We start from the raw sequence: 116,891 nt of genomic DNA, 5'->3' as shown, positions 1-116,891 counted from the left end.
GACCTGGCCTGCCCCCCTCCGTTTTTTTTTGCATTACGCCTGTAAGGGGCCCGATCGTCCCCAGGGCACCCCCGCTTACGCTTATTATCTTGCATCAGGAGGGAAGAGAATACACAGTTTTTTTCCTGCTCCAGGGAGGCCCTGCCTAAAGCTGTGTAAGGGGCCCCAAAATTTCTGATGGCTGCCCTCTGGGTCGGATTGGGCTGAGAGGCAAATTAGTCCAGCCCCTGACAGTTTATTTTTTACCATCCAATTGCAGAAATTTCCCTTCACTTCCTGCCCCATAACAAAACAGGAAGTGAGAGGAAATCTCTGCAAATTAAGGGAATCCATTGCCCCCCCCCCCCCCAGGCCCTCAGAACAAGTGTCCCCACTAGAAAAGTGGGGCCGGTCTAGGGTGGGACTTAAACAGAAAGGGGTGTGGCCTTGACAGGAAGGGGTGGGTCATATTTAAATTAGGGGGTGCACGAGTTTAGTCAGGCCTAGGGCAGCACAAAACTAAATACACCCCTGGACTCCTCCAAGTTCACGAATTGATGTCACTCATAAAACTTCCAAGTGTTTTCATGAATCTGAAGGCTGCTGCAATTTCAGCCAAAGACTGACCATCTGCTTTACAATCTGATTGTACAATCTCCTTTAGATCTACCATTAAGGGAGGACAAGGAAAGGTATTATCCGTGTACAGCTTTAACTTATGTGTTCTATTTTCTACTATACAAGAAAAAAAACGTTAATATAACGCAAAATTTTCCCAGAACACTTAGATATCTAAAGAGAGAGCATTAAACAGGTATTTCCCTTTGAAGCGCAATGTATCCTGGTAAAAGCCCTGGATACAGCCTTACGATAAGGAAGGAGCCACTTCTCTGAATCATTTATTTGTGTGTGTAAATTTCAGCTCTGTATTGAAAACGTAGTTCATACAGCTTCATAATGGCATCATTCCAGATCTAGGAATGTGGTTGCATGTTATCCTTTTAACAGTGGCATAGGCTGGCAAAAAAAGGTTGGGTCCTGCCCCCAGTCCAGGGCCAGATATGAAGCTTGGGCTGTTTATAGGTACGCTTTGTGGGTGAATATTGGTGATTCCAAATTTAGATTGTGAGTAGTTCTTCCTTCTCATTAAGAGGGATGGATACTCTGAGCCACACATGTGCTCCTATGTCTTGTTAGGCAATCTGCACAAGTGACAGTGGAGTGCATCCCTATATGATGAAGGACAAAGTAGATGTGTTCCCACTCATCATTCCTAGGGAGACATCTGTCCATCTATGACTTGCAGTAGACATTGCCTTACATCACAGGTGTCAAACACAAGGCCCGCGGGCCGAATTCGGCCCTTCAGGCCTTTTAATGTGGCCCTTGCACCTCCCTGCAACTGCAGAAGAGCTCCAGGCCTCCTCTGGTCCTACTCCAGTATACTGTGGTAGGTCTATATCACAGGTGTCAAACACAAGGCCCATAGGCCGAATCCGGCCCTTCAGGCCATTTCATGTGGCCCTCGCACCTCTCCTGCAACTACAGAAGAGCTCCAGCCCTCCTCTGGTCCTACTCCAGACCCCTTACTTTCTGCTTTCAAGCAATGCATCCAGCTTTTTCCCAGCAGCAGCATAAGGAAAGGGAGGTGCACTGTGATGTAAGGGAGAGTGGGGGACTCAACTTCTGATGGTGGGTTGGCTCCTGACCTCTAATGTAAAGGAGAGGGGATGCGCTGGACATCTAATCTTACAGATACAACCGGCCCTTTTGAGGGCAATTATAATGTTAATGAGGCCCACAATGAAATTAAGTTTGACACCTCTGCCTTACATGAATAGACTGACACATGGCCAGGTAATCATTTGTGTCAATAATTAAAAGTAAGAGTCATCAAGTTAGGTTAGAAAAGTCTTTATGGATGGACAGAACCCAGAGGCACTTCACTGGGCTTAGTCAAATGACATAACAATTGCCAATATTTGTGTGTCATGTGGAATAAACCAAAACAATTTACTAAAATCATGTTTTACAAATCTGACTACATCTAGTGATTACCCCTTTGTAGATTAGTCTCTTGTTGGGAAACAGCTGAACCCCCATCTGCTCTGTTTACTTTACATATATTATATGTGTGCTACTTCATCATGGTGCCATAAGAAATGCATAGCGCACCTACAGTATGATGTTCCAGAAATGGCTGTTGTCCATTGCTGTCACCCTGATCATTCACTTAGGCCTTGTACACACGAGCGAACATGTCCGCTGAAACTGGTCCGCAGACAACAAAACGGTGGTTTTTTTTTATGACGGAATGTTGGCTCAAACTTGTCTTGCATACAGATGTCGGAAATTCCGAATGTCAAGAACGCGGTCACGTGCAACACTACGACAAGCCAAGAAAATGAAGTTCAATGATTCCGAGCATGCGTCAAATTGATTCCGAGCATGAGTAGGATTTTTGGGCGTTGAAATTCGGCTACAGACAATCGGAATTTCTGATAAGAACTTTTGAAGTTGGAAAATTTGAGAACCAGCTCTCAAATTTTTGTTGACGGAAATTTTCCGACAGCAAATGTCCGATGGAGCCTACACACGGTCGGAATTTCCGACAAAAAGCTCACATCGGACATTTCCGATCGTGTGTACGTGGCATAACAACCATCACTTGAGGTATGGCACAGGCAAAACTAGGTTGTCAAGGCAGGGCATTATCCAAAATTACGGTTTTGGTGTCTTGACCATTTCACTGCAAGGAAGAAGTGCTAACCACCAAGTCATTATGGGCAGCACAGAGGTTTCGTGGTTAGCTCTTCTTTCTTGCAGTACTAAGGTCCTTGGTTTGTTTTTCAACCTAGACACTACCTGCATGGAATTTAGATGTTCTCCCTGTGTCCTCATGGGTTTTCAATCACACTGCAAATACATGCTTACGGTTACTGGGCTTCTGTCTAAATTGGCCCTAGCGTATGTATGCATGTGAGACAGGGACCTTAGATTGTAAGCTCTCTGAGGACAGGGACTGTGAATATACAATATGCAAAGCTTTGTGTAAATTGTCAGTGCTATATAAATACCTGTAGTAAATATATAATCTGCAAATAACAGTCAGCCAAGAAGATGCTTGTGTTTGATTCTCCCTGACAGCCAGTTCAACTTCATTTCTTCTATATGGGAAACTGCATGTGCTTTCCACTTGGTTGCAGGAGAATAAAAGGATTTGGGTTGCCTTAGTCTCCAAGGCCACTCTTCTAATGGCAGAACTCCTCTGTGACTGCAGAAATAGACAGAGTGACCCATTTAGTCTGCCCATTATTAAAAAAATTGTGTTTTTGTTTATTTATTTTTTCTTTATTGTCTATGTTTGTCCCAAGCATGTTTGAAACCATTTACTGTTGACTGTGGAACTACCTCTGCTGGTAGTTTATTCCAATCATCAACTACTCTTTCAGTGAAATAATACTTTCCAAGATTTGTTTGGAACTTTCCTCCAGATAGTTTAAGGTCATGTCCCTGTGTCCTTAATTTTGGTTTCATATAAAAAAAAACTGCCCTCCTAAACCTTATTACCTGTATTTAAAGGTTTCAATCATGTCTCCCCTTTCCCTTCTTTCCTCCAGACTGTACATATAAAGTTCCTGAAGTTGCTCTCAATACGTTTTATCCCCCAGACCTTTCACCATTTTTGTTACCCGTCTCTGGACTTATTCTATTTTATCAATATCTTTCTGTAAGTGAGGTCTCCAGAACTAGACAGTATTCTAAATGAAGTCTCACTAAAGATCTATATAGGGGAATCAGAACCTCTTTCCTCCTGCTGGTGATCCCTCTAGTGATGCATCCTAGTATTCTATTCGCTTTTCCCACTGCCTGGTTACACTGTTTGCTCATTTTGCAATCACCTGAAATAAGCACCCCCAAATCTTTTTCTTCTGTAGTTCTGGCTAATTTCTCCATCTACACAAGCGGGGTGGATAGAGGAATCCTCTCCATTCAGACATTGTATTTGACAGCAGGGACTCTCCACTGTCATCCACTGATCAGAGGCTGCAGTTGTTGATTGAGAAAACGTTTCCAACATTCCTGTTCGGCAGAAGTTAATCATTAGATCAACTTCTCTGTAGCAGCAGTGGCCACACATGGATCGAAGTTTGATCCATCTATGGGGAAGCTCCTTATAGTCATTCCGTTGCGGATGTCAACAGCCTAAAGCATATTTGAATCTAAAACTTCTAAAATTAACCACTACAGATCTGCCAATGACAGCTGATCATGTGATGTTAGCTGTTAGCGTGAGGAGAAAAAATAGCCAATTATCGGCGGCTGTCAGAGGGACATCGGTTCAGATGAAGGAGACTGGGACCGATGCTCATCTGTGCAGTGGCGGCCCGTCCATAGGGGGCGCCTGGGCGCCGCCCCCCCGCCCCCAAGTCAGTAAAAAAAAAAAAAAAAAAAAAAATTTTTTAAACATGTCCCTTTAAAAAAAAAAAAATCGAAAAAAAGGTCCTTATGTGCACTGTCCGGGCGTCGGGCGCCGGGCATTGTGCAGTGTCAGTAGCGCCACGTCTGTGCAATCACGAGATTGCAGACGTGGCGCTACATTGGCAGCGAAAAAATGCCATTGTGGCTATGCCCATCGCGCCACAGCTTCCGGCGCGATGAACTTGGACTTGTGGCCGGGCGGGTGCACGGCACCCAGTATATTTCTGTGCCTGTGCACGTCAGGAAGTGACGTCGGCACTCTGCAGCCCAGAGGGACGCACCTCCGTGAGCCAGGCATTAAGGTAAGGCAGAGCCGTGTTCACAGCACAGCTAGATTCCTATGCTATGCTAGATTCCTAATGCTCAGCAAAGCTAGCGGCCCCATCCCTCCGCTCCCGTTGTTATACTTCTTAATCTTAAATGTAATTTGGATTCGGCACCACCTGCAAGTCACCCCCCCCCCCCCCGCACTAATTAAGTTTTTTTTTTTAAAGGTACAGCATTAATAGCGGACGGCCCTCCCCCCCCCCCCCTCGCTTCTTAACATTTTTTTTTAATGTTCAGCAATCAGCTACAAACGGCCCCATAATCAACCCCCCCCCCCCCCCTTAACATTTTTTTTTTTTTAATGTTCAGCAATCAGCTACAAACGGCCCCATAATCAACCCCCCCCCCCTTAACATTTTTTTTTTATTATTTCATGTTCACCTATAACTTCCTGGGGAAGACACATGGCCAGGTGATATCAGTGTGGGGGAAATGCTGAGTGTTAGGAGCTGATCAGTCATAGAATCTGATTGTAGGAGAGTATTAGTATGAGAGATGTCAGTACAGGGACATGAATTGCAGTGTATTACATCCATATGTGAGATATCCCCCCAATGCAGTTATGTCCGCAGTCTCTGGTAATCTCGTGCAGTGAGTATGTCCGCAGTCTCTGGTAATCTCGTGCAGTCAGTATGTCCGCAGTCTCTGGTAATCTTGTGCAGTCAGTATGTCCGCAGTCTCTGGTACTCTCGTGCAGTCAGTATGTCCGCAGTCTCTGGTAATCTCGTGCAGTCAGTATGTCCGCAGTCTCTGGTACTCTCGTGCAGTGAGTATGTCCGCAGTCTCTGGTAATCTCGTGCAGTGAGTATGTCCGCAGTCTCTGGTACTCTCGTGCAGTGAGTATGTCCGCAGTCTCTGGTAATCTCGTGCAGTGAGTATGTCCGCAGTCTCTGGTAATCTCGTGCAGTCAGTATGTCCGCAGTCTCTGGTAATCTCGTGCAGTCAGTATGTCCGCAGTCTCTGGTAATCTCGTGCAGTCAGTATGTCCGCAGTCTCTGGTACTCTCGTGCAGTGAGTATGTCCGCAGTCTCTGGTACTCTCGTGCAGTGAGTATGTCCGCAGTCTCTGGTACTCTCGTGCAGTGAGTATGTCCGCAGTCTCTGGTACTCTCGTGCAGTGAGTATGTCCACAGTCTCTGGTAATCTCGTGCAGTCATTATATCCGCAGTCTCTGGTACTCTCGTGCAGTCAGTATGTCCGCAGTCTCTGGTAATCTCGTGCAGTCATTATATCCGCAGTCTCTGGTAATCTTGTGCAGTCAGTATGTCCGCAGTCTCTGGTAATCTCGTGCAGTCAGTATATCCGCAGTCTCTGGTAATCTCCTGCAGTCATTATATCCGCAGTCTCTGGTAATCTTGTGCAGTCAGTATGTCCGCAGTCTCTGGTAATCTCCTGCAGTCATTATATCCGCAGTCTCTGGTAATCTCGTGCAGTCATTATATCCGCAGTCTCTGGTAATCTCCTGCAGTCATTATATCCGCAGTCTCTGGTAATCTCGTGCAGTCATTATATCCGCAGTCTCTGGTAATCTCCTGCAGTCATTATATCCGCAGTCTCTGGTAATCTCGTGCAGTCATTATATCCGCAGTCTCTGGTAATCTCCTGCAGTCATTATATCCGCAGTCTCTGGTAATCTCGTGCAGTCATTATATCCGCAGTCTCTGGTAATCTCCTGCAGTCATTATATCCGCAGTCTCTGGTAATCTCGTGCAGTCATTATATCCGCAGTCTCTGGTAATCTCCTGCAGTCATTTTGTCCGCAGTCTCTGGTAATCTCGTGCAGTCAGTATATCCGCAGTCTCTGGTAATCTCCTGCAGTCATTATATCCGCAGTCTCTGGTAATCTTGTGGAGTCAGTATGTCCGCAGTCTCTGGTAATCTCCTGCAGTCATTATATCCGCAGTCTCTGGTAATCTCGTGCAGTCATTATATCCGCAGTCTCTGGTAATCTCCTGCAGTCATTATATCCGCAGTCTCTGGTAATCTCGTGCAGTCATTATATCCGCAGTCTCTTGTAATCTCGTGCAGTCAGTATATCCGCAGTCTCTGGTAATCTCCTGCAGTCATTTTGTCTGCAGTCTCTGGCAATCTCGTGTAGTCATTATATCCGCAGTCTATGGTAATCTCCTGCAGTCATTATATCCGCAGTCTCTGGTAATCTCGTGCAGTCATTATATCCGCAGTCTCTGGTAATCTCGTGCAGTCAGTATATCCGCAGTCTCTGGTAATCTCCTGCAGTCATTTTGTCCGCAGTCTCTGGTAATCTTGTGCAGTCAGTATTTCCGCAGTCTCTGGTAATCTTGTGCAGTCAGTATGTCCGCAGTCTCTGGTAATCTTGTGCAGTCAGTATGTCCGCAGTCTCTGGTAATCTCATGCCCCTTCATTACTAACAGTGTAATTTATTAGTTTGTTTGTGCCGATCTGTAAGGCTGCGCTGTATACCATGATTTGTGATGCTGGGGCTGTATACTCTGTCCTGTTAAGCTGAGATGTATACTCCTGACACCATGGGTTGAAGCAAGTGGAATACAGGGGACGGAGTGGGTGGATTCTATAAGAGGTGTGGCTTATGAGAAGTGGGAGGGACCAAATGTGGAGGGGCGGAGTCTTGCGCCCCCCCATCCTAAAACTTCACCAGCCGCCACTGCATCTGTGCCACCTGCCAATGCAATACAGTGCTGCCTACCAGTGACCACCAGCGACACCTATCAGTGCCCACAGTACCACCCATCAATGCCCACAGTTCTGCCCACAGTGCCACCTATCAGTGCCCACAGTGCCACCCATCAGTGCCCACAGTGCCACCCATCAGAGCCCACAGTGCCACCCATCAGTGTCACCTACCAGTGCCGCCCATCACTGTCCACTACCAGTGCTCATCCATGTCATCTACCAATGACCATCAGTGCCACCTATCAGGGCCTATCAGTGCCACCCATCAGTGCCATCAGTGCCACCCATAAGTGGCCATCAGTGCTGCCTTATCTGTGCCCATCAGTTCTGCCTTATCTGTGCCCATCAGTGCCACCTTATCTGTCCCCACCAGTGCAGCCTTATCTGTGCTGCCTTATCTGTGCCTATCAGTGCCCACCAGTGCAGCCTATCAGTGCCCACCAGTGCCGCTACATCAGCGCATATCAATGAAGGAGAACAATTACCTGTTTGCAACATTTTTAAACAAACTATGAAACCTGATTTTTTTTTCAATATTTTCCATGTTTTTTCGTTTGTTTAGCAAAAAATAAAAACCCCAGTGGTGATTAAATACCACCAAAAGAAATCTCTATTTGTGTGAAAAAAGTGAAAAAAAACTAATTTGGTTACAGCGTTGTGTGACCGTGGAATTGTCATTCAAAGTGCGTCAGCGCTGAAAGCTGAAAATTGGTCTGGGCAGGAGGGGGGTTTAAGTGCCCAGTAAGGAAGTGGGAATGGTTAAAACTCCTGTCGTTTTTTTTTTTTCCTGTTTGTCATTGAGAAAATTTACCTTAATTTCCTGTTCCATAGACACTCCCAAAACTGAAACCTTCTTTTAGACAGTTTTGACCAGGGGTCAAGTCCTGGGGAAAAAAGTGTGGGAACTCCCATCCAAGATCCACTCCCCCACCAAAAAAAAAAATGATACGCTCATATGCATAATTACTAAACCGCATGTTTTTTTTTCCGATCCACTGTACCTTAGTAATCCTTTATGTTACTGGCCGCTTCCTGTATATGGATTCATCGGGTAGTGTGCGGGTATTCCGTCACTTCCTTGATGCCGCAATGTCTTCTGGGAGGGTTTGTCATTGTTCCCAGGAGACATTGCGGAGGCGAGTTATCGCGGGATTTAGAAAGAAGCAAGTTCATAAAGCGGCCAGTAACATAAAGGATTACTAAGGTTCGCCTTCCCCTGACAGTGACTCGAGCTGGGCATCGCCGCTTAGTGAAGGATCGGCTCGGGCGGCTCGGCTGCTCTAGTCCTGCAAAGGGAACTGAGTTCCTGCTGTGAAAAAAGTGCAGGAACTCTGTTCCCACGCGTTCCCGCAGGACTTGAGCCCTGGTTTTGACCCATATTCAAACATGGAGATAAAGTGAGCGCTTGTGCCAAACTCAGTGTGTGCCACCAACCTAATAGCTCATGATGGAGAATAATGGTAAAATGATAGAAAATAAAAGCAATGACTTAAAACAAGTCCATAGAATGTTTGTAGATAGCAACTTTAGAAGGCAGCCCAGTTGAAGAATAAGAAGAGGTCTTCTGGCAGAGCTGGAGATAAAACAGAGGCACCACTCTAAGTGCAATAAATCAAGTAATATATAATAGCATATGTCAGGGCTTAAAAATTCTGCTCGCCCACTCGCCAAATACAAGGGTAAATTCCTTTCTGGCGAGCACAGTAATGCCCTGTACATTTATTGATAGAGCGGGTGGCTTGCAATGTAATCTCCAAGCCCAGGGATCGATTTGCATTCCACTTGCGCTCCAAGCCTAATTTTGAAGCCAATTTCAGGCTCATTTAGCCTTGCCATTACACTGGCAGCGCTGCTGAGGGGACAGGTGCAGGAGAGGTCCGCTCTCCTCCGCCGTGGGGGACACGAGGAGTGGTTCGTTCTCCACCACCGTGGGGGACACGAGGAGAGGTCCGCTCTCCACCGCCATGGGGGACACAAGGAGAGGTCCGCTCTCCACTGCCATGGGGGACACGAGGAGAGGTCCGCTCTCCACCGCCATGGCTGACACGTGAAGGAGAGGCCTGCCAACGTTGCACAGCCCTAAACCCGCCAGCTTAAGGTAAATGACCTGGGGACCCTGATGTAAGAGGGAGGGGCCCTCTGGGGACACTGATTTAAAAGGGGGGCCCTCTGGGGAGACTGATTTAAGAGGGGAGCCCTCTGGGGACACTTATGTAGGAGGGGCTTTGGGGACCCTGATGTAAGGGGGGCTCTCTGGGGACCCTGATGTAAGAGGAGGGGCCCTCTGGGGACACTGATTTAAGAGGGGGGCCCTCAGGGGACACCTATTTAGGGGGTCCTCTGAGGACACTTATTTAGGGAGGCTCTGGGGACCCCGATGTAAGGGGGCTCTCTGGGGATTCTGATTGAAGGGAGCGCTCTCTGGGGACACTGATGTATTGGGAGGCTCTCTGGGGACACTGATGTATTTGCAGTTTTTTATATTTTGGACTCTTTATTCTAAAGAAAAATGTAATTTCATAAGCTTTAAGGGGGCGGGGTTGGGGGACGAACCTGGGCAAGGTTTGGTGGGGCAACCGGTGGAGAGAAAGGTTTTTGCCTGGCTAGTAGGTCTAGACTTGAAAATGTAATCCCTGGCAAATGTACATGAGGTACTCACAAAGATACAATCACATGTAGGCATGTAATGCCAGACGTCTGTGGAGTGTGTTCAATCTGTGATGTCTGAGAGAAGGCTGCGCCGGTGTTTGCTGACACTTCCTGTCTTGTGGAACGCACGCAGGGAACCAGAAGGATGACGTCACTGGAGGATAAGCCAATAGACTCATATTCAAAGATTTCCCCTGTATTCTTGTTCCAGTGACAAATGTAAAATCTTGGTATATCATTACTTGTTCTGGTGACAATGGTCATCGGGGGAAAAAAGGGGGTAACTTTCCCAAATGGGACACAGGCAACAATAAAAACAAAAGATGATTAGGACAGCCGCACTCCAATCCAACGTAAATTTAATGTAAAAAAATGGAAACAGGCACTACAAGTCACAGCAACGGAACCTAGGACAGCTGACACGTTTCACACTAACTTCAGTGTTTACTCATAGCTGATGAACAATAAAAACCTTACGTCATTTTAAACAATTTCACACTCTATCCAAAACAGAAAATATGTTTTGCTTTTACATACAGTTTATGTTCAGAATGTGCACATGACTCTTCACAGGAGGCATGTTCATAAAAACGAATGCCAGCCACAGATAGAGCTAGAGGCTATAATACCCGCTATCAATAATCACATGTAAAATACGACAGACTGGTTGTACCCATGTTGATCGATTGATCAACTTGGGTACATTCAGCCTGCCCATACATGGTTCGAATCTTGGCTGGTCTCTGCTGAACTTATGGAGATTCGAACTGTCATAATTCAGTGTTCAATTGCAGAGTCATTATTGAATCTCAGGACTCACAAACTTAAGTCTTTGCTTGATTTGCATACTTTTCTTAGTTTCCAATGTAAATCTGCTGCAGTGCCAATCATTGGAAAACTTGTATCATCTCTACTAGTATGTAGAAACCAAAAGATTTATACATTTCTAATACAAAGGGGTTTAATCAACACCTGCATTCTGTTTTATGTACAGTACTTTATTTAGATCACACTGTTATCTCCCATTCCAGGGAAAAGGGGACAGTGCTTCCCGGTAGTCCCCTTCAGTATACACAGTGAATCATACCTGCTCGCAGATTCTTTTCTGCAGAAGTCAATCCTGAGTAAGCTTCATTGTCAGATGCTGTAGTAGTTGGCCAGGGAGATGACATGACTGAACCCATCAATGGGAAAGTTTTGAGCCTGGCAATTGGTTGCTCATGCCCAAACACTCTCACATGAGGAAGGTCACATGATCTCCCATACCCAGAATCCCTTCTGTTAAAGCCAAGAAGCAAGGATACTGTCTGAACAAAGGGCATTGAAGGAGCACAGATGAGAGAGTACACCTTGCTTGGGCGAGAAGTTATTGGAAGCACAGTCTCTTTGCCCTGAATAGACATAGTGGCAGTATGTCTTTAACCACTTAAGACAACAAGGGAAGAGGCGCCTCTAGGTGTAGTAGTTTTAAAACACAATTTATTGTAAGCATAGGTATTGGTCACTCACATTTTAAAAGTGACAGGTAGGCATGTAACAAATTCCCAGGGAGGGAAGGATATCGTCCGGTCTGTCGCTCACTTCCTGGTCCTGCTGGAGCGCTGTGTTGTGAGGTAATCTTCTCACCGGTGATGGAAAAAATCCGGCTGCGATAGGAGATCCTCAAACGAGGCTTGGAACGCTGGTGGACAGCAGGCGGAGGATGATGACTTCACCGGGTATGCAACGCGTTTCCGAGTGAACAGGCAGCGTATGACGCAGCTGCCGCACTCCTTTCTCAAGCGTCATACGCTGCCTGTTCACTCGGAAACGCGTCGCATACCCGGTGACGTCATCATCCTCCGTCTGCTGTCCACCAGCGTTCCAAGCCTCGTTTGAGGATCTCCTATCGCAGCCAGCTTTTTTCCATCAGCGGTGAGAAGATTACCTCACGAAACATCGCTCCAGCAGGACCAGGAAGTGAGCGACGGACCGGACGATATGCTTCCCTCCCTGGGAATTTGTTACATGCCTACCTGTCTTTCATAGAATTGGAACATGGTTTCTGTTCCCCTCTGATGGCAGCCCTGAGAGTGTGTACCCCCATCAAACTTTACCACCTTGCAGACTTTTAACCCCTCTTGTCAGATTTTATAATTCATTGCTTGCTGACACTGTCCATCTCGTGTGTACCTATTGTGCTGATTGATGCCTGATGCATTGGTTTTACTGTGCATTTTTTACTTGTTTTTTAACCACTTAAGCCCTGGACCATTTTGCAGCTAAAGGACCAGGCCCCTTTTTGCGATTCGTCACTGCGCCGATTTAACTGACAATTGCGCGGTCGTGTGATGTGGCTCACAAACAAAATTAACGTCCTTTTTTTTCCCACAAATAGAGCTTTCTTTTGGTAGTATTTGATCATCTCCGCGGTTTTTATTTTTTGCGCTGTGAACAAAAATAAAGCGACAATTTTGAAACAAATGCAATCTTTTTTACTTTTTGCTATAATAAATATCCCCCAAAAATATATAATTTTTTTTCCCTCAGTTTAGGCCAATACATATTCTACTTATTTTTGGTAAAAAAATCACAATAAGCATTTATTGATTGGTTTGCGCAAAAATTATAGCTTGCACGCGACCCACGGATGGGAACTTAAAGGACAACTTACCTGTACGTGATTGTGCCCAGCCGTGCCATTCTGCCGACGTATATCGGCATGAGGCGGTCCTTAAGGGGTTAAGTTTGGCGAGTTTGAGTTCAATTGAAAGCACTCTCATAAACCCTTCTTTGTTCATATTACCCGGCTCTATAAATGACAGTTAAGTATGGAATCATTTAAGTTTATTTTGTTACATTTCTAAGCTATGTGAATCACAAAGGAGTTGCGAAGACAAATATATTTGCTCTTGACCTGACCTACAAATGTTCTCTAGCTTCAGTTTTTTTTGATCACGCCAGCCAATGTTTGGTGTTTTAACCCAACTATTTGTTTGAAAGAGAATCTGAACATGCTGTATTGTTTAGGTAAAATATGATATAACAAAAACATAAGCCAAAAAGCATTATAAAAAGTTAAAAATATATATTTAAGCAGTACCTGCTATGGAGGAGAGACCTCAGACTTACAGCCAAACTTTAAATTATTTCCCTGCGAAAATGATTGTGCATCTTTCTGCCAACTACAGAATCACGTCTGCCAGTAGTGCCAATTTTAATTGTAACTCACTGGCCCGGAGTCTGATATTTCAGAAGCAGCAACTGAAGAGGGAGAAAAAGGGTCTGAGATGTCAGAACCATTATTCCTTAATGTGCAAAAGAACAAAAGATAAACTATTCTGTCAGGATTCTGCCCACAAGAGACATTGACTTTTTCACTTCAAGTTACTGTGCTAACATGAATATACATCAGGTTGAGTCTGTAAGAATTATTCAGCAGAAAGACTCGTAAAGAATTCCCCCAGGTACTATTTACCTCTAGACTGGTCACATTATTCCAATGCTTTCTGTTTATGCGTTCCATTTATGCGTTCCTCTAGTAGTCAGTTATTTGAAGGCGATATTCAACATTTTAGAACGTGTATTTCTATCACTTCTGAGCTAGCTGGCCAGATATAGGCAGCATACAGTGCCTTGAAATACCCCTTGAAATTCTCCACATTTTGGCATGTTAAAGCCAAAAACGTAAATGGATTTTATGTGATATACCAACACAAAGCGGCTCATAATTGTGAAGTTGAAGGGAAATGATAAATGGTTTTCAATTTTTTTTTACAAATAAATATCTGAAAAGTGTGGCGTGTATTCAGTCAATACTTTGTAGAGCTGCCTTTCACTGCAATTACAGCTTCAAGTCTTTTTGGGGATGTTCCTACCAGCTTTGCACATCTAGAGACATTTGTGCCCATTGTTCTTTGCTAAATAGCTTAAGCTCTGTCAGATTGGATGGAGAGCGTCTGTGAACAGAAATTTTCAGGTCTTGCCACAGATTCTCAATTGGATTTTGGTCTGGACTTTGACTTGGCCATTCTAACACATGAATATGATTTGATCTAAACCATTCCATTGTAGCTTTGGCTGTATGTTTAGGGTCGTTGTCCTGTTGGAAGGTGAACCTCTGCCCCAGTCTCAAGTCTTTTGCAGACTCTAAGGCCTTGTACACATGATCAGTCCAAACTGATGAAAACGGACTGAAGTTCAGTTTCATCGGTTCACAGACTGATGGTCTCATGTGCGTACACACCATCAGTTAAAAAAACATTTGTGTCAGAACGCGGTGACATAAAACACAACGACGTGCTGAAAAAAACGAAGTTCAGTGCTTCCAAGCATGCGTCGACTTGATTCTGAGCATGCGCGGGTTTTGAACCGATGCTTTTGTGTACTAACCATCGGTTTGGAACTATCGGTCAGCGGTCCATCAATCCGATTTTAAAGCAAGTTCTAAAACTTTGGACTGAAGGACCAAAGACTGATGGGCCATACACACGGTCGGTTTGGACCGATGAAACTGAACTTCAGTCCGTTTTCATCGGTTTGGACTGATCGTGTGTACAGGGCCTAACAGGTTTTCTTCTAAGATTTCCCTGTATTTGGCTCTATCCATCTTCCCATCAACTCTGACCAGCTTCCCTGTCCTTGCTGAAGAAAAGCATCCTCACAACATGATGCTGTCACCACGTTGTTTTAACACAGGGATAGTGTGTGCAGGGTGATGTGCAGTGTTAGTTTTAGATATGGGAATGCGTTGACATCCTATGTTGCCCGACGCGTTTAGTGTTAGACACTCATCAGGGGCAGATGCTCCCAAATCTAAAGAGATTGAGATGTATTTGAAATTATGATGTCACTAAGCATTAAGGAAAGGCATATATGTCAGTCCTAAACTTACGTGCCCAAAGTGCTTGATGTGCATGATGGAAATGAATGATCGGGGTATTAGACAAGGTCGACAAGAGGGTGTCAGTCCCGGGAGCTGAGGGGATCAAGCCACGTGCAACTGAGGCGCAGGCATGGACTGTTACAAAGGACAGATGGCAGCAAGGTGATTGGATCCTCCTTTGGAATGATGGTGAAATACTGGGAAACGCCATAGAGTCTATATTCAAAAATAAATAAAATGTGTAAGGGTGGAGAACAAACCTTACTGGATTAGGTCCAGAGGCAAATATAAGTACCAAAATTACCTGGATATAGAATGGCATGGGGTAAAAAATTCCCACGCAATATGGCATAATCCCATGGAGATAGAGAGGAACTGTGTGAAGGCAGCCTATATATACCCCCTTCTCACTACACACAGCCGCTCGTTGGCTGATACCAACGTCACATCGGCTAATCACATGCCAGGAGGGGCTCCGTTCGGGGCGGGATACCCTTGACGTCCATGTTTCACATGTAATGTCATGTGCCATGAGTTTCCAAGTTATTACTAAAATATGCCTTCAATGTGTATTATAGCTGTGTTTTATCATGTACAGCCCCATTATATTAGACACTGTACCACACTGTGTTTTATGTCAATAAACATGCTTCCTTTTAATATACCCCCACGTTGTCTTGAACCTCACTCAAAGTCCCATTTCCTTTCTATACATTTGTATCAGGGATGAAGGCACAGGCATGTGCCTCATTTAATGTCCCACCTATGCTCAAGCATAGTTCTTCCCCCCCCTTTTTTGTTGCAAAAAGTCCAGGTGTAATCCTAGCTGGGGTGATCAAAACCCCTTTAGGCATCTGTTTCCCATAACATATACAGAAAATGGAGACAAATGTTTCAAATGTCCAGGGAGTGCATAGTCAATACCAATCTTGTGTATCTCACCGTTATCTGCCTTAATTTGGTCAACTCATAACCAGAAAGGCAAAAAAGAATATCCAAAAAGGTACTTATTAGGGATGAACCAATACTGTATTTTAGACTAAGGACAAATACCGATACTTTTTCTCAAGTCTTCATGGATACCAATTACCTGTAAACATACAGTACGATCAATCATCCATTCGTTGCCCTTGGATGCATTTATTTTTTCACACGACGCCCAGCTCACCTGCCTCTGCCCTGGTGGTGTAGCGGTAGAGCACTTGCCAGAGCTTCTGCGGTCCGGATGTCATGTCTCACACTGCCACGGCCCCATGTGACATTCTTCTGAGTCTCTCTTCATAAAGGTTACAGTCTGCAGACTTGAAGGTGTTGGTTCAAGTATTGGAGCATTTGCAGAGTACAAGTACTTGTGCAAATACTTAGTATTGGCACCGATACCAGTTTTGGTGCAACGCTAATATTTATGTAGATATAAAGCTGGTTAATAACGCAGGCAACCTCATACTAGCAAGTCCACCAACACTATATTATAGTCAAAGTATAAGAGTGTTTCAAAGCTTTGTTGAATGCAGTTCAGTGCCATACACGCCCTTCATATGTTGCCTGGAGCTTTAGGAATCATTGTACAAGAAGTTCACCATCACATAGAATCAGTGCATAAGAAATAGAGGGAATACTGTAGTGAGAGACTTAAGTGAAGAACATTTGCAATAGTGGAGCCTTTAATGGACCAAAATATGTTTAATTTCAGGAATCTTTAAAAGATATGGAACTTTCAGGTCTGAACAGTGGGCAGGGATCTATATAATACTCATGTCATTCTCTACAATTTCTGCTCTGACTGATGTTGGAATGGGGCCACTATCCTAACCAATATTGTTTGTACTGGGCCCCCTGACCTCCTGCCTCCAATCCCAGTCTTCCACTGATTGGACTTGGAGTTTACATGGTATACAAGACGGGAAACACATTGATAGGTTAGAATAGCCTTTATCAACCAGTGTTTCATGGAACTCTATTCTTCCAGAGGTTGCTAATATTTCCTAGAGGAGCTAGCAATTTTGCAAAATTGGCAAAACTGCCTCTCTATGAAATATTAGAAACCTCTGAAAGAACAATAGAGTTATAATATACCTCCCAACTTTCTGAAATGATAAAGGAGAGACACCTTTTAGCACACAGTATGTAGGCAAAGGACATGTCCCTGCCATGGCCCCAGTTACACCAACCAACCACAAATATGCTAAACCATACAAATGCTTATCTGACCTTTGTATCGGCTTTTCAAAAAATCAAATGTAGTAATATAGAGTTTGGATAAAACGTTTAGTACAGCATAAAATTTTGGTGGTAAAAAGTTTTTTCTATACATAAAACTTTGCATAGAAATGTACATATCAAACCAAAAAGGACAACTAAGGCTGCACAAGGTACACAGGAATTTGGTCTCCAAATGAGAGACAGTTGGGATCTATGAATATAGTAATCATTAGCAGAGTTTCCTGGTTCCAGAAAGTAATTTTAAAGGTTCTCCTTCGTTAAAAGGTTGAAAAAGGCTGGATTGGAAGGCTGGTTACTGATCAGATTTTATTGTAACTTGGAAAACATCTAAAGAATACAAGTCACTCCACCCCTGGATGGAGGGTGGAATGAACCACAAGAGAAGACATCACCTATACCGGGTCATCAGACATGGAACCTCATCCCAGGAAATAAAAGAGGAAAATAATTAGGAAAAAATCCACATAAGATGAATAAAAAGGGGAGATGATGGGTGGAGCCGGGGGGTGGGGGGGGGGGTTAAGGGGGGATGGGGGGGACTGGCTGGTGTGGGCCCGGGGGGTTCGGGGGTCCTGGGGCTACTCACCCACCCCCAGCCCCCGGTTGGGGGGGGGGGCGGGGGCAGTTCCGGATGTAGTCACACTTACAGAGCTCAACCTCTGGGGCGAGAACCGTGGGCCGGGTGGTGCAGGTTGGCCACGGATCCAGGTGCCTATTTTAGGCCGTAATGCCCCTATTGGTGGGGGAAGGGAGGGAGGGGGGGAGGGTTAGGGTGAATATAGGGGTCATAGCACAGAGTATATGGGGGGAGGTGGGGGGGTGCGGGAGAGGGTTTGGGGGGGAGTATCTCCGGTTAGCAGTATTAGAAATAAGCTGCCTGTTGTGGCTTTGCTCTGATGCCTATTGGAAATCCTATCTATGTAAGATGACGAGTGACATGACTCAATTCATAACAACTGAATATTATAATAACAATGTAACGGGAGTGGTCCGGGGGCGAGGGATTATCTGGTAGAACTATGGGAACCTTAAAAATACTCTCATATAATGTAAGGGGATTAAATTCCCCGTTAAAAAGGGGTAATATTTTGAGAGAAATTAAACATCTTAAAGCAGACATAGTACTCATACAAGAGACACATATCTCGCAGGAGTCAAATCTTAAAATAAGTTCACCGGAATATCCACTATGGTACTATGGAGACTCACCGACTAAACTGGCAAAGGGGGTTGCCATAGGGTTTGCTAAGGAAGTTAGATTCGTCCTGGCAGAGAGAAAAGTAGATCCCGAGGGGCGGTATCTCCTACTTAGAGGAAAAATAAACGAAGTGGACTATTCTATTGCAAACATTTACTGCCCAAACAAGAACTCCATGAGATTTCTTAGGGGGGTCATTGAGATGTTTATGGACTTTAGGATAGGCAGGGCAGTTGTGGCGGGTGATATGAATCTCTGCCTGGATCTGGACCTCGATTCTACGTCCCGTGCACAGCGGACTGGAGATGTACAAAGAAAATTACTTAAAAAAAAATTACACCAACTCCAATTGATAGACGTTTGGAGAATTCAGCATCCGAAAATACGAGATTATTCATTCTACTCCGCTGTGCACGGGACGTACTCTAGGATCGATTTTTTTTTAGTGGATCATAGCTCACTGGATGTAGTGACAAGTTCGGGAATTGGGATAACGACCCTGTCGGATCATGCGCCAGTTTCAATCAACTTAAAAAACGAGGGAACCCCTAAAAGTAACACCAAATGGAGACTTAACGAGGATTTAATACAGGACGAAGAGGTTGTAGTAAGGATAAAACAGGAATTGGAATGGTATTTCAAGACAAACTGTTCCGAACACATGTCGGAATCATTAGTTTGGGAGGCTCACAAGGCCTATATCAGGGGCATACTGATCGCAATAGGATCAGCGAAAAAAAAAGAAACTAAGAAAAAATATGATGAGCTATACAAAACTATCTTGGATCTTGAACAGACCCATAAACTAACAGGAGAACAGGAAGCGGAGCGTACCATTATCTTAAAAAGAGAGGAATTAAGAGATCTCATTGAATATGATAATAGAGCGGCATCCTACAGACGTAAGAAAGAGAACTATCAATTGGGGGACTTGTCCGGTAAATACCTAGCAAAAAGGTTTCAAAACAAATTTAAGGGTAATTATATAGAAAGTATTCAAACAGGCAAAGGGAGTAAGGTACATACAACATCAGAAATTGCAAGAGAATTTCAAGAATACTATGGGAAGTTGTATTCGATATCGCAAGGGGATACCTCAGAAAAAACAAAAAGGAGAAGTGTTAATATAAAAAAATTCTTAAGTAACACACGTTTAAATAAAATACCAGAGGACAAAATTAGTTTTCTAGAAGAACCTATAACGGAAATGGAAATCCGTAATAATTTAAAGGAGTTACCAAAGGGGAAAAGCCCAGGCCCCGATGGGTTAACAATTGCATACTAACAAAAGTTCAGTGACATTCTGATCCCCAGGATGTGCTCCTATATAAACGGTATTGGTTTAAATTGGGATATTCGTCAAGAGGCTTTGGAGGCTGCAATTACAGTAATCCCTAAGATAGGTAAAGATCCCTCCTTATGTTCTAGTTTTAGACCCATTTCGCTATTAAATGCAGACGTAAAATTGTTCGCCAAAATCCTAGCAGGGAGAATGAAAACAATCATGAAAGATTTAGTACATACTGACCAAGTAGGTTTTGTCCCCGGGAGGGAAGGTAGGGACAACAGCATCAGAACACTTCTGTTGACACAGATAATAAAAGATAGCAAATCCCCAGGTCTACTCCTGTCTATAGACGCCGAAAAGGCTTTCGACAGGGTAGACTGGGGATTTCTATTGAACACATTGGAATTTATCGGGATCGGTCCAAAAATGATGGGGTGGATAAGCGCTCTGTATAAACACCCAACGGCAAGAGTTAAGGTGAACGGGACACTGTCAGGGTCATTCGAAATGTTCAACGGGACTAGACAGGGGTGTCCCCTGTCCCCTCTTTTATTTATTTTATCTTTGGAACCACTGCTGGCCGGGATTTGAAATAACCCCGACATCAGGGGGATTCAAACAAATGATGGGGAACATAAACTTGCAGCGTTCGCCGACGATATCTTATTATTTATAACGAATCCAACTATAACACTCCCGAATCTATTAAAAACCCTCAAATTGTATGGAGACGTATCTAATTTTAAAATCAATCCTCTAAAATCAGAAATCCTTAATATTAGCGTGAACGCACAGGATGTACGGAGATATAAGCAAGAGTTCCCATTTATTTGGAAAGATACCGAGATAAAATATTTGGGAGTCAATATTACATCATCCCCTGACCTAATTTACCTGCAGAATTATATACCATTATTAAATGATATTAAAAAAAGACTTAAAGAGAATTGCATTGAGACAAAGATCCCTACTAGGGAGAATAAATTGTTTTAAAATGTTTACACTCCCTAAGATATTATATATAATGCAAATGTTACCAATCGCATTACCGGGTGTTTATTTTAAAATACTAAAACAGTTACTAAATAGGTTCATATGGCGGAACAAAAAGGTGCGCATAAGTATGGAGGTGTTAATTAGAGATAAGGAACATGGTGGTTTGGGGGTACCGGATATTTACACATATTATAGGGCTATACACATGGCACGGGTGATCGATTGGGTCAGAGATAACAAAGAGAAAAGGTGGGTGAGAATAGAAAGTTGCTCAAATAAGTCACGGTTAGGAAAAGAGATTTGGATACCGCCACATCTTAGACAAATAAATCCGCACATGCACAAAATCACATTGGCATCCACGTCTATATGGGATAGGGCACATAAAAAACATAGATGGGGCTATAACTCCCCACTAATCCCTCTATATGACACAAATTTTTTTGTACCAGGGAAAATGGACCTGTTTGGTAATTGGATTAAAAAACCAGATGCACAATTAAAAGACATATTAATAGATGGCAAAATTCTTACCTACCAGGAACTAAGTAAAAAAAAAGATTTGTTTGAGTTGAACAGGTGGCGATACTTGCAGCTGACGCATTTTGTGGATTCCCTCCCCTCCCCCCTGAGATCAGATAGACACTTGCTTCCTTTGGAGCGTTTGTGTTTAGCCCCAGGGGGAAGGGGCGCGATTTCCGCAATTTACAAAATATTGATGGGATTGAAAGACCCTGGCCTCCCTCCTTATATTAATAAATGGGAAGAGGAATTGGGAACGGGTAAAACCGAGATAGAGGTCAGGAAAATATTAGAAAGGACCCATACGACCTCATTTAATTGTGCACTGATCGAAATGAATTTTAAGTGTTTAGCACGATGGTATATAACCCCGGCCATAGCACACCGTTATCAAGACGACACCTCCAAAAATTGCTGGAGGGGCTGTCTTGAAGTGGGAACTATGTCACATATATGGTGGACCTGCCCAAAAATTAAAACATACTGGAATAATGTATTATTGGTAATTGAGGAGATAACCGGAATTAAAATACCTCCTGATCCATGGGTCTGCTTGTTCCATGGGACAGAAATGTCAACTAAACAGTACATGAGAACTTTACTTCCTCACGTACTAGATGCAGCAAAGAGTCTGATTCCCAAACAATGGAAGGACCCTATGAGCCCGACAGAGAAGAGTTGGTTTTGCAGAATCAATGATATATATTATGCTGAACAGCTCAGGTATATGGGAGAGGAAGGAGAAGGCGGATTTAAACGAAAATGGCAGGACTGGGCTAACTTTAAACTTGCACCAAGGTATATTGACAGGATGATATGATGATTTGATATAGTGTAGGAAGATTAATGGGCAAAGAGTGATTCAATAAGAGACTGATTTCCGGAGATAGGGGAGGGTGGGAAGGAGGGGATAAGGGTTGGGGGTGGCTTGAGGGTGGGACGAGGGTTTGTTCGGCTAGGGGAAACTAATGTATCTATTTATGTATTTAAGTATTTTTTCCTTTCTCTTCTTTTGTATACTAACTAACATATATTTAAAAAAAAAAAAAAAAAAAAAAGGGGAAGAAAATGAAATGAATAGATAAATAAATTTTCCAACCATGATGCGAACTAAGGAGACTGCGAAATGAACGCAAATTGATTGAATATCCTGATAGTTCTCTGAGACGAAAAAAAAAAAAAAAAAAAAAAAAGTCACTCCACCCCTAAAACACAAATAAAACCATAAATTAAAGCATTTGGCAGGATTCTTTTGTAAAACATTCCGGTTTTGTTTTCAAAACACAATTTGTTTAATCAAATTGGTACTTTACTGCACATGAAGAGTAACATTCTTCTTGGAAGTTGAGTTACAATTTTGTATTTTCTTTTCAGTGACCATAACTGCAACTTGCTTAAAAATGAAAGCGTAAAAAAAAAAAAAAAGCAAAGGAAACATTCTGCAATTTAATCTAAGTACAAAACGAACGTGTTCAATCGATATAAAGAGTTTAAAATGACTCTCTGAATCAATTGTTGCAGTGAACAACACATTCCTTCTCTCTGTCCTTTGCATCTTTCATTCTGTAACAGTTTTTGGAAACGACAGAGAAGAGGGCCTTGTTCCTTTCTGCCATTACTGGGACTTGTGGGTCAGAGCATGGCGTGGGGAATCAGGTACACAATAAAGGCACCCTGCGTTGTCTTCAGATCTTTTTTTTTTGTCTTCAATGAGGCCAGAAATCCAAAGAAACGTACCATTTTCTGTACTACAAATAATTGGAAAAGCTGCACTTCCCATTTCCAAACTCTTTTCAAGGTAGAGAACTATAGATCAGAGAAAAACAAACAGAAGATCAAAGTCTATGCAATTCTAATTTCATGTTTTAAAAAACGCTAAAAAAGCAGCAGTCTTCATTGTTATTGCTGCTAACTCAAGCTCATTAAAATGAAAATGTAAAAAAAGGATAAGCATTTGTTACTTATCAGGACAGAAACTTTATATGTTGTTTTTGCACACAAATGGAAGCATAAAAGTTTATTTACACATACCCCCCAACTGTTCCTAAATTTGAGAGACTGTCACTTTTTATGGAACAAAATCCCTCTGTCCCTTTTCCTTCTCAGTTGTCCCTAAATTTAGATACATGTGTGGACTCCGACAATAAATACAATACTTAACTGTTGAAAGTTTCACACTAACCTTTTTATTATTATTATTACATTATTATTTTAAAAAGCCAGTATAAAGCAATCTTAATGATGAAAAAACGACTTTTGGGTTTAGCCAACCAGTTTTTGCTTAACTGCAAGTACATAGTAGATAAACGGGCACACAAAGTAGCGCAGATGAGATGAGGGTACGTCCTCCCGCATCACCTGCTCATGCGTGCTCTCTAGGGCACACAGCGCTGGGATTGGTGAACCGCTACATCCACCAGGCACAGTGAATCACTGATCATTGTACCAGCCGGCTGTGAGTGGCACTGGCATGTTTGCTGTGACCAATCACAGCAAGCACATGAACAGTTGTAAACAATTATGTTAACTATTGTGTGAGCTTTGTGATTGGTCACAGCGATCACATGGTTTCAGGACTTATCACAGCCGCCCTGTACCATGTGATAGCTTTGACCAATCACAGCATCATGTTTTTTTTTAATGAAACATCACAGTCTTTCTGATTGCTTGTTGCAGTGATCATCAGAGTAACACAGTGACACTATGGTAACAATGCAAAGCTCTGGTGACAGTATGTAAAATAAAATTATATAAATAGGATATATATATATCATTTTTTTTCTTTTACATACACTCACCAGTTAGTGTCCCTAATGACTGCTACCCCAGAAACTTTCGCAAAATTTCTGCAGAGGTCTTACAAGCGCACTTTTTTTTTAAAAAATTCACTTTTTTTAATTATAAAATAAGACAACAGTAAAGTTAGCCCAATTTTTTTTATATTGTGAAAGATAATGTTACGCAGAGTAAAATGATACCCGAAATGTCACGCTTCAAAATTGCGCCCGCTCGTGGAATGGCGTCAAACTTTTACCCTTAAAAATCTCCATAGGCGACATTTAAAAAATTCTATAGGTTGCATCTTTTGAGTTACAGAGGAGGTCCAGGGCTAGAATTATTGCTCTTTCTCTAACGATTGCGGCGATACCTCACTTGTGCGGTTTTAACACCGTTTTCATATGCGGGTGCTACTCACGTATGCGTTTGCTTCTGCGTGCAAGCTCGTTGGGATGTGGCGCTTTAAAAAAAAAAAATGTTCTTATTTATTTTAATTGATTTTATTTATTTTTACACTGTTTTAAAAAAAAAAAGAAAATGGAATGTAAACATCCCTTGTAATAGAAAAAAGCATGACGGGTCCTCTTAAATATGAGATCTGGAGTCAAAAAGAAAATGCAAGAAAATGCAATTAAAAAATAAATAAAAATAAAAAATTTGACATTTGAAAAAATGAAAACAAAAAAATGTACCTTTAAGAAGCATGGGCATAAGTGACGTTTTGACGTCGCTACTGCCCTGCTATGCTATGGAGATGGGTGGGGGCCATCATGCCCTCACTCGTATCCATGGCAAGCTGTGTGAAGGACCCGATCGCCTCCGCCGCTGCCAACGGCTCTGGTAAGTGGCGGAGGGGGCGCGGGAGAGCGGAGGGAGGGGGGCCCTCTCTCCCGGTGATCTTGCAGTGAATCCATTGCGGAGACCACCGTTATCCTTTACAGAACAGGCCACGGTTAAGATGAATATCTGGGTTGTAACAGCAGCTGCTGCCGTTACCGAGATATTCATCTTTAAAGTGATGATGTATATGTACGTGAGCCGGTCCTTAAGTGGTATGCCGCACATATGGGCACTGATGAGCACTGACTGGTAGGTGGCACCGATGGGCACTAATAGGCAGCACTGGTGGGCACTGATCGGCAGCATGGATAGGCGGTACTGATGGGCATTAATGGGTGGCACTGATGGGCAAATCTGATGGGCATTGATCGACAACAGTGATGGGGTTTGATGGGCAGCACTGATAGCCAACACTGACTGGCATTGCTAATGGGCACTGATAAGTGGCACTTGTGGGCAGTGATGGACACTGATTGCTGCCACTGGTGGGCACTGATTGTAACACTACATTGCTATACCGTTATCAGGGCACTGATGATCAGTGCCCTGATTACATTCCTAGATGTCCCTCTGCATGGAGATGCCACTGATCGGCTCTATGTGCCACACACTCTGTCAGTGTGAGGCGAGAGACGATTACCGGCATCTCAGTGTTTGCATGGGATTCAGCCGATCACATGGTTGAAGAGCCGTGAACTCGGCTCTTTACAGAGATCAGGGTTGCACCGTGTCCTAGCAACACAGCGTGGCCATGATTGGGCGGCAAAAGCGTCTGTCCTGCGACGCGTCACATGACGGCGTCCCAGAAAGAGAGCCACCCGGCATCATTTGACAGTGGGTGGGTGGCAACTACTTAAGGAGCGTAATTCAACGATACTTGAACAAAAAAAGAGCTGCATGGTTGAGCTGCCAGAAGGAAGCCTTTACTGTGCCAATGCCACAAAAAAGCCCAATGAGGCATGTCAAGGGGTTGTTGGTCATATTGTAACCAGGCTTTTTTGCGGAACTTGTGCAGTAAAGTCTTCTTCCTGGCAACTTGAACTATGCAGCTTTTTTTGTTCAATTATCATCGTATTGTGCTCCTTAAAAACAACCATACCATCTTTTTCCAAAGCAGACTGTATTTCTCCTGAGGTTACCTATGGGTTTTTCTTTGTATCCTGAACAATTCCTGTGGTGGTTGTGGCTGAAATATTTCTGGACCTACCTGACCTTGGCTTAAGGGTATCAAGAGATCCCCCAAATTGTTCACTTCTTATTAAATGATTGAACAATACTGACTGGCATATTCAAGGCTTTGGATATCTTTTTATATCCTTTTCAATCTTTGTATAGTTTCATTACCTTGTTACGCAGGTCTTTTGACTGTTTCTGCTCCCCATGGCTTAGTATCCAGCTTGCTTAGTGCATCCATCTGAGAGCTAACAAACTCATTGGGCTAGATTCAGGTAGGGGCGCGCAATCTAACGGCGGCGCAGCGTATCGTATTTACGCTACGCCGCCGCAAGTTACAGGAGCAAGTGCAGTATTCACAAAGCACTTGCTCCGTAAGTTGCGGCGGCGTAGCGTAAATGGGGACGGCGTAAGCCCGCGTAATTCAAATGTGGAAGGGGGGGCGTGTTTTATGCTAATATGTGATGACCTGACGTGATTGACGTGATTTACGAACGGCGCATGCGCCGTCCGTGTACATATCCCAGTGTGCATTGCTTCAAATGACGTCGCAAGGACGTCATTGGTTTCGACGTGAACGTAAATTACGTCCAGCCCTATTCACGAACGACTTACGCAAACGACGCAAACAATTCAAATTTCGAAGCGGGAACAACGTCCATAGTTCCATTGGCTGCGCCACCTAATAGCAGGAGCAACGTTACGCCGAAAACGACTTAAAAAACTACCGCCGGGCGCACGTACGTTTGTGAATCGGCGTAACTAGGTAATTTGCATAATCTACGATGAAAACGACGGGAGCGCCACCTAGCGGCTAGCGTGAGAATGCACCCTAAGATACGACGGCGTAAGAGACTTATGCCAGTCGTATCATAGGCTAATGACGGCGTATCTTGCTTTCTGAATACAGAAAGAAGATACGCCAGCGCAGATTTTAATTTACGCGACATATCTATAGATACGCCAGCGTAAATTATCTCTGAATCTAGCCCACTGACTATACCCAGACACTAATTGCGTTTTAAAAAGCCACAAATGTGGGAAATTGTTAATACCTATTTTAAACAAAAACTATGTGATAATAAATGTCTTCATGTGATCACTATCCTTGAAAAAATATTTTTTTTGGCATGATTAGTCATATTTTCAATATAAAGGCCAAAATTTCACAATTTCTGCCAGAGTATGCAAACTTTTGAGCATAACTGTACCTGTTTGTGATGTCCTCTGCGAGCTTCCAAACCTCACCTATTCTATCATATCTACAAAAAATATAATTTGGAGATCTGAGAGCAATAGAAGGTACTGTTTGTTAAGAATACATACTTACATAGATACATACGCTTGTTGCATATGACGTCAGGTCGACGAAACCGGTCGAGCAATCCGATAGAACGCCACAACACTTCCGTTTTTTGCATGTATATGATATGCTCTGTTGAATCCACTAAATTGTGAGTACTCATTTGAATACAAAATAAAAGCTGAATATTTTAAAATGTTACTACACTATTTGGGACCCTTTTTCTCCTCCATATGGGATAACCACTGGGAGCACCACCAGGATCACAGAAGGACGTGCTATTGACAGAGTGCTGCACAGTGGCACACACTGTGAACGCTATAAACCCCAAGAGGTGGTGAAAATCCAGTGAGTGCGGGTCACATAGGAGCACAGTTTGAGGGGGTCACTGTGTGAAATAAGGAACTAGAAGTTCACAAAGCACTTTTTCATCATTCTTATTTTTATTCCTAATATTATTAATTTTTAGATCTATGTTTTCTGTCAGTCTATTTTATGCACAAGTTTGGATTGGATATCACTAATAATCCACACGAAGCACAAGGACTTTATTAATGTGCACTATTTATCTGCATTTGATCATTTTATTGTGTTTTTTTTTCACATATTAAGCACAGGTGCACTTCATACCAATAGGAAAAATCCAATACCCACATTTATCAGTATTGCACTTTATATTCATGTATTAATTAAGGTAGTGCCATTCCTACCTCTATACCTCACTCAATTCATTATCTCATTTGAAATAAATTAAGTAGGGGCAGCTGCTTAATTAATTAAGGGTGTCAGAAACCCCAGAAAATCATTCCTAGGCAATATTTGTTTCCAATGCGCGGATTCGTTTACACCATTTCACGCTTGTTGCATAAGGCCGTAAATATACAGCCACAACCCTGGTATTATTTTTTAGAGCTGGTGATTGGCTTTCACATAAAAGTGATTCAAGCAGCTCTACAGTTGCCCAATCACTTTCACATGGCATAGAATGGGGCCTCCCCCTCCCATCGCTGTCCACCACCAGGCTCTCCTTTTCTGTTGCACATATATGTAAATGATTGTAACACACATGTGAAGTGTAACTACAAAAGTCAAATTGAGAACAATAATTCTAGCACCGCACCTCATGTGTAACAGCTCATGGCCTACTACCGTGTCAGTGTGTGAAATAGATATTAAATGGTAAAGTGATATTAAATAATATGGCATCCTGGTAGCAAAGGGCTCCTTTTTCTGTGCAATCAACTGAATCAAACGCCTTATTTCCTGGCATTCAGTCAGAGTGAAGAACTGGCAACACAAGCGATAGTAATAAATTTGTCATTTTGATCCATCTCCCCTTCCCATCATTTTCTAGACCATCCTGCAAGGTGTTATGCTTTGCTTACCTGGTGAAGCCAATCATAGTCTCCAAGCCCCCCCATCCAGGTCACTCGCTACCACCGTTCCCACCTGTGGGTATTGCTAATCTAGTACCACACGTTAACCCTCATTGGCTGGTCCCCTTCACTCCGCTTGGCTCAACATTAGTCCTCTTCTGGATCCTGAGGGAGCCCCCTCTGTTGGCTGGCCAAAGGGAATTCTCCTTGTCATGCAGAAAAAGGACCCCTCCAGGAAGTGAATAGAAAGAAAGACCAGGTTCTGGATGATCACATGACCACAGCTTAAGCTAAGTAATAAAAAAAATGTTTTTTTTTTAAACACAGCAGTCAGATAGAGGAGGGTGGGAGGAGAGTTAATTTTATCCTAGAGTTGGGCTTTACAGCTTATCCATCTGCTGGCAACTGGCTAAACATGCACTTTTGGCATGTGGAGGTAGGAGGAAAAGCAGTTGCCAGACACCTTTGCGGCTGACTTATCAAGGAGTAGGATCAAGAGCAGTTGTTCTATTAAGGAATGATGTATTTTTCCCCAGATGTGTTGCCCAGAGGTAAATGGCAGCATCTGCTGCTGTCCATAGAGATAGGATTGATGCTTCATCTAGCCGAATCAGGCAAATGCTATGTCACATTTACAGTATGGTTATTGCTAGTCTAGTTGTTTTTATATAAATAAATAGACTAATTCGGCTTACAGACTAACAGGCCAACATCAAACTTGTTTCCAATCTTGAAGATGCCTTAAACTTAAAAAAAAGAAACATCTTTCAGACAAAGTGCATTTATTCTTTATACCCTACTCTGTAGACCTAACCGATCCCCTTCTCCCCAACCACAGATCAGGGCCAGATTTAAGAGCATCGTGGGCCTGGTGCTAAGGATTTTTTTAGGCGTAAATAAAATAAAAACAAAAATTCTTGTTCAAATTAATTATTATTAAAACAAATGAAATTAAATAGAGATGGGGTAAGAGAGAGGAGGGTAAAAGACGGGGGAGGTAAGGGGTGCCTTTGGGTAGCTTAAAGAGGAAGTAAACCCTTGATCAAAATGTTTTCTTCTCCCTTCCCTACAAAGTAAAGACATAATGTGCTAGTATGCATGTGCACTTTAATTAGGGATGTGGGCAGAATCTCTTTCTCCACTAAGGTCTTGGCACCACCACAATATATATTAGCACATTATGTGACACTAACCTGCAAACGAAGCCCGTGCAGTCCCCGCTGCAGGCTACATCCATCTTCCCTCCACTCCCACGAAGGCGGGCAAGAGTAATGTCTTGCCTGCCTTATGCCGCATACAGACGGTCATTTTTTGTGATGAAAAAAAAATGACGTTTGAAGTGATGAAAAAAACCGACATTTTTGAAACTTCATTTTCAAAAACGATGTAGCATACACACCATCATTTTGAAAAATGATGAACAAAGTGACGGCACTCTAAAGGGGAAGTTCTTTTCGCCTTGAGGCTGCTTTTAGCTGGTTACTTGTTAGTAAAAGATGATTCGTGCTTTTTTGTCTGTTACAGCGTGATGAATGTGCTTACTCCATTATGAATGGTAGTTTTACCTCCCGTCTCAAAACTTGCTTCTGGGCATGTGCAGGTTTAAAAACGTCGTTTTGCCCACACACTATCATTTTCATTGACACAAAAAATGACATTTTGAAAAACGACACAAAAAATTCGAGCATGTTCGAATTTTTTTTTGGTCGTTTTTCAGAAGACATAAAATGACATTTTGCCCACACACGATCATTTTAAATGACATTTTTAAAAATGTCATTTTATTTCATCACAAAAAATGACCGTCTGTACGCGGCATAACAATCGCTATAAAGATCATCAATTCATTGGGAAGGAGGAAACGTGGTCTTTGACACAGCTGCTAGCACTTGGAGTCGGTTCACACCAGTGGGTGTGCGTTATGGTCCATTTGATGCGTGCCCTCTGTGTGCAATTGGTAAAATGCTTTGCATTGGTTAATTTTTCCATTTTTAATAATATAATCAAAGTTAATGAAAGACAATTAATTGCACTTCAAGTGCAGTCGTGATGCGTTTTGTGCTGCAATAAAAATGCAGACATGTTTTCTCTGTAAAAAAAAATTGCAGACATGCTGCATTTTTATACACACCACAGCTCATGCAAAGTTTGAACAAAGCACATACAGAGGAATGGTTTTCTCTCTGTACTTATATACAAATTATGGCAACGCTCAGAAAAATAAGATTCAGGGATAAAACTAAAATACAAATAAATTAAAATGAATAGACAGATAGACTAGTCTATGGATTGCTAAGGGTGGAAATGTCCATGAAAGAAGCAGTCTTTTGCAATTGATGTGTTTTCACATCTAGGAGGTGATGTGTATAAGCACTAAGGGCAAGCTTTAAAAGGAGAGCGAAGCCAACTCTGATGGAAACAGACAAAAAGAAAGCGCCTCTGAGTGCAAATATTTAATGAAAGCAGCAACAGCTGATAGCTGCTGGGATTCGAAGTGCGGGGTTTCCACCATCTGTCTTCCGATCTGTTTCTGCTAGCCTGGATGAGGTTGTTTGAACATCGGCATCCGATCGTTGCTTTGGACTGCAGGGGGAAGTTTTGTAGTGCTTTGAGCGGCGCTCCACTTGAATATGGATCACAAGCAAGGGGCGGAAGGGACCAAGGTTTTTCTCTGTTAGTCCGTTTTATTTCACTCCTCCTCCCTGGGCACTCATCTAAGATCTACGGCCGGGACTTCTTCCGTCTGACACCGCGGCGACTCAGCCTGGTCATCTCACAGCTCCAGACGGCATCTGTGTACAGCAGTGGTTCTCAACCTGGGGGTCGGGACCCCCTCGGGGGTCAAATGATGATTTGCCAGGGGGTCACCAAATCCTGGGCTGTTCCTGAAGCCCGCACTGTTCTCCCAGGAAGGAAGATAAGAGGGGGAGGAAAAAAAATGGAGAGCAAGAAAGACAGTTAGAGGGAAAGATGGGGGAAAAGAAAAAGGAATTAGGATAGAGGGAGATAAAAGAGAAAGGAAGGAGAACCTTTGTTCTCTTTAGAAAGAGTGGAACATCCTAAAATGTACCATAAGGGGTTTTAATACTGTACGAGTGGAAGGCACTCGTCAGGGTCACCTCTGGTACAAATGATCTGGCGATTCAGCAGGAATCAGCCAAAATGTAACCATGTCTGCCCAATCAAGTTCGCCGTGTGAGAAGAAAACATTTATAGCATGCATTCTTCAAACAAGCAATTCAAACCTTATTGACAAAACATGTCCAAAGCAACTTCTGTAAGCCAATACCCATACCGCAGACATCTTCATAACAATCATTTTCAACAGAAAGCTCCTGTGCTAATTGTGGAAATATCCACCACATTGTAATTGTCACAAAACTTAAGTGTTTAAGTTGCAGATACTTGACCTCATGAAATGTATATTGCCTATCAATCTAGGTCTTGTAGAGCTCAGCTAATTTCGTGCTCTCTAACATGTGTATTTGCTCCTGAATTATAGCTGTACACAAGTGCTTAATCTGATTTACAAAGCACTTTATTGCTTTCACGTTCTCCAAATGCCTTTATCCAGGTTCTTTAGTATCCACACTGACAATGAAGTCAAGAGGTTTCTCCTCGTTATCATTGTGGACAAATATGGTTTTAATTTTTCAGACATTTAGGACGCTGTATTTCTTTTCTACAGGTTATAGTGTCATTCAGAGTTATATGTACATCATATTACAAAAAAAAAAGCTTTCAAATGTAATCCAGCCACGAAGCCAGGGATAGCATGTGGTTCTGATAACATGTCCACCACAACATGGTTAAGTGCAGAGGCATAAAACAGACAATTCAGAGAATAATTCCAAATCACACACAGTTCAGGAATCATTGCAGGTATACTCCATCAAATTCTAAATATGGTAAAACCTTATTCAACCCTTTATATAGGCAAACGTTGATTTTCCACGCAGGCACTATACTTTGATAGCGTTAAAAAAATAACACATCACCTAAACTATATTTTTTATGATCTATTGATTAATCCTTCTACAATTACTTGATAACAGACCACGACCATCCACCCAACACTCACTTATTTAGTGTCCACTACCATTTGAGATTTAGTTAGTGTTACCATCAGAAAGCATACTGTTATTCTTCCATCATATTGGCCAAATGTTGCAGCCACTTGTTAACTGTATTCTCATGCCAAAAATAAAAACTTGAAGTATTTATTTTCAAGAAATAAAACTACTATTATACAAAACTCTGGTTCAGCCACATTTTTCAAAAGAAGTCAAGTTTTAGTACGGTATCTAATTTTCAGGAAGAATGTCCTTGAACTGGAGAGAATCAAGCGAAGGGCAACACCACGAATAAGGGGGCTGGAGAGACTCAATACACAACACACACACAAGGGTTGATTTCCTAAAACAGAAGCGTGCAAAATCTGGTGCAGCGCTGCACAGAAATCAATCAGCTTCCAGGTTTTATTGTCAAAGCTTAATTGAACAACCTGAAGTTAGAAACCAATTGGCTACTATGCACAGCTGTAGCAGGTTTTGCACTCTCCAGTTTTAGTAAATCAACCCCACATGTTGAACTGGGTGGCCTAGTGTCTTTGGTTAATGTAAATATATGTAAATATTACAACAGAGCAGGGGGGACACTGCAGGAACCTATCCCTTTGACATTTTACCATTTTTGATGTCTGTCTCTGGACCCTTATTTTTTTTTTTTTTTAAATAAGTTCTCCAGAATCAAATGGAGTAGTCTAAACAAGGTATAACTAGATTGATATAGTGGAAGCAGGCCCTTCTTGCATCTGTGGTGATCCCTCTAGTGATTCACCCCAAAATGATGTTTGTTCCTCTTGCTGTCTTGTCCCACTTTTCTCATTTTGTGAGCACTTGCCACAGGCACCCCAATAATTTTTTTTATGTATTACTGATAAAAACTGTAAAAAATACAATTTGAATTTACAAAATCTAAACCGCAGTTTCCACTGCTTTGACCAATCTTACAGCAATGAGATGCTCGATGTTGCAAACAGGTTAAATAGAACAGGACTTACCTTGTGGTACACTACTAGGGACTAGGTTTTATTCCCAATTAATAACCATTATTATACATCCTTTAGGTAACTATATATCCACTAAACAACCCAAGGGTAAAGTCCACATTTGTACCATTGTTTGATTTTCTTAACTACAGTAATACCTCGGATTGCAGTTTCAGCTTTTCGCAATACGAGCTATTATATTTAAAAATTCTGACCCGATTTCCGAGCATTGTCAAACGAGCAGGATTCAAGCCGAGTGCATCCAAGTGGTCTCTGGCACCCTCCACCTGTGGCCACATGCAGTAATGCATACAAAAGCAGTCAAGGTGGAACAAATTATCTGAGTTTCCATTGATTCCTATGGGGAAACTCGCTATATTATATATATATATATATATATATATGCTTCTGGAACAAGTAATGCTCGTAATCCAAGGTACCACTGTATATCCTGCCAGTACCACACTCCCTGCCCTATGGTGAGAGTGCTTACTGTGTCTATAGGGAAAAAGCAGCGCTCTCACTCTAGGAGGCATGTTAGGTCTGCTGAACATCTCTCTCCTCACCTCATAGGAGTGATGTTCTGTAGTCCACAATAACTGGAAGTCAGGAACTCAGTGTAATTTTGGCAAGGTCAAAATGTATTTTTGTGCTTACCGAGCAGTACCTAAAAAACACTTTCAAATGTTTTTAACAAACCAAAAGGGGTGCAAACAAGACATTAATGGTTACAGTTCACATACATTTGAAGCATTTCAATAGTGGGGTTGATGTACTAAAGGCAAATAGCCAAGAGAATTTGTGAACGTTGTGAAGTTTTACTTTGCATAGAATACCCAAGCACATAAAAGGAGCATAAAAAAAAACAGCAATCTTGTTTGCACCCGATTGGATGATGGAAGTCAGCAGAACTCCACCCCATTCACTAAGCTCTAGGGCTAATAAGCTTACAAAAAAGCAGCTGTCTATGCAATTTGCCTTTAGAGTAAATTCTATAGAACACCAGGGGAAATTAGCACAATACCAATACAAGTAACCAATGGTCACACTTGTTTACCGAATCCATCTAGCATTCTCTAGAATTGTCACATGGTATCTCATTAAAAGACATATGTATGGCCACAATTCTTGGAAAGTACCTATTGGGATCACTCCATTGTTACAGTTTAGCTTTGGGGGGTTTTCCGGCATCAAAAGCACTGGTAACTTTCGGGACACATTGGCTTTTTTTTTTACCTTAACCTTTAATAAAATAACAACTGTCTGGTGCTTTCCTTACCAAACCCCAATCTACAAGAGACAAGTGTCAACTACCTGGAAAGCAACCTTAACTGCAGAGGCGCATTGCGGGCAGTATTTACCCTTTTTTGTTTGCTAGCGGGGGTTAAAACCGCACTAGTAGTGGCGCTATCCCGCCCCAGTGTGAAAGGGGCCTTAAAGATTATTGAGGATGTGTACCATCACAGCAATATAAAGCACAAGCATATAAAGCACATCCACGCTTGTATTTAAAAGTCTTTTTATACACAATATGAACAGAAATCTTGTATCTACAAAGTTTTCCCACAGTAGGCCGCATGCTAACTTAGTAGATAAATGAAGAGAATTTATATAAACATGCTACATACTAAATGAGCAGCCAAGAAGAGAAAAGCAAAGCCAGCGCATAAACCGTTTAGAAATCCATAGTTTTATCCGAAGTTTTATTCATAAATGCAAATAAGTTAGAATGTGCTTTCAGTAAATGGAATATTAAGGTGAAGGCAATCCTAGGTCCATTGTAAGTCTTAAATGGTGTACAAATTTTCAGCACGACAAATGGAGTGAAGCTTTTGGTATTAAATAAAAAAAACTGCAAGTCCATGTGATTGTGATTATAAAAATGCTCCAATCCAACTAGATCAAAAACTACCAATAACTGGGAGTTTTTTTTTCTTTTTTTTAACATCGTACTTTCACCTTGCAACAATATTGCTAGTGAAAATATTAGCATGTTCTTGATATGGCAGGGTTACAAGCCTTAAAAAAAAGTTTTTCCCTATAATCATTGTCTACATTTATTGTTAGAAGACTGTAAACCACACAAAGTGGAGAAGAGAGGAATACTTTTCACAACATGCAATATGAAGATGATATCATTCAATTTAGTGTTACAGTAACATGAAGAAGCATTTTCCAGGAGACCTATAATTGTCTGAAATAAGAGAGTTACTAATGACACTTACAAATTATTTGGTATTTCCATAGCTATGCATAACACGTGAAATAAAAATGTAAAAAAGACACTCGCTTAGAAATATTTCAGCAAACCTGCCAAACAGATTCTAAGTGCGAGAAAAGATTTTCTCCAAGGATTAGAACATTTCATTTAAGGGACACCGGTGTCATGGAAATCTCCCATTTGTTTCTTATACTGTAGATTGGTACTATGGAGAGACAACCCGTTCTGCTGTCAAATACAGCCCTCAAAGAAATACTTTTGCCTGGCTACCACAACACATTTATATTTAATTTTATACCACAGAAGGCACTATGTACATTTTCACCAGCAAGTAGCACTGAACATCAAGATTGGAACTTTTCATCTTGGTAAACCACGGGAGTTAATAGATGAGAGGGAGAACCTTTCTATGTCAACAAACCAAATGGGCAAATCCAGAGATTTACATAAAAGTTGGAATTATAGCCACGGTGATATGGATTGAGTAAAGAATATTTTTGTCTGAGACACTGTGGAGAATATTTACCCACTTCCTCTCCTCACAGTCCTCAAGGGCACTGCTTTCAGATGAACTTTAGATTTACCTTCTATAGAATGCATTCTCCATAAATGCCTTTAGAAAATCCAATTGGAACCAATAACATCCACCAGTCCCTAGTGATATATTCTAATACATAAACAATACACTCCAGTGATGAAGGAAAAACTGAAAGTCTGGTTCACAGCAATGGCTGGAGATCCCCATGAAAGGAATCGACAATTGCCTCAAGGGGACAGAGGCAGCAATATTAACCTGAAAAAAAACAAAAACGTTCACACTATTCAAAACGTAAAGTGGTTGTAAACCCTTCCATATACCCAGCAAAGGGAATAGCCCCAGATGATTCACATGGATGAAACAAATCCAACATAAGTTCCTCGTTTATCTACAGCCATTTGTCCTGTATAGCCTTAGGCCTTGTACACACGGTCGGACTGTCCGATGAAAACGGTCCGGCGGACCGTTTTCATCGGACATGTCCGCTGGGATCATTTGGTCTGATGGCTGTACACACCATCAGACCAAATTCCCCGCGGACAGGATACGCGGTGACGTGGCTGCGCCGATGACGCGGCGACGTGCGCGACCCTGGAAGGTCAATGCTTCCACGCATGCGTCGAATCACTTGCATGCGGGGAATTTCGGCCCAGCGGACATGTCCGATGAGTCGTACTGACCATCGGACAAATCCGACGGACAGGCTTCCAGCGGACATGTTTCTTGGCATGCTAAGAAACATTTGTCCGCTGGAAACCTGTCCGCTAGGCTGGGAATCCGGTCCGGTCGGCCGTACACACGACTGAACATGTCCGCGGAAACTGGTCCGCGGACCAGTTTCAGACATGTTCGGTCGTGTGTACGAGGCCTTAGAGAACACACAGGTGAAAGGATTTTTCTCCTCGGCACAAAACAGGGGACTTTGTAGAGCCAGGTGTAATCTGAGAGATGATTGGAGGAAAGTGAAATCAATTCCTCTTCACGAGCTCAGAGAAACAGAGCTGAGGGTATCTGCTGTGTGCTGGAAGAGGGAGTGGGCATCTCCTGGGAGGCTATAGTGTTGGCTTAATCTAATAGGAGTGAGTCATGCAGATATAGAGGGGAATCACACTTGATGCTTAGGATTTAAGTTAGTACACACTATAGTGGATGTGCTTTGTTCATTTTTCATGTCTGAGGTGTACAACCACTTTAAGTGTTGGATTCTCTTGAGACAAGTGCATTTGATTTTGTGAATGTCACTTATTGCTCTGTCAAACGAACCATGCTCTAAAGTAGGTTAACTGGCCCTTACATATTTACATGTGATAGGAAGTCATGGCTTTGATAGAATTCCTTCAACCACTTTAACTTTTTACTCAGGAGACATGTACAAAGGTGAGAAATTCTCAAGAAATCAGTGTGCCGAGTACAAGCATTTACATACTATAACATAAGTTATTTATCAAAAAGACATTGTGATTTGTTGGCAATATAATAGACATTTGCTAGAACATACTTTCATGTGCATCTAGAAACATGAGGAGGGCTTGCTTAGCAATGGTCTCATTAGTATTTAAAGGGGAACTTCACAGCCCCTTTGCTGCTTTTTTTTCTTTCCACTTCCTTTTCATGCAGAATTGTCTTCATAAAAAAAAAAACATACCTGCCCAGCAATCTAGTGATATCCTACTGTGATCTGCTGTCAAAAGCCACACCCCATGACTCCCCCCTAGCCTTCCTACTTCATCAGGAAATGTCAGTTTCTTCCAGGCGGTTGCAACAGGCCCCCAATGACACATTGCCAGGTCCACCCTCCAACCACTGCGTGTCCCTGCTCCAGTAGCCTCCTTAGGATGACAGGGAGAGCAGGACTCATACTTCTCACCTAGGCAAGAATGGAGGATTGGGGGAGGGGAGGGGGTTTGACTTGTTTGGGACAAAAGGTCTACTTTCAAGAAGCTAAAACAGATAAAGACAGCCAATGCATGGAGGAAAAAAAAAAAAAAAGACATAGAACACAAAGCTTAGAATGGTGCAGTAATGTATAAGTGTTAAAAAGTACATGAACAGGTGGCGCTGCAAACAATGCACTGGCTAATGCAGCTGGCCACTAATAAAAATTCAAAATGTTTCATGCGTTGTTTGACTGCAAACTTGCTGGACAAAAAAATTCTACAAATATCTGCCTCATGATACAAATATGTGCACACTGAAAAGGTCCCTAGATTAGCCATAAATGAGTTTATATATACAGGAGACTGGTATCACTAGATTCAGATTAAATAGAAGGAAAGTACAACTAGTTTATAGCATGGAGCAATATCCGCCGCATGTTCCTCCTCGGCCACCAGCTTCATCGGACAATCTGACGCCTTTGTTATGGGACTCGCTTTCCCAAAGTCCAGGAGTTTGTATAATCTTTTCAACAAGTTCTTCGAAGGCACACTGTACACCATCTCTGGTTTTTGCACTGGCCTCTAAAACGAGAGACAAACAATTATTAGGGCGGAAAACAGCAAAAAGTTGTTCCAGCTTCATACTGCAAAGTGATCAGTCTATAAATCAGTTATAGAACATATAAAACAATCCAAAAACAAACTTTGAGGCAATAAAGCCAAATGGTTAATTGACAACGTTCAATAGTTTCAGGTGAAAATCTTTTGATTATGTTGAATTTATCAGGCGTAGAGCTGACTTTGTACTAAATCTGCACACAAGTGGAAGGCAAAGACAGGTTCCCAAATCCGAAAAAAAAAGCTGCTTTCAATAATCAAAAGAAAACACATTAGATATCGTTAAAATTTACAGCTACAGTTTCTAGGGGTCAGCATTGTGATTCTTGGCATAGGGCGGAACACATTTGGCATCAAACATGAAACCATGAAAAATGGGTGCTGGACCTGGAGGTTAAGAGCCTGACCTCAAGAATTCGGAATAGGTATGAGAAAGGTGTTTTGCTTTGGCTGATGTAAGAGTCTTGTTTCTGGTAACTCAGTCATACGATGAATGATGGGGTTTAACAATTAAGTAAGCTCAGGAATTATAAATAGCAGCCAATACTGTGCAAAATCAGACTGCATGTAGGCCAAAAAAAAAAAAAGAGCACAAACAAAGAGGAAAATTATAGGAGAGGTTTGACACAGCCCACCAAATTAACCTGAGGGAAGACAGACCAAGACACACCACTGAATTATTTGCATGAAACGAATCCCAGCTATAGACCAAGATTGTGAACACCGCAACAAAGGAGTGAATCATACAACAAGAGATCCAAGAATCAGCCCTGACTCAGTGTGATGTCATGCCCAACTTTGGCCAGCATTGCCCCAGGAAAAAAGGATATCAAAACACATAAGGCTCAGGAAGTGAGTCTATTCTTGGAAAAGGTGAACTTATATTGTGTCAAAACCATTAGACAAATAATGTCCTTAGGGAGCTGTAGGCACCAATACGAGTTATGTGCATGTTTCTCAAAGACAATCATTAACATATTGTCTTCTCCAGATGTGGACCAACAAGACAGAAAAGATGATCAAATGAGGATGTAGAACATACAAAATTACTGTGGGTAATGAAATAATTTTTTTTTATGTTTCCATCATAAATGTAAGGTTTAACAGTCTGAGATTCCATTTGAAAAAGATCACAATACATTTTTAAGGCCCTTTTCCAGCTAAAGCACACATCTCTCCAGACGGTGACCAATAGGTTTTACCATTAATGTGCACAGCCATCTGCAGGTGAAATCTGGAATGGAAGCACTAGTCCTGAGGGTTATCTGCACTGAGCCATAGACTTCCATTATATCACGTGGGTTTGGTGCACTTTCTGAAAGCTTACCAAAACTCCTGAATGCAGGCATTTTGATTTGTTTTCAGAAAGTGCACCAAACCCGCAAGATGTAATAGAGGTGTATGGCTCCATGTAGCTAAACCTTTGGTGCAATGCAAACAAGCTGTTGGCCAATTAACGCTTCAGCCCCGGACCATTTTGCTGGCCAAAGACCAGGCCACACTCTTGCGATTCGGCACTGCGTCACTTTAACTGACAATTGCGCGGTTGTGCAACGTGGCTCTCAAACAAAATTGATGTATTTTTTTCCCAAAAATAGAGCTTTCTTTTGGTGGCATTTGATCACCTCTGTGGTTTTTATTTTTTGCACTTTAAACAAAAATAGAGCGACAATTTTCCCCTCAGTTTTGGCCAATACATATTCTTCGACTTTTTTCTTTTTTTTACCGAAAATAATCGCAATAAGCGTTTATTGATTAGTTTGCGCAAAAGTTATAGTGTCTACAAAATAGGGGGTAGTTTTATGGCATTTGTATTGTTTTTTTACTAGTAATGGCGGCAGCAATATTTATTGTGACTGCGACATTATGGCAGACATATCGGACACTTCTGACACCATTTTGGGACCAGTGTCATTTTTAAAGCGATCAGTGCTATAAAAATGCACGGATTACTGTAAAAATGACACTGGCAGTGAAGGGGTTAAACACTAGGTGGCGCTAAAGGGGTTATTGTGTAACCTAGGGAGCGATTCTTGCTGTTAGGGGGGCGTGGCAACCAGTGACACGTCACTGATCACAGAAATGGTGAGATCAGCGACATGTCACTAGGCAGAACAGGGGAATGCCTTATTTAACCACTTCCCGACCCCCGCATGTACATATACGTCCACAATATGGCACGTACAGGCACATGGGCGTACACGTACGTCCTCGCCTATTAGCGGGTGGGGGGTCCGATCGGGACCCCCCCCCGCTACATGCGGGGGTCGGGTCCGCTCGGGGAGCGATCCGGGACCACGGCGCGGCTATTTGTTTATAGCCGCTCCGTCGCGATCGCTCCCCGGAGCTGAAGAACGAGGAGAGCCGTGTGTAAACACGGCTTCCCCGTCCTTCACTATGGCGGCGCATCGATCGCGTCATTCCCTTTATAGGGAAGACACGATCGATGACGTCATTCCTACAGCCACACCCCCAAACAGTTGTAAACACATACTAGGTGCACCCTAACTCCTACAGCGCCACCTGTGGTTAACTCCCAAACTGCAACTGTCATTTTCACAATAAAGAATGCAATTTAAATGCATTTTTTGCTGTGAAAATGACAATGGTCCCAAAAATGTGTCAAAATTGTCCGAAGTGTAGGCCATAATGTCGCAGTCACGAAAAAAATTGCTGATCGCCGCCATTAGTAGTAAAAAAAAAATAAAAAATAAAAATGCAATAAAACTATCCCCTATTTTGTAAACACTATAAATTTTGCGCAAACCAATCGATAAACGCTTATTGCGATTTTTTTTACTAAAAATAGGTAGAAGAATACGTATCGGCCTAAACTGAGGAAAAAAAATGTTTTTATATATGTTTTTGGGGGATATTTATTACAGCAAAAAGTAAAAAATATTGTTTTTTTTTCAAAATTGTCGCTCTATTTTTGTTTATAGCGCAAAAACTAAAAACCGCAGATGTGATCAAATACCACCAAAAGAAAGCTCTATTTGTGGGGAAAAAAGGACGCCAATTTTGTTTGGGAGCCACGTCGCACGACCGCGCAATTGTCTGTTAAAGCGACGCAGTCCCGAACTGTAAAAACACCTTGGGTCTTTAGGCTGCATATTGGTCCGGGGCTTAAGTGGTTAAAAAGCATCCCCCTGTTCTGCCTTTGCTGACTGCAATAGCGGGCTGCCCGGGAACATCGAGTTCCCGGGACCCGCGAGCACACTTGAGGCACGTGGCAGGCGCGCACCCGCTGGGTGGCAAATTTAAAGGGACGTACAGGTACGCCCATTTGCGTGCCCGTGTCATGTTGTCGACATACATCTGCGCGCGGCGGTCGGCAATTGGTTAAAGCCCCTCCAAATCTCATCATGCTTCAGTTTTGTATAAAAGCGCCGATAGGAGCAGATTAACCCATAGGGGTAAAGGAAATTTCTCTTAACAAAATTCCTATTTTGTTTCTCATTCCGTAAGGAACATAGGATTCAGAAATTCTTAGACAAATGGGATGTCCAAAGTAGTTCAACTGAGGGGTGGGCAATAGTAACAGGTATACAAAACAATACAGTTAAACAGAGCAGTCTGCAGCTCAAAGAACTGCCTGAACCTTATGCCTGAAACTAGCATAAAATGAGACCTGCACATCCACCTGGTAAAACCATGCAAATCTGAGAAACGGTTTCTTGGTGCTGAAAAGCCCAAAAAGCACTTACTGACCTAGTAAAGTGTTCCTGGTCATGAAAGGTGGAGCCTTGTACTTAGGGCCCCATGTACACTGCTGCAGCTAGACGGACATTCAGAGGCAGTTGGACACTTTTTTCAACTGCCCCTGAACTCAATCAATGTTATCTTATGTGTGTGTACACAGGTTCGTTTACTGTCGTTTTTAGGCAGTTGCGTTTATAGGCCTTTATTTGAAGGCAAAAAAATGAGTTTAGACTCCGAAGTTTGACGTTTCAGATGCCAAACGCAGCTAAACGCAGTAACCCGCGTTTCGTTTATAATCGTTTTTCGTTACTTAAAAAAAAAATATGCAAACGCTTCTAAAACGCAAACACGACATCTAAACACCCCAATTTAAAACCGGCCAAACTGACTTTTTAAACGTGGGTTACTATCTGTCAAGCTAAATCGTAGTTGTAAAGGAAAAAACAATTTTGCCTAAAATTAATGTCTGCAAGGTAGACAGACAGAATAGTGTAATGATTCTGTTAAAAAACTAGTAAATACCTATTAAATTCCTTCATCTATATCACCTCCGGCGTTCTAGTTTCTGTTCTCTCGTTCACTTCCTGGTTTGCGACGCTCGTTCATGTAAGAACTACATTTCCCAGTATGCATTGCGGCACGCCCAGTAATTCACACCTCCTTGAAGTCTCTAACACGTAGAGAGCGTCCTGCCACACAGATGTAGTTCCCAGGAGGGGGTGAGCACGTTACTGACCACCGCAGTAAAGCCTCCCATCACGGTGGTCAGTAAAATCAGACAAGCAGGAAGTGAACAGAACAGAGAAGAAATAGAGCAACTTCTGAGCAAAAACGAACAATGAGGAAGTGAAAAGAGGAATGTCTGCAGGTAAAGGATGCTTATTATGAAAATTATTTTTTTCCTTTACAACCCCTTTAAGCATCCCGTGTACATGAAGCCTAAAACTATAAAGCTTATATTAGTGGTGGATCCGGAAGCTGGTCCCCCTTTGTGAAGGCTGTTCATAATAACAATATAACAGTCAGTCTTCAAAAGCAGTGGCCGAAAGGTAAACTGGAACAGGACAAACTACAGTGGATATAAAATGGGGAGGGTAGTGCTGCGCTAATCAGTGGTGAATGGATAAGTGAATAAACAGGTGGGGGAGGGGAATGAAAGTAGGTGTAATTGAAATGAGGAGCAATATAGCCCAAATGGCATCAGCATAAAAATAAATATAAATGATCAGTGAACAATAACAGTAATGGTGCAAATCATATAACTACACAGGTTCCTCTTAATGTGATGAAATACACTATAAGTAATGGTGCAAAAAAATCCCAGGTAACTGTGCTAAGTGACACTCCTATATTGGTGATAAACAGTCCATCAACAGAGTTTGAAAAATATTAGCAAAAAGTATAAGTAAGATTTCAAAAGTCCAAGAAAGCAAAAGTGCAAGTGTAGGTCCGCAATATGGAGTGAGAGGAAAATGGGTATCCAGTGATCCTTTTAGGGTAAGTAAGGATGTCCCCTTACCTTACTGCTGTAAGGTAACAGCATATAGATCCAACCACATTAGATGGTTCACTCGATGGGCTCTGATCCAACAACGGCAGGTCCTCCTTGGAGTTCTCGTCCCAGATTGGTCAGTTTCTCGCCCCAAAGAAATAAAGCATCGATGGTGTGATACCGTTTTAAAAATTTTAATTCTCAAAGAAAATAGACAGGGGTACTCACATAATCCAAAATACAATTGAGCATGTAAAAAAGAGGGGCAATCTGTCGCCAACGTCACCTCCGATACCTCTCAGTGGACTCATGCGCATTCGTCACTATCATGTGACTTCCTCAGGAGTCTCCTGAGGAAGTCACATGATAGTGACGAATGCGCATGAGTCCACTGAGAGGTATCGGAGGTGACGTTGGCGACAGATTGCCCCTCTTTTTTACATGCTCAATTGTATTTTGGATTATGTGAGTACCCCTGTCTATTTTCTTTGAGAATTAAAATTTTTAAAACGGTATCACACCATCGATGCTTTATTTCTTTGGGGCGAGAAACTGACCAATCTGGGACGAGAACTCCAAGGAGGACCTGCCGTTGTTGGATCAGAGCCCATCGAGTGAACCATCTAATGTGGTTGGATCTATATGCTGTTACCTTACAGCAGTAAGGTAAGGGGACATCCTTACTTACCCTAAAAGGATCACTGGATACCCATTTTCCTCTCACTCCATATTGCGGACCTACACTTGCACTTTTGCTTTCTTGGACTTTTGAAATCTTACTTATACTTTTTGCTAATATTTTTCAAACTCTGTTGATGGACTGTTTATCACCAATATAGGAGTGTCACTTAGCACAGTTACCTGGGATTTTTTTGCACCATTACTTATAGTGTATTTCATCACATTAAGAGGAACCTGTGTAGTTATATGATTTGCACCATTACTGTTATTGTTCACTGATCATTTATATTTATTTTTATGCTGATGCCATTTGGGCTATATTGCTCCTCATTTCAATTACACCTACTTTCATTCCCCTCCCCCACCTGTTTATTCACTTATCCATTCACCACTGATTAGCGCAGCACTACCCTCCCCATTTTCAATTGCTTATGGTTTGATACACCTTCCAGTGCCGCAGCTGTACCTCCACTTCTCATCACTTTCATTTCCCCTCCCCCTTTCTTCCCCTCTCTGTTTCCCCTCCTTTGATAAGCGCGGTAATATCCATTTTTCCACTACAGTGGATATAAAACGTCTACACACCCCTGTTAAAATGTCAGGTTTCGGTGATGTAAAACATTTTAGAACCGTTTCCATTTTTAATGTGACCTATAAACTGTACAACTCAGTTGAACAACAAACTGAACCTTTTAGATTGTGGGAAGTAAAAAAATAAAAAGAAATAATATGGTTGCATAAGTGTGCACACCCTTAAACGAATACATTGTTGAAGTACCTTTTGATTTTATCACAGCACTTTTTGGTTTTGAGTCTATCAGCATGGTGCATCTTGACTTGGCAATATTTGCCCTCTCTTCTTTGCAAAAAAAAAAAAACACTCCAATTCTGTCAGATTGTGAGGGCATCTCCTGCACAGCCCAATTCAGATCACCCCCCAGATTTTCATTCGGATTCAGGTCTGGGCTCTTGCTGGGCCATTCCAAAACTTTAATCTTCTTCTGCTCACAAGAGTGCAGAACGAACTGCACTCCTGTGATCCACAGAAGTACAGCCACAACAAGATTTAACTGAACTTGGCCTTTAAGTACCCATTTAGTACAACAGAGGTAAAAATCTAGTCTAAATACCTACACAGTTCAGTCCACAGGGGCCCTAAACATGGCTAGGTCACCGTAGTCTGCCATAAAACAGTACGCAACAAGTGAGACAATACCAGGACAGGTCATGAACCAACTACAGAGTAGGAGGGGGTTAATGGCATTCTCTAGAAAAATCTTCAGGGCCAGGGTTACACCAGGGAGCAGTAACATGGTGCTGAACAAGTATAGCACCCTGTTACTAACTCACCATGTTGCCCCACATGCTTAGGTGAGCACCTAGTGCATGATCCTCCAGTGCCCAAAGCAACATTACAGGCCAGTTCCGTAGACTCAGGCCTCGTACACACGACCATGTTTCTCGGCAAAAACCAGCAAGAACCTTGCTGGGAGATAATTTTTTTTTGCCGAGGAAACCGGTCGTGTGTACATTTTCTTTGAGGAAACTGTTGAGAAACTCGTCGAGCCAAAAAGAGAGCAAGTTCTCCATTTACTCGACGGGAGTCTGATTTGGCTCGTCGAGATCATCAAACTCGGACGTCTGTATGCTAAGAAACCCGCGCATGCTCAGATTAAAGTAGGAGACGGGAGTAAAAGTAGCATTTGTAATGGAGATAACACATTTTTAAAGCTGTAACAGACTGAAAAGTGCAAATCGTCTCTTACCAAACTTTTATTTAACACGCAAACACATGAAATTGGCAAAAGCAGCCCCAAGAGTTTAGCCAGTGGAATCGAACTTCCCCTGCCGTTGTATGTGTTGTATGTCACCGTTTGAGAACGAGGAGATTTTGGCTTGACTGTGTGTACGCAAAGCAAGCTTGTCGAGTTCCTCGACAAGCCTAACAAGGAACTCGACGAGGAACTTGATGCGTTTCGCCCGTCGAGTTTCTCTGTCGTGTGTACGAGGCCTCAGAGGAGTCAACCGATCTGCAAAGCAGCTAAGTGGGAAGTCGCAGCAGCTATGTAGCAGCTTGGAATCTTGAAAGTAATGTCTTGAAGAAAAGAAAAGAAAAAAAAAAACTTTGCTTCTTTCAGAACAGAGAGAAGACATTTTCGATAAAAAATAAAAAAATGGGACCGAGAAGGGTTAAATTAGGGCTGTTCTAACAGCTTTGTTGGTCAGTGTTCTGTAACCTGAAGGCAGCATATAACCCAATAATCTAAGACTAGATTGTTGTAGAATATTATTTTCCATTAAAAATATGAAAGATTAACATTTCTAAATGCTTTGCATTTAAAAGACAAGCAGCGAAGCAATAAGTGCACAAGCACATGTGCCATTTAGAAGATCAATCACAATACTAAAATTGTTACAGAATATTTACTACACAGACAGTACTAATGGCTCCCTATGGTGTGAGCTACACCAAGTAGAATGTGGAAGTGATTAATCACACACACTTGCAGTATTTTAAATGATAAATGGTTTTAACTTGCTACCTGTTTATCTGGAACCAAAAGGAGCCATTTGTTCCATCTGTGTGGCGATCAACTGTTACTATCAGGTTTCACTTACACCACTGTGCTGCGTTATTGCAAATGTTACATGCAGTGATGTACTGTGTTGCCATTCATTGTAAAGGACAGCTCAAGGTACCTCCAAAGTACGTGCCCTGCAATGAAATACGCAGCACGGCACAACACATGGCATCTTGTCTATTCTGTGATAGAATATAACCCCTGTGCTCCTATGAGGCTGTTATTACAATTGTCAAACTTCAGTTTATGTGCGTTTAGGGGACATTTCTAAATGCATATAAATGCAATGATTTTTTAATGGTACCATAATAGTAGCATTCACACTGTGCAATTGCCTGCGTTAAGTTTGGCTTTGTTTAGAAAAATAGAATTCTGCACATCTAGGATCCGATTACACACCTAAATATGGCCAAACGCATGAAAATGCAACTAAATGAGTCAAAACAGGACTAAAGCTGCTTTAGGTCTCATGATCACGGGGCATTTAGGCCAGCAGCCTGTAAAACTAGGAGAGGCTGAAAACTGCTATGGTTGGGAGTTGCACCGAGTAGTACTAATGTTTAGGGCCGTATGCACCCAGAGACGAATGCCTGTAAAGCAAGCAGACTGATTTACGGGCATTCGCTCCTGGTCGCATACTGCCCTAAACATATGAAACTGACAGGCATTCTAATTCTTCTCAACTCTATCCAAAACTCAAAACACAAGTTGGGCTGCATTCACATCTAGGCAATTCTCAACATGCAATTGCTATCACCCAATAGAAGCTCCTAATACTTTTCGAGTGACAAGCTTTGCGTGTTGCAAATTTGCTGCAACTGCAGAACGATTTATCGCAGTACAACCGTGGCCATTAACAAGCAATGGCATCACAATCACGTCCCGTGTATTGCCACGATTCAAATCGCCTAGGTGTGAATGCAGCCCAACACTTTAAACGGCTGTAAGCAATGGAGCTGAATGATATGCTTGTGCCTTCTGCCCACACCTAAACACCAGGGCTAAAACCCCAGTACTTAAGGCCTTAAAAGTGTTTGTTAATCAAAATAAAAAAAATGGATCCTGCTCCTTTAAAGCTGATCCTACAAGTTTCTGCCCTCCCCTCTGTAAACTGACCACAGTATATCATGGCTGCTGAGCCCTGACACTGTGGTCAGTTTACATGCCTCCGACAGCCGCAGCTCTCCTGCGTCTTGCCCCCCCCCCCCCTCCCCACCGTCAGCTCTGTGTCAAGGACCGCCACCCCCATCCCCTTTTTTGTTGCTGTAATAACCAAGTAAAAATCATGAAAACCACTGGCTTTCATAATACCAAGTGTCCTGTATTTATGCCTTAATAAAAAAATATTTTTATACAAAAAAGTAAATAGTCACTGCAATTATCCAATCATGTGAAAAGTACATACTGTATTTACACTCGAGTATAAGCCAACCCCAATATAAGCCAAGGCACCTAAATTTACCACAAAAAAATGGGAACGTATTGACTCCAGTATAAGCCTAGGGTGTCCATCTGCATGCCTCACTGTGCCCACGCCTCACTGTGCCCATGACTAGACTTGCGTTTAACATGGGTGTATATAGAAGGGGTGCCCGATTTTGAAAAATCTGTGCTCCCTGGCCGTAGGTCCCCCAGACAGCAAACCTTGCACACTTGTAGAGGAAGAGGGGGGCTATATGTGTGCCAAGTTTGGTGTCCAGGGGGACCTACAGCCGAATGGTAGCAGGTCCGAAAAGTCCGGGAGATCAGGCGCAAAAAGGTGACTCGAGTATAAGCCAGGGGGGGCATTTTCAGCACAAAAAAAAAATGTGTTGAAAAACTCGGCTTATACTCGAGTATATACGGTAATTGTGTATGTAAAATGGTGAGTAATTTACAGTTTCTTACCTATAAACAACATTGAATGTTTTCGTGCAAACTTGAGGCCTTCATTTCTGTCTACTTCTCGGTTGTCCTAAAAGAAAACAATAAAAAATAAATAAAAAAAAAAAAAAACATTATGATCAGTTTTAACTCCTTGGTACCAAGTGCACACAAATATGTGGACTCTCAGTGGCCGGACCTTAGTGCCGAGAGGTCGCATATTTGCAATAACGCCACTAGAGCAGTGTTGAGAGTGGCAGTGTTACCGGTGGCTAACTGAAAGCTCCCGTTCACATCTTGCGAGCAGCTTTCTGATCATGCGACAGGCAATTATGGTCGCATGACTATAAGCCCCGTCTCCTGGCAGTCTTCATTTTAAAATGGTCACACACAGAACTAAAACTAAATATTTGTATCATTTTTGGCGATAATTTGGTCATCTTTATTTTACAATGGTCTACCTTCTCTTCTAGATTGTTTTACTGTGAAAATTACAGCATCTTTGTCAGTCAATTATACATAAATACAATTATCAGTCTTGTAATGCTTCCAATAAATTCAATAATTCAAACTCCATGCTGTCCTAAATTGGAACTCACACATGGACTATACTTGCTCTCTACTTTCTGAGTGCTCAGTGAGAGGGTCTGTCACATGATCATTCCAAGTGTATGAATAAATAAATACATAAAAAAAAAAAAAAAAAGTAAGAAACAAAAACAGTGAGACCATTACAAATTTTCCTATTTTTTCTATGTTCTCACTAATATTTGTCCAGAATATCTTTATACGTTAAATCACCTTACCGGGGGACTTTCACCTACTGCACAGGCCAATTTTTAGATTTCAACGCTGTCACACTTTGAATGACAATTGAGCGGTCATTTTACGACAGATAGAGCTTTCTTTTGGTGGTATTTAATCACCACTGGGGTTTTTATTTATTTTTACTAAACAAATAAAAAAAAGACCAAAAGTGCCCCGATTATCAGTGTAAACCAAGTGCTAAACTTGTGGGAGGAAGGGACTGACGATAACAAGCAAGTCCATTTACATGTGATCAGCTGTGATTGGACACAGCTGATCACTCGGTAAAAAGCCGCCGTAATTGGCCCTTTACCCTGATGTTTAGTGCGTCTAAAGGACACATCGGTCACAGAGCGCACCCGATGTGGGCCTGGGTGGGTGTTCTTTCAGAACTTGGATGGCTACGCTGTAGCCATCTTTTGGATATAGTGAGGTCCAGAGTGGTTAAATGGTAAATTCTGCTGTTCTTTACCAGATAAAGCTTCCAGAAATGGTGCTGGGAGCTCAGCAGTACTGTTAGCTTAATGCTTCTGGTCTGTGTGCACTCTACTACCTTCCCTGCCATTATACAACTAGAATTAGCCCATACCAAATGGTGACCCCATTTACTGCCATTGCAGTGACTAATTCCACTCATAAAACAATGACAGAAATGAGCCCTGTCCCCAGTACCTGAAGGTGTCAACACCAACATATTCCATATTAAACAAAGACATAACATATTAAAACAAAGCAGCAGAGTATGTCATTAAACAGTTGGCTGTGACTTACTTTGTCTATCTTGTTCCCAACTAACATTTTTACTATGTCATTTCTTGTGCAATATGTCTCCAGCTCATTTAACCAGTTGTCCAGTCTTGCGAATGTGTCCCTTCTTGTGACATCATAAACTGAAGAGATAAAAAGAACATGGTGAATTTTAGAAGGAAAAATACAAAGGCTGGCACTGTCCTTACTACTGACCACAAATGCCACTCGCATACCAATAAACTAAATCCAGCAAAAATATTTTGGATAGAACCAGGAAAGTTAAGAGTCTCAGCTTTTACTGCCATTTGTGGCTCTGCTGGGGAAATTTTCCGTAATTTCTTGTCAGGGCAGAAGGTGATGGGAAATGTCTCCAACAGAAACATGGATAAAAAAAAAAAAGGAACGCATACTGGCAGAGTGAAGAATGGTAAGAACTTGTGATAATGTGCATTCCTGTCCCATAAGTGACTGGACCCCTCTTTGGTAACACAAAGACAGGAAGTACGGCAAAAGCTCCCAATGGAGGCACCAGAAGGAATAATAAAAAAAAAATTGAATAGAACTTAAAGTGTCATTAAACCCACATCATTAAACAAAACGGTGGCCCGTACATGCTGTATTGCATGCTGTTCACACTCAGTCCCTATAAGAGTAATTTTCTGTATTCTGCAAAAAAAAAAAAAAAACTGGTTGCCGTTTATTGTATCCCCACATTGTCTTGTGTCCCCGTTTCAGCCTAAGATTGTGTGGACCAGCTTCTGCCACATCTACTGAACATGCTCCAGTTTCTACTAAGCAGTTCATTACCTCCCTTTTTTTTATCTGAGAAACCTATGTGACTATAGATTCACATGTGGGCGTATAAACTCCAGATAAATGACAGCCCACTGCCCCCTTTTCCATGTCCACTAAACAGCTAAACACAATGGGGGCGTGATATTACATGCTGATTCACGGAGGCTTCACCTCCCTATAATTCTAAGCACATACAAATAGACACAGGCTGGAGGGGGTCATGAAACAGGCTGTGATTGGCAGAACCTACCCCATGATACAAAAATAAAGATTTGAGTTCAAATACATAAATTTGTATGAGGATTTAAAAACATTTGATATTAATTGTGTATTTTTCCATTTGTATTTCAATTTTTTTTTTTTTTTTAACATATGACCAACAGCAGAGGGCCAGAAGCTTCTCCTGCTGATTTTTCCCTGCAGATGGACTGAGAATGAGCTGGGTAACATGACAGCTGTATATCGATTAGAAAAAAAAAAGTACTTAGAATGTTTTTTTTTTTTTTTTTTAACCACCACAACTACAGTGCCCCCACCCATACACATAAAGAGAAGGTATAATGTAACTCTTCCTTATTCTATTCAGGGGGGGACTGTAAATGGGAAAAGCAGCCGTGTCTTTTTAAATAGATACGAACAAAAAGACAATACTAAAACGTGTAAGCGCATCATTTTTTGCAAGCCCTGTTATTCTGTTATTCTATAGCAGGATCACCAAATTAGGCGCTCCAGTAGTTCAAGAACTACAATTCCCATCATGCCTAGCCATGTCTGTGAATGTCAGAGTTTTACAATGCCTCATGGGATGTGTATCTCTGCAACAGATGGAGGGCCGTAGTTTGAAGATCCCAGTCCTTTAATTTCCATTTCACACTGTGACCCAAGTATTTCAAACTCAGCAGACAGATCAGTTCATATACCAATGACTATCGTTTTCTCTCCAAGCTTTTCCTATATAGATTTTTCATAAATATCTTTTACTTTGTATTCACTTTGGTGTTAAATCTATTCAGCATTAAAGCACTTTCTAAAATTAACAAACTTGTTTTTCTACAATTAACTTAAAACACACCTATAGGAAGCTGTCAACACACTATATATATATATATATATATATATATATATATATATATATATATATATATACACATATATACACATACACACACACACACACACACATACATACATACATACACATATATATATTGTCCATCATTTGATGCGATCAGGGGAAACAGAATATGACAGAACTAAAAAGCACCAAAATAAAATATAACACTTCTTTTAAATCAAGAATATCCAATTCCATTTTTAAACTTCTCCAGGTGAGGCAGGCACAAAAGTACTACTGACCCAGCCTGATGGCAGGCTAGTTGTCAGTACCTCCAAAAGGAAAAAAAAAAAAAAAAGACATAATAAAAGAAAAGAAAGGGAGAATGAAAAGATAAAACCGCAGAGATACCCATGACAGACACTGAAGGGAACTACTCAAAATAGCAGTTTATTGGATCCACACGCTCCAAGTTAAATCAAATTTTATGCATTTAAAAAAGGGATTGTTAAAAAAAAACCAAAAAAAAAAACACACACAAACAGGTGTTTTACTTACCTGCTCTATGCAACGAAACTGCATGGAACTTCTTGGTTCCCCTGATGATGCTCCTGGCTCATCTTCTCTTACGAGTGTCCCCACTGAAAGACGCTTTCTATGGGGGCACTTGTGTGGGCTCACTTCTAAGTCAATAGAAGCAGACAGCCCCTATCACTTGCTTTGATTGACGCTGCCTCAACAAATCCTGAGAGACCAGAAAGTAAGAGGAGAGAAGTGCTGCAGATGGGCACGAGCTGGATCGAATGAGAGCTCAGGTAAGTAAAAGAGGGGCTTAGGTGTGATAATGATACCTAAAAAAAAAATATGTTCCCTCAATGCAAGGAATGCATTAACATAACAAAAAAAAAAAGTTTCTGCTTTATATGCACTTTAAGGCAAACTTCTTAATGTGCCATCATTTAAAAAAAAAAAAAACAAACACACACACACACGTTCCTTACCCAATATAACACCTTGTGCACCCCTGTAATAGCTAGGAGTAAGGGTTCGGAAACGTTCTTGTCCAGCAGTATCCTATAAAACAAATAAAAAACGTAAATTATATATCTTCAAAAAAGTCACACTTTAACAAGTGAGCTGTGTTTATATTGTACCATACCACCATCTAGTGGACAATCAGCATCACTATTACATTGAACTTGACAGTACAACCAATGAAAAGTCATGGTAAGATGAGCAATAGGCACCCATAAAACCCACCAACAAAAATAGTGATGCAGAACACTGCTTTCTTGAAAACAAAAAGTGGTGCAGCTATGCATAGTAACCAATCAGCTTCTAACTTCAGCTTGTTCAATTAAGCTGCCAGTAAGATGACTGCTTACTATGAACAGCGTCACCAGATTCCGCGCGCACCGGATTTATTAAATCTCCTCCAATTATTTGCAGGGCAGGCTGTATCTCTTTTAGCAAGTTTTCCTTGGCAACCATGTGTGACAGTTTCCAAATTCTGAGACAGACGTAAACATTTAATTATAGAAGATGAGAGATTTTCACTCTGAAATAACCCTGACCATTGACTGTATCCCATTAGGGCACATTGTGATTTTAGCGTAAAGGAAATTTTATAGTTTGGGCTGTAACCTTGCATTAATTCTGTCAACATAATTGATAAATGTTTTTTTTTTTTTTTACTCTGAACGATTTCACCTTTACAAAAGTGCACTGAAATTTCTGAGAAATTACCACTGTTTCACAGAAACATTCATAATGGTCAGCTCCCTTATATGTCTTCCATATCTTCTTCACACAACACCCCGTGTCTTTTGGTTACCCACAGATTTGAGGCTCCTCATCAGCCACTAGATTGGGGCTGTTCTTGCTACATCGTGCACTCCAACCAGAATCTTCTCACGATTGCCATTAGAAGACAAGGACACAGACAACTTGTAGACATTTTGGCAGAAGGGCAAACATCTGAGCAATACCCATCTCCCAAGATGAAAATAAAAGCACTCAGGAAATAAAATGAGTTCCTTTGTCTGAATGCCGACTTTTCATGTCTCATGTCTTCCTGGAGCATGCGTTGCACTAAAGCGACACAAGGGGAAAATGTGGAAACTCACATCCATGTCCATCACCTGAGTAACATTTCTCTACTGAAATACTTTATTGCACATTCAACCTTCACAAGATCTCATCTATACAGATGTACAGATGATCGGAAATTCCAACAACAAAACCGTGGCTTTTTTTCTGACGGATGATGGCTCAAACTTGTCTTGCATACACACGGTCGCACAAATGTCAGAAATTCCGAACGCCAATAACGCGGTCACGTACAACACGTTTACACTATTAGAGGGAAATTAAATACCAGTCGTGTTAGTAGTAGTTTGGTGAGAGACGATTTGCGCTTTTCAGCCTCATGCTTTTCAGTACGTAACAGTGCGACGAATGTGCCATCTCCATTACGAACGCTAGTTTTACCAGACCGAGTGCTTCAGTCTCGTACTTAGTTCAGAGCATGTGTGGAATTTTGTGAGTCGGAAGTGTCCACACACAATCGGAATTTACAAGAACGTTTTTTTATGTCGGAAAATTTGAGAACAAGCTCTTAAATTTTTGTTGTTGGAAATCCTGACAGCAAATGTCCAATGGGGCCTACACACGGTCGGAATTTCCGACAAAAAGCTCCCATTGAACATTTGTTGTCGGAAATATCACGGGAGCGCGCCCGCAGGAACTCAACACCTCGCTCGCTTGCACGAAGGTGTTGAGTTCTTGCGGGGAGGAGCCGGGAAAGCCGCCGAGGGACCCCAGAAGACCAGGATGCACACAGAAGCAGAGGGTAAAGGTGATGGACTGGCCAAGCATGTCTCCAGACCTAAACCGTATTAAGCATCTGTGGGGCATACTCAAAACGGAAGGTGGAGGAGCGCAAGGTCTCTAACATCCACCAGCTCCGTGATGTGGTCATGGAGGAGTGGAAGAGGACTCCAGTGGCAACCTGTGAAGCTCTGGTGAACTCCATTCCCAAGAGGGTTAAGACAGTGCTGGAAAATAATGGTGGTCACACTTTGGGCCCAATTTTAAAAAATTTCACTAAGGGGTGTACTCACTTTTGTTGCCAGCGGGTTAGACATTAATGGCTGTGTGTTTAGTTATTTTGAGGGGACAGCAAATTTACACTGTTATACAAGCTGTACACTCACTACTTTACATTGTAGCAAAGTGTCATTTCTTCAGTGTTGTCACATGAAAAATACCAGTTACACTTACGGTAGCTGTTTTTCTGTAAGTCTTACAGGACGGCACCTTGAGAGTAGACTGGCTCCACCTGACAGGAAACACAATCAGAAAGAGGTTTAAAAGCCCCGCCCCTCCCCGTGCACCTCAGTTAGTGATAAAGTAACCACCATTAGAGCACGGGAACCAGTATATAAAAATACAAACCATATAAATTCCTCAGGGTGGGAAATAGGCCTGCCGTCCTGTAAGACTTACAGAAAAACAGCTACCGTAAGTGTAACTGGTATTTTCTCAAGTCGTCTTCCAGGACGGCACCTGGAGAGATAAGCAAGTAACCCTCAGGCCTACCTTAGGGCGGGACAACTGCCTGCAGGATTCTTCTGCCAAACGTCAAGTCTTGGGGTGACAGAAGTTCCACTCGGTAGTGTTTGAGAAAGGTGTTCTGGCTTGACCACGTTGCTGATCTACAGATTTGTTCCACTGAAACTCCTGCTCTCTCTGCCCAGGAGGTTGCTATAGATCTCGTGGAATGTGCCTTGACTTTAGGTACTGTTTTGCCAGCCTTAATGTATGCTAATGAAATTGCCTGTCTTATCCACCTAGATATAGAGGCTCTAGATGCTTGGCAACCCTTTTTCTGTCCTGAAAAATTAATTAGCAAGTGAGATGAGCGTCTGAACTCGCTCACCCTTTCCAAATAACTTAACAAACAGCGTCTTACATCCAAACAGTGGAAGGTCTTTTCCCTTTCGTTCTGTGGATTTGCGCAAAATGAAGGAAGAATAATTTCTTGTGACCTATGAAATTTCGTTGCCACCTTAGGTAGGTACAGGGGATCCTGACTTAGGACTACCCTGTCTTCAAAAAGACGAAAATAAGGCTCTTTGATTGAGAGCGCCTGCATGTCTCCTATTCTTTTGGCCGTAGTAATAGCCAGAAGAAAGGAGAATTTAAATGTCAACAGCCTAACCGGAATGCTGTCTATCGGTTCAAACGGAGGTTTGGATAGATGGTCTAGAACCAAGGTGAGGTCCCAGGGGGGAACCCTGGAGATTTGAATAGGGGATAACCTATCCCTAGCCGACAGGAACCTCTTGATCAGCGGATCCAGGGCCAGCCTCTTGTCTAAAAAGTAGGACAAGGCGGCTACTTGTACTCTTAAGGTTCTTGTGGCTAGTCCTAGATCAACTCCTTCCTGGAGAAATTCCAGGATGACAGATATTTCAGGTAGTGGGGCTTGCCTGGCTGCACACCAGCGTGAAAAAACCCCCCAGGTCTTAGCATAGATTTTTCTAGTGACCTCCTTATGACTAGCCAAAAGGGTATTTATTACATTCTCCGAACAACCTCTCCGCTGCAGGTTCCACCTCTCAAGTACCAGGCCGTCAGACTGAAAAAGTCGGGCTCTGGGTGAAAGATCGGTCCCTGCCGCAGAAGGTCCACTCGGACCGGGAGAGGAAGGGGGGGGGGGGAAGAACAGACCAACGTTCTAACATTGGGAACCAAGCTCTTTTGGGCCACTGGGGAGCGATCAGGATCAGCTTCCCTCGTGAGCGACTCAGTTTCTGTAGGACCCTTGGGATCAGACTCAGGGGAGGGAAGGCATAGGCCAGCTGAAATGTCCAGGCCTGGGCCAACGCGTCCACACCCTCCGATCCCTGATCCCGGGAGAGGGAGAAGAACCTTTCTACCTTCCTGTTCTTCCTGTTCGCGAAGAGGTCTATCTCTGGGTTGCCGAAACGATGTCGAACCCAGTCGAAGACTTCTCGATTTAATTCCCACTCCCCCTGGAGGATGGGTTGGCGGCTTAGAAAGTCCGCTTCTAGGTTTAGGACTCCCCTGATGTGGATTGCTGAAAGGGAGAGGACTCTCTGTTCTGCCCAACCCAGAATTTCTAAGGACAGCCTTAGGAGGGAACGGGACCTGGTGCCTCCCTGGTGATTTATGAACGCCACCGTGGTTGCGTTGTCGGAGAGAATCTGTATTTCTTGGTTTATGACTCTCTCCTCGAACGCCTCCAAGGCCTTCCCGACCGCTAATAATTTGCGGAAGTTGGAAGAGGACCTGCTCTGTTGTCGATCCCAGGACCCCTGGGCCTGGAGACCCGACATGTGGGCTCCCCACCCCCAGGAGCTGGCATCCGTGGTTATCCTGAGAGGATTTGTCTGGTTCCATGGGAGGCCTTCCTCCAAATTCTGAGGAATGAGCCACCACCCCAGTGTGCATTTTACCGACTCCGGGATGCTGACCCTGGAGTCTAGGGATGAGTCCTTCCCGTCCCAGGAGGAGAGCAGGAAGGCCTGCAGGGATCTGTAATGAAGCTGGGCCCATGGGACCGCTGGGATGCATGAGGTCATCAGTCCCAGTAACCTCATGATCTGTCTGAGGGAAATTTCTATTGAACCCATGACGGACCTGACCACTGACCCGAGTCTCTGGATCTTGTCCTCTGGAAGAACCAGCTTTTTCTCTACGGAATCTATCAGGAACCCCAGATACATTTTTCTCTGTTCTGGGAGGAGAGAAGATTTTTCTCTGTTTACAATCCATCCCAAAGATTCCAGAGTAGTCAGGACGGTGGCCAGATCCGAGAGAAGGAGTTCTCGGCTGGGGTTGAAAAGCAGTAGGTCGTCCAGGTAGGGGACAAGGGAGATCCCTTTCAGATGTAGAAAGGCGACCACCTCTGCCAGGACTTTCGTGAAAACCCTTGGGCTGGAGGCCAGACCAAAGGGGAGTGCGGTGAACTGCCAGTGCTGAATCCCCTGAGGGGAGGCAATGGCAAATCGGAGGAACCTTTGATGGTCCCCGAAGATTGGGACACGGAGGTAGGCGTCCCTCAAGTCTATGGTTACCATAAAGACTCCTTCCAACAACAGTCCCTTGAGACTGTAAATGTTTTCCATGCGGAACTTCTTGTAGAGGAGAAAGGTATTTAAAGGTCTTAAATTTATGATCAATCGGAATTTCCCCGAAGGCTTGGGCACCATGAAAATATGTGAATACACCCCCTGACCCTGTTGTCCTGGTGGAACTGGGATTATGACTCCCTGCTGAGCTAGATCTGTCACATTTCCCAGAAGGGCAGCTGCCTTGAGGGGATCTTGGGGTAGATGGGTGAGGAGGAATATTGGGGGGGGAAGTTGGCGGAATTCCAATCTGTAACCTTCCCTCACTATTTGCAAAATGTGAGGACTCCGTGTTATACTCTCCCAGGCTGGAAAAAATTGGGAGAGTCTTCCCCCGACTCTTAAGTCACTTGGAGTCCTTACCTGCGGGTTTGGGATCGGGGAAAAGGATACCCCCTTTTGGCTTATCCTTTCCCGCGATCCATCGCTTATTAAAGGCCGATCTTCGGTCAGAAGGTCGGTTTTTATTCTGGGGGCCTCGAAAAAATCTTCTCCTGTTAGGTCTGGGCTTTGGGGGGAACCGTTTCCCCTTTTCTGAGGCCCTAGTTAGAGCTTGATCAAGTCCTGCCCCAAAGAGAAGAGTGCCTTCAAAGGGCAGGGCACAAAGACGGGTCTTGGAGGCAAGATCACCTTCCCACATCTTAAGCCATACCGCCCTTCTGGCGGCGTTGACGAGAGCCCCCGTCTTAGCAGAGGATCGGACTGTTTCAATCGATGCATCTGCAAGATAGGCTACCGCACTGCCTATGACTGTAAGAGAATCTCTAATTTCTTTAAACTTGGAGGTCTGAGGTACATGCTCCAGAAGTCTGGTTAACCAGGTATCTGCATTCCTAGCGATGCAGGAAGAGGCTAAATCGGGTCCAAGGGCGGCCGCATTAGCCTCCCAGGCCCTGCGAAGGGAGGTGTCTGCCCGCCTGTCTAAGGAATCCTTTAAGTTCCCTGCATCCTCAAACGAGAGGTCAGACTGCCTGGAGAGTTGGGCTAGAGATGCATCTAGTTTAGGAGTTTTAAACAAAGTATTTTCTAACTCCTCCTTAAAGGGACAGCGCCTCTTCCAGGTCTTGTACCTTAGCAGTTTCTTTTCAGGCTCAGCCCATTCCCTCAGAACTATATCTTTAAGTGACTGATGGACTGGGATAACCTTTGGCTGGGGTTTAGCTAGACCCTGGTACAGTCTGTCCTGAGCCGACACCAGCTCTGCTGGCTGCTGGATCACCTCAGAGGCATAGACAGCAGACAGCAGACCCCCCATGTCATCTGCAGAAAAAATATATTTGCCTGATCTGGCATCCTCATCCTCAGAATGACTATCAATTACCCCATCTTCTGGAGCCTCTGAATCTTCGGTGTCAGATAGGAGAGACTCCCTAGCCCTGGAAACTCGTGGCACTGGGGTGGATGAGCTCTCTTGAGAAGAGGGGCCGGCTGCTATGGGCTCAGGATCCCTATTTTTTAAGGTGTCCTTAAATTCCTTTAATGTGGAGAGCATTTGGGATTGGACAGTTAGGAATTCTTTCATAATAAGGGAAGTTTCCTTTCCTGACAGTTTTTGTATGCATTTGGCACAAAGAAGTTTGGAGTAATCTGCAGCCAGCTTAATGCTACAGTTACCACACCTCTTGGTTTTGGAAGTGTGTTTTAGGGAGAGATTAGCAGCTTCCCCCTGGGCAGAAACCTCCTCCCCTCAGAGAAAAATATATCACAGTCCATACATACAAGTGTGAGAGGAGTGGGGGGGGGGGAGGGAGAGGACCCAGTCCAATATGCCCCCCTGACATTCTGAGGCAGACTCACCCTTGGTGGTGTCCTCGGCAGCGGCTGCTAGCGAACGATCCTCGCGCTCCATAGCGAAGTCGTGCAGGCGCCACTTTCCTCCTTGCTGCAGTGAGAACAGCGAGGAGCCGACGCCGCTGGCGGCCACCATTTTGGTGAAGACCGGAAGCGGAACTTCGTCATCACCGCGCGCCGCCTGTGACGCGGCGTCGACTGCTGGCTCCATTCGAAAATGTCCCCGGGAGGACAGCACACCGGAGCCACGCTGAGGAAGCACTCACACCCGCCCAGCAGGTAAGGGGTCCTGGAGGAGAGGGAACATGGCCAAATAGGAGTACTGGGATAGCCACTATCCCAGGGATTCCTACAGAAAGGAAAGAAGGGGGTATTGTTTGCAATCTCCCCCCCCCCCCCCTATCACACGGGGAAAACCCCCCGGGACAGGCATTACACCTTTAGCTGAGGCAGGGATGGCCTCCCAGGACCCACTGCTCAGTACCCGGAGGGGGACCACCAGCCCCAGGCCTTAGGTCTGACAAAAAATAATAAACTGTTTCGCTGGTGGGAAACACAATCAATAACTGAGGTGCACGGGGAGGGGCGGGGCTTTTAAACCTCTTTCTGATTGTGTTTCCTGTCAGGTGGAGCCAGTCTACTCTCAAGGTGCCGTCCTGGAAGACGACTTGAGAAAGATAGAATAAAATATTTGCAAAAAATGTGATACACTGTATGTCATTTGGTAGGGGTGGTTATACCAGGATGATGCCTGCAGCTACAGATATCATCCCAGTATCGTTTTATTTCAGCCGGCAATGGGCTTTTATGTAAAAGCAATCCTAGCGGCTCATTAGCTGCTGGATTGCCATTACAGGCAGCGGAAAGGTGCTCCCCCTCCCCCTCTGGTGCCTTTCCAGTCTTTCCTTTCCCACCAGGGAGCCTGGGACTGAAGCCAGAAGTTCTGCCAGCTTAGAGGTTGTCGGAAACAGGGTCTTCTCTGATCATCTCTATGGCATTAGAAACTGGAAGCGATGTGTATTTGGTCACTAATGTTTGGGGGTTCCAAGTAACTTTCTAGCAAAAAAAATATATATATATTTTATACATGTGAACAAAAAATGTCAATAGGTCTGGTCTTAAAGTGGTTAAACATTTTCTGTTCCACATAGCAAATGCTTGGCTGCTGCAGATATCCATCACTACTGAGTGAGTCGAATACCTGCAATACTGGTGCATGCTGTGAAGCCAGCCAGAGGAGCCAAAAGTGAGCAGCGTGGAGAGAAGCAAGTATACAGGTGGTTCTCAAAAGATTAGCATATTGTGATAAAGTTCATTATTTTCTGTAATGTACTGATAAACATTAGACTTTCATATATTTTAGATTCATTACACACAACTGAAGTAGTTCAAGCCTTTTTATTGTTTTAATATTGATGATTTTGGCATACAGCTCATGAAAACCCAAAATTCCTATCTCAAAAAATTAGCATATTTCATCCGACCGATAAAAAAAAAAGTCAACCTTCAAATAATTCTGTTCAGTTATGCACTCAATACTTGGTCGGGAATACTTTTGCAGAAATGACTGCTTCAATGCGGCGTGGCATGGAGGCAATCAGCCTGTGGCACTGCTGAGGTGTTATGGAGGCCCAGGATGCTTCGGTAGCGGCCTTAAGTTCATCCAGAGTGTTGGGTCTTGCGTCTCTCAACTTTCTCTTCCCAATATCCCACAGATTCTCTATGGGGTTCAGGTCAGGAGAGTTGGCAGGCCAATTGAGCACAGTAATACCATGGCCAGTAAACCATTTACCAGTGGTTTTGGCACTGTGAGCAGGTGCCAGGTCGTGCCGAAAAATGAAATCTTCATCTCCATAAAGCTTTTCAGCAGATGGAAGCATGAAGTGCTCCAAAATCTCCCGATAGCTAGCTGCATTCACCCTGCCCTTGATAAAACACAGTGGACCAACACCAGCAGCTGACATGGCACCCCAGACCATCACTGACTGTGGGTACTTGACACTGGACTTCAGGCATTTTGGCATTTCCCTCTCCCCAGTCTTCCTCCAGACTCTGTCACCTTGATTACCGAATGACATGCAAAATTTGCTTTCATCCGAAAAAAGTACTTTGGACCACTGAGCAACAGTCCAGTGTTGCTTCTCTGTAGCCCAAAGTGGCTTGACCTGGGGAATGCGGCACCTGTAGCCCATTTCCTGCTCACGCCTGTACACGGTGGCTCTGGATGTTTCTACTCCAGACTCAGTCCACTGCTTCTGCAGGTACCCCAAGGTCTGTAATCGGTCCTTCTCCACAATCTTCCTCAGGGTCCGGTCACCTCTTCTCGTTGTGCAGCGTTTTCTGCCACACTTTTTCCTTCCCACTGAGGTGCCTTGATACAGCACTCTGGGAACAGCCTATTCGTTCAGAAATGTCTTTCTGTGTCTTACCCTCTTGCTTGAAAGTGTCAATGATGGCCTTCTGGACAGCAGTCAGGTCGGCAGTCTTACCCATGATTGCGGTTTGGAGTAATGAACCAGGCTGGGAGTTTTTAAAAGCCTCAGGAATCTTTTGCAGGTGTTTAGACTTAATTAGTTGATTCAGATGATTAGGTTAAGAGCTCGTTTAGAGAACCTTTTCATGATATGCTAATTTTTTTTAGATAGGAATTTTGGGTTTTCATGAGCTGTATGCCAAAATCATCAATATTAAAACAATAAAAAGGCTTGAACTACTTCAGTTGTGTGTAATGAATCTAAAATATATGAAAGTCTAATGTTTATCAGTACATTACAGAAAATAATGAACTTTATCACAATATGCTAATTTTTTGAGAACCACCTGTATATCACACCTGGAAACATGCCAGCAATACTCTTCTCATGACAGGTGAACTTTAAGGTGAAGAGGTGCATTTCTTTCTGCCTCTGTTGGTAAAGAAAGGCAGAATGTCCACCACTACACTGCATTAAAAAAATAAACTTTCCAGTATCCACACTCTCTCTCTCTCGCTCGCTCAATAGAGTGGGGACAGGCCCAAGCCATGCTGTGTTTTTATGGAGGGAGTGAGCGTGCACGTCTGCTCCCATAGCAAATGGCTTGCTATGGGAGCAAACACAAAGAGGAGCAGCAAAAAGAGTGACACGAGAAGAGGAGGATCGGGGCCACCCTGCCATTCCATTGCACAGAGAAGAAAAGTATAATACAGGCAGTCCCTGAGATACGAACACAAAAAGGACTGTAGGTTTGTTCGTAAGTCGAAGTTGTTCATAAGTCGCAACACTGCATTCGTAAGTGTAAATTCCGCCTGTGCATGGATGTGGGATGTTCCGGGCGCTTGTTATGTTATCTGGGGCTCTTCTGGCCATGCAGTACTGCGGTGTGGCATGTGTCCAGAGGTGCTTGAAGGTATCCAGGACCAGCGTGGAGCACAAGTGGACAGCATTTGAGGCCGTTCGTAAGTAGGAGTCGTTTGTATCTCAGGTGTTCGTAACTCGGGGACTGCCGTATATTTGCTATTTGAATATAAAAAAAAAAAGTGAGTCTTCACAATCACTGAGATAGTTACAGCTTTTGTCGATTAGATAAACCGATTGTCAGAAATAGGATTTTTCAGATCGACCGATATTGGTCCCAAGATAGGCTGGGGGTGAATCCCTACATGTTCCACAGACCTAAACAAGAATGTTCGAACAACAGTGCTCAACAGGAAAAATTATTTGGCAGCCATATGGTGCCTGCGCAGTTGGTCACCGTACAGATTACATGGGCACCTGAATTTGTGCATTCCCACAGCTTTCCTAATTCCGAAGAAGTGTTTTTCCTCTACTTAAGGTCTTTCATACTTCCTGCGGCAGATGCAGATGAACCGGTGCAGTGACTATTATGCAATGTTAAGCTCACACTACCATTTTGTAAACATCATTACCCACATGTACATCAACAGATATTGTTTTTTTTTTATATACAATAAATATATGCAGTAATAAACCAAACAAATGATTCTGATGTGTAAACTGAGTAAGATAAAAACAGAGAACAAGTGTTAGACAACACCCAGTGTCTACTTGCTCTTCCTTGTCCTCATTCCACTGACAAACATGCACACTGGGATGATCTACGTACTTCCACTTTAACATTAGAAATAGACCACAAACACGGACCTTCCGTTTTATGCCACTCACTCTCCTCTTGTTATTGCCACTTATTTTATTTTTTGACAGGCACCTGCTCCTACTTCCTGGTTGGATCACCTGTGGCGATCCACCAAAAGTTCTCCCAGGTCCCAGAAGGCTGCGGGACCATTCACAAAGCGCAGTGCAGCTCAGTGGGCAGCCAACTGTGAAGCTGCAAGGAATCCAAGCCAGCTGCCCACAGTAAACATGCCACTGCAGGAACCAGAGGACCAGTGACAAAGCAGGTTGGATGAGCACCGGGCTCAGCAGCTACAGTATTTTTAGCGTTGACATCATTTTTTTAATACAGGGCAAAATAACCGCTTTAACTGCACAGGGGTCCTGGATCCTTAACCACTTAAGGACCGCCTCCTGCACATTTACGTCAGCAGAATGGCACAATCATGTACGTCCTCTAAGTGTCCAGCCGTGGGTCGCGGCGTGCTCCCGCGACCCGGTCCGAAGCTCCGTGACCGCGGGACCCGATCGCCGCTGGAGTCCCGCGATCAGTCCCCAGAGCTGAAGAACAGGGAGAGCTGTGTGTAAACACAGCTTCCCCATTCTTCACTGTGGCGCCGTCATCGATCATGTGTTCCCTGATATAGGGAAACACAATCGATGATGTCACACCTACAGCCACACACCCCTACAGTTAGAAACACAAATGAGGTCACACATAACTCCTTCAGCGCCCCCTTGTGGTTAACTCCCAAACTGCAATTGTCATTTTCACAGTAAACAATGCATTTTAAATGCATTTTTTGCTATGAAGATGACAATGGTCCCAAAAATGTGTCAAAATTGTCCGAAGTGTCCGCCATAATGTCGCAGTCACGAAAAAAATTGCTGATCGCCGCCATTAGTAGTAAAAAAAATTTTTTTTTACAAAAATGCAATAAAACTATCCCCTATTTTGTAAACGCTATAAATTTTGCGCAAACCAACCGATAAACGCTTACTGCGATTTTTTTTACCAAAAATAGGTAGAAGAATACGTATCGGCCTAAACTGAGCAAAAAAATATTTTTTTATATATTTTTGGGGGATATTTATTATAGCAAAAAAGTAAAAAATATTGATTTTTTTTCAAAATTGTCGCTCTATTTTTGTTTATAGCGCAAAAAATAAAAACCGCAGAGGAGATCAAATACCACCAAAAGAAAGCTCTATTTGTGGGGGGGGGAAAAAAGACGCCAATTTTGTTTGGGAGCCACGTCGCATGACTGCGCAATTGTCAGTTAAACCGACGCAGTGCCGAATCACAAAAACTGTCCGGGTCCTTTAGCTGCCTAAAGGTCCGGGTCTTAAGTGGTTAAAACATCTTCATGACTCATGAATGCATATAGGAAGAAGATAGATTCAGTTTATAAGACACCTAGCCAAGACCACCTGTTGATTAGATTTCTATAATTCCTTGTAAGGCCCATCTCCTAACATTTCCTAAAGTATATCTTTTCACATACCATTAAACTTACGTTATGTGTACTTTGGCATATACTCCCTTTCCGCTTTTGCGCTGAAAATGTATCTAATGCTGTTTGATGTCAAATATTTGCTCAAGAGAAAAGACAAAACATCAGGTTCATGTTAAACTGATCTGGCCTACAAAAAGGTAACAAGTACTGTAGTGTGAAGTTCAGGCACTTTGCGGAACCTGCAAGAATCTTTGTCAGTCTTTAGACCTATCCTTGTGTCCTTCAGATCTCATGCTCAGGCGTGACAACAGCTCCTCTCCTGAAACCCTCATTCCAGTTCATGGTAGAAGTTGGACCAACAAACATTGTTAGCACAATCTGACCTTTCCGATGTGCATAATCAATTTAAAAAAAGGTATTGTAAACTTTCAAGTGTTTTTGTTGTTTTAACTAGATCTTATGCCGCGTACACAAGACCGTTTTTCATGACGAGAAAAATGCCATTCTTTGAATTGGTCATTAACCACTTAAGGACCGGCCAATATGCTGCTACATGACCCAAGGGGTTTTTACAATTCGGCACTGCGTTGCTTTAACAGACAATTGCGTGGTCGTGCGACGTGGCTCCCAAACAAAATTGGCGTCCTTTTTCCCCCACAAATAGAGCTTTCTTTTGGTGGTATTTGATCACCTCTGCGGTTTTTATTTTTTCCGCTATAAACAAAAATAGAGCGACAATTTTGAAAAAAATGCAATATTTTTTACTTTTTGCTATAATAAATATCCCCCAAAAACATATATAAAAAAAATATTTTTTCTCAGTTTAGGCCGATACGTATTCTTCTACCTATTTTTGGTAAAAAAAAAAAAAAAACGCAATAAGCGTTTATCGATTGGTTTGCGCAAAATTTATAGCGTTTAGAAAATAGGGGATAGTTTTATTGCATTTTTATTATACTACTAATGGCGGCGATCAGCGATTTTTTTTCGCGACTGCGACATTATGGCGGACACTTCGGACAATTTTGACACATTTTTGGGACCATTGTCATTTTCACAGCAAAAAATGCATTTAAATTGCATTGTTTATTGTGAAAATGACAGTTGCAGTTTGGGAGTTAACCACAGGGGGCGCTGTAGGATTTAGTGTTCACCTAGTGTGTGTTTACAACTGTAGGGGGGTGTGGCTGTAGGACTGATGTCATCGATCGAGTCTCCCTATAAAAGGCATTAAAAATTTAGAACATGCTCAATTTTTTCGTCGTGAAAAATGTTTGTGTGTAGGTTTTAACGACTGGGAAAAAAACGTACATGTTCAGAAGCAGGTTATGAGAAGGGAAATTTGCATAATCAAGCCCAAAGGGTGTCACCAATCGAATGGAACTTCCCCTTTATAGTGCCGTCGTACGTGTTGTACGTCACCGCGCTTTGCTCTAGCATTTTTTTTTCACGATCGTGTGTATGCAAGGCAGGCTTGACAAGAATCACGTCGAGAAAAACTTTGTTTTTTCCATGACATTAAAAATAGTCGTGTGTACGTGGCATTAGTGTACTTATAATCCCTACACTGTTTGTTTGGCTTACCTTGAAATAAAACTCACATGTTGTAACGGCAGTTTGTAGTGTCAAGGTTGATTAATTCCCCTATGTCCATGCAGTAATTCACCTATCTTGTCCCAATTTACCAGTGGGATAAGCAACTTCTTGTTTCAGGTCACATGCATGCCTAGAAATGTCCCTGTGCTGCATCACAAATCTTTTATGAAACAAATACATCTCTTCCAGCCAGGGGCGTAACTAGAAATCACAGGGCCCCATAGCAAAATGTTGTATGGGGCCCCCCCCCCCCCTCCAAAAAAAAAAATGAACTAATGCGGTCCGGCGTCCGTCTGCGGCATTCGTGGTGTCCTCTCGCTTCTTCCGCGCGGTTTTTGAACGCCGTACTGTACTCAGTATATGTCGGCGGTGGCGCTCAGAAAGCAGGGATCGGCGTTTAACGCGCACCCATGATTTTCCCCAGATTTTAAGGGGAAAAAAGTGCGTGTTATACGCCGATAAATACGGTAGATGTTTTTTAGGGTGAACCTCCGCTTTAAGAACATGTTATGGCATAATGGCAAGTGGGTCGGGTGATACAACATACATACACATGATGATTGATATACATGATACTGATTATCTTCTACATCAGACCCAGTAACTGCCACCAATGCCCAGATCATTAAATTAATGAAGCATATGCAGCAGCTAATTGAAATTCAAAGAGCAAAGAAGCTTTGCAAAGTTTGGTCACCTACTAGTAAGCCTGGGTAGTAGGTGACCAAACTTTGCAAAGCTTCTTTGCACTTTGAATTTCAATTAGCTGCTGCATATGCTTCATTCATTAATTTAATGAGCTGGGCATTAGTGGCAGTTACTGGGTAGTATATAGGGCAATTAGCTCTCAGTCTCAGTTGTGAGTGACACTGACAACATTTGTGATTATACACGTAGGTAGGTACCTGGTCCTGGCTGGCCCCCTCAGTCACGAGTCAGTGGAGTCACCTGCTGCTGCAGTGTGTGTGTGTGCTGCTGCCGCCTGCCTGCAGTGCTGCCTGGCTTTGGGGTTCCCCGCTCCCAGATGGTTAGGAAAGTCTCCTCTGACCTGGTGCCGGGCGGCTGTCCTCCGACCGGCTCCAGAAACTTCACGCGGCGCCAGGGCTGGCCCAAGACATTGTGCTGCCTGGGCACAAGATTTAAATGCTGCCCCCCCCCCCCAAGAAAAAAGTACGCCCACCAGGCGGGGGTTCAGTCAGAGGCAGCGGTGCAGGTTTAGTCAGAGGCAGCGGTGCGGGGGTTCAGTCAGATGCAGCGGTGGTGGTGCGGGGGTTCAGTCAGAGGCAGCGGTGGTGGTGCGGGGGTTCAGTCAGAGGCAGCGGTGGTGGTGCGGGGGTTCAGTCAGAGGCAGCGGTGCAGGTTTAGTCAGAGGCAGCGGTGGTGGTGCGGGGGTTCAGTCAGAGGCAGCATTGCGTGTTCAGTCAGAGGCAGCGGTGCGGGTTCAGTCAGAGGCAGTGGTGGTGTTGCGGGGGTTCAGTCAGAGGCAGCGGTGCGGGTTCAGTCAGAGGTGGTGGTGCGGGGGTTCAGTCAGAGGCAGCGGTGGTGGTGCGGGGGTTCAGTCAGAGGCAGCGCTGGTGGTGCGGGGGTTCAGTCAGAGGCAGCGGTGGTGGTGCGGGGGTTCAGTCAGAGGCAGCGGTGGTGGTGCGGGGGTTCAGTCAGAGGCAGCGGTGCGGGTTCAGTCAGAGGCAGCGGTGGTGGTGCGGGGGTTCAGTCAGAGGCAGCGGTGGTGGTGCGGGGGTTCAGTCAGAGGCAGCAGTGGTGGTGCGGGGGTTCAGTCAGAGGCAGCGGTGCGGGGGTTCAGTCAGAGGCAGCGGTGCGGGGGTTCAGTCAGAGGCAGCGGTGCGGGGGTTCAGTCAGAGGCAGCGGTGCGGGGGTTCAGTCAGAGGCAGCGGTGCGGGGGTTCAGTCAGAGGCAGCGGTGCGGGTTCAGTCAGAGGCAGCGGTGCGGGTTCAGTCAGAGGCAGCGGTGCGGGTTCAGTCAGAGGCAGCGGTGCGGGTTCAGTCAGAGGCAGCGGTGCGGGTTCAGTCAGAGGCAGCGGTGCGGGTTCAGTCAGAGGCAGCGGTGCGGGTTCAGTCAGAGGCAGCGGTGCGGGTTCAGTCAGAGGCAGCGGTGCGGGTTCAGTCAGAGGCAGCGGTGGTGGTGCGGGGGTTCAGTCAGAGGCAGCGGTGGGGGTTCAGTCAGAGGCAGCGGTGCGGGGGTTCAGTCAGAGGCAGCGGTGCGGGGGTTCAGTCAGAGGCAGCGGTGCGGGTTCAGTCAGAGGCAGCGGTGCGGGTTCAGTCAGAGGCAGCGGTGCGGGGGTTCAGTCAGAGGCAGCGGTGGTGGTGCGGGGGTTCAGTCAGAGGCAGCGCTGGTGGTGCGGGGGTTCAGTCAGAGGCAGCGGTGGTGGTGCGGGGGTTCAGTCAGAGGCAGCGGTGGTGGTGCGGGGGTTCAGTCAGAGGCAGCGGTGCGGGTTCAGTCAGAGGCAGCGGTGGTGGTGCGGGGGTTCAGTCAGAGGCAGCGGTGGTGGTGCGGGGGTTCAGTCAGAGGCAGCAGTGGTGGTGCGGGGGTTCAGTCAGAGGCAGCAGTGGTGGTGCGGGGGTTCAGTCAGAGGCAGCAGTGGTGGTGCGGGGGTTCAGTCAGAGGCAGCGGTGCGGGGGTTCAGTCAGAGGCAGCGGTGCGGGTTCAGTCAGAGGCAGCGGTGCGGGTTCAGTCAGAGGCAGCGGTGCGGGTTCAGTCAGAGGCAGCGGTGCGGGTTCAGTCAGAGGCAGCGGTGCGGGTTCAGTCAGAGGCAGCGGTGCGGGTTCAGTCAGAGGCAGCGGTGCGGGTTCAGTCAGAGGCAGCGGTGCGGGTTCAGTCAGAGGCAGCGGTGGTGGTGCGGGGGTTCAGTCAGAGGCAGCGGTGGGGGTTCAGTCAGAGGCAGCGGTGCGGGGGTTCAGTCAGAGGCAGCGGTGCGGGGGTTCAGTCAGAGGCAGCGGTGCGGGTTCAGTCAGAGGCAGCGGTGCGGGTTCAGTCAGAGGCAGCGGTGCGGGTTCAGTCAGAGGCAGCGGTGCGGGGGTTCAGTCAGAGGCAGCGGTGGCGGTGCGGGGGTTCAGTCAGAGGCAGCGGTGCGGGTTCAGTCAGAGGCAGCGGTGATGGTGCGGGGGTTCAGTCAGAGGCAGCGGTGGTGGTGCGGGGGTTCAGTCAGAGGCAGCGGTGCGGGTTCAGTTAGAGGCAGCGGTGGTGGTGCGGGGGTTCAGTCAGAGGCAGCGGTGGTGGTGGGGGGGTTCAGTCAGAGGCAGCGGTGGTGGTGGGGGGGTTCAGTCAGAGGCAGCGGTGCGGGTTCAGTCAGAGGCAGCGGTGCGGGTTCAGTCAGAGGCAGCGGTGCGGGTTCAGTCAGAGGCAGCGGTGCGGGTTCAGTCAGAGGCAGCGGTGCGGGTTCAGTCAGAGGCAGCGGTGCGGGTTCAGTCAGAGGCAGCGGTGCGGGTTCAGTCAGAGGCAGCGGTGCGGGTTCAGTCAGAGGCAGCGGTGGGGGTTCAGTCAGAGGCAGCGGTGCGGGGGTTCAGTCAGAGGCAGCGGTGGTGGTGCGGGGGTTCAGTCAGAGGCAGCGGTGCGGGTTCAGTCAGAGGCAGCGGTGATGGTGCGGGGGTTCAGTCAGAGGCAGCGGTGGTGGTGCGGGGGTTCAGTCAGAGGCAGCGGTGCGGGTTCAGTCAGAGGCAGCGGTGGTGGTGCGGGGGTTCAGTCAGAGGCAGCGGTGGTGGTGGGGGGGTTCAGTCAGAGGCAGTGGTGCGGGGATTCAGTCAGAGGCAGCGGTGGTGGTGCGGGGATTCAGTCAGAGACAGCGGTGGTGGTGCGGGAGTTCAGTCAGAGGCAGCGGTGGTGGTGCGGGGGTTCAGTCAGAGGCAGCGGTGGTGGTGCGGGGGTTCAGTCAGAGGCAGCGGTGGTGGTGCGGGGGTTCAGTCAGAGGCAGCGGTGGTGGTGCGGGGGTTCAGTCAGAGGCAGCGGTGCGGGTTCAGTCAGAGGCAGCGGTGGTGGTGCGGGGGTTCAGTCAGAGGCAGCGGTGGTGGTGCGGGGGTTCAGTCAGAGGCAGCGGTGGTGGTGCGGGGGTTCAGTCAGAGGCAGCGGTGGTGGTGGGGGGGTTCAGTCAGAGGCAGCGGTGCGGGTTCAGTCAGAGGCAGCGGTGGTGGTGCGGGGATTCAGTCAGAGACAGCGGTGGTGGTGCGGGGGTTCAGTCAGAGGCAGCGGTGGTGGTGCGGGGGTTCAGTCAGAGGCAGCGGTGGTGGTGCGGGGGTTCAGTCAGAGGCAGCGGTGGTGGTGCGGGGGTTCAGTCAGAGGCAGCGGTGGTGGTGCGGGGGTTCAGTCAGAGGCAGCGGTGGTGGTGCGGGGGTTCAGTCAGAGGCAGCGGTGGTGGTGCGGGGGTTCAGTCAGAGGCAGCGGTGGTGGTGCGGGGTTCAGTCAGAGGCAGTGGTGATGGTGGTGGTGGGGGGGGGTTCAGACAGAGGCAGGGAGGATCAGAAGGGCACACACCAGGGAGGGGTCAGAAGGAAATACACCGGGGAGGGGTCAGGAGGGTATACACCGGGGAGGGGTCAGGAGGGTATACAGCAGGGAGGGGTCAGGAGGGTATATACCGGGGAGGGGTCAGGAGGGTATACAGCAGGGAGGGGTCAGGAGGGTATACAGCAGGGAGGGGTCAGGAGGGTATACAGCAGGGAGGGGTCAGGAGGGTATACAGCAGGGAGGGGTCAGGAGGGTATACAGCAGGGAGGGGTCAGGAGGGTATACAGCAGGGAGGGGTCAGGAGGGTATACACCGGGGAGGGGTCAGGAGGGTATACACCGGGGAGGGGTCAGGAGGGTATACAGCAGGGAGGGGTCAGGAGGGTATACAGCAGGGAGGGGTCAGGAGGGTATACAGCAGGGAGGGGTCAGGAGGGTATACAGCAGGGAGGGGTCAGGAGGGTATACAGCAGGGAGGGGTCAGGAGGGTATACAGCAGGGAGGGGTCAGGAGGGTATACAGCAGGGGGAGTGAAAACCTGGAGACAGTGAAATCATTAAGTCCAATTGTCTGCTAGTAGGCAGCACTTCCATGCTAATCTGCAGTAATACAGCATATTTAGCATAGAGGTGCATGTGAAGCTACACGAGGAACTGCAAGATGATTTACCTCCACACACTGACTTGTCTCCCTCTGACACCAGACGGGCACGATCTTGTGGTCAGGTGAATCCCCATCCTGCCCACTCAAACAGCAGAGGCAAGGAGACTCCGCCTCAGGGATGTCACTGTATTCATGCAGGACAGTGCTGAAGGAGTGAGGTCAGGTGGGGCCCGGGGGGGGGGGGGAGGTACGGGGGGCGAAAAGGATGAAGGCACGCAGAGGAGGGTAGGCGGAGCAAGCTGTTCACACTTTTCATCAAGCATGGGGGGCGCCTGTCACACTTGGCTCCTCCATGCTGACATGAGCTGATTTTGATTGGATGGTTTAATGTGTCCCCCCCCCCCCCCCCCCCCCCCCCCTATAGCGCCGATGGCACTTCCCAGGTCTGAATGGCATTTAGCTGACAGACACTAGGTGAGAAAAAAAAAAAAAAAAAAAAAAAGACCTTGATCATTGCCTTGCCCTGCTCACCGGGCCCCACTCGGCTGCGGGCCCCATAGCGCCCGCGTGGGTCGATATGGCGGTAGTTCCGCCACTGCTTCCAGCATAGCTAGCTCTGTTATTGCCTTCACCTGCACTAGACAAAGAGACCCTGGAATTCTGAGATATGAAGAAGCTTCACAGAAGTGTTGATCCTCAGGTACCATTCACATGGGGAGGCTTCCGTTCTGATCAGCAAGGGATCAGATCACAGATCATGATTGGAGCAGACAGAGTGGATGACACATCCATGTACGCTCAGTTTCTGCGTTGTGGACACATACAGAGCTCACTCTCTATGGGCGGCCGGGGAAAAAATGCACACCATTGTGCGATTGCACAATAGCTCCCTGCTAAACTAAGTTCCCTCTCTGACACAAATTTCCAGCTGCTTTTATCTCATGTGTCAGAGAACTTGTCAGACGTTATCATGCTGATATCAGAGAAACTGAGCAGCAGAAAGATAGAGAGAGAAGTAAACACTACAGATACATATGCCCAGGTCAGATCACTATAGGAGCAATCATGTATTTTGTAGAGAGGCTCTCCGATTGGTCTGTATATAATGGACTCTGTGTGGTATCACTATTGTCACAGTTTGCCGGATGAAGGAGTCAAGTGTTTTGAAATGTTGCTTGTACTGTGAATAATAAAACTCTTGAGCATACAATGTACTGGTGAGATTGTTTTTTTGAACATCTGTGGCAAACAGCGCCATCTGTTTTATATAACTGCAGCACTTGTCAGCGCTGTGCTCCCTTGATAACCTACTGATTTTAGAATTGTTCTTGCCGTATCAAAAAAACACACACACACACACACACACACACACACACACACACACTTCATATAGAACAATTTTTCTTTGTACTTACCCAAATCGCCAACTTTGCTTTATTACCATCAACTGAAATGGTTTTCACCTTAAAATCAACACCTACAAAATAAATCATAGTTATATTATTAATTGCAAATAAGTGGCTATTTTTGTTTTTCAATCCCTGATCAATAGATCTATGTGTGACTATTGCACTAAAAATAGCCAGAGGTCTTTCACACTGGAGCAGTGCGCTAGCAGGACCGCTCCAAAAGTCCTGCTTGCCGCATCTTTGAAGCAGTGAAGGAGCGGTGTGTTTACCGGTTCTCCACCGCTTCTTCCCATTCAAAGCAATGGGAAACCGCGGCTATACCGCCAGCAATGCGCCTCTGCAGAGGTGCATTGCCATCGGTATTAACCCTTTTTTTCGGCCGCTAGCGGGAGGTAAAACCGCACCGCTAGCTGCCGAATACCACTGCAATTCCGACGGTAAATCGCTGATAAAAAAAAGTGGTGCTTTACCGCCACCGCACCTCCCGCCCCAGTGTGAAAGGGGCCTTATTATGAATAGCTAAGTCCTTTAATGCTCTTCCATTAGGTGTTATTCATGGATCCAGACTTGGATAAGAAGGAGAATAAAGCCCTATTTGTAGAAGTGTTATTAAATGGAGCAGCTATCATTCTTTGATTTAATATGCAAAAATAAGGAGACAGGAAGGTGCAAGCACCTAGTGCATTACCACAAAATGGATAAAAATTGGATACCTACAAAAGTGCAACTGGTAAAAATACTTGGGGGTTGATTTACTAAAGGCACCATGGTGCACTACAAGAGCACTCGCTGTAGATCTGGACCCTGGACTTAATGAAGCGCAGTGGACCAGCACCAGCAGATGACATGGCTCCCCAAATCAACACAGACTGTGGAAACTTCACACTGGACTTCAAGCATCTTGCAGTATGTGCCTCTCCATTCTTCCTCCATACTCCGGGTCCTTGGTTTCCAAATGAGATGCAAAATTTGCTCTCATCAGAAAAGAGGACTTTGGACCACTGAGCAACAGACCAGGTCTGTTTTTCTTTAGCCCAGGTAAGACGCTTCTGACGTTGTTTGTTGTTCATGAGTGGCTTGACAAGAGGAATACGACATTTGAAGCCCATGTCCAGGATCCGTCTGTGTGTGGTGGCTCTTGATGCACTGACTCCAGCCTCAGCCCACTCATTGTGAAAGTCCCCAACACTTTTGAATGGCCTTTTCCTGACAATCCTCTCCAGGCTGCGGTCATCCCTGCTACTTGTGCACCTTTTTCTTCCACACTTTTCTCTTCCACATAACTTTCTATTAATGTGCTTTGATAAAGCACTTTGGGAACAGCCAACTTATTTTGCAATTACCTTTTGAGGCTTTCCCTCCTTATGGAGGGTGTCAATAATGGTTTTCTGCACAACTGTCAGGTCAGCAGTCTTTCCCATGATTGTGATTCCTACTGAACCAGACTGAGAGACCATTTAAAGGCTCAGGAACCCTTTGCAGGTGTTATGGCTTAATTAGCTGATTAGAGTGGGACACTTTGAGCCTAGAATATTGCACCATTTCACAATATTCTAATCTTCTGAGATTGTGGATTTGGCCAATTATGACAAATCACGGCTTGAACTATCTTGCTTTGCATGTAATGAGTCTATCTGATATTAGTTTCACCTTTTAAGTTGCATTAGTGAAATAAATGAACTTTTGCACGATATTCAAATTTTTCGAGTTTCACCTGCAATAGGTTTAGGAGGAAACCCATATTTGCTTATTATGTACAGATTCAGTTTTTTAGCATCAGGGTTGGCCAACAGGCCCATGGACATGGACAGCTTGCAGAACGATCCTGTATTGTGAGTAATTAAATGAGAAGGTGCTGACAAACGTTTGGAGCCAATTGTCTCAGGAAATGGGTGTGTACGTGTTTAACCACTACACTATCGGCCGCCGTCAATTGATGGCGGCACGATAGCTCTATTGTTCAGACAGGACGTCATATGATGGCCTTGTCTTTTAGAGCCACTAGGGGGCGCACGCTCCGCGTTACTGGGAACTCGATGCTAATGCCCAGGGGGCCACTACGGCCGCCGGGCACCAGCGATTGCCCAGTAACTGTCAGGGAGAGACCGATGCTGTGTCCCTACATAGGTAGACAGATCGGTCACCTCCCCCAGTCAGTACCCTCCCCCACAGTTAGAAACACTATGCAAGGCACACATTCAACCCCTTCCTCGCCCCCTAGTGTTAACCCCTTCCCTACCAGTCACATTTCTACAGTAATCAGTGCATATTTATAGCACTGTTCGCTGTATAAATGTGAATGGTCCCAAAAATGTGTCTAAAGTGTCCGATGTGTCCGCTATAATGTCGCAGTTCCAATAAAAATCGCAGATCGCCAACATTACTAGTAAAAAATTAATTAAAAAAATCATAATTATGTCCCCTATTTTGTAGGCGCTATAAACGTTTCCGCAAACCAGTCACTATACGCTTATTGCGATTTTTTTTTTCTTACCCAAAAAATGTAGACAAATACGTATCGGCCTAAACTGAGGAAAAAAAAAACGTTTTTTTTTTTTTAAAAAATGGAATATTTATTATAGCAAAAATTAAAAAAGTTTTTTTTTTTTTTTTCAAAATGGTCGATCTTTTTTGTTTATAGAACAAAAAACAAAAACCGCAGAGGTGATCAAATACCACCAAAAGAAAGCTCCATTTGTGGGGGAAAAAAAGGACGTCAATTTTGTTTGGGAGCCACGTCGCACGACCGCGCAATTGTCAGTTAAAGCGACACAGTGCCGGTGTAGTGTCACAGTTTGCTCCCTTTTGCAGAATGCTGCGGAAGTCACATGGCGGCGAACTGCGCATGCGTAATGCGTTCCAACGGCAAATGCGATGCGTTCCAGGGGATTCACGACACTACCCTTTAGTGAACCCATCAAAATTTGTCACGGAAGTGACGTAGACGTATTACTATACACAGAGCGGGAAGCAGTGAACCCATCACAATTTATCACTGAAGTGACGTATTGCCATAGACGGAGCGGGAACAGACAGTGAGACATACGGGGAGAGAGAGAGAGAGAGAGAGAGAGAGAGCGAGCGAGCGAGACAGACATACGGTGAGAGAGACATATGGTTCTCATTAGATGTGTATGTCTATTTCTCTCCCGCCCGCCCCCCCCCCCCCCCCCCCCCCCCGCTCTGTCGCTCTGTGTATGGTTCTCATTAGATCTGTATGTCTCTTTCTCTCCCGCCCCCCTGCTCTGTGTATGGTTCCTCGTCACTTCCGTGACAAATTGTGATGGGTTCACTGAAGGGTAGTGTCGTAAATCCCCTGGACGCATCGCATTTGCAGTTGGAACGCATTGCGCATGCGCAGTTCGCCGCCACGTGACTTCCGCAGCATTCTGCGATAGGGAGCAGAATATGACACTGCACCAGAAGCTGAAATTTCGCCTGGGCAGGAAGGGGGTATATGTGCCCAGTAAGCAAGTGGTTAATCATAGCGATCAGAGTAGATTTTCTAATTAGTCCAATCTATGGTTCTTGTCTACAGGTACCTTTACAAGAATGAATACAGCCTAAAAATCACTTACCAATAGTAGCAGCCAGTTCTGGATCAAAAGTGTCGTCTGTGAACCTCAACAGAAGGCTGGAAAAAAATACAGAAAAATACAGAATTTAAAATAGTAGTTAGTTGAAAGTGATATTTAAAAAACAAAAAACAAAAACAAACACAATTACCTGCCCTGTGTAATGGTTTTGCACAGAGCAAAGCCAATTCCCCTTTCCTTGGGGCTCCCACCAGCACACCATGCTCCTCCCCCCTGTGCCCCCACAGAAAGACGTTTGTTATGCGGACTTTCGTGCATGCTCGCTCCTGAGCTCCGCTCCCTCCTCACTGGCTGTGATTGACAAGAGTGGGAACCAATAGCTTTCGTCCTTTAACTGTGCCAATGAGGAGGCAAAGAGCCGAGAGAGAAGCTGCTCTTGTGCACATTGCTGGATCGAGATCAGACCTGGGCAAGTATTTGGGGGGGGGGGGGTGTCTTTAGGAGGTACCTGCAAGATGAAGGTTTTTACCTTCATGCCTAGGTAAAAAACCTTCCTCTTTAAAAGTGGCTTTAAAGGCTGAACTGCAGTCTGCTCACATAATTTGTAATAAAAACATCTTTGCCATTCTGAAGCTTCCCTCCAACCACTTTGCATATTATTTATTTATATAAACCGTGACTCTGTACTTGCCAAATATGCTGCAGAAATCTCCCTTAAGGCTTCATTTCCACTGGCGTTTTTACAGCCACTTTTCTGAGCATTTTTTACAGCTTAAAAACGCCTGTCCATGTTATTCTATGTCATCATGCCCACATAGACGTTTTTGAGCTGCAAATGGCATAGGCGTTTTTGAGCTGTAAAAAAAAACGCAGGACCAGGGCGTTCTGAAGCTCCAGAGTAGAGCTGTAAAAACGCCAGACGTTAAGAAAAAACGCTCAAAAACGCGACCACTGCATTTTTAAAATTTTTTTTTTTTTTTTTTTTTTACAAAATAAACATGGACAGGCGTTTTTAAGCTGTAAAAAAAGCTAACAGTGGCTGTAAAAACGCCAGCGAAAATGAAGCCTTACTGAGACTGGCTGCAATCATTTTAACTGTGGGCAGCTGAAGCTGCTGCTTGTTCACTTCCTGTATTTACACAGACACACACCTCCAGCTCTGCAGCTCTCATTGGCCCTCTTATGGCACATCCCCCCTCCCTTTCTGGCAAATTCTCTCTCTCTAAAAATGTTCTACTATTCAAAGTTAAAAACAACAAACGCAGAAGATTTAATAGATGGAAAAAAAAAATATTGCTGAAGTTCCGCTTTAACTAAAGGACATAAAACGCTTGGAAATATAAATTGTGCTCAAGCAGAGGATCTAGGATTCTAGGTCAAAACATCTATTTTTAAAGTGTCAGTAAACCCAAAAAAATCCATCATAAAAGCCTGCATATTAAATTAGTAAAACTTACACGTTCTTTATTTTTAAAATGTTGCAGTTTGAAAAAAAAAAAATACCTGATCTTGCTCAATATTTGGACTTTTTACCTGGTGTCAACAATCAGCAGCCTTATCTATCCTGTGCGGCAACGTCACCATGGTGAGGCATTGCTGAACAGGTTTCCGAGGCAAAAAAAAAAAAAAAAAGCTGTATCTTGGCACAGAGTGCTCTGTTCCATTCCACGTAATAGCAGCTCCTCATATCACAAGTATGCTGTCAGATATGTAGTTATTACCGCCCTCACCGGGGCAGCAGTCCCTCCACTGGCAGTTAGTCCGCACAGCGACAGCGGGAACCACACAGGTCTCTCACACTGTGAGGTAGACTTGCTTTATCTGAATCAGGAGACAGATGGGGTGTCCAGAATGATCCCTCATTCTACAGAGACTTGAGAGTTCAATGCGAGTGGGAAACTTTGAATCACAAATGTTTCAATAATTACAATGTGCAGCATAAACGTATGTTGTTTATACCCATGGAGACATAACTGTTTTACACAACTAGGGGCAGAAGTTGTGAATGAGAAGCAGCCCTGACTCCCGTGCCCGGCGGGCGCGATCGCTCGTTACAGAGCGAGGACCAGGAGCTGTGTGTGTAAACACACAGCTCCCGGTCCTGTCAGGGAGAGAAATGCTGATCTTCTGTTCATACAATGTATGAACAGAAGATCAGTAATTTCCCCTAGTGAGGCCACCCCCCCCTACAGTTAGAACACACCCAGGGAACATACTTAATCCCTTCACTGCCAGTGGCATTTTTATAGTAATCCAATGCATTTTTATAGCACTGATCGCTATAAAAATGCCAACGGTCCCAAAAATGTGTGCGCCATAATGTCGCAGTACCGAAAAAAAAAAAAATATTGCTGATCGCCGCTATTACTAGTAAAAAATAATAATAACAACGCCATAAAAATACCCCCTATTTTGTAAACGCTATAACTTTTTCGCAAACCAATCAATAAACGCTTATTGCGGGGTTTTTTTACGGAAAATATGTAGAAGAATACGTATCGGCCTAAACTGAGGGGAAAAAAAAAGTTATTTTATATATTTTTGGGGGATATTTATTATAGCAAAAAGTAAAAAATATTTTTTTTTTCAAAAATTGTCGCTCTATTTTTGTTTATAGCGCAAAAACTAAAAACCGCAGAGGTGATCAAATACCACCAAAAGAAAGCTCTATTTGTGGGGAAAAAAGGACGCCAATTTTGTTTGGGAGCCACGTCGCACGACCGCTCAATTGTCAGTTAAAGAGACGCAGTGCCGAATCGCAAAAAGTGCTCCGGGGTTAAGTGGTTAACCATTCCTCCTTTCACCAGGGGGTAGTCACCACGTGGGGGGATATTCTCCCCTTTTGGGGATGCACTCACCAAAATGTGATATTAAAGCAGCATGGAACCATCATCTACATCTCTCATGAATATTGCACTCTCCACCACTTATTGAGTCAAGTCCGCAGTTCCATATAAGGAAATAAAATTCATATAGTGCAGTACCATTTAAAAAGTTTATTAAAACATCCCACCAGTACCCCTTATACAAATATGCGTACCCCAAGAAAAAAAAAATCTCAAGCATATAGTGCAGGGATATGCAATTAGTGGACCTCCAGCTGTTGCAAAACTACAAGTCCCATCATGCTTCTGACTCTGGAGTCATGCTTGTGGCTGTCAGAGTCTTGCTATGCCTCATGGAATTGTAGTTCTGCAACAGCTGGAGGTCCGCTAATTGCATATCCCCGATATAGTGTGTTACTTGTGACTATGGTGTCTCCGGTCACCATGACAATGAAGCCGCTCTGATGCCAGTACGTCTGCAGACTTCCTTTTTCCAAGTCCTTGGAACGCTCGCAGTGTTTCCGATCGTAGGATAGGAGTCACGCACTGACGCGTTTCGTCATTGGCTGACTTCGTCTGAGGACGCGTCACGATCTGTCAGGTCATAAGTCTAAACATCCATACTCTGGCTTTTCACTGTGCACTGAAGCCTCATCGTGATTGTGTAAACTCATCCTTAGGTTTCATTTTGAGTGGAGTCAAAATCATAAAAAACAAAAACAAAACTTCCCTTAAAGTGATACTAAAGCCTTTTTTTCCCCCTTAAAAATAAACATGTTATACTTACCTGCTCTGTGTAATGGTTTTGCACAGAGCAGCCTGGATCTGCCTCTTCCAGGGTCCCTCGTCTACGCTCTTGGCCCCTCAATCCTGCTGAGTGCCCACACAGCAAGCAGTCGAGCCGAGCTGCAGCTCTGTGTCCATTCAGACAAGGAGCCATGGTTTAGCCCCGCCCCCTGTCCCCTGATTGGCTGGCTGACCGATTGACAGAAGCGTGAGCAAATGACTCCACTGCTGCATTTCAGCCAATCAGGAGGGAGAGTCCCGGAAAACCGAGGCACTCATGCACATCACTGGATAGAGATGGGGCTCAGGTAAGTATTAGGGGGGCTGCTATACACAGAAGGTTTTTCATCTTAATGCACAGAATGCACTTGGATAAAACCTTTTGCCTTTACAACCACTTTAAACCCCAAGTCCCAGGCAGAAGAAAATAAAGTCTGTCTTGTGCAGCCATTTCATGATTATTAAAGTGGATGTAAACCCACTCTCATCCTTTCTAAACTACTGCCATAGTGCTGATCTATAAGGATATAGATGCCTCCTGCATGTATCCTTACCTGTCAAATGTCTCCCCTCTGTCTGATACGAGATCCGAAAAAATTGCAGATTCTTTGGGTGTGTCCGTTATCCGGAGCTCGGTGGGTGGAGTCGTGATGTCAGTAGACTCCCCGCCCTCCTCTACACTTCCCTTGTCAACATGCATTTTTTCCTGTGTATTTCTTACACTGAACTTCTGCTATGATCACTAACATCCAGAATGACTTCAGCATGCCCAATCATGCTGGTGTGGAGCAGTCAATCCTGGGAGAGCTGGAGAAGAAAGGAGGAGGAGATCTGAAGTACACAGAATGTCTCTCAGGCTCCTGCATGAGATATGTAAATGACTTATCACTCACAGCAAGGGGGAAAAACAGACTTCTATTTCTCGGTCTGACCATTTTTATCTTATTAAAAAAAAAAAAAAAAGATAAGAGGGTTGCTCAGAGCTGGATTAACTCTTTGTGGCAAGATTGGGCACAGATGACATTAAATCCTATACTGTACATGTCTAAAAATAAATAAAAAATAAATGGAGTTTACATCCACTTTAAAAATAAACACAGCTTTTACTGTTGGCTTGTTAAAACAGAAGCACCCGGTGTTGTTCAAGCTTGATGTGTTTATTGCTTTAACATTATGGCAATAAAAGCAGACATTAACAGGTGCTCCGTATTACTGGAATAGTAGCATAAGTGAGATCCTTGTTTATATGCCGATTGTCACTGAGATTAGTAAAGGACTTCTTTTTGTCTGTAGCAATGTAAACAGACAAAAAGTGTGACCAGCGAGTCACAATGCTAGACAAGGTTCCATGGATTAATTGCTGAATTACTCCAACCAAAACTCTGAGTGGTATAGGAGTTAAAACAACTAAGATTTTTACTTGTGTCCTGGTTGGTGAGATTTCTTCTCACTTTGTCATCATACTATAACAAATAAAAAATCTAGAAATATAATTTACATAATGCAACCTTGAGCAACACCAAGATGTTCCAGAGTGCGATGATCACATCAGTAAACACTGTGATCTGTGAAGCGGAGAGGTTACGTATGTCATTCCTCTGGCACAAGCAACATCAATACCAAGAACTGTCCTACCCCACCCAGCCAGAATCCAATAGACAGGTGCTTCACAATGAGCAACACAAACAATCATAATGTGCAACTCCCTAAATGTCAACTCTGAGTGCTTACTTTAAGTGTTACTAAACCTACAACAGTAAAATCAGTCTGTGTATGCAGTAAAGCATGCTCGTTATACTCCCTGTGGAACCTAAGGGGTTAATGCTCTGCATTGTGTATAAAGGCTGTTTGATTCTGTCTTCTCTGATCCTCTCCTCCTTCCACAATCCATCTGCGGATAGTACAGCGCCTTGGGAGCACTCGGCACATGTTCAGTATGGTGTGTATTACTAGAGGGTTTTTTTTCTTGCGAGTGTGCATGCGATTGGCACAGGGCCAACCGGCACTCTTCAGACAGAGGGTCAGGTGTCCTGCAGCCTCACAGGACAGTCAGGGGAGAATGAAAACTCCTCCCACAACTTAACCAATGCTCGACCAGACACTGATAGATTCACAAGACTGCTATATACTGCTGATGAGAAAAGCCATTTAGCAATTATATTAACTAAAATGATTGCATTTCCATGTTCTGTAAGAAACAAGATATAGTGAATGCAGGGTCCTGGGTTTACTATTACTTGAAGAAAGAAAAAAAAAAAAAAAAATTACACACAATGGCTGCCAAATCTTCATACTCATACCAGAAAGCAGGCACCAGTACTTGCATGTAGCCATGTGGAAGATTTCAAAAGGTATAAATACTTTTTCAAGGCACTGTATATACCGTATTTATCGGCGTATACCGCGCACTATTTTGCCCTGAAAATCAGCGCAAAATCGTAGGTGCGCGATATACGCCGATACCCGCTTTCCCGCCACGAGTTTGAATACTGCGCCGGCATATACCGAGCACAGTACACTCGTGAATGTTCGGGCAGTCTCGGCACCTCTCACACTGACGTCCTGAGCGTACAGGACGTCAGCGCGACAGTTGCCGAGCCTGCCCGAAGATTCACGAGTGTACTGCGCTCGGTATATGCCGGCGCAGTATTCAAACTCGTGGCGGGAAACGAGCGGGGAGGACGCCAGGACGACGCAGAAGGACGCCGGACCCGCCGAAGAGGACACCCGACCCGCCGAAGAGGACACCCGACCCGCCGAAGAGGACACCCGACCCGCCGAAGACGGACGCCGGACAGGACACCCGAAGCCGCAGAAGGACGCCGGACCCGACGAGGCCGCCGATGGACGCCGCGCAAGACACCAAAACTGTAAGTACAAAAAAAACGTTTTTTCCACAGGATTGGGGGCCACTTTAGGGGTGCGCGGTATACGCGGGAGCGCGTTATACCGCGATAAATACGGTAGTTCACTGATATGCTTTGTAAAAATGGGCAGCTACAGAATTTCTATGACTACTAGAACAAAAGAACTGCACGCAATAAGGCCTCATTCATAGACGTACTACAGCGTACACCCGAGCGAGGAGTGCGTTTTCCCCCACAGGGATGTACAGGTGTTCCATGGGACTGCACGAAACACCTGTACAACCCTGTGTGGGTAAACGCATCCCTCACAAGCACGTACTCTGTGTGTACCAGCAATCTGTAGCTGCATCTCTGAAGGAGTCTGCATTTTTTTCAGCTAGCTACAGAATTGCTACAGTAACTGTCCATGTTATTCTACACAGCTGCTGATGACCATGGCAGACGTAGATGGAGACCTACTGTAGCCAGACACACCACCAACTTTAAAGTGGTTGTAAACCCACTGTTACAACTTGCAACTTCAGGTAAGCCTAAATTAAGGTGCGAAGAATATCTCCTTAACCTACACGGTTGAGGAAATGTTTTCACAAAAACGGGCACCACTGTCTACGGGGCATGCACGCCATAGACAACGGCGCAGGCGCACTGAGCGGTGCCGTTTTTGTGAATGCCATTAACACGGTTAATGCCGTGTTTTCGCGCATTCGTGGAGATCTGCTTTTCCCGGGCTCAAGACAGATATTTGCACCCACTTCCGGCCACAGTCTGCGGGAAGACTGCGGGCAGAACGTCACCTCCCGTCCCCCCCCCCCCCCCGTTGTGCTCTGGGAACACTCGGCTCCCAGAGCATAGCGGGAGCCAATCAGCAGGCGCAGCGCAACTCGCGCATGCGCCGTAGGGAACCGGGTAGTGAAGCCGGAGCGCTTCACTTCCTGGTTCCCTCACCGAGGATGGAGGGGGGGCAGCAGAGTGACGAGCGATCGCTCGTCCTCTGCTGCGGACGTCGCTGGACTGCAGGACAGGCAAGTGTGCCGATATTAAAAGTCAGCAGCTGCAGTATTTGTAGCTGCTGACTTTTAATATATTTGTTTTTTCAGCGGACATCCTCTTAAAGTAAAGTTAGCCTAAATTTTTTTGTATAAATGTGAGAGATTTTGCGCCGTGAGAATCGTGATCTTTATTCTAAGCAAAAAAAAAAAAAACATGATTCTCATTTTGGCAAGAATCATGCAGCTCTAAGGTATATGTAAAAACAACTAACAAAAAATGGATTAATTTATGTCCACTGATCGATTTATCGGTCATTACATGATGGCACAATCGTTTGCTCTCACGGCTGAAAGTTTTTATTTCTTTTTTTAAATGGGTTCGGCCGATTTTTCGTATAGTGTATGGCAGCTTAAAGCGGGGGTTCACCCTATTAAAAAAAAAAAAATTTTTTTTTTTTTATTCTACCATTACATTCGGCTACGTAGCGCGAGCTACAGTATGCCGGTCTTACATTTTTTATCCCCGTACTCACTGTGCTATTCCACATTGAAGATTCCGGGGAATGGGCGTTCCTATGGTGAGAGAAGGTGATTGACGGCCGGCCCTGGCACGTCACGCTTCTCCGGAAATAGCCGAAATAGGCTTGGCTCTTCACGGCGCCTGCGCATAGCCTGTGCGCAGGCGCCGTGAAGAGCCGAGACCTACTCCGGCTGTCTTCGGGGAGCGTGACGTGCCAGAGCCGGCCGTCAATCATCCTCCCTCTCCATAGGCACGCCCATTCCCCGCGGGAGTCGGAATCTTCAATGATCCATAGCACAGTGAGTACGGGGATTAAAAATTTAAGACCGGCATACTGTAGCTCGCGCTACGATGCCGAATTTAATGCTATAATGATGTTAAGGAGGGTGAACCACCGCTTTAAGTCATGAGAATCGATTCCCATCTCAGTTAGTGACAATTTTCACATTTTTGCAAAAGACGTGCCTTTGAATCATTTTAGAACACAAACATATAAACAGACAACCAGTGACCATTAGTGGTGCAACGGATCGTCATTGATCCGTATTCCGCACGGATCAATGACTTCGGATCGGGACACACGTAATCCGCCGCGTGCCGCGGGATTGCAAAACAGTAAAACACACATTGAAATTGTGTCCGCTCTGCTCGCCCTGCCTGCTCCTAACCATGCTGTGATAGACAGAATGCGGATCCAATGCGCGGATGTGTTCTGTCTATCACAGCGTGGGGTTAGGAGGATGCGGGGCTGTGTGCGAGCAGCATGGAGACAGTTTCAACATACGGGCGGTGAGCAAACCCTCTCCCCCCCACATACCTCTCTCAGCTGGCTCTGTCTTTGGGACTCCGTCCCCCCCTCCTCCCCCCGGCTGCCAAGTCTCCTGTCCCTGCCGCCAATGCACACAGTGAGAGGGGTGAGCTGTGCTCTTCCCATCTCAGCTGTGACAGGAGTTCTAGCAAAGTGCTATAAGACTCCTGTTTTTGATGTGACAGGGTCAATAAAGAGAACCTGTCACCTCAAATTGCTATCACACATTGAATTGTTTTCTCTTGTGTGATAGCAATAAAGTTAAGTGTAAAAAAAAGTAAGAAATAATAATTCAATTAAGAAAATAATTAAAAAGTAAAGAATAAGAAAAATATAAAAAATAAGAAAATTATACAAAAATAAGCTAAAAAAAAAAAAAAAAAAAGTCATAAAGTAATAACAAAAAAAAAAATATTTGAACTAACCGTGCCGCCCCTGCCATCCAATTGCTATTCTCCGTTGATTGGCAGGGGTATTTAGTTTGGTGGGGAGGGGGTGCATTGCGGAACCTGGCCTTGGGGTGGCAGGGAAAGGAAATCCGGCCCTGCTGGCCGCCCTCTCACTTCCTCTGCCCTGGCGAGGCTGCAATTAGGGGCACAGCGAGGCGCCAATTTTTTTTGCTGATCCGAAACATTTTTTTGATCCGTTGCACCCCTAGTGACCATCCAGTGCCCCTTATTTTCCCACGTGTCATTTACACTAGGGTTGTCCCGATACCACTTTTTTAGGACTGAGTACAAGTACCGATACTTTCTTTCAAGTACTCGCCGATACCGAATACCGATACTTTTTTTTAAATGTGTCCCCAAATGCAGCCATGTCCCCCCACAAATGCAGCCATGTCTCCCCATATGCAGCCATGTCTCCCCATATGCAGCCATGTCTCCCCCCCATATCCAGCCATGTCCCCCCCCATATCTCCCCCAATATCCAGCCATGTCTCCCCCCCATATCCAGCCATGTCCCCCTTACCTGCATCCCGCTGCCGCCGACTGGTTAATACGCGCAGGGAACATTACAGCTTTCATTTGAATAGCTGTAATGATTCGCGCCGCGCTGCGTATAGACACTCCCCCTTGCTCGGCATTGGACAGTTCACCCGAGCAAGGGGGAGTGTCTATATGTGGCGCGGCGGGAAACACTACAGCTATTCAAATGAAAGCTGTAATGTTCCCCGCGCGTATTAACCAGTCAGCGGCAGCGGGGATGCCGGGGGATGTGGCGTAACGGCGGCGGGATGCGGCGGGGGGGTATTCTATTTCGGTATCGGGGGTATTTGCGGGAGGGAGTACGAGTACTCCTGCAAATACTCGGAATCGGTCCCGATACCGATACTAGTATCGGTATCGGGACAACCCTAATTTACACAATTCTAGAACGTGCAAACTATTGCCGGTCATGGGGTATAGAGATCCATAACTGCTCTGTGGATGTGACGTTAATCCAAGATGCTCAGACACTATAAAAAGATATCATGTTGGTCTCTGGGATGATAAATTGGCTGTTCATTGTACATTATCTCCAATCGTGGGACCCCCGTTGCTTTTCCATAAATGTGATCTGAGGGATTTAGTCACGGATACCTTCTGAGCAGTAGGATGACAGGTCTGTGTCTGCTATGCTGATGCAGAGGACACGGACACAGCCCGCTGTCCTCTATGGGCTGTAGGATGCAAATGGACCACCACAGTCCGTTTCCATCAGAACGTCATCCGATCCGATAAACAGAAGGGGGGAACGGATCATGATCTGTCTGTTTTTAGGGGACAGAGTCAGATGTTACAACTGACACATGTGCATTGACATCCGCTGCTCCATAGAGAGCAATGGACAGTCTGATCGGGTCCGCCTGAAGAACTAATAGACGATTGGTCCGGCAGTATGAACGGGGCCTAATGCTTAAAATGGTCACATACATGACATGACAGAATATAATCCTGTAAAAGGAATTTCATAATGCCACAATGAGACTAAAGGAACGAATACAACATGACCTGGATATCTAGCCAATTTATATATAGAATGAACTTTGGAATAATAAGCCAATAATAAGCCAAGTGTTCATAGGAAGTACAGTGAGGTCTCAGCATTTACTTGAAGGCAGTGTAAAAAAAAAAAAATTGATTTGGTTCCTTTGAAAATAAAAGATATAATTATAGAAGACGCAGCAGTCGATTTACAATATACACTCATGTGGAATTAACAGCTTAGTAAGCCATGGGCTCATTGTAAATACGTGAGTGACTCATACAAAACGCATAGATTTGACTTCAATAATAACAGTAATTAAAATGTCTTTATATACCACTTGTTATTGGGCGCTTTTATTGTTGAATTATTCATCAAGTGTATAGGTTGTTATTTGAAAGTCTGTTTTTAGAGTTCTTAGCACATCCTTTGTTATTTAAACTGAACCAGTCAGCCATTTCAACGATTTAACTGTTGGACTCCTTTCACACTGGGGTGTTTTTCAGGCGCTTTTGGGCTAAAAATAGAGCCTAAAAAATGGCCCCCTGCAGTCTCAGTGTGAAAGCCCGAGTGCAAGCAAGCAGCTTCTTTGGAGCGGTGTGTACAGCGGCAGCGTGGCTGAACCGCCGGCAAAGCCCCGCTGCAGCAGGGTTTTGTGAGTAGTTTTAACCCTTTTTCACCTGCTAGCGGGGGTTAAAACAGGGCTCGACAAATCCCGGGCGCCAGGTCGCCATGGCGACTAGAAATAGGGTCCTGGCGACTTGGCAAAAAAATATATATATATTTTTTTTTGTGAGCTGGCGCCATCTGGTGGTGAGCCGTTGGTATTACAAGTTATTACCACCAGATGTGTAAGCTGGCGCCATCTGGTGGTGGCCGTTGGTATTACAAGTTAAGCATTACAAGTTAATGTCATTTTTCACTATTTTGACTGCCATCTTCTTCCCTCTAATTAGAACCCCCAAACATTATATATATTTTTTATCCTAACACCCTAGAGAATAAAATGGCGATTGTTGCAATACTTTCTGTCACACCGTATTTGCGCAGCGGTCTTACAAGCGCACTTTTTTGGAAAAAAATTACACTTTTTTTTAATAAAAAAATAAGACAACAGTAAAGTTATCCCCATTTTTTTATATTATGAAACATAATGTTACACCGAGTAAATTGATACCCAACATGTCACGCTTCAAAATTACGTCCGCTCGTGGAATGGCAACAAACTTTTACCCTTTAAAATCTTCATAGGCGACATTTAAAAAATTCTACAGGTTGCATGTTTTGAGTTACAGAGGAGGTCTAGGGCTAGAATTATTGCTTTCGCTCTACCAATCGCGGCGATACCTCACATGTGTGGTTTGAACACCGTTTACATATGCGATCGCTGCTCACGTATGTGTTCGCTTCTGCGAGCAAGCTCGTCGGGACGGGGCGCGTTTTCTGGCTCCTAACTTTTTTAGCTGGCTCCTAGATTCCAAGCAAATTTGTCAACCCCTGGGTTAAAAGCACCCCGCTAGCGGCCGAATACCTCCGCAAAAAACAATGGTAAAGCGCAGCTAAAAAAAATAAAAAAAAAAAAAAGTAAAAAAAAACGCAGACACCGTCTGCACCCCAGGGTGCAAGCACCCATAGGCCTCACGTACACTGTTGCTGGTAAACAGACGTTTAGGAGCAGTTGGGCATTTTTTTTCAGCTGCCCCTGAACTCTCCTCTTTATTATCTTATCAGTACATGTACACAGGGTCGTTTACAGTCATTTCTAGGCAGTCTAGTTGCAGGGGTCTCAAACTGGCAGCCCTCCAGCTGTTGCGAAACTACAAGTTCCATAATGCCTCTGCCTGTGGGAGTCATGCTTGTAACTTCCGCCTTGCAATGCTCGATGGGACTTAAAGTTTCACAACAGCTGGAGGGCCACCAGTTTGAGACCCCGGGTTTAGGCTGCATTCACACCTGAGCGTCGGTCGTTTTTTCCGGTGTTTTTTTCCGGCGTTTTGTCGCGCTTATTTGCGCATTTGCATACAGCGTCGTCTGACGTTTTTGTACTTCGGCATTTTTTATTTTAGCCAATAGGAAAAATGATCATCTTTTCATCACTTGTTGCTATGTTGGTAGTTTTTTTTAATCTTCTGCCTGGGTGAAATGTTCTATTGATTAAAGCGACAAAACGCCCGTAGCAAACGCTCGTTGTCGCGCTAGTCGCTTGAATCGAGCGTTTCCATGGAAAATGGAAACGCTCAAAAACGACCAAACCGCCCGATACGCGCAACAAAAAAAAGGGTCCGGAACTTCTTTGAGCTTCAGGCGTTCGGCGTCAGGCGTATTGGCGTGCAGATGTGAACCATCTCCATAGGGAATAATGTATTTTTTCCCCTCTAGCGTTTTTGAGCGTCGCGCTTCAGGCGACAAAACGCTCAGGTGTGACTGCAGCCTAAGAGGCTTTTTTTGGAATGCAAAAAAAAAAAAATATATAAAAAAATGGGTTCAGAAGATGAATGCTTCTAAACGCAAATGGGGAAAAACAAGGCATGTAAACGCGGCAAAACTGACGTTTTAAACATGGGTTACTATCTGTCAAGTTTAATCGTTCAGGAGAGGTTGTAAAAACACCCCGTGTACATGAAGTTTTAGGGCCTCATGCACACTGGACGTTTTTACAGCTGCTGTTTTTTGCTTCTACAATCAATAAACTCCCCATCATCTTATCCTGTGTCCATACTATGTTGTAAACTGTTTTTGACTGGGGCGTTTTTTGGCCGTTAAAAAAAAAAAAAAAAAAAAAACACAACATGTGGGTTCTGAGAGGCAGTTTTCAGCTGTAAAAACGCTTGAACGTCAAAAAACGCAAATAAACGCTCAAAAACGTGACTCGCCAGCGTTTTCGTTTTTAAACCAGTGAAAACATTTTTTTTTTTAAAAGACGCTAAAAAACGCTATTGCAAAAACATTAAAAACGCACTGCAAAGCTACTGCCATTTTTTATAACGTTATTATAACATCCAGTGTGCATGAGGCCTTAAAGCTCTGCCTACAAGCTGCAATCACAAGGTGCCTACTATCACCCATGTAAGCCAGACATCCCCTATGAGCCTCTCTGGAGCGGGTTTCACATACACTCTGTACAAAGATATTGACATCATGCTGAGGAATTAGAGAACCAAACCTCAAATATGCAAGTTGTTTCACCATCCTGGGACACTCAGCCCCTTCTATGTCTTGTTTTGTCAGGTTTTAACTTGTAGCCTACATTTCTTACACCAAGCAATGTTTCTGGCTACAACTGGGCAGCAGGCTAAATATTTTCTACACGTCACAAGTGTCACATGAATGCGTGCTATGCAATCTTCCTTTACTGCTCCAACATAGGGGAAGAAAGCTGCAGGGTGCTTAGAGAGAACGGCACTCACCGATGGAAGTGATTGCGGGTTAAGATGCAAGGTAATCAGCAGATGGAGATTCAGCTAGGCTTCATGTACACCAGCCTACATTTACCTCGGCCAAACGCAGCTCCTAAACGCCTATGTATGCACATTTACTTTTTTTTTTTGGAGTTGAGGTTAGGAGTTTTGGCAAAAAAACACTAAAAACTCTAGTTTAGGAGCTGCCAGTGTACATGAAGCCTTAGAGCCCATTCACACCTAGTTTTGTCGCCTGTAGTGTGACACCCGCTGCCGCCCCGACACGCCAGAGGGATGATTTAACATTGCCCTCTATGGAGATGGTTCACATCTCCACGCTGAACGCCGTACGCCTGCAAAAAAGTCCCGGACCTTTTTTTCAGGCGTCTTTCGGCGTTCGGCATAGGAGATAGGAACCATCTCCATAGAGGGGGTGAAGGCTGCATTCACGAATCGCGGTACAAAACGCCGCAATTCGCGGGACAAAACGCTGCGATTTAGTACGCCGAGGTGTGAATGCAGCCTAAACCACTTCAGCCCCATGCCATTTTGCGATTCGGCACTGCGTCACTTCAGTGACAATTGCGGCGTCGTGCGACGTGGCTCCCAAACAAAATTGGCGTCCTTTTTCCCCCACAAATAGAGCTTTCTTTTGGTGGCAATTGATCACCTCTGCGTTTTTTATTTTTTGCGCTATAAACAAAAATAGAGCGACAATTTTGAAAAAAAAATGCAATATTGTTTCCTTTTTGCTATAATAAATATCCCCCAAAAAATATATAAAATACATTTTTTTTTCTCAGTTTAGGCCGATATGTATTCTTCTACATATTTAAAAAAAAAATTGCAATAAGCGTTTATTGATTGGTTTGCGCAAAAGTTGAAGCGTCTACAAAATAGGGGATAGTTTTATGGCATTTTTATTAATATATTTTTTTTACTAGTAATGGTGGCGATCAGTGATTTTTTTCGTGACTGCGACATTATGGCGGACACATCAGACACTTTTGACACATTTTTAGGACCATTGTCATTTTCACAGCGAAAAGTGCTATAAAAATTCACCGATTACTGGCGATAAATGACACTGGCAGTGAAGGGGTTAACAGGAGGGAGCGCTGTAGGGGGTTAAGTGTGCCCTAAGGGAGCATTCTTACTGTGGGGGGGGGCGTGGCTGTGCGTGTGACGTCACTGATCGTCGTTCCCTAACACAGGGAACAGAGGATCAGTGACAGCCACACTAGGAAGAACGGGGTAGGTTTGTTTACACTTACCTCTCCTCATTCTTCAGCTCTGTGACCTGATCGTGGGACACCGGCAGCGATCGGGTCCACGGTCATGGAGAACAGGCTGGGCTCTTAAAGGCGACGTACAGGTACATGCCTGTGCCCAGCCGTGCCCTTCTGCCGACGTATATCGGCGTGAAGGGGTCCTTAAGTAGTTAACAACCACTTTAAAGAAGAGGAGGTTGGGGGCTGCTCTGTGCAACACCCTTGCACAGAGAAGGCATGGTATAACTTTTTCCCCCCCAAAAAAACAAACACCTAGTATCTTTCCTACCCACCCCCATCCCTAAACACTTACCCGACTCCAGCGCTGTCCCAGGTGCAGCACCGCTCCTCTCACTTCCTAAGTCTTACAGTAGACACAGCAGTGGGCACCATAGGCGGCTTACCGGCACTGTGTGCGCCTATTAATGCACACAGCCTGGACCAGGAGAGCACACGCATGGAGGCCTCCATAGCACACAGCTTGCTAAGGAGGCACCCAGAGGAAAGAAGCGGACAGCACTGACAGGGACCTGCCAAAGAGGAGGTAAGGGACCATTCTGTGCAATATTGTTAAAGTGCTTGTAAAGTCAGAAGGTTTGTTATTTTTGCATTAAGATAAAAAGCCTTCTGTGTGCAGCAGCCCCCCCAAATACTTAGCTGAGGTCCATCTAGATGAAGCAATGTTGCACAAGAGATTCGGCTGCCCGGGACTCCCCTCCTGATTGGCTGAGACAGCAGTGCAGCGCCACTGGTTCCTGCTGCTGTCAATGCCAGTGAGCCAATGAGGAGAGAAAGGGGGCGGGGCCTGGCCATGGCTCCATGTCTGAATGGACACGGGGAGCTGCGGCTCCGCTTGCGTGCCCCCATAGTAAGCTGCTTGCTGTGGGGTTACTCAGTAGGAGTGAGTGGCCAGGAGCACAGAAGAGGGACACGAGAAGAGGGGGATCTGGGGGCTGCTCTGTGCAAAATCACTACACAGAGCAGGCAAGTAAAACATGTTTGTTATTTTTAATGAAAGGGGAAAAAAAGTGCTTTAGTATTACCTTAGGTACCGTATTTTCCGGCGTATAAGACGACTCGGCGTATAAGACGACCCCCTAATTTTCCAGCCAAAATGTTGGTTTTGGGATATACTCACCGTATAAGACTACCCCCTTCCTACTAGTCATGCCTCGCCTCACGGTGCCACCATTACATGCCAGACCGTGCCCCATTACATGACCAGACCGTGCCCCATTACATGACCAGACCGTGCCCCATTACATGACCAGACCGTGCCCCATTACATGACCAGACCGTGCCCCATTACATGACCAGACCGTGCCCTTACCTTATCCCATGCGAATCGCGGCCGTGTAACCTAACATCTTACCTTACCAGAATCGCGGCCGTACGATTTTTCAAAAGCCGCGCCTCCAACGTCTTCTGTTCCGTGATAGGCGGAACATTCAGCTTCCCAGGAGGCACTGTGTTCAGTGTTCGCCTATCACGGAGGCCCTCTCGTCCGAGGACGAGAGGGCCTCCGTGATAGGCGGGCACTAAACACAGGACGAGAGGCCCTCCGTGATAGGCGGACACTGAACACAGTGCCTCCTGGGAAGCTGATTGTTTCCGCCTATCACGGAACAGAAGACGTCGGAGGCGCGGCTTTTGAAAAATCGTACGGCCGCGATTCTGGTAAGGTAAGATGTTAGGTTACCGGCGTATAAGACGACCCCCGACTTTTAAGAAGATTTTAAGGGGTTAGAAAGTCGTCTTATACGCCGGAAAATACGGTATAACCGCTTATTTTAAGAGGAAAAAAAAAAATAACCTTTAAATAAAACATGTTAAAATAATAAAAATACAAATAAAACTAGGTTAAGTGAGATTTCTAGCCTATTCCTACAATAAAAACAATAATAAAAAAGCAGTGCAAGACATCCAATAGTATGTAGAGGCCTCTGACTCACAGAACTTCTATTCATGGTCATGAGACTACAAGCAGCATGAACAGGTAAACAAAGTTCTCCAGCACAGGACATGAATATCTTCACTGAGAACACTTTCCTTTAATGCCACATCACCAAAGCTGTACTGTGATATTTACTTTAAAGAGGGGGATTTACAGGTAAAGGTCTTCTCTGTTGAGCACAGTGCTTCAAAAAGTATACTCATCTGATTATCCCAATCCTTACATTGAATAAGTCCTGGTTTATTGGACACAAGGAAAAAAGAAAGGAGAGATCCATTCAGGTCAAAAAGACAATTCAAATTAAACTGAACGATATGTAATGGCAGATTCGATGTCTGGTCTACAGACAGAGGTGAATTCCTATGGTTACATCACAGTGCACCCCCTTTCCTTATGCTGCTGCTGGAAAGAAGCGGAATGCATTGCTTGAAAGCAGAAAGTAAGAAGGAGGACCAGAAAAGGGCTGGAGCTCCCCTGTAGCTGCAGGAGAGGTGCGAGGGCCACATGAAATGGCTTGGAGGGCCGGATTCGGCCCGCTGGCCTTATGTTTGACAACTGTGCTCTAGGGTCTCTGCCATTTTATATATATAATATTTTTTTTTTTTATATTATTATTATTATAATCATTATTATTATCAGGGTTGCACCGAATGGACTTAATTAAAATCATCAATTTAAATTAATATGAATTTAAAGCTCAAGAAAAATGCCGTCTGCAGTCTCTAAGCCCAGGTTCACACTGGGTACGATTTGCTTCGATTTGAGATGCGATTTCATGTGTGAAATCGCATCTCAAATCGGTGGCATTTGCCGGCAATGACACCGTCCTAATCGGTGCGACGCCGCATCTGCGGCGCTGCACCGATTTCAAAAAGTAGTTCCTGCACTACTTTTTGCGATTTCGGGCCGTGATTTACATTGACATCTGTGCAGAAACCTGCACAGATGTCTCCTAAATCGCGTCCGAAATCGTGACTGCCAGCGGGAGTGAAGCCAGTGTGAACCAGGGCTAAAGGAGGGAAAGAAAGTTACCGCTCCAGGTGGATTGCGTTAGGATGATCAGTATCCGCTGTTTTACTCCCGTGTAGTGTGCTGTGACTTGTAGTGCATTTTTCCTTTTTTAAATAAAGACAACCATCAAGGTTTTTTGGAGTGCGGCTGTCCATATTTTCTTTTTCCATTTGTCTGCAGTCTCTAACCATTTCTTGTATCATGTCCTCAGTCTCTACCATATGATACAGGAGGTGGTCAGAGACTGCGGACATGATACAAGAGATCAATGCAGCCTACCTGTGGGTCCTGGAGCTTCGGCCTGGGTCGTGGGCGTGCGCCCGCGACCCACGGCTGGGCACTAGCACAGGACGTACCTGTACGTGCATGTGCCCAGCCGTGCCATTATGCCGACGTAAATGTGCAGGAGGCGGTCCTTAAGTGGTTAATTGAGACAATGCATTTTTTGAGTGGAAATATCAGTTTGTAAATAGATAGAAAACTGGCTAAAAGACAGAATTCAGAGAGTCGTGGTTAATGATTCTTACTCTGAATGGTCCAAGGTTATCAGTGGTGTTGGGACCCTTACTTTTTAACCACTTAACAACCGAAGGCCGTTATTTAACATCCTTCACTTTGTGCAGTGATATCTGAATGATGCCTGCAGCTACAGGCATCATTCAGATATCACCATCTTCAGCCGCTGATTCTGTGCACGATAAGAATGATCAAAGTGGCAGTTCCGCCGCTTGATCTTTCTTATAGGCGGTGGGAGGGGACATCCCCACCTCCCGCCACCATGCAGTGCTTCCCCGGGCTCTCCCGTGGCATCGGGGGCCCGGAGAGCGAATCGGCCGGCGCTGCCTTGGAAGCATAGAGATGACTGGTGACCAGACGGTCACCAGTCATCTCTATGACCGTAGGAGGCCCGTGCGCGATGTTAGGACGTCACACCCAGTACCCGGAAGTAAACAAAGCCGCAATTGTGGCTGTCGGCATGTGATCTGTGAATTTTTTTTCACCGATTTCATGCTTGTAAGCCTGGAGGAGAGATGCGGGGTCTTATTGACCCCACATCTCTCCATAAAGAGGACCTGTCACACTGATTCCTATTACAAGGGATGTTTACATTCCTTGTAATAGGAATAAAAGTGTAAAAAAAATAAAAAAAAAAATGTTTATATATATATATATATATATATATATATATATATATATATATTTTATTTATTTTTTATTTTTTTGTAAACGCTCCTGTCCCCGGTAGCTCGCGCGCAGAAGCGAGCATGCATGTGCGCAACAGTTCTAGCACTAGACCTCCTCTGTAACTCGAAAATAGTAACCTGTAAAAAAAAATTAAAGCGTCGCCTGTGGAGATTTTTAAGTACCGAAGTTTGGCGCCATTCCATGAGTGTGCGCAATTTTAAAGCGTGACATGTTAGGTATCCATTTACTCGGCGTAACATCATCTTTCACATTATCCAAAAAAATTGGGCTAACAAATGTTTTGTTATTTTTTAATTCATGAAACTGTTTTTTTCCCTAAAAAAAAGGCGTTTGAAAAATGATTGCACAAATACCGTGCGAGAAAAAAAAGTTGCAATGACCGCCATTTTATTCCCTAGGGTGTCTGCTAAAAAAAAATATATAATGTTTGGGGGTTCTGATTAATTTTCTAGCAAATAAATTGCGATTTTTACATGAAGGAGAGAAGTGCCAAAAGAATCAACAAGTTAATATCTTTTAGGGCCGAAACAACTAATCGATTAATCGACAATCGATTATGAAATTAATCGATTACAATTTTCATAATCGATTAATAGGCCAGTAACATAATGGGGTTAAAAAAACTAAAATTAGCCTTTATAGTACAAAAAAGCAAATCGCTACTGTAAATATTACTTTCACTGTCCCACAGTAAAAAATGAACCCTATACAGTAGCGATTATTTGCTCTTTTTGTACTTATTTTTGATTTTTTATTCCCATTATGTTACTAAACATCTCAGGCCGGGGTCACACCTTTGTTTTTTGCAGAAACACACTACAGTTCATTTACATGGTTTCCTATGGGACACGTTCACATCCATGATTTTTTTTTCAGCTGTTGCGTATTTGGAAAGGGCAAGGAGTTTTTAACACAAAACAGTGCCATTTTGTTTTTTTTGGTTCAATATACTTCAATGGAGAAGCTGCAGAAAAGCATGTAATGTGTTTTTGCAGCAATTTGTGTTTTGGAATCTGCCTAACAACAAATTGTTATTTTTTTTTGTAAGGCTATTATTCGATTAATCAATTAATCAAAACAATAATCGTCCAACTAATCGATTATGAAAATAATCGTTAGTTGCAGCCCCAATATCTTTATAAATGATATTGGGTCTGAGATCAAAAGCATTTCTGTCTTTGCAGATGACACCAAGCTATGCAGTGGAATAACGTCCTTACAGGATGCCTCCAATTTACAAGCCGACCTCAATGCTCTGTCTAATTGGGCGACTAAGTGGCAGATGAGGTTTAATGTAGATAAATGTAAAGTTATGCACTTGGGGGCTAAGAATATGCATGCATCATACATACTAGGGGGAGTACAACTGGGGGGGTCTGTAGTGGAGAAAGATCTGGGGGTTTTAGTTGATCATAAGCTGAATAATGGCATGCAATGCCAAGCTGCGTTTTCCAAAGCGAGCAAAGTTCTTTCTTGTATTAAGAGAGGTATGGACGAGAGAGAGAGAGAGAGAGAGAGAGAGAGAGAGAGAGAGAGAGAGAGAGAGAGAGAGAGAGAGAGAGAGAGAGAGAGAGAGAGAGAGAGAGAGAGAGAGAGAGAGAGAGAGAGAGAGAGAGAGAGAGAGAGAGAGAGAGAGAGAGAGAGAGAGAGAGAGAGAGAGAGAGAGAGAGAGAGAGAGAGAGAGAGAGAGAGAGAGAGAGAGAGAGAGAGAGAGAGAGAGAGAGAGAGAGAGAGAGAGAGAGATATTATTTTGCCCCCCTGTACAAATCATTAGTAAGACCTCATCTGGAATATGCAGTTCAGTTTTGGGCTCCAGTTCTCAAGAAGGATATCGGGGAACTGGAGAAATTGCACAGAAGGGCAACCAAACTGATAAGAGGCATGGAGGAGCTCAGCTATGAGGAAAGATTAGAGGAACTGAATTTATTCACTCTTGAGAAGAGGAGAATAAGGGGGGATATAATCAACATGTACAAATATATAAGGGATCCATATAGTGAACTTGGTGTTGAGTTATTCACTTTATGGTCAACACAGAGGACAAGGGGGCATTCTTTACGTCTAGAGGAAAAGAGATTTCACCTCCAAATACGGAAAGGTTTCTTCACAGTAAGAGCTGTGAAAATGTGGAATAGACTCCCTCCAGAGGTGGTTCTGGCCAGCTCAGTAAAGTGCTCCAAGAAAGGCCTGGATTCTTTCCTAAATGTACATAATATAACTGGGTACTAACATTTATAGGTAAAGTTGATCGGGGGAATATCAGATTGCCTCATGGGGGATCCGGAAGGAATTTTTTCCCCTGCTGTAGCAAATTGGACCATGCTCTGCTGGGGTTGTTTGCCTTCCTCTGAATCAACTGTAGGAATAGAATTGGGTATATGCGATTGTACGATATTATTATTTTATTTCTTATGGTTGAACTTGATGGACTTGTGTCTTTTTTCAACCTGACTAACTATGTAACTAGGATTGTTTTTTCTGTCTTCAAGTTCTGCCACAAGACTATTATAACGCTGTCACTCTCTTGCACATAAACGACCTATTTATTTGATCTAAAATTACAGAGAACCTCTTGGCAGAGATTGGCACAGAGGTAACATTTAGTCATAACTAGGAATTTGAGTGAACTTGGTTTGCCCTTCAAATCCCGAAGAGAAACAGAAAGTCAAAATGCAATGTAATGTACTACCAAGAAAAACGGTACTGGGATAGTTCTCTGTAAACAATCCACAATTGGGGACAGGCTGGTCACACTACTGACAGTTCCTATGACGGAGTGGCCCTACCCCTGAGGTTTATTTTTGTCCTTATTGAGATTGAAATCAATGGGGGTGGGGGTGATAACTGGCGCCCATGTCTCAAAAGTAAGCACTAAATACACAGCAAAGTTACACTTTAAAAAAAAAAAAAAAAAAACACATCTTTGTAATCAGTGGTGAGGTCATATCGCTGCATTTACACTGCGCCCCTAAGTGCACGGAATGTGAAGAAACCACCAACATAGCAATGAAGTCCGTCACACAGATTAGGCCTCATGCTTGAAATATTTTTTAAAGACTTCTGTTCAATCACCTCCTTTAACACCACATACAAACAGAACATATAGTATTGTCTAGCAAAAAAAGTAGAACCAGGCAAAACAATTGTATCGCTATTTTTGGACAGGAAAAAAAAAAAAAAAAACTCATTCACCTGACAACCATCAATTTCTTCTCACTTCCTGTGCAGGGACATGGATATATAGCAAAAGGTCACATGATGTTTTGACTAGAGGTCGACCGATATGGGTTTTTCTCTGGCCGATGGCGATATTTAGAAATAGCGGCAGCCGATATAGGATGCTGATTTTTTTGGGCCGATATTTAAAAAAAAATTCCCCTTCACCTCATAAAATATAACAGTTAGACCCCTTTCACACTGGGGTGTTTTTCAGGCGCTTTTGGGCTAAAAATAGCACATGTAAAGTGCCTGCAAAACGGCTCCCCTGCAGTCTCAGTGTGAACGCCTGAGGGCTTTCACACTGAGGTGGTACGCTGGCAGGACGTTAAAAAAAAAAAAAGTCCTGCAAGCAGCATCTTTGGAGTGGTGTTTACTGCTCCTCCACCACTCCTGCCCATTGAAATAAATGGGCACTGCTGCTGAAGCACCTGCAAAGGGCTGCTACACGGGCGCATTTAACCTCTTCATCAGCCGCTAGCTGGGTTGTAAGCGCCCCCGCTAGCAGCCGAATAGCGCCGCTAAAATGATGGTAAAGCACCACTAAAACTAGCGGCGTTTTACCGCCAACGCATGTCCGCTCCATTGTGAAAGCAGCGGAGTTCTGCCAAAAAAAAGAAATATTAAAAGTCAGCAGCTAACAAATACTGCAGCTGCTGACTTTTAATATATGGACACTTACCTGTCCAGCGCGCCCATGATGTCGGCACCCGAAGCCGATCTCTCCCTCGGCTCTCGGGTGCTGCCCCTGCCATCTTCGGTAAGGGAATCAGGAAGCGGGCACAAAAACAGGCAATCAAAACTTTTGGACGAAGAAGAAAAAGAAAAAAAACGGCCAAACTTTACGGTTTCGTTTTTGTAATTCATTAAAGTGTATTTTTTCCCAAAAATTGCGTTTGAAAGACCGCTGTGCAAATACCGTGTGACATAAAATATTGCAACAACCGTTATTTCAGTCCCTAGGGTCTATGCCAAAATATAATATATATATATATATATATATATATATATATATATATATATATATATATATATATATATATATATATATATATATATAGGCTGCTACTGATCAAAATTTTTGTGTTCGATTAATTTTTTAATCAATTAATCGACTAATTTCGATTATAACGCACATACAGATCCAACTACTTTTAGCTGATCTGCTCCTTGCAGGCTGATTCCCAGTGCAGCTTCCAACCACTGGAAAAATGGATAGCAGGATACAAAAAACACACAAAAGGCAGCGCTCGATGGGCAGCGCAGTGTTTCACCCTGCAGAACAACTTTTTAGCATAAAATTCGGCATAGTAGCGCGAGCTACAGTATGCCGGTCTTAAATTTTTTTTATCCCCGTACTCACTGTGTAATCGTACATAGAAGATTCCGACTGCCCGCGGGGAATGGGCGTTCCTTTCAAGAGGGAGGGTGATTGACGGCCGGCTCTGGCACGTCACGCTCCCCGAAGACAGCCGGAGTAGGTCTCGGCTCTTCACGGCGCCTGCGCACAGACTATGCGCAGGCGCCGTGAAGAGCCAAGCCTATTTCGGCTATTTCCGGAGAAGCGTGACGCGCCAGAGCCGGCCGTCAATCACCTTCCATCTGGATTGGAACGCCCATTCCCCGTGGGCAGTCGGAATCTTCTATGTACGATTACACAGTGAGTACAGGGATAAAAAAATTAAGACAGGCATACTGTAGCTCGCGCTACTATGCCGAATTTTATGCTAGAAGAAAACATTTTTTTTTTATTTGGCGAACCCCCGCTTTAAGTTGTGGTTAGTATTTTGAATTGTATATTGTAGGGTAGTGGAAGCCAGTAAAGAGATTGGAAGAGAGGAGCAGCAGTCACGGATCGGTTAGTGAGATGTATTTGTCTAGCAGAATTCATAATAGACTGAAGGGGGGGGGGGAGGGTAAGGGTAGGCCATTAAAGCAGAGTTCCGACTACATTTCTGACATAAACTCCAGCAGCTGACTTTTAATATATGGACACTTACCTGTCCAGAGCGCACGTGATGTCGGCCCCTGAAGCCGATCTGTCCCTCAGCTCTTGGATGCTGCCGCCGCTATCTTCGGTAAGGAAATCAGGAAGTGAAACCTTGCTGCTTCACTTCCTGGTTCCCAACTGAGCATGCGCGAGTCGCGCTGTGCGATCTGAATGGTCCCCACGTGTCTCCCAGCGGGGGGACATAGGAGGCGCCGGACGTGGCGTAGATTTCCGCGGATATCTATGCCTGGAAGTAGGGGGCAAATACCTGTATTAGACAGGTATCTGCTCCTCCCTCCCCCCTGAAAGGTGCCAAATGTGACACCAGGGGGGGGGGGGGGTTATGAAAAGTAGAAGTAACATTTTTGGGTGGAACTCCACTTTAAGGAGAGAGTTGCAGTAGTCAAGGATGGAAATAAATGTATTTACTTCTTGGTTCTTTGTGCTGTCGTTCCTCAGGAAGGGGCAAATTCTGGGGATGTTGGCAAGGTTAATGCGGCAGGATTGAGCCAGTGATTGGATGTGGGGGCTGAAGGAGAGGCCAGTGTCTAGGATTACACCCAGCCATTACATTATGCCTTTACCTTGCAGGGCATGCAAAAAAAAAAAAAAATGTTCAGCGATTTACAATCACTTTTAAGCGCTTCCCAAAACGGCTAAATCCAAGGCAGGCTAATGATAACGGTCACTATTAAAGCGGAGGTTCACCCATAGCCAACACCTTTTCCCCTTAGCTTTATGCTCGTTTTGTCTAGGGGAATCGGCAATTTGTTTTAAAATATGATCCGTACTAAGAGCCCATTCACACCTTGGCGTTTTGTCGCCTGTAGCGCGACGCGCACAAACGCCAGAGGGACCAAAATACATGTAAGGCTATGGGCATGGTTCTCATCTGAACGCCGATGCGCCTGACGCGCATCGCATGTAGTCAATAAAAGTTCCGGACCCTTTTTTGTCGCGCATATCGCGCGATATGCGCGTATTTGAGCGTTTCCATTTCCCATAGAAAGTAATGGAAACGCTCGATTCAAGCGACTTGCGCGACAACGGGCGTTTGCTACAGGCGTTTTGTCAATAGAACTTGTCGCCCATGCAGAAGATTAAAAAAATCTACCAACATAGCAACAAGTGATGAAAAGATGATAGTTTTTCCTATTGGCTAAAAAAAAAACGTCAAAGTACAAAAACGTCGGACAACGCTGTATGCAAACGCGCATATTAGCATGAATACGCGCGACAAAACGCCGGAAAAAAACGCCGGAAAACGCCGCTATTGCCTACGCCTAGGTGTGAATGCAGCCTTACCCGTTTTCGAGATGCATCTTCTCCGCCGCTTCCGGGTATGGGCTGCGGGAGTGGGCGTTCCTTCTTGATTGACAGTCTTCCGAGAGGCTTCCGACGGTCGCATCCATCGCGTCACGATTTTCCGAAAGAAGCCGAACGTCGGTGCGCAGGCGCAGTATAGAGCCGCACCGATGTTCGGCTTCTTTCGGCTACGAGTGACGCGATGGATGCGACTGTCGGAAGCCTCTCGGAAGACTGTCAATCAAGAAGGAACGCCCGCTCCCGAAGACCCATACCCGGAAGCGACGGAGACGATGCATCTCGAAAACGGGTAAGTACGGATCATATTTTAAAACAAATAGCTGATTCCCCTAGACAAAACGAGCATGAATCTAAGGGGAGAAGAGAAAAAAAAAAAAAAAAAGAATTGGGTGAACTCCCGCTTTAATTGTGCTCCCAACCAACCGCCATACCATCCAATGACCAGTGTCCTAACTGATTACATGAGCAGCACCATGGCAACCGCAGATCAGACAAAGATGGCGGCTTCCTTGGCTGTAGAGGATCGGAGGGTTTAGTTCCGCTGGTTGAAATTGCGGTAGGACTTTCTAATCTGGCCATCACATCAGTGTAGGAACTATTTACTGAGAAGGTGTCACCATTAGAAGTGACAATCTATGGCCGGCCACTAAAAAGGCCAAAACTGCGGTCACGCCGGCCATTCGCACAATCAGACCATATGTGATGCCAACATCGAGGACAGGCCACCAGATCTCTTCACCCCGGTGTATGCTGGGAGATAACTGCTCTTCTATGACCCCCCCTAACCTATACATCATCAATATCAATCTATATCATACACAATGCACCTCCAGTGCTACTACAACCCCCATCAGAAACAGGCCCCAGCCCCTGTGTGACCAGACAGGACACTGACAGCAGCCTATTATGATATGAGCCCCAGTCACTGCCCAGGCCCTGTCCCGCCTATGGTGGCTCTCCTTACCTAGACTTGCCCACCCCACTCTCCCCAATGATGAGGATCTTCAGGGTGGTCAGGATATCTTCCTCCATTCTTCCCCTCTGCCGCTCCGGTTCTGCGCAGCTCCAACACTGCGCGCTCCCGGCAACCTTCTACCCCTTCGGCGCGCGTCCACAAACGGACCAGACTGGACTCGGAAGATGACAACAGCTGGGGAAGGCACGCGCCCGCAGCCAGACGTCTCTTCACCAACTCTCCTACTTCCCCCTTTCCGTGCTTGCGTGCGCGCTCTCGCTGGTGACGACAAGGCTGTGTCACTGCTTAGTTTCTGTCTAGCGGTGGTCGGTGACGGAAGTTTGAGGCTGTCACCTCTGATAGCTGACGCTAGGTGGCGCTGAAGGCTTATAGTATAAAATGAGAGCGCTTCGACATTACCTCACCATTTCCATCCCTTCACGAGGTGTGCTGGGGGGGGGGGAGTGCTGAAATGAAATAATATCATGGTAAGAAGAGCAGTAAAGCTGGCCATACACGGCTCAAACGTTTGTAGCCAATTTATTTGTCAGAACATTCTTACTTGTCATCTAATTGTGTTTTAAGCCTCGTACGCACGATCAGATTTTCCATTGACAAAGTGTAGGAATCTTGGCCGTGAACTTGTATTGCATACAAACGGCAAAGAATTGTCGGCCAACAAACACGAAACGATGTGGTTTTCAAGCTCTTTAGCGCCACCCTTTGGGCAACTTCTGCTAATGTTGTGCTATGGTTAGCATTGCTTCCGAGCAGGCGTTTTTGTACTTTGGAGTTTTTTTCCGACGGACTTAGGCCGATAAGCCGACATCACACATTTGTTGTCGTAAATATTTAAAGCATGCTATCCCACATTTGTTGGCGGAAATTCCGACAACAATTGTCCAATAGATCATACAAACTGTCAGATTTTCTGACAACAGCCACCCATCACACAATTCCTGTCAGAAAATCAGATCGTGTGTACGGGCCTTTATACTAACGCTACGCAGTATCCTTATTCTCCAAAAATACATCCACTACTTAAAGCGGAGGTTCACCCTAAAAAACAACTTTCTACCATGCCATCCAGCATACTAGCGTCGGCTACAGTATGCCTTTATTTTATTTTTTTGCGCTGTACTCACAGTGTAATCCAATAGTTTAGTTTTAGACACCCGCGGGGAATAGGCGTTCCTATGCAGAGGGGAACATGATTGACGGCCGGCTATGGCGCGTCACACGTTCCGAAAATAGCCAGAGTTGGACTCGGCTCTTCATGGCGCTACATGGCGCCTGCGCACAGACTAGGAGCTGACTGCGTAGGCACCGTGAAGAGCCGAGTCCTATTTCGGCTATTTTCGGAATGCGTGATGCGCCATAGCCGGCCGTCAATCATGTTCCCCTCTTCATAGGAACGCCTACTCCCCGTGGGAGTCTGAAACTAAACTAATGGATTAAACTGTGAGTACAGCAAAAAAAATAAAAATAAAGGCATACTGTAGCTGACGCTAGTATGCTGGATGGCATGGTAGACAAAAAAATTTTTTTTTTTAGGGTGAACCCCCGCTTTAAAGCCGAGCTTCAGTTATTTTTTTAACTTTCCATCTATTAAATCTTCTGCCCTTGTTGTTTTAACTTTGGATAGTTAAACATTCTGCCAGTAAATACCTTATACAGCCCACTTCCTGTTTCTTGTCTGGTCATTAGCCTAGGCTAATGCACAGCTCCCTCTTTCTCCAACTCTCCTGAGAGTTTGCCAGGTAGAGAGGGGGGATGAGTCACAAGAGGGCCAATGAGAGCTGCAGAGTTGGAGGTCTGTGTCTGTGTAAATCCAAGAAGTGCACAGGCAGCAGCTTCAGCTGCCCACAGTTAAAATGGCTGCAGCCAGACTCAGTGGATGGAGATTTCTGCAGCATATTTGGCAAGTAGGGATGAGCCGAAACACCCCCCCCCCCCGTTCAGTTCACACCAGACAAAAAATGTGTGCGTCTATGAAAAATTTAAAAGTGCTAATTTTAAGGGCTTATATGCAAGTTATTGCCATTAAAAAGAGTTTGGGGACCCGGGTCAGGAAGGGGGGGCGTTCTCTTGTCCCCTCTTTTCCTGCGGTCTGCCAGGTTGCGTGCTCAGATAAGGGTCTGGTTTGGATTGTGCAATTTTTTTTTATTTGGCGCAGAGTTCCCCTTAACCACTTAACGACCGCCGCATGTACATATACGCTGGCAGAATGGCACGTACAGGCAGATGGACATGCCTATACATACCTGCCTAGAGGTGGGTTGGGGGTCTGATCGGGACCCCCCCCCCGAACATGCGGCGGTCGGAAATCGTTTGGGAGCGATCCGGGACGAGGGCGCGGCTATTCATTTCTAAACACCCAATAACAAAACCCTCCCACGCGATCGCTCCCCGTGCTTCACTGTGGCGGCTGCATCGATCGTGTGATCCCTGTTATAGGGAGACACAATCGATGACGTCAGACCTACAGCCACACCCCCCTACAGTTAGAAACACACTTCAGGGAAAACATAACCCCAACAGCGCCCCCTGTGGTTAACTCCCAAACTGCAACTGTCATTTTCACAATAAACAGTGCAATTTAAATGCACTTTTTGCGTGGAGCTGCGGTGGCTCAACGCGATTGGCACTGCGCTGACAAGCCATTCACCTCTGCAGCTAGGGGTTCGGATCCCGGTCTCGGCTACATGTGAATTGAGTTTGGTGGTCTCAGCCCGGCTCCCGGTGGGTGTGCTATGCGAGGTAAACCTGCGCTTAGTACGCCCACCCCCCTCCCACAAAAACCACCACACTTACACGCACTCGAAATTGGGTTAACACACACGCACTTTGACCACGCGGTCTCTAAAAAGAGAGGCGAAGGACTAACGGGGCCGGTTGAGCGGGCTAATCCTCTCACTCCCTTATAGGGAGTCCCTCTGCCCCGTTGGGCTTCAAAGCGGAGCAGGTAGGGCGGGCTCTGTGGGAGGACCCCCTCACACACCTGCCATTGCCACCCGGGGCATGGAGAAAGGTGGCAGATTGCCTCTGGGGGAGGCCTGCCTACTCCCAACTCCTGCAGTCCGGCTCCTCTCTCGAGTACACGCACAAAATACACTTTAAAAAAAAAAAAAAATGCACTTTTTGCTGTGAAAATGACAATGGCCCAAAAATATGTCAAAATTGTCTGAAGTGTCCGCCATAATGTCGCAGTCACGAAAAAAATCGCTGATCGCCGCCATTAGTAGTAAAAAAAAAAAAATGCAATAAAACTATCCCCTATTTTGTAAACGCCATAAATTTTGCGCAAACCAACCGATAAACGCTTATTGCGATTTTTTTTTTTAACAAAAATAGGTAGAAGAATACGTATCGGCCTAAACTGAGGAATAAAATTTATATTTATTATAGAAAAAAGTAAAAAATATTGAATTTTTTTTAAAACTGTTGCTCTATTTTTGTTTATAGCGCAAAAAATAAAAACCGCAGAGGTGATAAAATACCACCAAAAGAAAGCTCTATTTGTGGGAAAAAAGGACGTCAATTTTGTTTGGGAGCCGCACGCACGACGCAGTTCCGAATCGCAAAACCTGGCCGGGTCCTTTAGCTGCATTTTGGTCCGGGGCTTAAAGGATCACTAAAGGAATTTTTTTTTTTTTAGCTAAATAGCTTCCTTTACCTTACTGCAGTACTGGTTTCATGTCCTTATTGTTCGTTTTTGCTTTGAAGTGGCTGTAATTCTGCTGTGATCTCCACACTTCCTGGTTGTCTTTTTTCTTATAACCATGGTACTGGGAGCTTTTCACTGTAGGTCTAAGCTGTCATTACTGTGTGTCTAAAACTTAACAGAACCAATCAGATTAATTTTAAAAACAAAACACTGCCCTGGATTAGTTTGTTTTTGTTTTGTGTGTCTCTCTAGTCTCTCACAGGAACATGAAAACAGTTTAAAAGTGAAACTAACCTACAGGCACATTATATGATAGATTTTTTATCTATTTGTAATCATTTTTAAAAGGAATCAGTTAACTTTTATGTCTCTATACCCTGTAAACCAGGGGTGGGGAACCTGCGGCCCGCGAAATCATTCCATGCGGCCCCCCATGCGATCAGAAAAAAAGCGCCGCCGATTGTCACTATGGAGCAGAGTAAATGTATTGCTAAACACACTGACAATGAATGAATGATCATGGCGATCATTCATTCATTGTCCGTGTGTTTAGCAATACATTTACTCCGCTCTTGCGGCCCGCCCCTGTTAGCCGGCGCCAGCCTCCAGCCAATAGCATTTACTCCGCCCGCCCCTGTTAGCCGGCGCCAGCCTTCAGACATTGCACTGCAGTTGATGAGCTGCTCCCCTATGCTTACAGCCCCGCCCGGTGGCGGCGGTGTGACGTCACTCAAGGCGGGCGGGGATTACATTCATGGCTGGCTGGGATGGCACTAGCCAGCACCACCGACGAGGAACCATTTCCAGCAGCAAGTAAGGCAGCCATAAATATGCTGACAGCATCATGAAATACGGCGTATTTTTTTAATATGCAGCATAGCGGCGGGGGGAGGAGGGTAAATGTCCTGCACAGTGCACAGGACATTAATACATAAGTTACCATGACCAGTGCAGGACATTTACCCCCCCCCCCCCCCACATGCTGCATATTAAAAAGATCATATTCATCATATTTACATTTAATAATTTTCAAATTGCATCAATGATTCAATTTGAAAATTATTAAATGTAAATATGATGAATATGATCTTTTTAATATGCAGCATGTCGGGGGGGGGGGTTAATGTCCTGCACTGGTCATGGTAACTTATGTATTAATGTCCTGTGCACTGTGCAGGACATTTACCCTCCTCCCCCCGCCGCTATGCTGCATATTAAAAAAATCACAGACAGTCATCAAAGTTAATAATCTTCAGACTGCATCATTCTGTATGCAGTCTGAAGATTATTAACTGTGATGACGGTCTGTGATTTTTTTAATATTCAGCATGGCGGCGGGGGGAGGGGGTAAATGTCCTACCTACACAGTTGCACTGGTGATAGTAACTCATGTATTAACCACTTAAGCCCCGGACCAATATGCAGCCTAAAGACCCAAGGTGTTTTTACAGTTCGGGACTGCGTCGCTTTAACAGACAATTGCGCGGTCGTGCGACGTGGCTCCCAAACAAAATTGGCGTCCTTTTTTCCCCACAAATAGAGCTTTCTTTTGGTGGTATTTGATCACATCTGCGGTTTTTAGTTTTTGCGCTATAAACAAAAATAGAGCGACAATTTTGAAAAAAAAGCAATATTTTTTACTTTTTGCTGTAATAAATATCCCCCAAAAAACATATATAAAAACATTTTTTTTCCTCAGTTTAGGCCGATACGTATTCTTCTACCTATTTTTAGTAAAAAAAATCGCAATAAGCGTTTATCGATTGGTTTGCGCAAAATTTATAGTGTTTACAAAATAGGGGATAGTTTTATTGCATTTTTATTATTATTTTTTTTTTTACTACTAATGGCGGCGATCAGCAATTTTTTTCGTGACTGCGACATTATGGCGGACACTTCGGACAATTTTGACACATTTTTGGGACCATTGTCATTTTCACAGCAAAAAATGCATTTAAATTGCATTCTTTATTGTGAAAATGACAGTTGCAGTTTGGGAGTTAACCACAGGTGGCGCTGTAGGAGTTAGGGTGCACCTAGTATGTGTTTACAACTGTTTGGGGGTGTGGCTGTAGGAATGACGTCATCGATCGTGTCTTCCCTATAAAGGGAATGACGCGATCGATGCGCCGCCATAGTGAAGGACGGGGAAGCCGTGTTTACACACGGCTCTCCCCGTTCTTCAGCTCCGGGGAGCGATCGCGACGGAGCGGCTATAAACAAATAGCCGCGCCGTGGTCCCGGATCGCTCCCCGAGCGGACCCGACCTCCGCATGTAGCGGGGGGGGTCCCGATCGGACCCCCCACCCGCTAATAGGCGAGGACGTACGTGTACGCCCATGTGCCTGTACGTGCCATATTGTGGACGTATATGTACATGCGGGGGTCGGGAACTGGTTAATGTCCTGCATTGTGAGTTACCATGACCAGTGCAGGACATTTACTCCCTCCCCCCATGCTGCATATTAAAAAAAAATCACAATGTCATTAGGGGAAAGTTCTTATCTTTATTCAGCAGTTCTGAGTCCCGACAATCTAATCTCCCCACGTCCTCTTCTATACAGATACCCTGGCTGAGTAATGTAATTGCCGAGAACCTCTGCACAAGGATTACTCCGCCTGAGCCCGAAAACCATCAAATAGTCCCAGCAGAGTAATCCTTGTGCTGCTGATCCTGGCAATTACATTACTCAGTGTATCTGTATAGAAGAGGACATTGGGGCTCAGATTAAATTGTAAGAACTGCTGTATAAGGATAAGAACTTTCCCCTACCAACTTTAACTACTAGTGTTCTTCCACCAGCTAAGCCACAGTACAGTTTGAATCATGTGTCCGGGTAGAAGGCGGAAAGAGACCCGGACACATGATTCAAACCCCGTACTGTCCGGGTCAATCCCGTACAGGTGGCAACCCTAGGTAAATGTCCTGCACTGGTCAATGGTCATGGTAACTCATGTATTAATGTCCTGCACAGTGCAGGGTGCTGTGTAATGTAAAGGGGGCCAGTGATGCAGGGTGCTGTGTAGTGTAAAGGGTCCAGTGATGCAGGGTGCTGTGTAATGTAAAGGGGCCAGTGATGCAGGGTGCTGTGTAGTGTAAAGGGTCCAGTGATGCAGGGTGCTGTGTAATGTAAAGGGTCCAGTGATGCAGGGTGCTGTGTAATGTAAAGGGGTCCAGAGGTGCAAGGTGCTGTGTAATGTAAAGGGGCCCAGTGATGCAGGGTGCTGTGTAATGTAAAGGGGTCCAATGATGCAGGGTGCTGTGTAATGTAAAGGGGTCCAGTGATGCAGGGTGCTGTGTAATGTAAAGGGGTCCAGTGATGCAGGGTGTTGTGTAATGTAAAGGGGTCCAGTGATGCAGGGTGCTGTGTAATGTAAAGGGGTCCAGAGGTGCAAGGTGCTGTGTAATGTAAAGGGGTCCAGAGGTGCAAGGTGCTGTGTAATGTAAAGGGGTCCAGTGATGCAGGGTGCTGTGTAATGTAAAGGGGTCCAGTGATGCAGGGGGGGGGGACACGTTTAATCCCCGCTATAACAGGCTAATTTTTAAGTTGATCATTTTGTACGGCCCCCGAATGATGTTACAAAAATCCAAATGGCCCTTGGCAGAAAAAAGGTTCCCCACCCCTGCTGTAAACAGTCATTTCAGCAAAAAAATGTTTTCCTTTAGTGACCCTTTAAGTGGTTAATATCCATAACAGACCTAAAAGGCCTGATATGGATTTTTGTGGGGACCCCCATGCAATTGTTTTTTACATTTTGGTTCAGGGTTCCCCTTAATATTCATACCAGACCCAGTCCATTACCCAGATGGTAATGGACTGGGGAGGAACCCATGCGGTTTTTTTTTACAAAATGTTATCTATATTGCTGAGACCCGACAATTCATTACAGCCACGATCAGTTTTAAATTAACTTTCTTTTTTTAGAATGTAATGTAATTTTGCTGCGCCACTTTACAGGCATACTATAGACACCCCCGGCACGATATTTAAAGCAATATTTAATTTTAAACATTATTAAAATCACTGCTCCCGAAAAAACTGTGTTTGGGGTGTTTGGCTCATCCTTAATCATCATGATTGAGGAGGAATAGGATAGGCAATGTAGGCAGTTTTCAAGGGATGCCAGATCCATAAAAAATTCAATCAGTTACATTACCATCAGGTGCTTGATAGCTGCTGATCCAGGACTGATTAATTTTTATAAATGTGAGCCTATCAACAGAGCCTGTGGACAGGCGCACTCTTTGATCTGTTACAAACCCTCCAGCAGCACTGAAAGTGCGTAAAGAAAGCACGCTAGATGCGGGACAGGCCAGTAGCTCAACTACATATTGGGAACGTTCTGGCCAGTGGTCCATCCTCAAGACCCAGTAACCCAGTGGATGCTCTGTTAGAAAGGTCATCAAGTCTGCTCTTGCCCCTAGATGTTCCTGCACCATATAATGCAGACACTGGTGATGGTTACTGGAACCTTTGCACTGAGGACTGAAAAATTGTTCAAAGGCATCGGTCAGCCGGCCACCTTCTCCACCGCTCTTCCTTTGACCAAACAAAGCCTCAGAAACACGTTGTCCAGCACCAGGAAATGGTAACCTCCCAGGGTCTGAAAATGCAATGCACAAACTTTTCTTAACCTCAATGGCGGTATGATTCTGTCTGGAATTTTGTACCAAAAGTGGTACAATTATTTTGCATGGAAATTTGGCGTTTTATACTGTAGGCCTGCAATTCTTAGGAATAACTCACTTAAATCTGTCCAAACAAGAGTCTAGTAGACATCTCGGGTATGATAAAGTTTGAAACACAAAATCATAAATTATAATATAATAAATAACTATAAATAATTATAACAAATAATAATGTAATTATAATAACAATTATTCAATAATGTAATCAAATCAAAAACACTGAAATTTGCTCAGTTGCAGAATTGTCGCTGTCATTACTTTCAGTGTTTGATGACGAATTTCCCCACAAATCGCTATCGCTAAATTCTGTAAGTGATTATAATTTATTATCGCTGTTTTCTAGCTGCTCTAAAATCACTTTTGACATAAAGGGACACTTTTGGTTGCTATGGACAATCTACAGTTTGCAGGCAGAAAGAAAGGTTTTTATTATATAAAAGTACATGTAGGACACTGGGCAGACCACTAGGGACAAGGGGGTGTGTATTTTTTTACATACAGTACTGTAATCTTTAAGATTACAGTATACTGTATGTAATGTGTTTATTTACTTTTTTGAATTTGGCGCCCTTCTCCGCCCCTGTGCGTGGTAACGTCGCAGGGAACGGAGATCGGCGGCACACAGGCACTGTGTAAATCGAGCGAGGACGCCGCTCGCTCACACAGCGGGGATGCATCGCAGGATCCAGGGACAAGGTAAGTAACTTGCCAGGAGAAGGTAAGCCGCGCCGCTGCAGACTCTGCACAGCTACCACGAGCGTGACTCAGGGTTAACGATAATAGCATAGAAAAAACACCCCGAGTCACGGATCACCACTAAGGAGGTTAAAGACCTCATGAAGATGTTTCATCCTCTGCTACCTCTGCGAAGGCAGGATGAGTTTGGCAACCTTACCCTTGTAACATGGCTCAAGAAGGGTTGCCAGCTAGTAATGATCCCTCTCCTCAATATCACGGATCCTAGGATTCTTTTGCAGGCTTTGCAGAATCAGGGAGGCCATGCAGCATGAGTTTGCAGATGCATTCATTTTTGAGTCCTCTGGGTCACTAAGGATCACATTATGCGCAACTACCGCCTCCCAGCCACCTACAACTCCTTGGGTTTCTGTGTACTTAAAACCATCCCTTGAAGACTGATGCGTGTTATCCTCAACATCCATGCTGACACAATCCTTCTCCTCCTCCTCTTCATCCTGTGTGTTTGGCAGATCTGCAGGAATGCTATCTGGATAAAGGGGGCCTTGAGAGCAAAGGAAGTCCTCCTCTTCCTCCCACTGTTCTGCATCAAGTGCCCTGTCCATGATTCCACAAAGCGTGTGCTCCAGCAGGAAGACTAGGGGGACAGCATCACTGATGCATGCATTGTCGCTACTCACCATTCTTGTGGCCTCCTCAAATGGTGACAGGACAGTGCATGCATCCTTGATCCACTGGCGTGGCAAAAAGAAGCCAAGCCCCCCTGACCCTGTCTTGGTGCCATACTTACACAGGTAATCATTGCTGGCCCCCTGCTGTGTGTGCAGCATTGTCAACATTGAGTTCCACCTGGAGAAGGGCAACCAAACTGATAAGAGGCATGGAGGAGCTCAGCTATGAGGAAAGATTAGAAGAACTACATTTATTCACTCTTGAGAAGAGGAGAATAAGGGGGGATATGATCAACATGTACAAATATATAAGAGGTCCATACAGTAAACTTGGTGTTGAATTATTCACTTTACGGTCAACACTGAGGACAAGGGGGCACTCTTTACGTCTAGAGGAAAAGAGATTTCACCTCCAAATACGGAAAGGTTTTTTCACAGTAAGAGCTGTGAAAATGTGGAACAGACTCCCTCCAGAGGTGGTTCTGGCCAGCTCAGTAGATTGCTTTTAGAAGGGCCTGGATTCTTTCCTAAATGTACAGAATATAACTGAGTACTAAGATTTGTAGGTAAAGTTGATCCAGGGTAAATCCGATTGCCTCTCGGGGGATCAGGAAGGAATTTTTTCCCCTGCTGTAGCAAATTGGATCATGCTCTGCTGGGGTTTTTTGCCTTCCTCTGGATCAACTGTGGGTATGGAGTTGGGTGTATAGGATTTTACTGTGTTTTTTATTTTGTTTTTTTATTTTTTGTGGTTGAACTGGATGGACTTGTGTCTTTTTTCAACCTGACTAACTATGTAACTATGTGAGCATGTCACAAATGAGGCGGTTCGGTGGGCAGGTTGCATTCCCTTTGAATGTCAGCCAGCCGAGCACTGGCATTGTATGACCGGCAGAAATGACCACAGACTTTTCTGGCCTGCCTCAGGAGATCTTGTAAGCCTGGGTACCTGGTCAAGAAACGCTGCGCCACCAAATTCAGGATGTGTGCTAAACATGTGTAGCACTACCCCAGGGGGAGCTGCTGGTTGTTTTGGGTGGCACATTTACCACGTGGCTCTTCCGAATTCCTAGGGGTGCATGATGCATTTATTAGAAGTAAAGGAATGTCCGCAACAGGTGCTCTTTGCTGTGCTCTTTATTATCCAGCCGTGTAAAAACAATAAAACTTGTGGTGAGGAAAGTAAAGTTGAAGGAAGAAATGAGAATAGCAAATTCAGGCGTAATGATAGGAAACAGTCCTGCTCCCAAGTGTAACACTTCTCTGCGCCACTCCTGCCAGAGTGGGATTAGCGTACCCGGACAGGCCTCTCTCACTGACCTAGCAGCCGGAGTATCATTTGAACATTTGTAGGATAAAGTCTCTGCCACAGACCCTCCTTAGTGAACTTGAACTTGAGGAAAAGTCTCTGCCACAGACCCTCCTTGGTGAACGTCAGGGAGACACCTCTGCCACAGGCCCTCTCTGATCGTAGTTACGGAGGAGATCCTCCTTAGGTGAATTACGCCTGGGTCTCCTTTAACTTGTCGCCCAGGTACCGACTGGCAGGTGATCAATCCTTCAGTGTCTGGGTACCTTGATCCCCGGTGGTTTGTCGAGGCCCTTTTGGACCACCAGCCTTTCAATGGCGCTCCTCAGATGGACTCCCCACAGAACAGCACTACCGCTTGGGATCCTCCTGATTGGCTGCTGGGGAAGAGCACCCAAACCTTGACTCCACTGCTGCCACCTACTGCACAGGGGTGGGAAGGACAGCCCAGCACAACAGAATAAGCCCACAGCACAGCCAAGCTGAGACAGAGACCCTGTTTTGCACATAACAATTTGGATCAGAGTTTAACTACACTCTGATCTCTCTCTAAATCTAAATAGCACCGGTACCTAAAGTAATCAGGCGCTACACATGGAACATGGGTCGTAGATCGGCGACCTGGGGTCATAGAAGGGGTTATGTGGCCTAAATGCATCCCCACCACTGGTAACATTTTGGGGCTCCTACGACCTATGGTTCCTGAGATACGGGGCTCCTTGCGCAGCCTGTCAGGAACTAAATACAGAGCGGCCAGTTTAAATACAAGCTGACACACTTTGTTTGCAAAAGACTGAGAGAATGAGCTCACAGTGCCTCTCACTTCTTGTCAGAAGCACTGAGCTCAATAAACAGCTTTAAGTCTAGGACCAATGGTAAAGTACCATTGGTCCTAGCTGTCCAATAAAAATGCTGCAGTGGAGGCGCGCCTCTCATTGCAGCATTATAGAAG

The 116,891-nt window shown here is 44.5% G+C and overlaps 1 protein-coding gene across 1 annotated transcript; it reads right to left on the bottom strand.

The window, feature by feature from the left end:
- Positions 1–37,811: 37,811 nt before the first annotated feature.
- RAB18 (RAB18, member RAS oncogene family) lies at positions 37,812–105,121 on the bottom strand. The gene is made up of 7 exons (XM_040352582.1): positions 104,916–105,121; positions 77,859–77,914; positions 74,287–74,348; positions 53,702–53,774; positions 50,873–50,991; positions 49,319–49,385; positions 37,812–38,938 (listed from the first exon to the last, which is right to left on the bottom strand). Exons 1-7 carry the CDS (start codon positions 104,981–104,983, stop codon positions 38,766–38,768), a joined length of 618 nt encoding a protein of 205 aa, XP_040208516.1. The 5' UTR covers positions 104,984–105,121; the 3' UTR covers positions 37,812–38,765.
- Between the last annotated feature and the right edge of the window lie 11,770 nt (positions 105,122–116,891).

The sequence above is a fragment of the Rana temporaria genome, chromosome 5 (assembly GCF_905171775.1).
Source record: "Rana temporaria chromosome 5, aRanTem1.1, whole genome shotgun sequence".
NCBI classification, from domain to species: Eukaryota; Metazoa; Chordata; class Amphibia; order Anura; family Ranidae; genus Rana; species Rana temporaria.
This window is presented reverse-complemented; position numbering and strand designations above follow the sequence as displayed.

What these genes read in the sequence shown, in the direction of transcription:
- RAB18 (XM_040352582.1), bottom strand. Translation starts at nt 104,983, where the DNA reads ATGGAGGAAGATATCCTGACCACCCTGAAGATCCTCATCATTGGGGAG. An exon ending in AGAACTGGCTGCTACTATTG is followed by an intron (nt 74,349 to 77,858) that starts GTAAGTGATTTT and finishes TTTATTTTGTAG; the next exon opens with GTGTTGATTTTAAGGTGAAA. An exon ending in ACATTCAATGTTGTTTATAG is followed by an intron (nt 38,939 to 49,318) that starts GTAAGAAACTGT and finishes CTCTCGTTTTAG; the next exon opens with AGGCCAGTGCAAAAACCAGA.